Below are 126,775 nucleotides of genomic sequence, written 5' to 3' on the forward strand. Positions count from 1 at the left end.
GAGAAAAGCAACACATGCAATTTACAATGTGATAGCAATAGTCATCATGTGTTCCATATTCTGACAGGTTAGAAACCACTGTCATAGTCATTGATTCATTTGACAAGCTGCAGAGAAGGCCATTCTCCCTTCCATCTTCAGCCATCACTTAATTTAAGAAGCAACACTTGAACATTTTCATTATTTTTTTTAGATTTTTTTTATTTATTTGAGAGAGAGAGAGAGGCAGAGACACAGGCAGAGACACAGAGGCAAGAAGCAGGCTCCATGCAAGGAGCCCAAAGCAGGACTCGATCCCGAGTCTCCAGGATCATGCCCTGGGCTGAAGGCGGCGCTAAACCGCTAAACCACCGGGGCTGCCCAAACATTTTCATTATTGACAGCCAAATCCCCACTGTGCCCACATTCTCTGCAGACAAGGATTACCAGGAGGTATTGCTGGGAGAGCTGGGCCAGGCCCCAAAGGCCCAGCTATGCACAGGATAAGAAAGGAGGATTGCCTAGATGCTTGGGTCCCTGCCTTCTGGGGACTTCTAACCCCAGAGTTCTGCCTCCACCAGACCATTAACCCCCCCATAATGCAGAGATGTCTCACTAACCCTGTCCAGTATCATTGTTAGCCCAGGCTGGAAGTAATAATTCAGAATGCACAGGGCCTCGTTTTGTTATTTTGGGTTAGACAGTGACCAACCAGCAGGATGATGATAATGGAAAAGTTGTTTACCATCTCCAAACCTTGGTTGCCATTTGTAAAACAGGAAAGGTAAAACTCACTCCCACCTTTTTCCAGATACTTGGAGAGATAAATGAAGTATCACAGCAGAGTAGTTTGGTTTTTAAGGTGAATTTCTTTGAAGTCCTTGGAATGATCACATCAGTCTGAGAGATTCTAACTGGCTAAAAGCTAAGCATCCTCCATCACTTCAAAGATTTTACTAGAAATCATACGTAACATCTGAAACCAAGGATACAGAAAAGGGGGAAAAGCTTACGATTTGATGTTGGGGAGGAGGAGGAAACTCAGGGAGGACAGTAGTGATCATGGCAGAGATAGGAAATAGGAAGAGGAAGATATGGCAGTGTCAAATTAGAGAATCAAAATTTTGTTGTGGCAAGAGAAAGGGGAAATGTAAACAGCAACCCTCAAACAATGTTTTCACAACTAGACTTAAAGATTACGTAAAGAAACTTTTTAAAGCAGTGCAAATGGAAATAGCCTAGAAACAATTAAGAACACATTATAAAGGACATAAGATTTAATTGTGTGAAATAAATTGGAATGGGAAACTCCAACCCAAGTGACTGCTGTACGTAGATCTTAGAAATCTTTGAACCGTCATGAGTTTGGCAGCGATTCTGTAAGCGGATGTGATTTATATTTACGAACTGACACCTGGGTGAGTCTCATCCAGACTCAAGAAAACAAGACCCACACAGAGTATAGCAACGAAGCCAAAGAGGGAAAGTGAAAAGGGATCATCATAACCTCTTTCAGATACAGCCCTTCCCAACCCCCCACCTCCTTACATCTCTACCCCTCCCACCCTTCTTAATCAACCAGGTAATCAGCCAACCAGCCCCGCTCTGTGGATAACTTACTTACACCTGGTTCAGAGCCTACCCTTCAGAAAAGTATATATGCCAGAGCAATAGAAGCAGGGCTGGGGATCCCTGGGTGGTGCAGCGGTTTGGCGCCTGCCTTTGGCCCAGGGCACGATCCTGGAGACCCGGGATCGAATCCCACGTCGGGCTCCCAGTGCATGGAGCCTGCTTCTCCCTCTGTCTGTGTCTCTGCCTCTCTCTCTCTCTCTCTCTCTCTCTCTCTCTCTCTCTCTCTCTCTGTGTGACTATCATAAATAAAAAAAAAAAAGAAGCAGGGCTGCATTTCTGGTGGATCTGCACCCCTTGGGTTGATCTACACGGTCCCCACCCACTCCTTTCCTGGGGAAGACACTAAAGGCAGGAAGAGCAAATGATTTCCTTAATTTGCTCACGCCTGAGATTCAAAGGGAAAACAGTGACAGAAGTAAATAAGAAGTAAGGGCTGGGCCACCCTACTCACCTAGTATTGCAGGATTTATACACACACACACACACACACACTAGTATACTCTAGTGGTAAACCCTGAATCAGCTCAGGAACAGCCAATCACTTTCTACCTATCAGGTCCTTCTGAGAACCTGGTCTGCGCTTCCAGCAAGAAATCTGGAAATGACTCCACGAGCCATCCTCCTCCCAGGGGGAACGACCGCCTTTGAAGTATTGATAACTTGGGTTTGGCAGGGGAGTAAATTCCCTCTCTCAGTGATACCCGTGGACACCGGGGAAGTCTGCTCACCAGCCTTGTCAGAGCATTCACCATAAATGAATTTACACTGAATCAACCCTGGGGCATGAAGACCACTACAGATATGGGCAGCCTGCCCTGGGCCTCAGGAGATCAACTTTACAGAGAACAAGTCTCAGGCTTTCTTATCCAACACTCCCACAGCTCCAGTGAGAACCAGTCAGAACCAGAATCTGGGACTGGCGACAAAGGTGTCTGACCTGAAGGCAACTCTTATGTCCCATGGAGTGTGACTCTCAGGGACAGAAGCAGGAGGGAGTATGTGTGTTTCTTTTTTTTTTAATTTTTTTTTAGTATGTGTGTTTCATAGTGAGCAAGGAGTGAGGAGGAGGACTGTAGCTGACAGACGGGACTGCTGCCCATCCTGTCTCCTCTCCCTGGGTAAAACACGCACCTCTGCCACATGGAAGGGGTGGTTTGGTGTTCGAAGTCCAGCCTGTTACAGAAATAGAAAATAGGCATCAGGGCACCTGGGTGGCTCAGTGGTTGAGCATTTGCCTCCGGCTCAGGTCGTGATTCCAGGATCCTGAGATCGAGTCCCACATCAGGCTCCCTGCAGGGAGCCTGCTTCTCCCTCCCTCTGCCCATGTCTCTCTGCCTCTCTGTGTGTGTCTCTTGTGAATAAATAAATAAAATCTTTTAAAAAGAGAAGGAAAGAAAATAAGCATCACTCATACATTCCCTGAGAGTGGGATGGGAAGTTAATGGGCAGTCGGTACCCCGAGATTGTAGCAGAGGCTGTTACTAGCCGCCAAATATCCCAGGTATGCCTCTCCACATCCCAATCTCCCTGGCCATTAGGTTGGGGTGAGGCAATTAGCAATTGCCACGGAAATATGTGCAGAAGTGAGCTGTGTCACTCTTGGGGTGAGGCAATTAAGGCACGTGGGCTTTCAGCTATCTTCTCTGCCATGGTAGCCTTGAAGTTCATGTGTTCCAGATGGCACTGCTATGTGATTGATAGAAAAGGGCTGAGCAGTCTGCACCAAACTTTATTTACGTGAGCAATGAATAAACCGGTGTTGTTTGTTACTGCAGCAGAGGCTAGCTTATCCAGAATAATAGAGGAGCCAAAGCAGTGGCCCATCTGGAACACCAGAGACCTTAGTGCAGCAAACTAACCTGGCCACACTCTACAAGGATGATCAGATTTCTTATTTCCCAAGGCTTTCTTCAACAAAATGTTGTCTCTGAGGGAGGATGGTTTGCCTCAAAACAGTAACTTCCAGTGTAAAGGCTGCCTCTCCCAACATACACATCTCGAAAATACCATAAAACATCCAAAATTTGGGACTCCTGGGTGGCTCAGTGGTTTAGTGCTTGCCTTAGGCCCAGGGCATGATCCTGGAGTCCTAGGATCAAGTCCCACATCGGGGTCCCTGCATGGGGCCTGCTTCTCCCTCTGCCAATGTCTCTGCTTCTCTCTGTGTGTGTCTCTCTCATGAATAAATAAATCTTTAAAAATATATCCAAAATTCACTCAATAGCTCATGATCTCTCTTCCTAGGCACCCATTACCTCCTGCTACTTCCCATTTTACTACCATCACTGGACACAAAGCTGGCTCATACCCTCTATACCAGAACTTCCTCATAAATTCAGGTATCCATAAAAATCAGACAACAGCAAAGTGAAAAAGGGGACACAACCAAGTTTCTCTCTGTTGAGACCATCTCAATTCCTTGAGGGACCTGGCTCAATCCACTTTTAAAGTTTAGAATGGAGGGACACCTGGGTGGCTCAGTGGTTGAGCATCTGCCTTCGGCTCAGGTCATGATCCCAGGGTCCTGGGATGGAGTCCTGCTATCAGGCTCCCTGCAGGGAGCCTGCTTCTCCCTCTGCCTATGTCTCTGCCTTTGTCTGTGTGTCTCTTATGAATAAATAAATAAAATAAAATGAAGTTTAGAATGGAAAGAAAAGAAACTTCCCTCGTTGACTGTTTCTAAAATGTTGAGATCTCAGTGAGCCAGGAGGGCCAGCATAGGATAGGAGGCACAATGCTTTAAAGCTTGAACCAAAAAAGCCCAGGACAATTTTGGGTTGGTACTTTTCACAAAGGAGGGAAGACCTCTTGACTCTCTTTCACTGTAACCACCGGAGGGCCCTACCTTTCAGAACATCTGCTCCCTGAAATACCAGGAACCCCATATATGACTGCTTATCGCAGATGACCAAAATATGGTCTTTAAAAGCATTTCTTTCAAATGCAGGTCACATTATCAGTATAAGTTGGAGAAATTACACATGCACATTTTTTTTCTGGAACTAGGACTTAATGAAAACTTTGATGTATTCAACCCCTGTTGAATGAAAAGGCCTGTTTGCTGGTTAGGAACTATACAAAAGCCATGGCCTGGGCCTCATCTATAAGTTTGCCCCTCACTCTGCAGCTAGAATCTGATTCTATTGGGAGGAGATGGCCAGAAAAGTCCCTACTCTCTGACCCAGAAGGCCTCTTCTGAGCATTGCCCAATGTTCTGTTATACAACATGCAAAATAAATAATCAACTTTAAAAGTCAGGCAGCCAAAGCTCTGCTCAAATAATAAGCCCTTTTACAAGCTGCTTATCACCTGCCAAAATCAGCTCCAGAGGAACACCAGGAACTCTAAATTCTATTGTTCTCATTAACTACTTGGGGGAAACAGACAAGCTTCAATGGCTTTATTAGTTTTCTAAGAGACAGAGGCATAAAGGTTTTCATCCACCAGCACCCTGCCCTTGATCACAATAATTTAAATACGGCTCCCATCTGACTATCTCTGATAAGTCTCTATCACAAGTGTCAGCTACAAGGGGGTCCCGGCCCTCTCTTAGAAAACATACCACCCTTCACTTTCCCCTCTCACCTGACTATTGAGGTGAGGAAAGGAAGAACATAAATGCCAACCTTTTCAGAAAGTTCATTGGGAGGGAGATAGTGAAAGGGCAGGACAGAGGTACCTCAAAAGCAGTCTTCTGCTGCGAAAGCTCTCTGGCTTCACCAAAAAGGAGCTTTGCTCAAAGAAAACTTAAAAACCATCGTTGGCGCGCTTGGGTAGGCCCGATAATACATTGCTGTATTGACCCACAATGGCTTCTCTGGGTTTCAAAATACAGGATGGGGAATCTTAGGTGAAGGGTCTTGTCAAGGAAATCAGTAATAAAACTCATTTTTGATGGACCACAAAAGAGACTGTCACATCTGTTAAGATGTTAATATTCCAGGACCCTCAACCCACAGACCCAAAGCTCAGATGTACCTTCAGTATAAACCTCCTTGCTCCCCCATTCCCCCTCACCGATCCCTCTTATAGAATTGGTCTGTTCCTCCACTCACCTCTATATATGCTGACTTGCTCACACTCGTTCCCTTCACTAGCCTATGGGTTTTCTGAGAGCAGGGACCAAGCTTTACTCCTGTCTGCATCTCCACAGTTTAGCACAGTCCCTGAAACGTCACAGGTGTTCATTAAATCATTTACTTAACAATAAGATTAATGGTAAGTATAATCAACATTCCAGCATTCAGTAGCTCTGTTTAACTTCCCACATTTTCTTCTCATTTTCCAGTTGAGGAAGCTGAAGCACTGATAGGTTAATAAGCTAAGAATTGGCAAAGCAATGATGCCAACTAGGTGATCAGGCTCTAGAACATTCCTTCTTAGCTACATGGAGTAGAACACAGGAATAAGTGAGGTAATTTTAAAAAAAAGTAAGTGAGATGATAAAAGGGCTCTCCACCTATGAAACCACAAAACATGAACTTAAATTAATCAGATTCAAAAACCTGGTTTATTCACACAAAAACTTATTAAGCACCTAGTATTCTATGCCGAACCTGCTGCTGAGAATTAGTGGCCCAAAGATAAAGGTTGTGTCATATTCTTAAAGCAGAAGAGAGAAGTAACAAGAGCATATTGAGCGCTGACTACTTGCTGGGCACCATTCTAGGCACTTTGTGTGTATTAGCTTCTGTAATCTTTATAAAACCCATATGAGGGTTGCCCTATTCTTATTAAGTTGAGATGAAGCAAATGAGAAACTGAGGCCCAAGGAGGATAAGCATCTTGCAAGAACCACGGCTTGAACCCAAGCGGCCTAGTTCCAGAACCCATGCTCTCCTCCATGAGAGGAGAGCCCAAGCCTCTTCCCTTTACAACCACATGGGATTCCAGTTTCATGCCATATGTGCCGCCCGAAAGAGGTTGAGTGCTGTGGAGACTTCGAGAAGGAAAGGATTCCTTCTGCCTGAGAGGGGGCTCAAAGTAGGCTTCACAGAATAGAGGACACTTGCACTGGGCCTTGAAGCCATGAGAAGAGGAAAGAAAGTCAAGCATGAACGGTATGCGGAGACCAGGAAAGCTTATCTGTGTTTTCGAAGCCATCACCACCAAAACACAAAGCTAGGCAGCAAGCCCGGTTCCATGTCATCTCTGCTGCCGAGGTGACTGCTCGCCAAGGGACAAGGAAAGAAGTCATGGAACTGCAGCCTGAATGTTCCTGTCAGTTTTCCTCCTTGGTTCAAACTCTACCTGGGGTTCCGCCATCCTTACAGTAACTGTAGGAATTTCTTTTCCTCTTCCTTTCGTACAACAGATAATGTTTCTGGAAGGGGACCCCACGCTCATTTTAGGGTAACTGAAGCCAGATCCTCTAAGGTTGGCAAAGGAGGCTGGAATCACCATGTGGGCAACTTACAACAGCTAGATCTCGTGGCTCCCAATTTTTGTTCCCACACCTGCAGAGACTCTCTCCTTTGCTAACCACAGAGCTTCTAAGTCCGGTTTTATTAAAGGCTATCCAGGGGTTTCCTTAGAAGTTGTTCTACTGGGATCCCTGGGTGGCGCAGCGGTTTGGCGCCTGCCTTTGGCCCAGGGCACGATCCTGGAGACCCGGGATCGAATCCCACGTCGGGCTCCCGGTGCATGGAGCCTGCTTCTCCCTCTGCCTGTGTCTCTGCCTCTCTCTCTCTCTCTCTCTCTCTCTCTGTGTGTGTGTAACTATCATAAATAAAAATAAAATAAAATAATAAAATAAAATAAAATAAAAAGAAGTTGTTCTACTCAGAACTGCTGACAGCTTCCCTTCCCTTAACCTCTAGCTTCTCTGAGGATTACTGGTCACTATGCCAAGAAAGGCAGGTGAATAAGGACAAGTGAACTCCAACCAGTGAGTACTCCTGGGGTAAACTTTTATGTAGTCTTCCCAATCTAAATACTCTAAGTATCCCCCCACACCATTCCAGTTACTGCTCCACTTCTCCATTCTTCTTTACAGCAAGACTCTTGAAGAGATTTGTCTGTATTCCCTGTGGACAATTTTTCTCCTCCCCTTCTCTCTTGAACCCACTCCAACCAAGCTTCTCCACTGAAATGGCTTTTTATCAAGGCCCCAGTGTTGCTAACTTCTATCGAGAAGCCTTAGCCCTCCGTCCTTTTGCATGGCCAACAAAAAATATTTTTCAGGGGATCCCTGGGTGGCTTAGTGGTTTAGTGCCTGCCTTCAGCCCAGGGTGTGATCCTGGAGTCCCGGGATCGAGTCCCATGTCGGGCTCCCTGCATGAAGCCTGCTTCTCCCTCTGCCTGTGTCTCTGCTTCTCTCTGTGTCTCTCATGAATAAATAAATAAATAAAATCTTTAAAAAATATATTTTTCGTAATCGATAATTCCTTCTTCTCTGAAGCACCTTCTTCACCTGACTTGGGTTTTCCTTCTGCCTTACTGGCCACATCTTGCCAGTCTCCTTGGCTTGTTCTTCATTATCTTGCTAACCTTTATTTTTTTAAATAAATTTATTTTTTATTGGTGTTCAATTTGTCAACATACAGAATAACACCCAGTGCTCATCCCGTCAAGTGCCCCCCTCAGTGCCCACCACACAGTCACCCCCACCCCCCGCCCACCTCCCCTTCCACCACCCATAGTTCATTTCCCAGAGTTAGGAGTCTTCATGTTCTGTCTCCCTTTCTGATATTTCCCACACATTTCTTCTCCCTTCCCTTCTATTCCCTTCCACTATTATTTATATTCCCCAAATGAATGAGAACATACACTGTTTGTCCTTCTCCGATTGACTTACTTCACTCAGCATAATACCCTCCAGTTCCATCCACGTTGAAGCAAATGGTGGGTATTTGTCGTTTCTAATGGCTGAGGAATATTCCATTGTATACATAGACCACATCTTCTGTATCCATTCATCTTTCGATGGACACCGAGGCTAACCTTTAAATGTGAGAGTGCTCCGGGGCTGGGTCCTTGGTCTGCCTCTCTTCTCTAACTGTTCTCATTGTCTTCTCTAGTCTTCTCACCACCCATCCCAGGGCTTTAAATACTATCTCGATGCTTAGGACTAAAAAATATTCATCTCCAGCCCTAACTATGCCTATGAATGCCAGGCTCATATATCCTACAGCTTCCTCATTTATCTCCAACTAAATGTCTAACTGGCATCTCAAATTCCACATATCCAAAACTTAATACTGATATACCTCCAACCTTGTTCTTCCCACAGTATTTTTAAAAATAATTTATTTAAATTAAAAAAAAAAACCAGTTTGGGGCACCTGGCTGGCTCAGTTGGTTAAGTGTCTGCCTTCAGCTCAGGTCATGATCCCAGGGTCCTGGGATCAAGGAGCCCTGCGGCAGGGTTCCTCCTCAGCGAGGGGTCTGCTTCTCCCTCTGCCTCTCTCCATGCTCGTGATCTCTCATTCTGCTCTCTCTTCAAATAAATAAAATATTTTTTAAAAAATACCCAGTTCATCCATTTCTCCCATCCTCACCTCCTGCCCCCTGGCTACCACCAATCTGTTCTCTGTATTTATGAGCTTAGTTTTGGGTTTATTATTTAGAGTCCATATAGAAATGAGATCATATGGTATTTGTCTCTCTCTGTCTTGTTTCACTTCGTGCAATGCTCTAGAGGTTTATTCACGTTGTTGCAAATGGCAAGATATTATTCTTTTCTATGGCTGAATAATATTCCATTATATATATGTATATATATTCCATACATGTATATATGTGTATATAATATACTGCTATATATGTGTGTACATGTGTATATGTATATACACACACACACACACACACACACACAAATTTCTTTATTCATCCATCAATGGACACTTAGGTTATTTCCATATTTTGGCTATTGTAAATAATGCCGAAATGAACATGGGGTGTATAGATCTTTTCAAGTTAGCGTTTTCATTTTCTTTGGATAAATACCCCAAAGTGGACTTGCTGGGTTATATGGTAGTTCTATTTTAATTTTTTGAGGAACCTCCATACTGTTTTCCATAATGGCTACACAAATTTGCATTCCTGCCAACCATGTACAAGGGTTCCCTTTACTCCACATCCTCACCAATACTTGTTATTCCTTGTCTTTTTAATACTAGCTATTCTGACAGGTATGAGGTGATAGATCATTGTGGTTTTGATCTGCATTTCCCTGATGGTTAATGATGTTGAGCATCTTTTCACATACCAGTTGGTCATCTGTATATCTTCCTTGGAAAAGTGTCTATTCAGATCTAACGGCAATGTTTAATGAGATTAGTTTTTGCTATTGAGTTGTAAGAGGTCTTTTTTTTTAAAAAAATATTTATTTATTCATGAGAGACACAGAAAGAGAGAGAGGCAGAGACACAGGCAGAGGGAGAAGCAGGCTCCCTGCAGGGAGCCCGATGTGGGACTCGATCCCAGGACTCCAGATCATGCCCTGGTCCGAAGGGAGGTGCTCAACCACTGAGCCACCCAGGCGTCCCTGTAAGAGGTCTTTATGTATTTTGGAGATTAGCCCCATATCAGATATGTGATTTGTAAATATTTTGTCCCAATCAGTAGATTGTCTTTTAATTTTGCTAATGGTTTCCTTTACTCTGCAGAAGCTTTTCAGTTTGACGTGTTCCTACTTACTTATTTTGGCTTTCACTGCTTTTGGTTTGGTGCCAGATTCAAAGAATCATCACCAAGACCTATGGCAAAAAAGGTTACCACCTGTGTTTTCTTCTAGGAGTTTTACGGTCTTAGGTCTCTCTTCAAGTCTTTCACCTATTTTGAGTTAGTCCTTGTGTATGATGTAAGAAAGCAGTCCAGTTTTCCCAGCACCATTTGTTGAAGAGATATCCTTTTCCCATTGTATATTCTTGCCTCCTTTGCCAAAGATTAATTGACCATATATGTGTGGGTTTATTTCTGGGTTCTTGATCCTGTTCCATTGATCTACATGTCTGTTTTTATGCCAATACCACACTGTTTTAATTACTATAGCCTTGCAATAATAGTAATATAGAAATCAGGGAGCATAATACCTCCAGCTTTGTTCTTGCTTTTCAAGATTGCTTTGGCTATTTGGGGGACTTGAGGGGTGTTTTCTGTAGTTCCATACAAATTTTAGGATTATTTGTTCTATTTTGTTGAAAAATGCCATTGGAATTTTGGTAAGGATTGCACTGAATCCATAGATTGCTTTGAGTAGTACAGACATTTTAAAAATATTGATTTTTCTAATACATGAGCATGAAATATCTTTCCATTTATTTGTGTCTTCAATTTCTTTCAAAATCTAACTTCTGATATACTTCCAACCTTGTTCTTCCCACAGTCTTTACCAATGCAGCTCCATCCTTCCAGCTGCTCAGAACAAAAACCTTGGCAACATCCTGAACAGAAATGCTGTGTTACACAACTCCAGAGGGCACCAGCCACATTTTATTCAATGCTATTGGTGTTATGCAACATGGTGACCCTGTTTCTCTTGATTCCTCTTTCTCCAACATCCTACATCTGATCTGTTAGCAAATTCAGTTGGCTCTATCTTTCAAAATATATCCCCAAATCCAAAAACTTCTCCCCAATTCCACTGCTATCAACCTGGCTCAGGCTTGTCCCCTTATAACTTATTATCCAAAAAACAACTAGAGCAATCCTTTTTAAAATATGTCAAATCAAATTTCTCCTCTACTCAAAATTCCCCAGTGCTTTCCATTTCACTCAAAAAAAAAGAGAGCCAAAATTCTTACAATGGCCTCTAAGGTCTTGAATTGTATTTTTTTTTCTTGTTGGCATTTTTCCCTATCTATCCTATGTATTTTATGTGTTTATCTCATTTATCGTCTGTTGCACACATATGAATATAGGCTTCATGAGTCAGAAACTTGGTATGTTTGGTCCACAGCTGAAGCCTCAGTATCTACAGTAATACCTGACACAAAGCACACGCCCAATACATATTTATAGATGAAATAAATGAAGTAGGTCACTAAGGGGAAAATCTTTACACATGGGCCAGAATCATACCAAAACACAATATAACAAGTGAAATGCTATTTGAGTGGCCAGCTAGTGCTAGGACCGAGTCAAATCTCAGGAGATGGTCAGTTCCAATCTCCTACTGTTTGTTTTTCCATTTCTTTGATATTTTTTACCTGATGAAGTCTCCTTTCTTTAGCCTCTTAAAAAGAAATTAATCTATATATAGTAAGGAGCTCCCCCTGGTGGAAGCAACTCCACCAAAGCAATGGAAAAGAAAATCCTAGAGCAACAGGCTATTTAGGTTACAAAGGAGACCACGGAGGACAAAGGAAGCAACTCCAACACTTCACAGAAAAAGTCCTCAAGAGAAACAAGGGGAACTAAAGATTAGATTCAAAGTACATGTGGGAACTTATCAACTTATTCTACTGTTGATGCTTTTTTGCATCTGAAAGTGAGGGGAAAAAATAATTCACTGAAAGATGAACAACCCAAGTACCTACTCCTGAGGAATTTTTCATCTGGTAGAGGATGGAAGTCTTGCATGCAAATAAGTACAAAGCAACGAGTGTGGCTGTGAATGAGTGAATGCAGGCCAAATAAGAGGAATAAACTAAGAGCTGTGACTTACTCAGGAAAGAGAAGGATGACTTTGTGTTGAGTAAATCCGGGAAGACAACCTGGAAGGGGTAGTTCTTGAGCGAGCCTTGAAAGACAGACAAAACCTTAATAAGAGAGTGTTCCAGGAAAAGGTCTAAAAGTAGGGAAGGGCACAGCATGTGGAAGCCCAGGTGGGCCAACAGGGCTCTGCACATGTCAATTTGGGTGACAACACAACTCAAACCCCTCCTTGAAAAGAGCAGACATAGACTCTCAGAGCCACCATCCTCTGCCCCTCAGTCTAGTGTGACAGCCTCCTGACTGGTCTCCCCACTTACCGCTGGCCCTTCTATGAGCCATGCTGTACATAGGAGTCAGCTCACCCAGGGATTTCTGGGGAGGAGGTAAATAACTCGTTTTTCATTTTCAACTTTTCCTCTTGAAATATAGACTTACCCTCTCATCAGAGTTGCAGAAATAGTACAAAGAGTCCTCCTATGCACTTCACCCAGATATCCTAAATATGAGCATGTTATATAACCACAGTACAGTATTGTAAGTCAAGGAAGTAATGTCCATGCAATACTATAACCGATAGACTGTACTTTCTCCCATTTGCCCAACAATGTCCTTCCTCTGGTTGAGGATCACATACTTTCTCTTGGGTTCCTTGAACCTGGAAGAGTTCCTCAGTCTTTTTTTTGGTCTTTCACTATCATGATACTTTTGAAAAACACTAGCTGGTTTCAATTTGGGGTTTATCTGATGATTCATCATGACTCAATTTAGGTTATGTGTTTTTGCAAGAACATGACAGAGAGGATGCTGTGTCCTCTTCAGTGCATCCTGTCAAGAGGTACATGGTATCAGTTTGTTCCATTACTAGAGATGTTAACTCTGATCACTTGGTTAACATTGTGTCAGCCCAGGTTTCTCCCCATGGACATCATCATTTTGCCCTTTGTAATAAATAAGCATTTTGTGGGGAGGTACTTTAAGACTATATAAACATACTGTTTCTCATCATACTTTTGTCCATTAATTTCAATATCCATTGATGGTTTTTGCCTAAAGTAGTTATTACTGTGGCACTTGCCAAATAAGTTCTTTTTAATTTTATTTATTTATTCATGAGAGACACATAGAGAGAGGCAGAGACATAGGCAGAGGGAGAAGCAGGCTCCCTCCGGGGAGCCTGATGAGGGACTCAATCCCAGGACCCCGGGATCATGACCTGAGCCGGAAGGCAGATGCTCAACCACTGAGCCACCCAGGTGCCCTGCCAAATAAATTTCTATTCCCATGATTCTTTCTACATTTTATTAACTGGAATGCTATTGTAAACTATTGCTTTTCCTTCTCCCTCATTTATTTACTTACTCAGTTATTTCTTTATATTCGTATGGACTCATGGATTCTTATTCTACTCTATGGGTTATGGCCCATTATGATCGTTAATTATCTTGTTGTTTATCACAGATTTCACCATCGGAAACCCCTTCAGGGTGACTCCTGCATCCTTCTGGCATGTCTCCATTATTCCACAGATACTTTCTTACTTTCTGGAGAAGGAAGACATTCCCAGGTCATCTTATAGTCTACCTGCCCCAGGCCAGGAATCAGCCATTTCTCCAAGAGTTCTGGTTCCTTTTATTTGGAGAATGTTATTTTGATACCCAGATCTGAGTACTAGGTGTGCTCGCTGGTGTTGGGGTGTCGCTGCTTCTAGGCCTTCTTAGCAGACAGAGCTAGGAAACATGCATATATACAAACAACTCTATTTATGTACCTATCTCCGGGTGGGTGGATGTGCACATATAAAATGATGCCTTTGTACTGATAACTGATCACCACCAGTCTTTTGTCTTTTCTTCTGTGTAACTCCTTCCCCCGACAGAGTAAGATCTGGCTCTCATTATTCACAATATATTATTTGCTCAATACTAGAGTCTACATAAAGTAGATTCGGACTTGCCTACCCATACCTCTGTGGAAAACAAAACTACTATTTTTAGAGTACAGGATTTACATACAGTTTAGGGGAGGGGTTGGTTCACAAAGTGTGGTCCCTAAACCAGCAGAAGCAGCTTCATCTGGAAACTTGTCAGAAAGGCAAATTCTCAAGCCTCACACTAGGCTTACTGAATGAGAAATGCTGGAGCTGGAGACCATCACCCAGGGTTCTCCAAGATCCCTAGGTGACTCCGATGTACACTGAAGTTTGAGAACCACTACTGTAGGTACATAGTCAAAATACTGTTTTCTGAAGTTAGTGCATTAGTCGGCTTGGATTGACAAAACAAAGTATCTCAGATGGGTGACTGAAACAGTAGAAATCTATTTCTCACAGTTCTTGAGGCTAGAAGTCCAAAATTAAGGTGCTAGCAAGGTGGAGGGGGGCTTGGGTGGTTCAGCTGGCCTGGGTGGCCTGCTTCTCCCTCTCCCTCTTCCCCTCCCCTGTCCCCACCCCCACTCGTGTTCTCTCTCTCTCTCTCTCTCTCTCTCAAATAAATAAGTAAAATCTTAAAAATAAAATAAAAATTAAGAAAATAAGCTGCCAGCAAGGTTTGGTTTCTCCTGAGGCCTCTTTCTTAGGCTTGCAGATGGCTGCCTTCTTAGGGTATCCTACACAAATTTTTCTCTGTGCATATATATCCTTGGAATCTCTCCTTTCTCCTAGGGAGACTCATCATATTCGATTAGGGCCCCACCCTTGTGACCTCATTTAACATTAATTACCTCCTTAAAGGCCCCATTGCCAAATACAGTCACATCGGAGGTTAAGGTTCAACATATGAATTTTGAGGGGACACAATTTAGCCCACAACACTTAGGTTAGTTATTTTCTCCCCCTCCTTTATTATATTTGCTATTTTTTTGGAATACAGTTATGTTCCTTTGTTTCTGTCTATATTCCACTTGGGATCCCTGTGTCATCCATAGTGATTTAATTTTGTTTTAGTATGTGAAACATGACCATGGTTCTAGAAATCAGAACTCTCCATAAAAGGCAAACTCCGAAAAGTTCCCCTCCCTTCTACCTCGTTGCTAGTCCTTTCAACCCTGTTCTAACCCACCCAGTAAACTACTAATCTCCTTAGTTCGGGGTTTATCTTTCCACATAGGAGCATTGGTTTTCCATGGCTCCTGTAACAAATGACCACAAGTTTAGTGGCTTAAAATGCCATAAATGTATTATATTACAGTTTTGAAGGTCAGAATTCCATACTGAGATTAACAAGGCTAAAAGTCCAGGTGTCAGTGGGGCTGTGTTCTTTCTAGGGCTTTAAGGAAGAAGCTGTTCCTTGTCTTTCCAGCCTCTGCGCGCTGCCTACATTCCTTGGCTATGGCCCCTTTGCCTATCTTCAAATCTCTCTGACTGTGAGCCCTGCTTCCATGAGCACATCTCCTCCCTCTGTCTCTGCCCCTTCTGCCTTCCTCTTACAAGGACCCCTGCATCCTGTCGGACTCACCAGGGTAACCTCAGGTTTCCATCCTTAATTACATTTATGAAGTCCCTTCTGATATATAAAGCAATGTAGTCACATTCTGTGACTAGTATGTGAACATCTTTTTTTGAGGAGGGAGGACCATCATTCTCCCACACAGATATTTTTTAAGTTTTTAAAAACACAGAGTGACAAATCTTGGTATTCTCCTTCTTACAATCACTAAACAGCTTCCCTCTCTTCTTAGAATGAGCCTAGCCTCTTCACCCTGCTGGCCTCCTTTGCCTCCTTCCAGGTCTTTGACCCTGCCAAATCCTTGATGGCTTCCAGCCCTTTGCATGACTCTTTCTCTGCCTCGAATATTCTTTCTCCAGCTCCTCTCATGGTTGGCTCATTCTTGTCATCTCATCTCAAATGTCGCCTCTTTGAAGAAGCTATCCCCCCCCCCCAAAAAAAGAAGCTATCCCTGATCACCAAACAGGTAACAACCTGTCTCAATAATGGTGATTTTGCTGATTTATTTTCTTTATCATCGATCACAGCCTGTAATATATTATGTATCTACTAGTTTACTGACCCATCTTTCTCACTACAATGTAATCTCCATGAGGGTGGAGACTGTGTATTCCTGTATATCCCTAATACATAGCATAGTGTTGGACATACAGTAGGCACTAAGTGTTGACAGGACGGATGAATGCTGCTTCAGTCTGGTGGCCAATGTAGGATAAATGTGTTGCTGATCTAAATAAAGTAAATGTAACAACAACCCCCATTACTGTAGGTACTGCTGATGCAGACTTTCACAATCCCCAGTACAATCCAATTTCCTATATGTCATTCATTTGTTCATTCATTCCACTAGTATTCACTGTATAGCTAATATACACATGTTTAATCCACACAACACCACCAGAGGGGAGCTACTATTACTATTATCCCCATTTTACCAACAAGAAAACTAAGGTTCATGAGACACCTGGGTGGCTCAGTCGGTTAAGTGTCTGCCTTCGGCTCAGGTTGTGATCCCAGGTTCCTGCTCAGCAGGAAACCTGCTTCTCCCTCTCCCTGAGTCCCTGCTTGTGCTTTCTTTCTTTTTTTTTTTTTGTGCTTTCTCTCTCTCTCTCTCTCTCAAATAAATAGATAAATAAAATCTTTTTTAAAAAGAACAGAGAAGAAAACTGGGGTTCAGAGAAGTAGCATGGCTGAGGACATGCAGCTAAGAAGCTACTATACACTACTATATAGTAGGCTTTATGCTAGGCTCAGAGGCTATACCAGGGAATGAGTGAACATGGCCCTTGCCCTCTTGGTAGACAGCTTGAGAATGAATCCATGCTTACAGGGTAGCATGTTAAGTGTCATGACAGGGGTCTGCTCAGGGGACTGTGGGAACACTGGCCTGGGACAGTGAAATCAGGGTGAGGAGTGAGAGGAGGCTTCTGGGAGGAGGCAGCACTTGAACTAAATTTGAAGCCTAAGTAGATCTTAGCTAGAAGAATGGAAGACCAACTAGCCAGCAACTGATAGGACTCACCAACTATCATTTATCTTGATGAAATTTCTGTTTTTCTACAGTCTGGCCTTCACCTCCACTTTGCAGGATAAGGAACCCAATATTATGAGCAACCTAGAGTTATCTGAAATTGGGAATGCTGGCACATGCTAACCAAGCTCAGGAGGGAACAAAGTTTATAAATCAGAGTGTCAGTTTGTTCATTGAAAGTGGCCATTGTCTCCACAGGCCTCCTGAGGCAGTTTTCTAGTGAGCAAAGAAGAGGGGTCCACATGCTTTTTCCTTAAAGGGCCAGACAGTAAGCACTTTTAGTTTTGTGGGTCACATATGGTCTCTGCACTGCTACTCCACTCTGCCATTGCAGGGCAAAAGCGGGGATGGGGAACTCAGAAAGGAATAAGTATGGCTGTGTTCCAACAAGACTTAATTTACAAAAATAGGTGGCAGGTTTATGGAGCCCTGGCCTAGAATAAGAGAAGTAGTTACAAGAATCAAATGCTTCATCACATCAATGTGCAACAGAGATAAACCTGCCTTCAGTATCAGATTGGGCAAGTTCTCTCCTAAACAGTGCCCAGATGGACACTGCCAACATTTGCCTCTCTTGACTTTTTGAATCCCAGCTGCCCTACAAAATCCCACCCTTTGCTAAAGTGTTGGGTATACGAAGGCTCTACTTAGCAGTAGAACTCCAAAGGGAAATGCCAGCAGTATCAGTTCACAGCTATTTCACAGAGGAAGCCTTGTTCCTTTGTTACCTGCAGGGGAGAAGAACAGTCTACATTCTTACAGAGGTTTCCCCCATAAAAAGTGAAAATTCGTCAATGTTAACACTTACAAGAGGCTTTGGCATGTAAATTCCATGAAGGGATAGATTTTTTTTTAAATTAGAATCTTTTATTTTTATAAAAGCAGTATAGGCTCACTGTAGAAAATTAGAAAACAAAAATAAGAAAGTAGAAACATTATATTCCCACTTCCTGGAAATTACCATTATTAAGAGCTTAGTACAGGGGCCCCTGGGGGCTCAGTCAGTCAAGCGTCTGCCTTGGGCTCAGGTCATGACCTCCAGGTTCTGGGATGGAGTCCCACGTCAGGCTCGCTGCCCAGTGCGGAGTCTGCTTCTCCCTCTCCCTTCCCCCTGCTCGTGCTGTCTCTCTCTCAAATAAATAAAATATTTTTTAAAAAGGGCTTAGTACATATCCTTCCAGATCTTCTAAGTTTATGTAACACATAACTGCACTTTCTACCAAAATGAGATAACACGGGTACATAATGTTTGTAACTGCTTTTTATTAGTTGGTCACCTCCACCGTTACAAGTTAATAAATTTTCATCTCATCTAATCCCCATCCATATCAAATTTCCCTACTTTTCCTCAAATGTCCGATAAAGCTGGCTTGTTCAAATCAGGATCTAGTCTCAGACCATACTTTGCATCTTTAGTCTCTTTTCATTTAGAATAGTATCCTTTTTCAGGACAGGGATTTTGTCTCCTGCTCTATCCCCAATGCCTTTTACAATTCTTGGTACGGGGGATCCCTGGGTGGCTCAGAGATTTAGCTCCTGCCTTCCGCCAGGGGTGTGATCCCAGAGTCCCCAATCGAGTCCCGCGAGTCCCACGTAGTAGGGCTCCCTGCAGGGAGCCTGCTTCTCCCTCTGCCTGTGTCTTGGCCTCTCTTTCTCTCTGTGTCTCTCATGAATAAATAAAAATCTTAAAAAAAAAACAGTTCTTGGTATCTGGTAGTAGCTCAGTAGATGTTTACATAATTAATTAATACAAACTTAAGGCCGCCTGGGTGGCTCAGTCAGTGAAGCATCTGCCTTCAGTTCAGGTCATGATTCCTAGGTCCTGGGATGGAGCCCCATGACAGGCTTCTTGCTCCTTGGGGATCCTGCTTCTCTCTCTCCCTCTGTCTGCTGCTCCCCCTGCTTGCGTTCTCTCTCTCTCTCTCTCTCTCTCCTTCTCTATCTCTCTGTCAAATAAATAAATAAAATCTTTAAAAAAATACAAAACTTAGGGGACAGGGGACGGGGTAGTTTCACCCTAAAGCTTATGTCCTCCATCCATCACCCTTTATCTCCACTCTACAGATAATGAAAATTAGGACCAGATTAGGGAAGTGACTTCCCAAGGTCACGCAGCAAGTACGTGGCAACTGCTTTGCATTTCCCTGTTTATTCTATTAAAACAAGAGTTGGCAAACTTTTCCTGTGAAGGACAGAAAATAAACATTTTAGGCTTTATAACAAAATATAATGATAATATAATAATATAATACAATAATATAACACAATAATCAACTACAAGGTTTTGTAATACAGGTCTATTAATTTTAAAAATGGACTAGAAGACTAACATTTCATTTAGTTGGGGTTGAAAGTTAATGTTCTCTACAATCAAATGGATTGTAAAAGTTCATCTAATAAAACATTCTTAGCTCCCAGGTCATAGTTTGCCAACCTTTGTCCTATGCTATGCTGCTTGTCTGTGATTTGGCTTTTTCTTTGTTTAAGTGAAAATGACATCCTTCTTAATTAACAGTTATAATTGGGTTCTGGCTTAGTGATGTTATGTGGTAATAAAGTACCAATGAAAAAAATTCTCCAGCAGCTCCTTTAAAATGCACTCTCTGGTCTTCCTTCAGCACCTAACTGTTGGTAATGCCTGTTTTCTTTCGTTTAAATTGCAGGAAGGTAGGCTGCATTGTGACTGTGGCTTTCGTAATGAACCATAGGTTGATATTTGATGTGGCTGACCAATTTAGAAATCAGTGCAAGTGAAGATGGTAATTGCCCTATGTCAGGGCTATTTTTCTTTCTCAAATAAAAACATGCTATGCTAGTTAAAGATATAGAAATAAATAACCAAAGAGGTAAAAGACTAGAAAGTGGTTGCTTTGGGGGGAGCAGGGAAAGGGGAGGAAAGCTGGGGACTCCTTTCTTTAAAAAATATCATGGGGCACCTGGGTGGCTCAATGCTTGAGCATCTGCCTTCAGCTCTGGTCATGATCCCAGGGTCCTGGGATGGAGTTGCTTCAGGCTCTCTGCTCAGCGGGGAGCCTGCTTCTCCTTCTCCCTCTGCCCCTCACCCCTCCCCACCCCTGCTCATGTGTGCTCTCTCTCAAATAAATAAAAAATCTTTTTTTTTTAAAAAGTAGTGGGGCACATGGGTGGCTCAGTGGTTGGGTGGCTGCCTTTGGCTCAGGTCCCTGGGGTCCTGGGATTGAGTCCTACATTGGGCTCCCCACAGGGAGCCTGCTTCTCCCTCTGCCTATGTCTCTGCCTCTCTCTGTGTATCTCTCATGAATAAATAAATAAAGTCTTAAAAAAATAACTATAATTATGTTTCTGTCTCCCTCTTGGAGCCATGAGCTCCTTGCATGGATGGGCTATGTATTATTCATTTCAGCAACTAGATTTTATAATATTTAAAAAGCCAGTCACCAAAGTGAAACTAACTAACCAATCACCACGCAGTCTAAGCAAATTAACATCACAATGAGATACCAAACAAAAAGACAAAGTAAGTGTTGGTGAGCATATGGAGAAATTAGAACCTTCTTCATACATTTACCAACAGCAGTATTTTTTTTATTTTTTATTTATTTATGATAGTCACACAGAGACAGAGACAGAGAGAGAGGCAGAGACACAGGCAGAGGGAGAAGCAGGCTCCATGCACCAGGAGCCTGATGTGGGATTCGATCCCAGGTCTCTAGGATCGCGCCCTGGGCCAAAGGCAGGCGCTAAACCACTGCACCACCCAGGGATCCCCAACAGCAGTATTATATGGTGCAGCCACTTTCGAAAAGAGTCTGGAAGTTCCTTAAAAAGTTAAACCTCCAGTTGTCATCTGATGCAGAAATTTCTCTCATATAGCAGGGAACGAGTGAACAGGGTCCTTGCCTTCTGGAGTGGAGAGACAAAGAATGAATTGGAGCTTACAGGGCAGTATGTTAAGTGTTACGATAGAATTCGGCTAAGGGTGCTAGGCAAGCACCAGCCAAGGGCAGTGAAATCAAAAGAATTGAAAACACATGTCCACACAAATGTTCCCAATTATTGGATTACTCTTAATAGCCTGAAAAATGAAAACAACCCAAATGTGCCCCAACCGATAAACAGATCAACCGACATGGTATATCCATACCATGGAATATTATTCAGCTAAAGAAAGGAATGACATACTGACCATGCTGCAATATAGATGACACTGGAAAACATCACACTAAGCAAAAGAAGCCAGTCCCCAAAGACCACATATTGTATGACTGCATTCATATGAACTGTCCAGAAAAAGCAACTACACAGAGACATTAGCGGAGAAATGGTTGCTGAGGGCTAGAGGTCGGAGGTTAACTGCAAACGCTTTATGGGTTTTTGTGCAGGGTGGGGGGCTGAGTGGAGTTGAAAATACCCTCCAATCAGATTGTGGTGATGGGTGCACGACTCTGGCAATTTACTAAAAATGTACACTTAAAAACGAGTGAGTTTTATAGTATGCAAAGCATACTCCAAATTAACTTCTTTTCCCCAGCTGGACTATCCCCCGCCTTAGAAGACCTGGTAAGAAGGGCGGTGAACCAAGTTTCGAGGGGTTTCTGTCCTTTGGGGCTGAGGGTTGTGCCGACCTACACATCGAAGGCAGCTTCTGTCTGTGGGAAATCGGCAGAGGTCTTGAGGTGTGCGAGGTTTTTCCCCGTGGGGGGTCCAAGTGTGGAGCCTGGACAGCCCGTGGCCACCTGCCAGGAGCAGCGCTGAGCGCGCCTGCAGCCCCTGCTGCAAGCAAGGAGCCCAGTCCGGCCAGGCACCCGCTTCTCGCAGCTCTCAAGCCCTGTCCACGACCAAGGGAACGTTCCATTAGGGCGGATCCGTGAAAATGCTGATTTGGGACTGGGGGTAATCTGATCAGCGCTTGGTGTGCAAGGATGTCCTGCCAGGACAGCCAAGTGATCCAAACTGCCCCCCTGCCCCCGCCCCACGCTAGGCGTACCCCACGGCGCCCGGGGACCGCTCGTGCCCCACCGGCCATGCGGTGCGAAGGGCTGTGACAGCACCTCTCCGAGCTAGGGGAGAGCCAGAGTGAGGGGTCTCCTCCCAGGGGCTCCAGGGGCCGGGGGACTCCAGTGGCTGCATGTCAGGGGCGCCCGGAGGCGGACCCGCCCCCCCCCCTCCGCCCCGCCGCCCCAGCGATGGTGTCGCAGCGCCCCCCTGGAAGCCAGGAGAGCGCACAGCGGCGGCGCGGCGCGGGCGGGTTCCCGGGGCTCCCCGCCGCCCAGCTGAGACTTCCACGGGGGCTCGGAGTGCGGGGCGCTCCCCCCAGACCCCAACTGGGGTCGCCCAGGGCCTCTGCCTTCCGCCCTGTCCTCCTTCTCCCCGGGTACCCCAAAGAGCGCAGAAGGGCCCAATCATGATCTCGAACCTGGATCCCGGCTCCCTTCTGCCCAAGTGGAACAGAGTAAGGCAGTTTTGTTGGAGGCGGGTTTTTTTCCTTGATGTCCCTGGGGAAAAAAAAAAAAGTATTTTTAGGGGCCTGAATGTGAGCTAATTATGACCCTCCCCCCGAACCTCAGTTTCCTCCTTTATGAAATGGGGTTACTCTTAGGGCCTCCTCGACAAGGTGTTTGTGAGGATTAAATAAAATAATCCACCTGTTCAAAATAAAACAGCTAGCTCCAAATGGAGTCGCTTATGCTAAGCCCCGGGTCACCAAACCCAGACCTAATTTCCTTTCCACCTCTCCCAGAAATGGAATCCTAAAGCCGGCAATCAGGAATCACCAGGTCAGTACTAGTGAAGTGACCTAAAGGAAAGTGACCTCCCCACAACCAGTCCACCTTTTGCTAGTAGCTTCCTTGCCCCTGCTCCCTTCAGTATGCAAAAGTCTTCCATTTTGTATAGCTCTTCCAAGCTTCTTTCTTCTGTTAGGTGGAAAGGTGCCCAATTCATGAATCCTTAAATAAAGCCAAGAACCTCTTTAAAATTTACTCAGTAGACACACCTAACGGGTTTAGCAGACTGGTTCAAGCTAATTATATAATTTGCTTCTCGGGGCTGAGCAAACACCTAAGAGTAAGGGGTCATCTGTCCTTGGGATTCAGGGAAACGAAAGGATTTTGACACCATAAAATAAACACATACCTAAGGTGAATTATTCATAAAAAATGGTAAATATATGGGAATTAAAACAGTCTGTTGCCACACTCAGTCTGGACACTGAGAAATAAAACCACATTTTAAGCATAACTTTGCTAGTCTGCTGTCTTCATTTGGGTTGCTTTGCCAGGACTCTCCATTCCAGGCAAAAATTTCTTCATTACAGGAACTTCCCCAAAGTCCCAACTCTTCAATGGAAAGCATTATCAGTCTACGCCTTAAGATCCTTCCCTTTCCTCGAAATTCTCCCCTTGCTGCCTCCACCAACCCTAGGATGTTGGCATCATGATCCTTATCCAATCCTCATTAAGTCTCCGTGTTGAAAGACCCTCTGCCTTAGATCAAAACCTTCATTTCTCAATAAACTGCGACCTTCCCTTTCCTCCCTGAAACACTGCCAAAGTTTGTGAGGTGGGGGGTCCCCCATACTGAGGTAAGGAATACATTCAGCCTGGTCAAACCAACAGGTCTGTCAGTGATACTTGGGGAGTCAGCACTGGACAGCTTTGAAGGCCCCATGGAGATCCCCTGGAGGCTGAGACCTCATCACTGTAATTCAAGACCTCAACTTGGAATGAGTGTCCTCCTCTGAGGAATGTTAAACTTCTTGCTTGGGACTCTCCCACTGCAAAGGTGGGGTATGTAGGTTTCACATTGGTTGAAACTCTGATCCTTTTCTTTAAGCTCCCAGTTGCTAAGGGTACTAGTCCTGTGGTCCACACATCACCCCTTCTTCTCTCCATTCCTGATCCCCTGGACTGTAGGGCCCTCCTCTGTGTTCCAACTGTCCCTGGCTCACCCTTGCCATGGCTCTCACTATACTTACTTTATTCCCAACGAGCTACTGTAGGTAAGGGTAAGCCTAGTAGGGCAGAAATACCCTGCGTTGTATTGTGAGGTCAACCTGTTTTGTGCCTGGGACCCAGGTGATCTTACAGTGATCTCTTTCTCTCCACAGGCGCCATGCCCACCATCCTGTAGCTGAGCTTGAGTTCTCTTCTTCCATTCAAATCTTCTAATAGAGCACACAAAGAGTTTTATCATTTTCTTCTCTCTCAGTTTTTATATTAATGTCCCTCATTATTTTCAGATGTTTCCACCAATTCTCTTGCTACTCCTGTGAAAACAATCATACCTACTACAAGTAATGCTCAAGATTTGTGGGCCAGTAACAACTGTGTTTATTTCTTGTAGGATTTTTCGTATGTTCTTATATTTGCTTAGACTTTACCTGGCACCCCCCCTCCTCTTTTTGCAAAGGATCTTTCCTTTCTGCTCTTGAAATTATTACATTTGTCATTAGAAAAAAAGCAAAAAATTATAGCTATGTATATGTAAAACTCTATAGACTATAACCTCAATAAAGTAAATTGTATATGTATCTACACTCACATGCAGAGTTAGAAAAACATTTTAAAAGAAATGTGCCAAAAGGTTCAGTGCTTACCGGTGTTTTTTTTTTCTGTATACTTTTATAGTTATTTAAATATTAACCATACAAAATCTTTTACATAAAAAATCTTTTACATAGTTTGTGTCATTCTGAATATCCTACCTTTAAAATAACTCTAAAATTATTTATTTTATTTTATTTTTTTTTAATTTTTATTTATTCATGATAGTCATCACAGAGAGAGAGAGACAGGCAGAGACACAGGCAGAGGGAGAAGCAGGCTCCATGCACCGGGAGCCCGACGTGGGACTCGATCCCGAGTCCCCAGGATCGCGCCCTGGGCCAAAGGCAGGCGCTAAACCGCTGCGCCACCCAGGGATCCCTAAAATTATTTAATAAATAAAATAGTTGTACAAAACATTCTGGCAAGCAGCGAAGGAAAAACTTTGTATGTTGTCTCTTAAGTGTCAGCTATCAATGATACCAAAGAGATTCTATTTTCAATTATGTTTTCTTGAGCTAAAATAGATCTTAGTTCATCCAGGATATTTAAACTCAACCTTCATTGGGGCACCCGGCTGGCTCCATCAGAAGTCCTGCGACTCCTGATCTGGGGGTTGTGAGTTTGAGGCACACGTTGAGTACAGAGATTACTAAAAAAAAAAAAAAAAAAGTAAATGAACTTAAAAAAATTTTTAAGGATTTTATTTATTCCTTAGAGGTACACAGAGGCAGAGACATAGGCAGAGGGAGAAGCAGGCTCCCCATGCGGAGCCTGATGTGAGACTCAATCCCAGGACCCTGGGATCATGCCCTGAGCCAAAGGCAGATGCTCAACCACTGAGCCACCCAGGTGCCCCCCAATGTTTTAAATCGACCTTCTTCATGCTCCCTCTAGTAAAATTTCTTTTACTTACAAATTTTCAAACAGCTTTAGCCTGTGTTTAATGGACAGGAAACTGGTCAAGTATTTGTATCTGCCTATTACCCTGCCCCAATAACTGATCTTCCACTGTGATATGGTTTTTCTCAGTAATGTCAATACATTTCTTTGAAATATATGATAGGAAGTTCACAGGCTTTGGTGGCAGGCTTACCATCTGTTTACTGCTATATAACCTTATTCTGTTGCTGTCTCTTACTGAGACTCATTTATATCCTCTAAAATGAGGTTATTAATTCTTACTAAACTATTGACATGTTCAACAACTAGCAACTGAAAATAATATTCATTGTTATTGTTATTACTCTTGATTATTCTTTATTATAAGGAAAAGAGCAAACAGTACCCAAAACATTCATATTTTGCAGGGCAGCTTTTTTAAATATTTACAACTGCACATGGAGTGACTGGGAATTTGAAACACCTAAACCTAAGGTCTGGTGATGTCACAGAGATGAAGCAGCAAAGAAACCCAACTCTCCCTCTCTGCCTCTTTAGGAGTGAATGGTCCAACTAATAAGCCACACCCTGCAAGAGTGAGAAGCAAGCAATTGATCCAGGATGTCTCCCAGGTTTCTTACTTCATCAATTAGGCGGATGGCAGTTCAATGTGCGCTGTTCTCTCCTTGCCTGTCTCCTCCCCAGCAGTGCCAGCTCCAGGAGAGCAGCCAGGCGCTTCATTCATTCCAGCTACAAACATATAATGAGAGCCAGCTTATGTTTCAGGCCGTGTTCTAGGAGGTGGGGGTGCACCAGTGAGCTAAGCAGGCTAAAACATCTGCCCTCTTGAGTTTATATTCTAGTGGGGAGAAACAGGAGTAAATAATTGATATAATACATCAGTAAACTATGTAGTTTAGAAAAGAGGCATGTGGTGGAAAGAGAGCAGGGAAGGGGAGTGAGGAGGTGGTGCTGGTGGCCAGGTGTGCAGTTTTCTTTTTATAAAGATTTTATTTATTTAGTCATGAGAGACACAGATGGAGAGATAGAGGCAGAGACACAGGCAGAGGGAGAAGTAGGCGCCATGCAGGGAACCCGATGCGGGACTCGATCCTGGGACCCCAGGATCATGCCCTGAGTCAAAGGCAGACGCTCAACCACTGAACCACCCAGGCGTCCCCAGGCATGCAGTTTTCAATGGGCTGCTCAGGGTCAGGCTCATTGGGAAGGTGCCATTTGAGCAGAAATTTGAACGTGGTAGAGGATCAAGGCACAGGGACATCTGGAAGGATAGTAACAACGACCACCAACACGCGTGGTGGGAGTGCGCCCGGATTCTGTACCAGAGTGTCCAAACAGCACTGCTAGGTATGGGGGTTATGAGCCTAGAGGGGGGGCCAGATGTAAGCAATGATGACAAAATGTAAGTACCACCTAGGATATAAAGAATGACCTCGGGTGGAGCCAGGGAAAGCTGGCCCAAGGAAATGCCTGGGAAGGTGATACTAGAAGTTCCACAAGGGCTTTGCCAGGTAAGAGGAGCACCGGGCTGATGGGACAGCGCACTGGTCATCAAAGATAATACATGACTGGGGCATCCCTCTGCCGGTGTCTCTGCCTCTCTCTGTGTCTCTCATGAATACATACATACATACATAAAGTTTTTTAAAAAAAGATAACACATGACCTGGTAGACTGGTGATATTTTAAAGCCCTTTTCAAGAGGGGCCACACTTCACTTGTCTGGTTAGGCCCAGGGATGTGAAGGCACACCCAGAGTTCCGAATGCATGGCATTCCATTCCAAGCCAGGAGCCTAATTTATTCAGCCCAACCTTACTCCATGGTCTTTCAAGTTGTTTGCAGCTTCCCACTATTACCCAGGAAAGCTAGGGTAAACATCTTTGTTCATGAGAATTTTTACACTTGTTATTTTCTTAGCATGAATTTCAGGAAGTGAAACTGCTGGATTCAGGGGTTTTCATATTTTAACCTTTGATACGTTTCCCGCTTGGCCTTCCAGAAAGAATGTACCAACTCTCAGTCCTACCAGCAAGTGTGGGAGAGAGACTCTTTGCCCACATCCTTACCAACAGTTTGTTATTTTTAGTATCTTATCCCAGAAATTGTATATAAAAATAAATAGAAGGAAAGGATGGTTGCAGGCTCTGAGAAGGAAGTTTCCTAAACTGATCGGGTTTTTTCTGCCTTGTTCAATAAAAGAAATGAGGCTGAGGCCATCCTACTGCGCAGACTTTACATCGTGAGTATGACAGTTCAGAAATCCGAAGTCAGGATGCGGCCAATAGAACCATCAGCTCATTTTGTACCCATTCCCTTAGGAGGGACTCCGATAGCTTAGGAAAGACTTCTGGCTGGGGGGGGGGGCGGGGGCAGGTCGGATGTTTAGTTCCAGCTCCAACTTTTTTTTTAAAAAGGTTTTATTTATTTATTCATGAGAGACACAGAGAGAGAGAGAGGCAGAGACACAGGCAGAGGGAGAAGCAGGCTCCCTACAGGAAGCCCGACATGGGACTCGATCCCAGGACCCCAGGATCACGCCCTGGGCCGAAGGCAGCGCTAAACCACTGAGCCACCGGGGCTGCCCCTAGTTCCAGCTCCAACTCTTACTAGCTGTCTGATCTTAGGCAAGTTACTATAGACGGTATGCCTCGATGTCCTGGTCTGTAAAATGGGGGTGGTGAACACAGCACATATCTGAAGGAGTGGTTGTAAGAGACCACATAATAAGCTGTGAGTTCTGGTGTGAGGTGACAAACTGCCCCTGGAGAGCCATACATCCTGTCAGCATGAGGCATGAGCCCCAGCCGCACTCTTTCTGCTCCCATTTATGCTGCCCCAAGGTCCCTGGAAGTGACAGAATTTCAAGGTTACCTGGATCAGAAAGGACTCCTCAGACCTCAGTCTTGTCCCCTTCCCGCCACACACACACACACACACACACACACACACACACACACGCGGGAGCTTCTGTGTCCCTCAGAGATGAGCTCCCCTCACCCCGATCTGTTGCTCAGGGGATAAGCTGGGGTAGAGGAAGACTTGGCTGGCATTGGGTTCTCCAAAAAGATGGCATGCCTCTGGGGGCCCCTGGGTGGCTCAGCAGGTGAGCGTCTGCCTTTGGCTCAGGTCGTGATCCCAGAGTCCTGGGATCGAGTCTCGCAGAAGCCTGCTTCTCCCTCTGCCTACATCTCTGCCTCTCTCCGTATATCTCTCATGAATCAATAAATACAATCTTAAAAAAAAAAAAAACGATGGCATGCGTCTGATGTGTGGGGGAAGAAGACATTTCCGTTGACACATTAAACATTTAGTTAATGAATAAGTGTTCCCTTATCACCCTATATATCATTATCATCATATCTTCATCACTAAACTCTCAGGCATTTCTGATTCTACTCCGCGACTGTCCCTGCTGCAGCCCGACTATCACACTGTTAGATTCATACTAGATAAGGCCGGTCTGTGTGGCGTGGACAGCCTCTCATTTGTCCCTCTCTTCCCTTCTGTGGCAGAAGCATGCATTCTAGCAGAATAATAGCAACTGGCACTTCTCGAGAGCCTACAATGGACCAGCCAGGCCTGTGCCACTCAGACACAGGGCACAACTGGGAAAGGCAGGTCACCTTATCCCAAAGGACCAACCTCAGTTTACTCAGAGACCACACGCAGATATGATCACGGCTGTGCGGTGTGGTGGCCACGGGCCAGCTGGGAAGCCACACTCCTCACGGCTCCCCACCCGCCCCGCCCTCCCCCCCCCCAGCCTGACCTGTGGCTCCACCGCTAACTGGCTGCCTGACCCCAGAGGCAAGTCTCCGAACTTCCCAGCGTGTTTCCTCAGCTGAAATGGGTGCAAGTGGTAATGCCTAGTCTAGGGGGGTTGGTAAAAGGATTAAAAACGCTAACGCATTTAAAAGACTTGGGCACAGGCTGCCAGGCCCACCGTGAGCTCTTCAGAAATCACAGCTGTAAGGATTTGTCTTTTCATTAGGAGCATGGAGGGATCAAGAAGAGGCAGGAGACTCAGCAAAGGAGATTGAGAAGTGGCACCAACAAGCTCAGGGAGGGGAGCGGGGGACCCTGAGAGAGGGGTGTCATGGAAACCAAAGGGAAAGAATGCCAGGAAGGAGGGAGAGCTAATGCAGAAGGGCACTCAGAGGCCGGTTTCTTCTGACAAGACAAAAGAGTAATTTTCATCTCTTAGCGACCGATCAGAATAAAGGCAGAGAGGAAGAAAATTAGCCTCTATATAGCTTTATATTTTTTAAGTTTTTATTTCAATTCCAGTGAGCTGACATTCAGTGCAGTATTAGGTTCAGGTGATTCCACACTCCCATGCATCACCTGGTGCTCATCACGACAGGTGCCCTCCTTCATTCGCATCTCCTGTTGCACCCCCTTCCTCTCCCCTCCTGAGGACCATCAGCATGTTCTCTAGAGTTCAGTCTGTGTCTTGGTGTGTCTCTCTCGCTCTCTTCACCCCCCACTTTGCTCATTTGTTTTGGTTCCTAAATTCCACAAATGAGTGAGATCATACGGGATTTGTCTTTCTCTGACTGATGTATTACTCGCTCCGCATTGTACTCTCTGGCTCCCTCCACCTCATGGCGAATTAGCCTATAGCTTTCGGTGAAGCCTTCCTTAGACTAACTCCATTAATCTACTCGGTGTCAGTTCCATGTCTTCTAATTAGGGAAAACACGTATTTCTTTTCTTTTCTTTAAAATGAAACAAAACAAGACAAAACAAAAAAGAAATGTCAGGCTACATCAGATTGGTGAAATAAAAATTGAGACAATCTCAAATTTACATAGCAGAGGGGAAGGGAAGGGGGGGAAAGGATGGATCACAGGACAGGTTTTCAAAGCAATGGTCTGTACCAAACCCCCAGACTGACTCCAGTGAAGAGGGTAGCAAATGGACAGAATGTGCTGACGTTCATTCCATCTTTCTGTTCTACCTGGTGCCACAAAGAGATTATGGCAGCATAAACTGGGTCTTAGGACAAATATTCAACAAGTATTTCTGGAGTAAAATTGAGAAAAAATAATCAGGAAGTGGATTGGTATTCTAATCTAGACCAGATGAGGGAGGGAGATACCTCCCAAGGGGAGATTTAGGGAGACATAGAAAGGAATTAAGTGCTGTCAAGTGTTGGGGGCTCCTGTGGCTTTGAGGGCCTGAGTGGAGCTTGCCTGGGGTGGGGGAGGGGGTTCCCTTTGGCTTGGGAGAGATGAGGGTGGCTTCCAGGGTCCCAGGGGTGCCCCAAAGAGATGCAAAGAGTGGCCCTGTCCTGGTCCGTTATCAGCTAAAGGATTTGAGGCAGAGAGGCCCACCCAGTCTCCCTCTGGCCATAAGAGTTAAGAAGGCTGAGGCTTAAGGGGGATTTGGGGTGCTGTGGGTGGGGGAGGGGTGATGGCCGAGCACAGGAGGCTGAGCCTCCAGCCCTCACCACCATCAACACCCAGAGGTGAGTGTGGGTGGCTGGATTGCAGGTGTTAGGGTCATATGGTCAGATTGCCAACCATTGATAGAGCAGGAGCAAGAAGCCAGGGAGGAGCTGAGAGGCTGTTTCTGGAAAAAGAAGCACTTCGAGGCAGGTTCTGGGTATGGCAGCCCAGGGAAGGCTGCCCTGGCTCCTCCTGCTCCCTTGGAGCCTCATCCTGCACCCCTTTGACTCTACTGAGCTTGTCATCCCTACTGAGTTGTCATCAGCTGCTAGCCTAATTAAAACCCCAGTGTCTCTCTCTGAGCCCCTCAACCACCACCATTCATAGGACAGCACAGCCCAGAGTTCTTATGATCCCCTGGACTCTGCAATTGCTCCCAGGCTTCCTGTGGCCATGGATCTCTGTGTGTCTCCAGTCGCCATGGATCTCTGTGTGTCTCCAGTCATTGCGCCCTCACCCAAGTTCCCCTCACCCAAACAGCTCCGTGCTACTCCCCCAATGCCCCAGCTGCTGAGGCTCACCTCTCAGTTCGGTGGAGTCCCTATTTCCTATGTCACTAACTCTCCTGGGGCCTCAAGTCTGCGCGATCAGCTCCCTCCCCGCATCCCTCCAGCCCACAGGAATAGGGACATCCACACCTATGCCAGACACAGGGACCCTTGGGGGCTGACATCCCACGTGTCCTCTTTTGTTACCCTCCAATCTGAGATCAGGAGATGGGACAGGGCAGATTGGGGGGGGGTCCACCTCTTCTTTCTTTCCCCCCACAAGTACCGCACTGCTCACTGAAATGACTAAAAATTCGGTGTGGAGCTTCTCAATTGCTTATCACCAGGTGCCTGGCAACTACATGGCTTTTCATCCCTCCCCAGCTAGTCTCAATTCTTGGGGTGGCAAGGGGTTAGCTTGGGCACCTGCGTCCTCCAGCAGATCACTTCAGGGCTTATGGGGGGAGGCTCTGGTGCTATCTCTCAGGAGCTGAGCCTTGTGCTGGGCTCCCAGGAGGAGCTGCTCTCTCCTTTCTTTCACAGGGGAGTGCAGAGAGGGTGGTATCAGGCCACAGGAGAGATTCCAGGCTGTGACCGGGATGTCCACAAGCAGCAGCAGCAGCAGCAATCCAAGGAATTCACCCAGAGGAGGAAGAGTGCTCCTCCCCAAAATGATCCAGGAACAGTGCCGCTGGAAGCCCCCATTTGGGGGCTGTTAGCTCAGCACCAGACCCCTCCTCCATCAGACTCCTTTGGACATGGTAGAGAAGCAAGCATTGGGGCAGTCAACCAGTGGGCACACTTAACCTGGCTGTGTGACCTAAGGGACAGGCCAGTTGTGGCAAGGGGCCCTGTCCATCTACCTTTGGGGACTATTTCAGCCCATTTCTTCTTCCCTTTTCCTCATCTGCAAATCAAGGTTGATAAAAACCCCACCTCAAGCTACAACCCCACTCCTTTATAGCTTTTTATTGTATTTCTCATTCCTTTTTCCTTTACCTTTTCCTAAAATAATAACACAGAGGCATTGAAATAGATGCTGATATATAGATATATATATATATTGACATAGAAAGAAGTCCACAACATATATCGTTTGGTGGAAAAATACAGACTATAGAACAGCACTTATATTTGATCACTTTTATCTATATGTATATCTATCTGGGTACACAGGAATAGGGAAAGTTCTAGAACACTCATCAAAGGGTTGACAATGGTTAGATCAGGGTGGAGAGTTTGGGGTAATTTGCACTTCGCTTTTTTGTACTTTGAAGATGTAACGATGAATTATGCCACTTTCACAGAGAATAAAGCCATCAAGGAAATGGGCACACAGAGAAAACAGACCCTTAGGCGGCAGAGAGGGGAGTGGGGAAGCAAGGACAGAGGTCAGGCTGTGTCTCCCTCCATAGAACTGGTATCCAAGACCCTTTCTACTCCGCTCTGAAAAAGAAAGCTGCTTTGTGAATTCATGCAACGAGAAGCTCCCCTCCCCAGTTGTCACACTGTTGGACACTGAGTATGGGTCAGGGTTCACTTAAGGCTAGGGGCTACCACCTCACTGCAGTTCAGAAGGGTCATTTTGTTCACCAGGCGCCTCTCTCGGCCCCTCCTCCTCTGTATGTGTCAGCTCCTGCAGGGTGATGATCAGATTCTCAAACACCTGGGCCCTGTTGCTCTCATTGTCACAGGTTTCCTTGGAGTGGCCCTCCTCGCCGCAATATGAGCAGCGGATTGTGTGTTTTCGCTTCCTGGCTCTACGCAGATTCCCAGAGCCATCATTCTTGTGCCCAGAACCCCCACTGGTGGAAGGAGATTGAGCCCGGGAACTGTCCGGGGAATCAATGACCAGCACTTGATCCTGAGATCTGGCCCTGCGTCTGGGGAGAGGGGAAGCTGAGAAGGACAGTGGAGGGTCCTGAGACTCTACCAGGATCACGTCCTCATCTGAGTCATCCAGGGCATCGTCTATCTCTATCACGTTGCAGTCAGCACCGTCCACCACTATCGGAGGGGAGCTCTGACATGCCACGGGGCTGGTGGCCCTCTCCACCATCGACTCAGATCTTTTGGGCCGTTTCTGTTTAATAAAAGTGTCATCCCAATCCTCCTCCTCCCTTATCATCTTGATTAACTCTAGGAAATTGGGGAGCCGCTCCTGCTCGTTTGCATACATCCTGAGAAGATGCTTCAGCCTAAAGCGCAGGTCCCCGTTCAGCTCGGCCCCTAAAAGGAGCTGGTGCAGGCGAGTCTGGTTTGCATCTTTCTGAGCTATGATCCCTGCCTGAATAGCATTCTGGAGCTGCACCTCTAAACGGATCACATAAAGGGAGGCTTTCTCCCCTTGTGCCTGCAGGGTGTTAAAAAATTTACCGTGAGCGGACACACTGCTTTCAGATTCCCCAAACACCAATTTCATCGCGCGCAAGAAATCTGCCACACTTAGGTTGGGGTTGGCCGCCTGGAGCAAAAGCATGACCTCCCTGGCGGGGCCTCGGAGGGTTTTCAGCAAGCGCTTGAGCTTTTCCTCCTCGGACATACTCCAATCGGGTAGGGCCCCATTGACTTGGATCAGCCAGTTTTCAAAGGTTTCTTCCCCCTGGGCTGGCACCACCCTCCCGGAGAACACCTTCATGTTTCTCTCTGCCATGCTGGCCATTAAAGGACCGAGACTCCTCCCCAGGGACCGCAGCATAGAATGGGCCCAGGGCGGCAAGGGGGCGTTTTGCCGCCGGCTATGAGCCATGCGCGCGATGATGCTAGCCATGACCGACTGCTCACGGCGATCGACGCTCCGGTATCCGAACACAACAAGCTGCTCAGGCTTTGTGGGGAAGCCTAACCTGCGGGCGCGCTGGGGCACTCTGCCTTCTTCCTATCTCGGTAGGGGCTGTGAAAAAGAAAAACAACGGGGAGGAGTTAAGAAGGGAACTGGCTGCAATTGGGTTTCTCCCTTCCCGAATGTCCTGCAGTACATTTTATATCTGCCCACTGCCCTAAAAATATCTTCTAGGAGACTGGCAATTACAACCTCACGGAGCCAGCCGGTGTCTCCGTGCTAGCAGGGTGCTTTTTACAGCCACATCCATCCCCTCCCGCCAGTCGTCCAGGAGGGCAACTGTTGCTTCTAATTCTAAGTATGAGAGTGTATGGAAGCTGACATTGGGCTCTCAAAATAGAGCACAGTGGTCACAGATTTGTAGGAATAAATAAGGTCTGGTCTCCTTAACCTCCTGGCCTCAGGTCCCAGCCACACCCCCTTCTCAAAGTTCTCCCCTCCCCCGTTATTTCTCAGAATCTTACAGGAGCGCAGGACCCGGCGCGCGCGCCTTTATTTCACTCCCAGCTTCTGCAACCGGTGGCCTTGGTGCGAAAGCTCGTCGTCCGGCTACGCTAGTTCTCTGTCCACCGGGGGTCGCCGATCCGGGACCTCGGGGCGTCCAGACTGCGCCGCCGCGGAGGGCAGGGGAGGGCAGGGTCAGGAGCGGCCTCATCCCTCATCCCCCTCCCTCCCTCCCCGCACCACCCCAGCTCCCCCCCCCACCCCGCCGCCGCCTCCGCGGGCGGCGGGCGGAAAATTCCTCTCCCACCTTCTGAGGACGAGCCAAAGCGACCCCCGCCCCAGGACATCTCCCCCGGGAAATGGTCGGCCTACCAGCTCCGCAATCAGCCACACAGAATCCAAGTTCGCATCCGGCTTTAATGGCCTGCCACGGAGACAGGGAATAGGAGTTGGACACGCACACCCACATACTCCTCTCCAGAGGAGGAGATGCCAAGGGGGTTCAAGGCAAGACAGTTTGCGTCCGTCCCCCCACCCCGACCCCGTGCCCCCTCTCCCCGAAAACGCCCCCTTCTCAATCCAGGCAAATCCTACCCATTGGGCAGCATCCAGCAGAACCCCACCTCCTCCCTCAGGCAGCCGGGCCACCGGAGTGCTCCTTCCCCCGCCACGCAGTCCTCGATTCCCCAAACGGGGAGCCGCCCAGGACCGGTGGAGCTTCCCCTCCTCTCTCCGCGCCGGGGCGATCGCGCACCCCCCTTTTTTTTTCACCTGTGCTGGGCCGGTGGGCAGCGGACGCTCAGGCCTTGCGGGCGATGGATGCCGCCTTCCGCTCTCCGCGGCCCCGCAGGGAAAAGGCACGGGCACGGCCTCGGCCGCCAGGCGACCGGGAGCTGCCCGGGGAGCTGCTCCGCACGGCCTCCCGGCGAGGGGTAGCCGAGTCCCGACAGCGCGGTTCCCACGGCAGCCGCCGAGGCTTTTATCCTCTGCGCACGGAGACAAAAGAGCGTGACGAAGGGGCCGGCGCGGCCAATGAGCGGGGCGCGGGGGCGGGCTCCCGCGCAGTCTCCAGCCGGATGCTCGAGCGCGCCCGCGGAGGCGGCCGCCGGAGGGGGTGCGAGGCCGGCTGGAGGGCCGCGCGGCGTCAAGTGCAGCCTCACTGCCGGGCTGCAAGAGTTTGCGCCCCTCCACCCCCGCTTCCCCTCTTTCTCCCCTGGCTCAACTCCGCGCCTTGGGGCCGGGCGGGCGCATGAAACACAGAATGGCATCGAAATCAAAGGAACAAGAACCTTAGTTCACCTTGGGGGGCGGGGCGGGGCGGGGGAGGAGCAGTAGCGCGCTCTGGGGCAAACAGGCTCGCCCAATTCTTCTGTGAGAAGAGGCCTCCCCAGGCCTCCAGGCTCTTGACCAGTACTCACTAAAGGATGGGTGCAAGGCTGGCTGCATGAGAATTCTTTTGGGGCGCTTGTTAGAAATGCAGATTCCTGGGCCCGGTATCTGGGGGATTCTCCTTTCCTAGGACTAGAGCTGGGTGTGGTTTGCGCTGTGTTATTTTTAACCAGCGCTGTTGTTCATTCTGAAAGGATGCAGGGACCATGGTGAATAAGTAAATGGACCTGCCTCCAGAGTATCTGTGGTGAAATGCAGCTCCAGAGCAGATGCCCCTACTTGGGGTCCATGGTCTTCCGGAAATTGTATGCAAAGATTCTGGAGTCCTTAGGAAACTGAATCATGGCCACCCAAATATACCAAGTCCTCATCCCTGGAACCGATAAATGTTACCTTGTAAAATAAGAGTCTTGTGCATTTGTGGGTAGGTTAGGGATGTTGAGGTGGGGAGAGTATCCTGGAGTATCTGAGTGGGCCCTAAATGCAATGACATGTCCTCGTGAGAGAGAAGAGGGAGAGCTGATGAATGCAGAAGCGGAGCAGATGGCATCAAGACAGGTGCAGGGGGTTGAGTGGTGTGGCCACAAGCAGAGGAGTGCTGGCAGTCACCAGAAACTGGAAGAGGCAAAGAACAGAGCACAGCCCTGCCCACATCTTGGGTTCCACCTTGAGAAACTGATGTTGAACTTCTGGGCTCCAGAACTCTGAGAGTATAAATTTCTCTTGGCTTAAACCACTGAGCTTGTGGTGATTTGTTATGGCAGCCACAGGAAGCCAATATAGACTCCGTCTTTTCCTGAGTCCACAGCTTTGTAGATTTTTCAATGGGCCTGTGGTCCAGCAGTGGTTAAAAACCACTCCCTTCCAGTCTTTCTTCATTAATATCTTTCTCTTTCATTTTGTACTTGAGGAAGAAGTGTGAGGAATAGCACACAAGTGGACTGCACCCCCGAACCACAGCCCTCTGCAGGTGATATGCTTCTTCCATTTCCCAATTTGAGGACAAGGGTCTAGGTTGCCCTTCTGTGAGCTCTTGCACGGACCTCTCCTTTGCTTGATTTGGCATCACCAGCTTCAAAGAAGGAGTGACTCCATGAAAACAGCATGCAGGGCTGTCTGGAGTGAATGGGTCAGAAGCCAGTGGCTCCTCATATTAGTCTGCTAGGGCTGCCGTAACAAAGTACCACAGTAGCTAGAACAACAGGCATCTATTTTCTCACAGTTCTGGGGGCCAGAAATCCAAATTAAGGTGCCCACAGAATTGGTTTCTCCCGAGGTCTCTCTCCTTGGCTTGCACATAGTTGCTCTCTTGCAGCCTCTTCACAGGGTTGACACTGTGTGCCTGCTCTGATGTTCAGATTTCCTCTTCTTTTTTTATTTTTTAAGAATTTATGTATTTATCTATCTATCCGAGAGAGGGAGAGAGACTCTCAAGCAGACTCCACGCTGAGTACAGAGCCTGACGCAGGGCTCGATTTCACCACTGTGAGCTCATGATCTGAGCCGAAACCAAGAGGCTGATGCTCAACCGACTGAGCCACTAGGTGCCCTTCAAATTTCATCTTCTTATAATGACCCCAGTTGGATTAGACTGGGACCCACTCTAACAGCTTCATTTTGACTTAATCGCTTCTTTTCAGAGCCCATCTCCAAATATAGCTACATTTTGAGGTACTGGAGGCCAGGGCTTCCACACATGTACTGTGGAGGGACACAGTTCAGCCCATAGCACCCTCTTTTCCCTTCCTCCTGGTTCTAGGGAAGCATGTCTCCTTTCCTTAATGTACTATGTAGCTAGGAGATCCCTGTGGGACTTTGGGGGTTCAGAGTGGTGGTGGCATGCACTGCACAAGTGCAGAATTGTTGCTGTTGCTTGCTTGACTGGTGATGACACCTGGAAGTACATGAGCAACTGGATGCCCTTCCACTCCTGCTGGGTTCTTCTTTAGCCTGGCAAGATACTTCACCTGCTCTTTTCTGCTTTCATATTTCTAACCCTAGTACTTAGAATTCCTTGGCATACACCATCCAAATTTGGAGGTGAACCACCTTCCAAGCTCACGTTTGTGGCCTGTCTCTTGTGGATGGAACTGTGCAGGGTAAGGGGTGGTAGAGGCAGGGAGAAGACAGGCTGGTCCCCTTGCAGAGTCGAGGTAATGCCGGCAGTAGATTATGGGTTAACATCAGACTGTTCCTTCATTTCCCCAGCACTACAATTTCTGACCCTGGCCTCTAAGCAGTTTCTTTTTCTCAATTTGAATGGTTTCACCACCAAGTCAAGTGATCTGCCGCTGGACCTGGTGGCATCCAGAAAAACAAAGACTAGACCCCGGAGCTCTCCAACAAAAATGTTGAAAGGAAATGAATGGAGTATCAGGTGTCTGGGTTGGGTCATTAGAACAAAGAGAGGGTCTTTCCATGCAGGGCTGGGAGGAGCATCTGCTAAGCTGGCTCCAGCCGATTAATGAGCCTCCCTTATCTCTGGCTTCATGCTTTTGGGGGTGTCAGCGGACACTTCCAATTGCAACGATCCAAGGCTCTCTGGTAGCTCTAAGGAGGCCACATTTTATTTTCCAATTGCAAAACCTAAACTTTAAAAAACTGACAGGAGCTAAAACTTTCAGCTGAACCAGTAATAGCTACGTACCTTTGGTTGCCTTGCTTCTCTTTTTCAGGAAGTTTCCATCCATTATGTCACTTAAGCATCTCCAGCAGTCCTGTTGAGACAGACATTTTGCTTCCGAAGTAGCCAAGGGTCTGCAGACACTTCGCACCAGAGCTCTGGCTCATTGGAATTTAAAGCCCGAATGGGGATGTTTATGAAAGGCCCTTCCCAGACTAAGCTGGGACCCCGAGGGCGGTATCATTAATGAAAATATTCAACGAGACGGTGATAAAAAAAGATATTTTTAGACAAACAAAAACTAAGAGAGTTTGTCACCGGCAGATTGCACTAATGGAAATTCTAAAGGAGGCACTTCAGGAAGAAAATGATCTTAGAAGAACAAAATGCGGGACGGAATGAAGAGCAAGGAAAGTAATGGTACGTGGGCAATACAAGTGAACATTGATGGAGGAAGGAATCATAAAACGTCCGTTCTGTTTTTTAAAAAAATAAAGTACTTTACAATATGAAAATACGTCAGAAGCAGGGTAAATGGAGCTCAAGTTTCCTGAGAACCTCATTTCATATTGGAAACAAGTTAGGTATTTACTAAACCTAGACTTTCATCAAAGGTAATTATGTATGTAGGAAGTAGTGGGATGTAGTTATTTAAACAACAGCAACAGAATGTAAATCTTCAAACTAGGAGAGGGAAAATAATTGAAAAAGAAAAAAATTCTCAATTCTTTTAAATCAAGAAAGAAGAGGCAAGAGAGACACAGGTGGAACCAATACAAGTGCAAAATAACATGGTAGCTTGAAAAAAAATGGTAGCTTAAAACCCCAATATATCAATAATTTATTAAATGCTTATGAGCTAAATGCTCAAGTATTGTCAGCTAGGATTATTAAATACATCCATATGCTGTTTAAGAGAGACAAATCCAGTGCACCTGGGTGGCTCAGTCGGTTAAGCCTCCAGCTCTTGGTTTCAGCTCAGATCATGATCTCAGGGTCGTGAGATGGAGCTGGCATCCTGCTCTGTGCTCTGCACAGAGTCTGCTTCAGTTTTTCTCTCCCTCTGTCCCTCCGCTCCCCTATGGTCTCTCAAATAAAAATAAATAAGTCTTTTCAAAAGAGAGAGAGAGAAAGAGAAATCCAAACTATAAGGATACAGGTAGGTTGACAAAAAGATGGAGAGAGATAAATCATACAAATAATTATGTAAGTGATAGAAAACTCGTATAGCGATATTCATATCAGACAAAATATACTTAAAAAGCAAAAAACAGGGATCCCTGGGTGGCTCAGCCATTTAGCGCCTGCCTTTGGCCCGGGGCGTGATCCTGGAGTCCCAGGATCGATTCCCGCATCAGGCTCCCTGCCTTGAGACTGCTTCTTCTCCCTCTGCCTGTGCCTCTGCCTCTCTTTGTGTGTGTCTCTCATGAATGAATAAATAAAATCTTTAAAAAAAGCAAAAAACATTATTAGAGATATAAAAGGTCATTTCATAACAATAAGAGATTCAATTTACCAAGAATGATCATGCATTTATAACCAAACCTCAAAAATATATAAAGGAAAAGTTAACTTAGTTGTAGGAGAAATAGACAAATATACAATCAGAGGGGGAGGTCTTTCCCTATCTCTCTCAATAGTTCATCAAAGAGACAAAAAAACATGTCTCTAAGGATATATAATTTTTGAAAAACATAATTAGTAACTTGAGCTTATAACCAATGTATAGAACACTGCAACCAGGGGCACTTAGGTGGCCCAGTGGTTGAGCATCTGCCTTTGGCTCAGGTCATGATCCCGGGGTCCTGGGATTGAGTCCCACATCGTGTTCCCTGCAGGGAGTCTGCTTCTCCTTCTGCCTGTGTGCCTCTCTCTCTGTGTCTCTCATGAATAAATAAATAAAATATTTAAAAAAGAAAAGAACACGGCAACCAACAACTACAGAATATATATACAGAACATCCATAAAATTTGACTTGCCAGAAAGCAAGCCTCAACACATTTCAAAAATTTGGAATCTGATCATAACACAGATGAGTTACAAATTGATAACTATAAAAGACAACTGGAAGATCTCTGTATGTCTGGAAATTAAAATAATACACATTCTGAAATAGCTGGTGGGTCAAAGAAGAATGATAGTGGAGCTACAAAACATCTGTAGTTGGACAATAATACAAGTACATCAAAACTTGTGGGATGCAGCTAAAGCAATGCTTAAAAGGAAAGAGTATCTGTTAGCAATGATGGAAGGCCAAAAGCTGATGAGTTAAGTATCCGTTGCAAGGTTTAGAAAAGCAAACAAGATAATCCCAACAAGATTAAGAAAACATGAAATTATAAAGAACAGAACTTAATGAAATAGCAAAAAGCTCCCCAAAACCTACAATTCAATATCTTCTCTTATCACTTCTATTCAACAATGTACTGGGGTACGACATAATGATTTATGAGAAATATATATTTTGTCATTCAAGTGACCAAAATATATTTCTCAAATATATTGAGTCTTCATTCACCATTCCTGCAAATGCTTCAGAGCCATAAAGGGGACGTGAGTGTCTTGTCATAATGCAGGTTACTTTTGGACCCCACACAAGGGCAGTAGCTGGTTGCTGGGAGGGCCAACCAAGTGATTAAAGTGTTGGAACTTTTAGTGCCACCCTTTCTGGAGAAGGGAGAGGGGCTGAAGGTTGAATCAGCCAATGGCCAATGGCTTAGTCAATCAAGACTATGTAATAAAGCTTCCATAAAAACCCCAAAGGACAGCTTTTTGGAGAGCTTCCATGCTTGGGAAACCAGAATGCTTTGGCATGCCAACAAGGCAGGCCCCGAGCTCCATGAGGACAGAAACTCCTTTGTTTGGGACCTCACCCTCTGTATCTCTTCATCTGGCTATTTTTTTAAAGATTTTATTTTTATTTATTTATTCATGAGAGACACACACACAGAGAGAGAGGTATAGAGACACAGGCAGAGAGAAAAGCAAACTCCATGCAGGGAGCCTGACGTGGGACTGGATCCCAGGTCTCCAGGATCACGCCCTGGGCCAAAGGCGGCGCTAAACCGCTGAGCCACCTGGGCTGCCCATCATCTGGCTATTAATTCATATCTTTTATCATATCCTTTAATAAACTGGTGGACATAAGCATTTCATAAGCTCTTATGAGCCACTCTAGCAAACTAATCAAACCTAAGGAGGTCGTTGGAACCTCCAACCCATAGCCAGACAGAAACATAAAGAACAGCCTGAACTTGAGACTGGAATCTGAGGTGGGGGTAGGGGGCCCTCTGCTAGGACTGAGCCGTTAACCCGTGGAATCTGATGCTACCTCTGTGTAGACAGTGTCAGAATCAAGTTGAATTCTGACACCCTGGTGGTGTTTGAGAATTGCTTGGTGTTGGCTGGGGAATCACCTCCCCATGTTGGAATAGGGTCTAGAAACCCAGAAGATGAGGGTTCTAGCCAGGGAAATTAGGCCAGAAAAAGAAATACACAACATCCAGATTGAAAAGAAGCAAAATGATCTCTATTTGTAGATGGTATGACTTTGTACATAGAAAAGCCTAAGGAAACCACTGAAAAACCACTAGAACAAATAGATTGGTTCAGCATGATTGTAAGATACAAGATTGATACCCAAAACTCGATTGTATTTCTAATACCAGCAATGAACAAACCAAAAATGAAATTAAGAAAGTAATTCAATTTACAGATACATCAAAAATAAAATATTTATGAATAAATTTTAAAAGTGTGAGACTCCGACCCTAAGAACTACAAATCATTGCTGAAAATAAAGATCTAGGGGCACCTGGCTAGCTCAGATAGTAGACCACATGACTCTTGATCTCAGAGTTGCGAGTTCGAGCCCTACATTGGGCATGGAGCCTACTTAAAATTTAAAAAAATAAAGATCAGAATAAATGGAAAGATGTGCCATCTTCATGATTTAGAAGACTTAATATTGCTAAGATGGTGATCTACAGATTGATCTACAAATTCACTGTGATCCCTATCATAATTCCAGTTGGCTTCTTGGTAGAAATTGACAAGCTGATGGTAAAATTCATGTGGAAATGCAGGGGATCCACAATAGCCAAAACAATCTTGAAAAGGAAGAGCAAAGCTTAAAGATTCACACTCCACAGTTTCAAAACTTATAAAAAGCTACAGAATCAAGATTCTATGGTACCTACATGAGAATAGATATATAGATCAGAACAGACTAGAACTGAGCATCCAAAATTAAATCCATACATTTATGGTCAATTGATTTTCGACAAGAGTGCCAGATCATTCAGTGGGGGAAAAATAGTCTGTGCAACAAATGACACAGTGACAGGTATATATATCCACATACAAAATAATGAGGTTGAACCCCCACCTCACACCATGTACACAACTTAAAATAAAATAGATATAAGATATCTTATATCTTATATAGATATAAGAGCTAAAATTATAAAACTCTTAGAAGAAATCACAGTAGAGGTATATGTTTGTGAGCTTGAATTAGGCAGAACCTTCTATGACATCAAAGCACAGGCAGCAAAAGAAAATGTGGATATATAGACTTCATCAAAGTGTAAAATTTTGTGCATCAAAAGACACTATCAGGAAAGGGAAAAGACAATCTACAGAATGATAGAAAATATGTGAAAATCATATATCTGATAAGGGACTTGTATCTAGACTATATAAAACTACTTTTACAACTCAATAATAAAAAGACAAATAATCCAGGTGCCTGGGTGGCTCGGTCGATTAAGCGTCTGCCTTGGCTCAGGTCATGATCTCAGGGTCCTAGGGTTGAGCCCTGCATCGGGCTCCCTGCTCGGTGGGGAGTCTGTTTCTCCCTCTCCCTCTGTCCCTCTCCCCCTCATGTTTTCTCTCTCTCAAATAAATAAATAAATCTTTTTTAAAAAATACAAATAATCTAATTAAAAATGGGCAAAGGATCTGAATAAACGCTTCTCCAGGGAAGATACAGAAATGGCCAAAAAGCACATGAAAAGATACTAAACATCATTAGTTATCAGCGAAATGCAAATGAAAACCTTAATGAGAGACCACTTTATACCTACCAAGGTGTCTATAATTAAGAAGACAGACAGTAACAAGTGCTGGCAAGGATATGGAGAAATTGGAATCCTCAGAGTTTGCTGGCAGGAATGTAGAATGATTCAGCCACTTCGGAAAAACAGTCTGGAATTTCTCCAAAAGGTTAAATACAGAATTACCATACCATGCAACAATTCCACACCTAGGTGAATACCCAAGGGAAGTGAAAACATATATCCATAACAAAACTTATACACAAATATTCATAGCAGCATTATAAATAATAGCCAAAAGATGGAAACAACTCGAATGTCCATCAACTGATGGATGCATAAAAGAAATGAAGTACTGATCCATGCTACCACACCAATGAACCTTGGAGACAAGATGCTAAGTGAATGAAGTCAGTCGCCAAAGGCCATAGATTGTATAGTTCCATTTATATGAAATGTTCAAAACAGCCAAATCCAAAGAGACAGAAAGTAGACTAATGGTTGCCAGGGGGTGTGGGAAGGAGAGAAAAGGGGGAGACTGCTAATGGGTACAGGGTTTCATTTCAAGGTGGTGGAAATGTAAAAATCGCTTGTCGTCATGACTGTACAGCTCTGAATATATTTTAAAAACCATTGAATTGTATATCTTCAAAGGATGAATTGGATGAGTGTACACTGTATGATGATAAAGCTGGCTTTTTCATTTTTTCATCTTTATTTATTTCCTTTTTTTTCAACTAGGCTCTACACCCAGTGTGGGGGCTCGAACCCATGACCTTGAGATCAGGAGCCGACTGCACTAGCGATTGAGCCAGCCGGGCGCCCCTACATTTTTATTTCTTCTTTTCAGATTGCTTTAACATTTGTGTTTTCAAAATGTTTAAGCGGCTTACATTTTCTTTTATTATTGAGGTATAGTTGGCATGCAGTGTTATATTGGTTTCAGGTGTACAACACAGTGAGTTGACAGTTCCACGCATTACTCAGTGCTCACCGCGAGAGCGGCCTCCATCTGTCACCATACGGAGGTTATTACAATATTGTCAACTAAATTCCCTGTGCTGCACTTTTCATCTCCATGACTTCTTTATTTTACAACTGGACGCTTGTATGACTTAATTCCCTTCATCAATTTCCCTCCCTCCACCTCCCCTCTGGCAGCCACCAGTTTGTTTCCCGTGTTTTAGAGTCTGTTTGGGTTTTTGTTTCTTTGGTTCTGTTTAGATTCCACACAGAAGTGACATCCTATGGTGTGTGTCTTTCCCACGGAGCAGATCTAGAGCAAGAGAGGAAGGAGGGTGGCGTGCAGAGGCGGAAGGCAGGCCGGAAAGGCCTGGGTGCCCCCCCTGGCAGAGGGGGGCTGGCAGGTGAGCAACAGATCAGGCTGGTGGCCATTCCAAGAGTGTGTGATGAAAAAAGTGCTGAACTATGGCCTGGGGGCCTGGCTTCAAACACCATTGGGCCCACCCTTGGAACAATTCATCGGTCTCTGTGTGTGTCCCTTTCCTCTTCTTTAAGATGGACACAATAATGAAAGTATCTCTTTTATTAGATTGCCACGAGGATCGAATAAAATCATGCTATAGAAGTACTGTGGTATACAGAAAGATGAGGTGATGTGCTCGCTTGATTTCTTTACCTGTGCATCCCTGGCACCTGGGACAGAGTCTGGCACGCAGCAAGTTCTCAAACATCTGTTGAATGAATGAAGCAAACATGTACTAGATCATGAGTACTGACTATTGAGAAGACGAGGTGCTCGTGAGAAGCAAAACTAAGAGACGGGCAGAAGTTTCTGCTCCCTTCCCCTTGGAGCCCTGTCCTCTGTCCCTTTGACAGGAAGATGCCCTGGAGTTATAAATATCCAGTGTCCTCATGCTACCAGCCTTCCCTCACCCAGCCCACTTAGTACCCATCATGAAAAGAGCAATAGCTGCCATTCATCAAGAGCTTATTATGTTCTCGGCACTAGGCTTTGCATGCACATCCTCAGCTTCATCTTCCAATCTAGCCCCACGTTTAATGACTTTTTTTCCCTTGAGGGGAAAAATACATATTAATGGCTCTAAAGCTTGAGTTTTCTCATCTAAGCTGTTAAGACAAATCCTACTACAGAAACCGGCTGGGTTCCCGTCGGAGTTTCTGTTCTCAGGGCTCTTCCAGGCACAACCCAACCCCAAGCTCGATTGTATGTGACAAGGGGCCCAGCTGCCATAGCTGCGCCATCAGCTGTGATTGCCGGGGGCAGGGGCTAGGGCAGGGGGCGAGCCGCTGGATTCCTGGTTCCTGGTGGTCCCCGTGTTGTAATGAGCCGGCTAAAGACCCCCTACTGTTGATTGGTTGCAACCTGAGCTAAGGCACCAAGGCTATTCTATTTCTTTCACAGTTACATCGCTGGGACACAGCAGCTGTCACTCAAATCCAGGTCATCTCTTTTCAATGCTCTGTGACATTTAAGGGAGCAGATGGGACAACTTGTCAAATGCTTGTCCAAAGCTGCTCACCTGGACCCAGAAATCCTTCCCCTCAGCCAACAGATTTTTCATAAAGGAGCGCTAATCTCTCTGGCTTCCTGCCCTCTGCATCTCTACAACCCTAGATGCTGGGGCCATTTGCTAGGTTCAGAACCTTCTTGTAGGCACCCTCATACCACCACCTCCATTCTTCCTTTGTAATTCTTTCACAAGTAGAAAGAATAGAACTGCTTGTTGATTACCTTGGGGCTTCCTTGTGTCCCTACGCTCCATGACAGTAGATGGAATGGACTATCTTCTCTGCTCTACCTACAGTGCCCAGCACTGGGCCTGGCCCAAAGCAGATGCTTCGTCAGTGTTTGTCCAAGAATGAATGAACAAACCAACCAACAAGTGAGTGAGAGAGCAAAGTAGAATCAAATAAATGTGGTAATTGTTCTCAAACCTTTGAAGAGCTATCATATGGAAGAGGGAGGATATTTTATTAACTTTATCTTTTGAAATAATTTCAAAGTGACAGAACAGTTGCAAGAATACTACAAAGAGGGGCGCCTCGGTGGCTCAGTCGGTTAAGCATCCAGCTCTTAATTTCCGCTCAGGTCATGATGTCAGGGCCTTGGGGTGGAGCCCCGAGGTGGCCTCTGTGCTCAAGGCAGAGTCTGCTAGAGATTATCTCTCTCTCCCTCTGTCCCTCCCCCTGCTCACCCTCTCTCTAATCTCTAAATGAATGAATGAATGAATAGATAAATAAATAAATAAATAAATAAATAAATAAATACATAAATAAATACAATCTTTAAAAAAAAAAGACTACTACAAGGATCTTCCTAGACCATCTATCCTGGTCCCACCAATTTTGAATGTTTTGGGACTCTCACTACTTACATATTAATGTTCTTCTCTCTGCACCATTTGCAGAACCATTGTATATATCACTCCACTTTTCTCCTTCATATTTCAGTGGGCAATTTCCAAGGACAAGGACAGTGTCATAGATAACCACAGCACAGTTATCAAATTCAGGACTTTCAACAATGATACACAAGAGCAATCTGCAGTCCTTTTTCCAATTTTGCCAGTTGTGCAGGAAACTTTTTTGTCCTATTTGGTTCCCCAGGGTAGAAAGACGAACAGGTAGATAGATATACGAGGAAGATGAGTTTTGATTATAGAATGTGAAGAATGGTCTCTCTCCAACAGCAGAGAACTCCCTGTTGCTGGAGGTATTTAGGTGGAGACTAGATCACCTGTCAGAAATGAGGGAAGAGAGGAGCCCTTATGACCATGAGCTACAAAGGAAGCTCTCTGTGTGCATCTCTGCAAACGAGGTGATTTACATGCAACATTCTCAGCTTCTTTTTTTCCACTGAGCGTTTCTAGTGTCAGGGTTGGCCCTTTGTGCAGCTAGAGTAGCCAGTGTTTTCCATGGCGTGGTGTCAAAGCAACCTCGATGTTCTATCAGCCTGATAGTCTTTCCTCTGACATGTTCTACAAACAGGTCAGTGCCGAAAAAATAATACTAACACGTAGTATGTGTTTACGATTGGCCAGGCACTGGTTTAAAGTGCTTCATCAAGTGTTAAATCATTATGTCTCTAAAGAACCCCAGGATGCAGCTCCTATTATTATCCCTAATTTACTGATGAGGAATCTGAAGTTCAAGTGGATTTTTGATATCTTGCATTGGTTCAGATCCAATGCGCTAGAATATTTAAGGCAATATGTTCCAGTTCAAATGAGTATATGTAAAGATTTTTTAAATTAGATAAATTCTTAGAAAAGAAAAAAAAGTGAAAGAAAATGAAACATAATACTTCAAGACTTTGAGAATATTAGTATTCCTTTATCTACTTGATATGTATTCTTTTCTAAAATAGGGCAAGCTAATTCAGAGTTTGGGGGGTTAATTTTGTTGTTGTTCTATATTTCTTTCTTTTTTTAATTTTTATTTATTTATGATAGTCACAGAGAGAGAGAGGAGAGAGAGAGAGAGAGAGAGGCAGAGACACAGGCAGAGGGAGAAGCAAGCTCCATGCACCAGGAGCCCGATGTGGGATTCGATCCCGGGTCTCCAGGATCGCGCCCTGGGCCAACGGCAGGCGCCAAACCGCTGCGCCACCCAGGGATCCCCTATATTTCTTTCTTTAAAGATTTTATTTATTTATTTGAAAGAGAGAGATCGTGCACCGGAGAGGGCCAGAGGGAGAGGGAGAAAGAGTCTTAAGCAGACTGCACAGAGAAGAGAGCCCAATGAGGGGCTCAATCTCACAACCCTGAGATCACAACCTAAGCCAAAACCAAGAGTCAGACGCTTAACTAACCACACCACCCAGGCACCCTTGGTTCTATATTACTGTTTCCTGATTTTCTGATTGTTATTGTTGTAATTATTATTTTTATTTTAGACACAAACTTTTCACTGTAATTGACATGCTGATTCCAGATTCCAGATTCTCCTAGAGACCGTCTGTATAAAGCTGTTGAAGCTCCCGATTGCACTACCATCCCAGAAGGCAAAGGAACCAGGACAATGGCTCCTTTCCCAAGCCTGGTGGATTTCATATTTTTCAGCATAGTTACCTCCTGGCTAATTCCTATTAACTCTTCAAATTTCAACTTAATTCCCACATCCTCAGAAAAGTTTTTGCTACCCTTCAAGATATGGTCGGATTCCCGTTAACTGCTCTCACTGCATCATTACAATCTTTCACTCAGAGGAACAGTCACATTCCATATGATTGTTTCCGGTCTTTACAGTTAGACTGTCATACAACGTTTTGAGGGGCTGCATCTCTTTTTTTCCCCAGTGTAGCTTCAGCTTAGCACAGTAGCCACTCAATAAATGTCGAATGAATGAACAAAAAAGATGAAGACCCAGTTCCACTCCTGAAACGGAGGCTGGCAAAAGAAAACATCAGTGAGTAAGTGGTGCCCCTGGAGGCACAAAGGAGGATGTTCTAGTATCAAAAGTCAAAGCCAACCAGTGACTCGATCAAAACAAGGGATTCGGTGGGTCCAGCAGAGAGCTGTGGTCCCAGTCAGAACTTCGGTCAGTAGGTACATGCAGCAGCAGCAGCAGGAAAGATCTCAATTCGGCGCTAGTATGCCACAGCTGACCGGAAGTAGTCTGCTCTCAAGGGTTAAACCCTTCTGGAAAGAAAGGATACTACAGAACACGTGCCCCATAGTGTTCTTCACTGGGGACAGAGAAATTGAGCCAGCCTAAAAAGACTTCAGGGAAGAACTCTAAAAAGCGTTTGAGAGGAGGGGTCTCGGTGGCTCCAAAATCATGTCCCCTGTCACCAAGGGGCAATCACAGAGCTGCCATTACCATTTCTCCACACAGCCCCCAGATGGCAGCAGCGTGTTACTCTTGAGCGGTGAGTTGCTGGCAAGTGCTCTGCCTTGCCTTCTTGCTGCCATCGCGTGACTGCCCTGTGGCAGGCTCAGATTTGGAGTCTCTTCACCTGTGCCAAGAGGCTTGCAATGTGTCTTCTGGGAGTGACCCCATTGGTCTTTCCTTGGGTGCAGGCTCCTGCAGCCCTGACCCTTGAAGTTGCTTTCCTCTCATTGCCACCCGAGTGCCCTCCGACCTGGTGGAAATCATGACCCAATGGTTTTCTCCAACAAGCCATAGTCCACATGTCCAACACAGGATTCACATTTCCCATCCACCGCGTCCCTTGCCCCTGCTCAAGCCTTTGCTATAGGCTATAGCCTATAGCATGTTGGATCTCTCCCGTCCATTTGTCAAGTCCTGGTGAGTCCACCGCTAAAATATTTCACATCTGAGCTGTCTTCTCGAATTTTCCTTGGCACAGGAGAGCCTCACCACCTTTCAACTAAGCTCCTAGCTCATCTGTTTATTTCTGTCATCTTCCTCCCATAATCCATCCTTGCCACCACCATCAGTGACTTTGCTCACACTGCTCCCAGGACAAGAATGCCCCCTTTTGCTAATCTGTTCAGATTGTACTCACCCCCCAAGGTGCATATCATTCTTTCCCCTGCTTATCTACAGCATTTCTTTTGGGCGTCCGTTTACAGCTCTGATTTTTCACACTCTGCCTTGAAGATTATGCATTATATGATAGATGATAGACAGATAGATAGATAGATAGATAGATAGATAGATAGATGATAGATCGATCTCCCTCCATTCCTTAGCCCAGGATGCAACCATGTGGCACAAATTCTTCAAGTCATTCCCCCATCAGTACTCTAATGAGAGGCATCACTAGTAGATTTCAGCGGTCTTTCTACTGAGCCCAAACTCAATCTCAAAATCGTCCTTAAAACAGTGTCTCCAGGCAGAACTGGTTCGCCAGATGAAATAAATATCCATCCCTACCGTAAACTCTAAGAAACAATGAGACAGAAAGCACAGGCACATGGTGGGTGCTCAATACGTAGCTGCTGAGTTCGGTATCGTTACATACTAATCTGACTCTACCAAGAGATTACAGCTGGTGTCAGACCTGACTGGTTGGTGCCCATGTCATATAGTTTTAATATCACTCTCAGTCAAAGGAAAACGATCACATCAACAGAGAAGGCAATGGGCACCTGGGTGGCTCAATCGATTAGGCATCTGCCTTTGGCTCAGGTCGTGATCCCAAGGTCCTGGGATGGAGCCCCACTTCGGGCTCCCTGCTCAGCGGGGAGTCTGCTTCTCCCTTTTCCTCTGCCCTTCCCCCCAACTTCTGTGCTCTCTCTCTCTCTCTATCTCTCTGAAATAAATAAATAAAATATTTTTTTAAAAAATAAATAAGCAAGCTTAGACTGTTCCTGGCTTATGGTGCCTTCTTCCTCTATAATTCTAGTTCAGGTCTCCAAGGGCCCCTATGTATAGGCAAGGCAGCTCTTGGGTGTGAAGCTCACAGCAAACCCAGGCCTCCCCTTGGGGCTGAGGCTTGTCAATTGTCTGCTAGCTTCCTCAGTGGCCCTAGGTTCTGACCAGCCTTATTTTGGGCTGTGTGTCAGGGTACACATTAATCCTCAAATATTAGAGGTTTACCCTGAACTCTCATCTTGAGAAAATAGTGTGGGCTCCAAACAACCTATTGTACTGCCAGGAACAGCTATCTAGCATTTTTCCCCCAGTTTTCATCTACTCCAGGGGATGGAAGGAGGGACGGAAAGGGAGGGATGGAGGGAGACAAGGAGAGAGAGAGAGGAAGAAAGAAAGAAGGAAAGACAGAAAAATTACTTATGACCTGGGGCACATGGATGGCTCAGTCGGTTAGGCAACCAATGCTTGGTTTTGGCTCAGGTCATAATCTTGGGGTTGTGAGATCGAGTCCCATGTCGGGCTCAGTGTTCAGTGGGGAGTCTGCTTGAGGATTCTCTCCCTGTGCCTCTCCCCTCCCCCTCCCTTTCTCTCTCTCTCTCTCAGATAAATCTTTTAAAAACTACTTTTGGGGATCCCTGAGTGGCACAGCGGTTTGGCGCCTGCTTTTGGCCCAGGGCGCGATCCTGGAGACCCGGGATCGAATCCCACATCGGGCTCCTGGTGCATGGAGCCTGCTTCTCCCTCTGCCTGTCTCTGCCTCTCTCTCTCTCTCTGTGTGTGTGACTATCATAAAAAATAAAATTCAGATTATTTTTTAAAAAACTAATAATAATAAAAACTGCTTTTGACTTTAAGTGTTTTTAGAAGCATAAAAAAGTTAAGATTCTAATATCCTGAGATTCAAACGTCAAAGTCTTTTTCTAACAACAGTGCAATTAGAAAATGACATGTCACTATCAGTTCAGTACAATGAAGGTAAATAGCATAACACAGTATTGTAGAAGCAAGATACATCACTGGCACCAGGATTATTATTTTCATATAAGGGTACAGGAGGGGCGCCTGGCTGGCTCAGTTGGTAGAGCCTGCAAGTAAGTTTGAGCCTCACATTGGATATAGGGATTACTTAAAATATATTTTTTAAGATTTTATTTATTTATTCATGAGAAACACAGAGAGAGAGAGAGGCAGAGACATAGGCAGAGGAAGAAGCAGGCTCCATGCAGGGAGCCTGATGCAGGACTCAATCCCAGGACCCTAGGACCATGCCCCGAGCCAAAGGCAGAGTCTCAACCCCCTGAGCCACCCAGGAGTCCTGAGATTACTTAAAATCTTTTTTTAAAAATGGAGAAGGAATTAGTGCCAAAATAATGGTATGTGTTTCATAAGCTACTGTTTATTAAAGTTCCCTTTCTATGGTTTATTTCAAAACCTCACAGTAAAGTTTGAAATAGGTTCTCTTAACAGCCTATTGCAGATTAAAAAACAAAAAACAAAAAACAAAAAAGCGAGGCTCTTTCCCAAAAGTTGAACTCAAAGATAATTAATTGGAATAGGAGAGACAGATCTGGAAATTAAAGAATTCATCCAGGACACCCAATATCCAAATAATAGTTGTAGAAATAAAAAAATAGAATCATGATCATGTGAGAAATAATCCAAGGTGAAGTCTCAAACATGAAGGACGAGTTTTTAGATTGAAAGGGCTCATAAGGGCCCAGCCCCAGTAAATGGAAGGAGCTACTCAAGAAGGCATGCCATTGTTAAATTTTAAAAAACTAGAGACCCAAAGAAAACTTTTAAGGCTTACAGGTAAAGAAGAGTTAAACCTAGAAAACTGGAAATTAATAAAGGAATCAGACTTTTCAAAAGCAACACTAGAAGCAAGAATATAGTGGAATACAGTCTTCAAAATTCTGAAGGGAAATTGTTTCTAATTAGGAGTTCTTCACCGAGGGCTAGTTTTAATTATATGTGAAGCTATATTCAGACACAGAAGAGTCTTATTCAAAATTACATCCCTCACAATCATTCTAAGGAAGTTATCACAGGGTGTAATCCAGCAACGCCAGGGTGTCAAGCAAGAAAGAGGACCACCTGAAATGTGGGGAGCAGAGTCCATCAAAGAAGAGAAGCAAAGGGAGCTCCCTGGATGACAGGTGGGGGTGGGCCTTGAAGGCAAACATACAGAATGGATCAGGAAGCAAGCAAACTGCACGAGGGCTGTCTCCAAGAAAAAGAAATGGAACTCGTCAATTATGCATATGATATGTGACCATGCTGAATGGGGTTTTGTGGTTTTGTTAGTGAGTTTGGGGCTGAACTCATGACAGGTACATAGAAAAACAAACTGAATAAAAAAAAAGAGACAAAAAAAGAGACAATAAAGGGAAGACAAGATAAAGGAAATACAACTTAATGATACTCTACATGGATCAACTGTGTGCAACGATTATACAGTATAATGCAAATATTGAATATTTTGTTTCGTTTTTAAAGATTTTATTTATTTATTCATCAGAGAGACACACAGAGAGAGAGAGAGAGAGGCAGAGACACAGGCAGCAGGCAGAGGGAGAAGCGGGCTCCATGCAGGGAGCCTGATGTGGGACTTGATCCCAGGGCCCTGGGATAATGATCTGAGCCAAAGGCAGATACTCAACCGCTGAGCCACCCAGGTGCCCCAATATTGAATATTTTAACCCCAATTTTTTGTATTTGCAGAAGTGTGAGTGCATGTGGGGTAGGTGTGTGTGCGCGCACGTGTGTGTATGTGTGTGTTGGGGACACATAAGAAAGCTAGATCCTCATCTTTCATAGCAGAAATTCAGAAATAGGTAGTTTCTAAACCTAAATAAAAATAGGAAATATAAAAAAAAGGGAAATATCATTGTTAGGGTATTAGTCAGAAGAGTTATATACCAAAAGAACCAGCGAAAAATGTTAAAGCAGTTTAAAACAACACACATTTATTAGCTCACACTTCTGTAGGTCAGAAGTCCAACAAAGTATGATTGAATTTTCTGCTTGGAGGTCTCATAAGGCTGAAGTCATGTAGTTGGTCAGCCTGGGCTCCTATCCGGAGACGCTAGGGGAGAGAATCTACTGCCAGGCTCATTTATGTTGTTGTCAGGATCCAGTTCCTTGTAACAGTTTCTAATGACCTGTTCCATCCTCAAGTTGGCAACAGAACTTTGAGTCCTTTCGGTACTTCAAATCTGTCCTCCTCTTCCATTTTCAGCCAGAGAAATTTCTCTGCTTTTAAGGACTCAAGTGATTAGATTGGGCGACCTGGATAATCCAGGATAATCTCCCCATTTTAAGATCTATAATCTTAATCACATCTGCAAAGTCCCTTTTGCCACGTAACAACGTTTTTACAGGTCCCAGGGATAGGGTGAGGGCATCTTTTCTGGGAGCAGGAATCAGGGGTCAGGAGTGGTGGGGCAGGGGACTGCTGTTTTGTATAAGCCCTGTGGTGTTTTTCAACTTTATACATTATGTACATGTTTTATTTTTGAGCAAATTAAAACAAAAGGTTAAATTCAATGACCAAATGTGCAAGTATTGAATTCGAAAGGACTCTATTTTAGGTAATATATCAAATATCATTATACAAGCAACCTATATTATACAAAATCCATTTTTGTGTGTGTTTCTAGGCAAAATGACCTAAGATCTGCAAGGCAGGGTAAGGAATAGTTGTTAGGCATAATCATGGCTGGGCCCTTGTGAAAAATCTGATTTGGATGGACCACAGGGCTCATCCAATGTATCAATTCCTCTGTTCTTACCATTCTATTAAAGGAACCACTCTGCTTATTTTTGGCAGTTACTGCTCATAGCTAGCTACTTCCTGTAGCAACAGTAGGTGACTGTAAATGCATTTTCTTGATATGCAAAACAAGTCATTATCTTAGTTTTTGTTGGAAGTCAGAATAGAGCTAATCTAGTCCAATCTCCCCATTTTACAGATGACAACACTGATGCCCATAGAAAGGAAGGTACCTGCCCATGGTATTTCTAGTGTTTGTAGCAAAGATCCTCACTTCTGAATGAGTTCTACAACTTATGGCCAGTGTTATGAACTTTGCACGGAATGAAAAATTGCTAAGTCTAACATTTTCATCTTATAGATAGGGAAGCAGATGCAAACAGGAAGAAATGCCTGCCCAAGGTCATTTGGAACTCCTGAATTCTAATCTAGGTTACTTTGCCCTGTGTAAAGCACACTGATGAATGAATGCACAAATAAATCTGAAAAGCTGTAAAAAGCTCACCTAAATGGTTGAAATTCTCAAATAGCTTCTGTTTGATAAGCAATTTGACAACAATTTGAAATAAAATGTTTTTTCTTTAGGTAGCTTTCTTCCTATGACAAGTAAACATATCACTGGCCTTCTAATATAGGCTCTAATGTCAGGCTGACTTGGTTTCCAATTCTGTCTCCTTTACTAGCTGTGTGATCTTGCATATACAACCCATTTTATTTTTTTAAGATGTTATTTATTTGGGAAAGAGAGAGTGAGAGGGAGAGAGCATGAGCAGGGGGAGGGGCAGAGGGAGAGGGAGAAACAGACTCCTCGCTGAGCAGGGAGCCCAACATGGTGCTCCTTTTCAGGACCCTGAGACTATGACCCAAGCCAAAGGCAGACACTTAACCAGCTGAGCCACCCGGACACCCCCAACTCAATCATTTTATATCTCAGTTTCTTCATATGTAAAATGAATATAATAATGCCACCTATCTTCATGGGACTCACATGGGAATTTAGTGAAATAATCCATAGAACTTGGCACCTGGTAGCCACTTAATCACTATTTTCTCTGTTTATGTAATGTTTATACCTAATAAATGTTGAAAGCTAGCAATGAAATATTTTCCTGTTGCTAATAGTAAACTAATAGTGTGACCGTTAGGAAAGACAGTTAAAGGCCAATGAACCTTAAGGAAGAAATAATCTTGGAGACTGATATAAAAAATATCTAGCACATCCAAGTGACAATAAAACTCCTCCCTTGCTTAAAGCAAAAGCATGCCAAGATTTAGCCAGAGTATTCACACACACACAAAATACTTGTTTTTGATCTAATCATCATGGTTTAAAAGAAGAGTCTCTGAAATAAATGTTTCCTTTCTTTCTTCTAAAACTACTAATAACTCTAACAGCATAATGTGTTACTCAGTGAGCACAAAGTCGTGCTTATAAAAGAGCAGGACTTCATGGAAATGACAAAGTGGTAAATTATTCTGGAAGTCAAATATACTTCATTCTGGCTCCTCTCTCCGAGACAAGGTGAACATGTTTATGACTACAAAAATTTAGGGATCCCTGGGTGGCGCAGCGGTTTGGCGCCTACCTTTGGCCCAGGGCGCGATCTTGGAGCCCCGGGATCGAATCCCACATCGAGCTCCCGGTGCATGGAGCCTGCTTCTCCCTGTGTCTCTCTCCGCCTCTCTCTCTCTCTCTCTCTATCATAAATAAATAAAAATTTAAAAAAAATTTGTTTTCCACAGATCTCCTATAGATATACAACCTTGAGTGTCTGTACTGTTTTCTGTCATAATACTCAGTGTATTGATGTAAAGCAGCAAAGCTTTCTTATTAAAAACACAACTATACTTACCTGGAAACAGATTTCTGGAATCTTCTTGGATCATTCTAGATAGTTCCAGAAATAATCTCTGAGATCAGCAGCCCCTACCCACTCCCTAGGGTTTGGCTCTTGTAAAGATTCAGGGTAATTCGTAAATGTGATCTGGCTAAAGACCCACTCGGAGAGCTTAACACTGTTAAATAATAAAAATTCAACCAAGTAAATTTTAAAGATCTAACTGGCTTTATTATTTGACTCATGAATAGAGCAATATCTCATCTATCAAGTAGAGAGGAGTTCCAAAGAGCCACAGAAAAGAAAAGGCTTTTAAAGGTAGAGAGAGCGTGGAGCCTAAGTGGCTCAGTTGGTTAAGCGTTTAACTCTTGATTTCAGCTCAGGTCATGATCTCAGGGTTATGAGACGGAGCCCCACATAGACTTCAGATTCCCTCTCCCTCTCATTCTTCCCCTCTCCCACCTTCCCTCTAAAAAGAAACAAACAAACCAAGAGAGGGAGTGGAAAAAGGAAATTATCAGCAAGGAATCCATTGTTTTAAACAAGGTCACTCTCCTAAGAGGAACGGAAAGGGTCTATCAGTAAAATTTCCAGCACTGACCAGGAAATTCCATGTTGACGAGTTAAAGGTTACACTCTGGGAGGTTGAAACTACAGTTAGTTTAGGTATTAAGTCTTGATTTACTAGTTTATTAAGTTTGGGTAAGTGACACCATTTTGGGCCTGTGGTTTTCTTTTTAACATGAATGGGGAAAAGAAAACCCCTCCATGACATTCAACCCATTTTGCTGTAGTTATAGAAAATATGAAACCACATGACCATCTCTTAAGAGGACAGCTGTTGAAAACTGATGATCAGTCTCACACCCAACCTTCTCAGCTGATTAACTCCTAACCGGGGGTCCCCCTGCCATGTATATACCATGACAGCCTCCTGAACAGTGTGTGTGTGCACACACACTTGTATTTCTTTTTCTTTTCCCATACGTTTCCTGCCACTGGTTGGGGGTCACAATCAGGTTGATGACAGACATTCTCTTCCTGGGGCAGGATGACATCGTTGGCAACGTGCCAGAGCCACTCTTGGTGAAGGTCACGCCCTGGACTCTGGCGACGTGCTGCTCTGCAGGGACGCATCCATGTCTGGGTGACACTCCTTCACTGGGAACACCCAAACCAGCAGGTATGTGGGGACGAAGACTTGCATCAGCCGGCAGAACTGGCCCCCCCTTCTTGTCCTTGGTAATGACGTGCTTTTCTGGCCCTTGGTTGAAGGAGGACAGGCGGAGCCCCTCACAGCCGCCAGCCCAGTGGTGCGGCCTCAGCTGCGCCTGGGGACCCGGGAGGCAGGTGTGTGCAGTGTGGGGAGCCCCCACCTGCCCCCCACCTCCCACCCTGGTGCAGCGCCCCCCACCCCGCCTCCCACCCTGGTGCAGTACCAGCCCCGTAGTGCATTTCCCTTAATTATCAGAACCATGATTCATCAAATACCTACGTCCCTTTTAGGTCCTGCTTGCACTGACAGTGTTGATACTAAACCCAGTACATGCTCTTATCAGAAAACACAGGTGGACCGAGAACAGCAGAGAAGCTTATGAGAAATGACTGTAAGATAAAATGGCCATCCTGGATGGTTGGGGTTTTTTTTCCCACAACATTTATTCTTTTAGCTACAATTTTTCCACCACCCACCCCTCATTAGCACTCTGCCCCCCAAAGTAAGACCAAAGGAAAACATGTGGATGACATACAAAAAGACAATATTTATTTCACTCAAGCTTTCCTATAAGAAGTTAAACAAAATGAGCCCTAGTTGAAGGCATTACCAAAAATATTGTTAACATTGTTTTGCGTATCCCTTCAGTGCCCAGATAAAGGAAAAACTTATCTGAATGAAAGAATAAGAATGACCATCCTTACAGTGGGTTTACTTAGGTATGTGGAGAAAAAAAATCCATACAGTTTAGGCATAACATAGCAAATGATCCTACGAGTTTCCCACAGGGGAAGGAAATTCCACTGATGTATTCAGATTCCCAAGAGCTCCCAAAGCCTGGGAATCACTTCTCAGCAATTATAGAACAGCCATAGCATAGGTATTCACATAACTCACTGCCCTTTTCCCTCAACTATCTTGCAGCTTAAAGCAAGAGAATGGAAACAAAATGCAATCTCCCCACTCCCGGGCTGTGACTGTCACCATCTGCAGTCCCCTGGCTAATCGTAATACCAAAGCATTCCCCCCTCCCCATTGCCATCCAAATAGGATGCCAGGAAAATTGGCTTTGGGTGTGGCGTTTAGGTGTTTTGCTTTCCAGAATTAAAAAAGACTTGACTAGGAAATAATCTTATCCCTACACAGGAAAACCAAACGTTCTTTTTAGAGAATCAGAGAACAAACTGGGACATCTACTCTGCCTGTCTCCCTTTTTTAGGTCTCAATCTGACCTAAAAAAAAAAAAAAAAGCACGGGAGGAAACACGATCTCTTCCCTTGCCATGAAATTTCCTCAGAAAAGCCAGGGCACACTCCTCCTCCACTGCGGTGCAAGCAGGTGGCCACTTCCGCCCAAACCTCTGGAGAGCAGGCATCTCTGACGGCCTCCCTTCCCCTAAGAGCAGGAGTTGCAAGTGGCAGCATCTGATTGCCAACCAATGGGTGAGTGTCTGGAGAACTTGCGGTATCAAGTTTTTAAGTTCCTACCAGGAATCTGAGTTGGTGCACATGAGGAGAGAGAGTGGGGGGGCAGGGGAGATTAGCCTCTCACTTCCACACTTCCTTAAATTTGGAGGAAGGTGGAGGAGCGGAGGGAACACCTCTGTGGGTATGGTGTAGGGCTGGGTGAGAATGGAACCCTAACTTAGTATGCAAAAAAAAAATGAATACAAATATTGGAGCCGCAGATGCTATCCATATAAAGAAGCAGAACCTACTCATAACCAGTTGTGACTGTAAGGGAAAGGGGGAAGATATAACTATTCTTTTCTGAAGCAAACAGCGAAGTTTTAAGTGATGATAATACCTCCTGTTTAGAAAATGCATAATTAGTAAATGCTGAAAACCTTCAAAGAAATGCAGACTCACGCAGAAGTTACAAATATGTAAAAATCAGTCATTGTTTGTCTCCTCACACTTTACCTGAGATGCAAATTACTCCCTGCCCCTCTAGGTGTTCTGAGCAGCTTTAAATTCTAATTTCTGATGAACTGGGGGAAAGACACGCTGACAGGAATGTGGGCGAATGCGACAGGGGCGAGACTGGGTGTGGGAACCAGGGTCTGGCAAATGACCGGTGGAGATCAAATGGTAAGAACAGAGGAGTCTCCACGGGACTGTCAAACCCTTCGAGTGTTGCCTCACAGCCAGGGGCTGAGCACAGGCACACCTGGTGAATATCTGATCGGCAGAGATTAAGAAGACATGACCCATTGTGGGAGATGGTGTGGGGTTCAAACTCTCATACCCAACAAGTCTTTCTACCTCCACTGCCCCAAAAAGCCTGCCGCAGCTTTGAAAGGTAAAGGAGCTGCCTCTGCTGTTTCCCTAAATGTCATCTCTCATGGCCAACACTGATGCCTGGGCCTTTCAAAGTGGAGAAAATTGCTGCTCAAGGGGTGGATGATTCCAGACTGCTAAAAGTTTTAAGAGCCGCAAACATTCCTCAATGAGATCCTAAACAACAGATAATAGATTTTTACCAATTTCATTTGCTAGATGTTCTCTGTGACTCAAGTTTGGCATTAGCAACTGCACCCAAAATGAGTTTCACACAACAAATAAAATGTGTTGGTATTGTTTGACACAAAGAATACAAAGCAGGCACAGATCCCTCAGAAGTTGTCCCAACTCTTGATAAGATTAACTCTACCATCATCATTGCTGGCTGCTTTGTCCCCTCCTTTGAAGCCTTCGCAAGGGATGTCTGCTTTTATAATTCAACAAGGATTCCCCTCTCTTCACCAAAGAGCCCCTTGTGTTTAGTTTCTCAGTGCACGACTCAACATAACAACTGTGGCTCTTCTGAGCTGCCTGTTTTTAAATGGCCCAGTAGTTTTAGTTTCCATTGAACGAGTTCCCCGATCACAAACGCAGAATGGGATGAATCTTTACAAGGTCATGCTGAAGGCTAAAATAAGTTATCCCCATTACTGAGAGGCTTTCTTCAGGTTTTCAATCAGCACTACTGAGTCCGTTTCTTCTTTTGTTTGCTTCTCATAGATGTCGTACTTCCTCCAGTGCTGGAAGGGAGGAAAAAACACACACACATGAGATGTCTCTTCTAAACAATGTTCTCTCCCTGAGGAATCACAGCCAGTGCTTATTTTTAGGTTTGCGTGCATGGAACCATAAGTGTATGTTTTCCTGTTACAGTTTGGGCTTTGCTTCTTCTTTTTTTTTTTTTTGACTTAAGAACCATCTATTTGAGCAATTCATGAAACAAAACAGTCAGGAATTAACATTCAGAGCAGGGCAGGGGAGGGGGGTGGCGGGAAGCATGGGATTGTTACATGATGTTTGACAGCCATCTCAGAGAGAAGTTTGGACATCTCCAAAACTGGAAACAAAGTCTTTTGAGGACAAATAAAAGGGTGGTGGTGCTTTTCTTACTTAAACGTTACTACCTTTATTTTTATTGCTACTCAAATTTGCCCATTACTCCAGAGATATAATAGCCTCAAAAAAAGTCAACCAGCAGGGAGGTCAATGGCAATATATAAAATGTCCCCAAAAGTCTTAGTTGCAGTTAAAACTTTTGAAAGATCGTATATTGATAGTTTCATGTGACATCATTTGCTAGGACCCGGAATCATGTGTTTAAAAGGTAAGCTCATCTTGAACTCAATGTAAGCATGTCTCTTAACGGTGAAAGCCAATATTCTGGTCTTTGCCTTCTTTACTTATAAATCAAGAGAAAGGGTGGAACCTGAGCTCAGTCCCTTCATCTGTAAAATAAAGTTGCTAGACTAAACCAGGGATCAGCAAACTGCCGTGTCAGGGCTGGATCCAGCAGGCGGCCTGTTTTGGTAAATAAAGTTTTATTGTACCATGGCCACGCATCCGTTTCTGTGCTGTCTGTGGCTGCTTTCATGCTACAACAGCAGAGGTGAGTTGCCATTGACTATGACCAAATGGCTTGGGAAGTCAAGAATGTGGCTCTTTACAGGAAAAGTTTGCCACCCCTCCACTAGATTATTTCTAAGCTCCGTCTCTGCTCTGATGTTTTTTGGTTTCTCTAAGCCTCCAAAAGGAAACAGAAAGCAGAAAAACAGAAACAAGAGCAATGGTGACTCTTCAGCTGCCTTGGGCTGTACGATTAGAGCCTGACTGAGCAGGTCAGGAGCATCCAGTCTTAGAAAGCATGTGCAGGGATGAGTCGAGGAACACTGCTTAAAACAGCTAAATTATTCTAAACAATTTAACCTCATACTCCTAGTGGATTGGCTAAAATAAAAAATACTGACAATTTCAAGTGCTGACAAAGATGCAGAGTAACTGGGTCTCTCATATAATGTTGGTGGAAATGCAAAATCCTACAGCCACTATGGAAAACAGTTGGATGGTTCCTTATAAAATGAAATATACACTTATTCATGACCCAGTAATCCCACTCCCAGGTATTTACCCAAGAGAAATGGAAACATGTCCACAGAAAGACCCCTCCGTGAATGTTTATGGTAGCTTTCTTCATAAAAGCCCCAAACTAGAAACAAGCCCACTGTCCTTGAACAAGTGAATGGTTAAATAAACTGTGGCATGGTTGTATCAGGGAATGTTGCTCAGCAATGAAAAAAATGTACTGATAATATGCAACAACACAGATGTCTCTTAAATGTACCATGCCAAGTGAAATAAGCCAGACTCAAAAGTCTATGTATTTGTGTGACATTCTGGAAAAAGCAAAAATCTAGGTCTAGAATACAGATCAGTGGCTGCAAGGGTATAAGGTCAGAGGTGAAGAGGATGACTACTATAAAGGGGCATGAGGGAACTTTCTGGAGGAAGATGAAAATGTTCCAGATCTTGACTAGAGTGAGTGGTAGCTACACAACTGCACACATTTGCTACAGCTGCAACTATACACTTAAAAAGACTCAATTGTATTTTACATAAATCAAATCAACAAACCTGACTTTTAAAAATGTGAAATGCACATGATCTAATAAAAAGCAGTCTGAAAAAATTACATAACCTTGAAATAATGGCTTATTCAATAAATGGCACTAAGACAACTGGCTAAGCATTTGGAAAATAAAGTTAAACCCTACTCAATGGCCCACATGCATAAATTCTCGATAGACTCAAGACCTAAATGTAAAAACCAAAATCAAATACGTACTAGAAAAATATATTGCACAAAAGTACATAAATCTGAGTCAGGAAAAGTCTTTCTACACACAAAAAATACAGGAAGATTTGAATGCATAAACAGCAAAAACCATCACTAATCACTCTAAATACCATACCAAGGCAAGTGGACAAGCCAAAGAATTAATAACCAATAGATAAAAAGAGCTTTACAAACTACCAAGTTTCCAAAACATGCATATAGCAGGGAAAAAGAAATGGACAATGAACAAGAAATTCACAAAAAAATTTAATTCGAGCCCATGAACATACAAAACAATACAAAAGTTGATATATAAAATGAAAACAAGATGCCCTTTTCTCATCCGTCAATTGGCAAAAAATAAAAAAAAATTAGATACCCTCACACTGACAAAAGCATGGTAAAACCACCATTCAGACATCCTATGGCTGGGTGTATAAGTTGGTACAACCTACTTATCATCTCTGCTTCTTGTGAAAAATTTAAAAGTGTGTATCCTATTGCCCTCTTTCCTTAAAATGAAGGACTCATACTCTACATCTGTAACCAGGGTGTTTAGTTTAACAGCATATATTATGTATTTTTATGTGTCAGTAAAATTGAGCTACCTCATTTTCTTTACCCTCTGCATAATATTTCTTTGCATGAATGCACTGTAATTTATTGGCTCAGTGTCCTTAATAGATATTTAGCCTGTATATCCTTTCTGGATGACAATTCGTCAATATTAATCAAAGAGTTTAAAAAGTATAATCTCCTTTGATCCAGCAATCTTACCTGTAACAATATATCCCTCCCAAATAATAAAATATATATGCCAATATAGCTGTGAAATGATGCCTGTAATAATGAAATTTAGAATTCCTCTAAATGCCCAATAATATGGACTTGGTTCAGTACATTATGATATATTCACACAATGGAATACTTACTAGGTAGCCAGTAAAAAGTATACTATAGGACCAGGGTTGGCAAACTTTTTCTGTCAATGGCCAGTTAATAAATATTTTCAGCTGAGTCTCCGTCTCCAAAACTCATTCTGCTGTTACAGCATGAAAACAGCCATAGATAACATGTAAATGAACAGGCATGGCTTGTGTTCCAACAAAACTTGATACTGAAATTTGAATTTCAAATAATTTTCACATGTCATGACGTTATAGTCTTCTTTAGATCTTTTCAACTACTTAAACGCATAAAAACCATTCTTAGCTTGCAGGCTGTAGACAAGCAAGCAGTAGACAAGATGTGGCCCACGGTCTGTAGTTTACAGAGGAATCCTGGGCAGAAGGTAGTGGCTGGCAGCAGTTTTTAAATGTCCCAAAATGCCACCATAAAAAACACAAGTAGGAAGGGTAACTAGGGTAGGTAGGAAAGCAAAACCCAAATCCACAGACACAATCTACAACAAAACTGGATCACAATGATTCCCCAACAAACTCTGAAATATGAACGGGTGGGACAAATCAGAGACAGCTACAAGACCACAATGAAATTAGTTATGGAGGAGTCTGGTGAGGGAACCAGCAGGGCATAGGAGAGATCTGAGAACTCTATAATAGCTCAAACCTCAGCAAGCTAATTTATGAAGAACAACAGAGACTGGCAGGGGTTTGCCTTTCCGTATAGTGACCAGGGGCGAGGAGCCCGCAGAATAGCCTGGGAGCTGCCTGCACCCCACAAACTCTCAAAATCATCCAAAGCTCCCTTCCAGGGCAAAGGCCCACTCTGAGGAGCAACTGGGGCACAAAGACTCCACACTGACCCAGACAGAGACAAGAGAGGTCAGAGAGAAAGCCAGATGAAAAGAGAGGAGGCAGGGATCCCTGGGTGGCGCAGCGGTTTGGCGCCTGCCTTTGGCCCAGGGCGCGATCCTGGAGACCCGGGATCGAATCCCACGTCGGGCTCCCGGTGCATGGAGCCTGCTTCTCCCTCTGCCTATGTCTCTGCCTCTCTTTCTCTCTCTCTGTGACTATCATAAATAAATAAAAAATAAAAAAAAAGAAAAGAAAAGAGAGGAGGCAGACAGGCAGTGCCAGGAGATTTCAGTAAGAAATTCATGACACTTTGAATAGTGGTCAAAAACGATAGAAGATGGAATTCCAGAGCCATGAAATTGGGAGGGGAGAGGAGGGGAACTATCTTAAATTGATTTTCCTTCTAAAAACCCAGGGAAACTAGTTTCATGTAAAAATAAGCAAGAGAATAAAATCCTTGCAGAATTAAAACATACAAGACCCCTCGAAATACAGAAAATTATAGTCCAATAGTTCAAAACTAGCTAAACTATATTAAGAAAAAGTTACGTGATTTTTTAAAAATGTACATCCTATGAAAGAATATAAAAATTTAGAATAATGACACCTCAGGAATGGCAGGATAAATCTCAGGAAAGAATGAGAAGTAAAAGAAAATCATTGTAGAAATGACGATTAAGCTAAAAGGAACACAGAACACAGGGGTAAATAAACATAACAGATAATACCTTGAGAAACAGATGATGAAAATAATTTTTTTATAAAAAAATGGGGGGTACCTGGCTGGTTCAGTTGGTAGAGCATGCAACTCTTGATCTCGGGGTTGTAAACTTGAGCCCCATGGTGGGTGAAGAGATTACTTTTAAAAACTCTTTAAAAAAAAAGAGGCACCCGGGTGGCTCAGTCAGTTGAGTAGCCAACTCTTGATTTCGGCTCAGGTCATGATCTCAGGGTCCTGGGATCGAGTCTCCTGTTGGATTCCACACACAGCAGAGAGTCTGCTGGAGATTCTCTAGTTCTCTCTCCCTCAGCCCCACCCCCTCTCATGCACATGCACAAAGGTACACACACACACTCTCTGTAAAATAAATACATTTTTTAAAACAATCTTTAAAAATGAAAGTGGATAAAAAATTATTCAAGAGGATGTGACAAATACACACAAGAGAACAGAATAATTAAAATCTAGAAGTCAAGACATTTGTACTGAAATTAAAAAGAGAAAAACACCGGAGACTACATACTAAAAGGGTACAGCACATTCCTCAGAAAATCAAGCCATGATCAACAAAATCAAGGATGATCAACACCACCAAGACATATTCTGGTAAAATTATTGGACTTGGAAGAAAAAAAGCTTTTGACAATCAGACAGAAAAGATCAAGTGTTTGTTTTTTACATAAGCTCTACACCCAACATAGGACCCAAACTCACGACCCCGAGATCAAGAGTCACACACTCCACTGACTGAGCCAGCCAGGTGCCCAAGACCAAGTGTTTTAATACAGAGAGAAAATCATATTGTCAGCAGACTTTGACAACATTTTGTTCCAGAAGAAAGTGGATGCCATATTTAAGGTACCCAAGGCAAGAACATGTGAGCCATGGATTTTATATCTAGCTAAAATGACTTTCAATTATTAATGCAGCAAACTCCATCAATGTGTAAATAATTCAGGAAATGTTGGTCCCATGAATCCTCCCTGAGAAAACCTTTAAAGCTTCAAACAACTCAAGTGACTGGAGAGACATGACCATGAAGACTGCTGGTGAGCATCAAATATATACACTCGCACAGAATTAAGACCAAACGGGGGCTTTCAGGGAGACACTATGGTAGGGAATAGTTACCTGCACTGACAATGCAGATACTGGACAACTTTAAAAATGGGGAGAGGACAGGGAGAACATATGGAAAAATTGCCCTTTTCAATAATCATTAAAACTCATTTCATAATTTATCAAAAGCTCAGAGATTCCTTTAGTTCTACCTGCTTCTTTCTTACCCGTTGAATTCAAATAAAATTAAATATGACCATCTTATTAAAACATATCATATGATATGTCAGCTCAGAGTCTAGGCTGGAGACTCAGGATGCCTGGGTTCGGGGCTCACCTCTGACTCTTGTCCGTTAATTGGATCTTAGCTCTGTTTTGTCCTCGCAATATAATCTGGAGCAAGCTACACATACTCTCCGCTCTGGTACCTCACCTTCTGTATCTGTGTACTGGAGATAACACCAGCTGCAAGATGGGGAAAACTTAACCAAGGAAGTGCTGAAAAAAGCGTCTGATACTTAGCAAAATTTCCGTAAGTGCAAAGTAGTATTACTGTTGTCACTGTTATTCCTTTTGCCCTTAAAAGCTCCGTTTCTCTATGTTGTTCACATAACATCAAAGAAGGTTATGTCTGGGTGTTAGGATGAAGATTTATTTTATTTTTCTCTTTTGGTGATCTGTATTTCTCACTTCTCTGTAATAAATACACTTTGCTTTAAAAAGAAAACTATTTTAATTTTTAAAAATGCATGCTGAAGATTATACCTTTGTTGGTTTCTAGTTATTAGACCCAATGGTTAGCTGTGGTGGACAGGAAAAAAAACAATCTATTTTAATGAGGTGAACACTGCAGCAGAAGTGGCTTCCAAAAGGACATTAATTTTTTTCAATTGCCTTTTTTCATTTCTAAAACTTGGATTACTCTCATTTTCACTCATCATCAGCATTGTGGCCTTTTCCTGAGGACTGCTTCTATGAATATCTCTGTGTAAGAAAGAGGAACAAATGCTCTGACCTATTATTCAATTTTGTTAATTATATGCCGGTCTATTTTTAAAATTACTTACAGAAAAAAAAATAAATCCACAAAATTACTAGTCCATAATCCAATTCTCACACTGCCAACTTTTTAAAACAAGGTAATCAACAATAGAATAATGGCCAAAGATGAAAAACACCACAGATTACAGAAAAAAAAAATTAGTGTTCGAGAGGCTCACATGACTGGCTTTTAGTTGTTAGTCATCCAATCCTAGAAAAGCAGTATGTTATACCTTTTATATTTTAAAGAAATAAACAAATTTTGTGGTTTCATGGAACACCAAATCTCAACTTAAGAATACTTTCAAGATTTGGTTATTTCCCACAGTGAATTTTCCATAGAAGCTGAGTGGGTTTCATGCCCCTAAGCACTGTGTGAAATGGTGGCCTCTTGGAGGAATACAAGTCAATGGATTCCATGCCCCTGTCTTCTTCGGATCAACATCCACAACAGAAAGTTAAACAATATGAATTGGGGCTCGCCATGCCTTAAAATCATTGTGGCTTGAAAAGGAGCCAGTTGAGAGGCACCTGGCTCACTCAGCCAGTAGCACATGCAACTCTTGATCTCGGGGTTGTGAGTTCGAGCCCCACGTTGGGTATAGTGCTTACTTGTTAAAAAAAAAAAAAAAAAGAAGAAGAAGAAGAAGGACCAGCTGAACGTGGTGTGAAGGGGACAAATTTGGTACCATTTAAGGTGGCTATGGATCCAACCCTTCACTTTAAAAATTGAGAATTAAAGGGAAAGAATCAAACACGAATCTACCTTCCTAGCAGAAAGAGAATTTCAGAACCACCAAAGAGCCGAGTTAATGAGTCAGAGCAGTGCTTTAGAGAAAAGGGCCAGCTTATAAATGTAGATTGGATGACAGATGAGAAAAAAATCATCATTTCAGAATGCCTGCTGAAATTATTGATTCAGTCAAGGAGACCAACTGGCACCAGAAGCATTAGCTAACAGAGCTGAGCTAAAGGGCTGACAGGGCACTAACCTAGCGCCACAGACTCTCTTCAGGTGGCAAGGGGGGAAATAAATAGAAAGTGGCAGGAGGGGACACTCTGTTATCACCTTAAGTACAGTGCTCAATCTTCGACTCACTAATGGTGGCACAACTGAACTGTCTCCTGACTCCTGGGACAGGGGGAGAAATTGTAATATGGGCTGAGTATTATAGGATATTAAGGAATGAGTCATTTTTAAAGTACAGCCATGCTATTTTGCTTCTGTAGAAAAGGGACCCTAGTTTTTCTTTTCTTTTTTTCTGTGTTTCCTAGTCTCTTTTTTTTTTCCTAGTTTTTCAATATACATACTGAAGTGGAAAAAAAAGAAAAGATAAGAAACAACTCAGCAGTATCTGGAAGTCGACTCCCAGTTAGAAAGCCACTTTCCAATCAGGAATGTAAAACTGGCATGGTACTGAAAACATAACTGGTTTCCAAGAAGCGGGGGAAGAATAGATAATTTTTTATGGATGAAACAGAAATGCAGATACAGAGAAGCCTTCCCCACTACACAGCCCCCCGCTCCCCAGACATGGCCCATAGCCCAATTAGTCACAAAGAAAAGGCAAGCAGCAAAGCCACAGGAAGAAATGCTGTTGGCCACAATGTTACTATAGTGACCAACAAAACACTGTCAAAACACTAGAAACCTTAAGGAAAACTATACAGAGGATTTTGTTTCTTTGTGGCCACACCTAAGTAAGTATTTTTAAAGAGCTGCCATGGATGGTGTAGTGGGGAAAGAAGGGTGTTCAGACAAGGCATGGTTATTTCTCAGGATGAGGAGACAGAAACTTTGGGCTACCGTGGCTTCTTGTTCAGGTCCTGTGATGACCTCGCTCCATGACAGTCCCTGAGAAATGTCTCTGGGGCCCCCACTGTCCCTACCTCGAAAATGGGTGGGGGTAGGGCTAGCATCCTCGAATCTTAAGAGTTCATGGTTAGAGGGCAGTAATTCGACATGTGAGACATCCACCTCAATGGATGACCTCTAGAGCCATGTTCCTTCCCTAATTTGATAATTCTCGAAGTCAAAGGCTCGTCTCTCTGCTGCATTTGCAGCTCAACTGAGTGAGGACTGCTGCCGTGCAGAGAAGAGAAGATTATTCATTTGCTTAAAAAGAAAACATGAACATTTGTTCTATTACCCTTTCCCCTGTCTGGTGTTTTTATTATACTTTCAGTTTTAAACTCTGATTTTATTTAATGGTCTGCAACCACCACAAACAAAAACATCTTATGCTTTTAGTGGTCCATCTTGTCAGTGTATCCGCCTCGCTAAATTATAGAATTCTCTGACTCATCGGGACAATGTATTATCCTCTAGACAGCAAATTGAAAAAAAAAGCCATTTTCCCATCTCTGAGAAAGATAATTGATCTGATTTTGCTGTCAATGTTACTGCCGTTCACTCTATCACTCAGGCTTAAAACCTTGAGATTATTTTTACTCTCTGTACCTTTCATCGCCCACAGAGTCCCCAAGTTGTAATGAGTTGCTTTTAATGATGTCTGTTGCGTCAATCTCCTCTGCTACCACCTAAGTTCAAGTCCCTATTATCTCTCAAACCCGGATGACCAAAATATTCTCTTTTCCCTTAATGATTCGTACAGGGTTCCTTTTTATTATGAAAGTAATACATGCTTATTATAGTCAATTTGGAAAATTTCAGAAAGGTAGAGAATAGCATCAATTATCTGCACAGCCCTTCTGCCCAGAGATGATCATTTTGATTCCTTTCCTTCCACTCATTGTTCTATGTGTATATTCACCCGTTTTTACAAAAATTAGGATTGCAATGTACTCTGTAGTTATGATGTTTCTTGGTCTTGTATCTCATTTGGCTGTGACATTAAATGCTCTGAAAACCTACCTTGCCTTTTAACTAATTCTACACTGTGGATGATTCACTGGCTACTAAGTTTTTCATGTTGGAGACAAATGCTGCCTTGCCCATCATTGTGCCATTGCTGGAGGATTAATTCCTCCAAATAGATTCTTAGAAGTATAATTATAATAAGAACAAAGATTCTTGTGACATTTTTTCCAAGCTGCCCTCCAGTCGATGCTTTGGCTGTCTATCCTGTATATATGAGTGAGTCCAAACATGTTTTCACGGATACTGGGCAGTTGTGTCATGGCACTGAGAGGGCGAGCAAACGCACACACCTTTCAGGGGTCTGGCGTGAGGTCAACGTGTGAAACCAGGTGGAAACTGGGCATGGTAGGGCCTCGGATGAACTGGTAGCGTGTATGCCACGCTTAAGATTCCAAACTGAAAAATTTTACATACGCTACACTGGCCAAACAAAAGCCTGTACTCAGCAAATTTGGGACTAGGTTCCCAGGCTGCTACCGTGCCTCCCCCTCCAATCCCTTCCCTTCAGACTGTTGGCATAATGATATTCCCTATACTTTCCCACAGAAGGCCAGCCATAATGTGACTCTAAACCTTTTTCTCAGAACTCTTCTATTCCAACCCTCTCCTTCTATCAAACAGAACTCTCAGAAGGTAGTGAGCTTCTCGAGGACACTCTATCTTGTCTTACAAGAGGTAATGTAGCCTAGTAGAAAGAGAGAGAGAACTCTAGAATCAGACAGTGCTGGATCAAATACTACCTTACTACCTACTAGCTGTGTGATGGCAATAAAGTCACCTAACCTCACTGAGGCTTCATTTCTTCATCTGTGAAAAAAAGAAAAAAAAAAGTGGTGCTAACAGCACTTACACCAAGGGGTGGTTATGAGGATGTGATAAGGAGTAGAAGCCAAGCACCTAATAATGCTGTATACAGGCAGTAGACTTTCAAGGACTGGCCAGAGGTGTGCGAGCACCTGCACTGTCTCTAACACCTGGCAGCTAATGCATTAGCTAGTGAGATGAAGAAAGAGATGGGGTGATCCTAAGAAAAACAGCCACAACAGTGATTTTCAGAGTGGGTTCTGCAAACGGATCTTGCCACAGTAGGAATTATCTGTGGCCTCCTGTTAAATATGCAGATTCCTGGGGCCCATCCCAGACTTACGTGGTCAGACTTTCTGGAGGTGAGGCCTGGGATTCTCTATTCTTGCAAGCATTCTGATTGGTGGAGACTCAACTAAAGTCGAAGACCCACGGGTTGTCATATTCCCCTCAGTTACAGTGCATCATCTCCTCATCAGGCACTGGACTTCAGGACCTACCTGCCTGGTGGTGCCTTATCCCCCAGCGGCTGGCATTGTGCCTTATCCCCCAGCAGCTGGCATGACTCAGTAAAAAAGTGACCTGGAGGGCAACCCGGGTAGCTCAGCAGTTTAGCGCCTGCCTTTGGCCCAGAGCATGATCCTGGAGACCCGGGATCGAGTCCCACATCGGGCTCCCTGCATGGAGCCTGCTCCTCCCTCTGCCTGTGTCTCTGCCTCTCTCTCTCTGTCTCTCAAGAATAAATAAAATCTTAAAAAAAAGTGACCTGGATGCATCCTTCCTTGAAAGCATATCAGCATCCCTGCCTTCCTTCCCCAGCTATACATCAGTGTTGCTATCATGAATTGCTTGCATCTGGCTGGCTCAGTTGGCAGAGCATGTGACTCTTAACCTCAGGGTCATGACTTCAAGCCCCATGTTGGGCATAGAGATTATTAAAAAAAAAAAAAGAGGGATCCCTGGGTGGCGCAGCGGTTTGGCGCCTGCCTTTGGCCCAGGGCGCGATCCTGGAGACCCAGGATCGAATCCCACGTCGGGCTCCCGGTGCATGGAGCCTGCTTCTCCCTCTGCCTATGTCTCTGCCTCTCTCTCTCTCTCTCTCTCTCTCTGTGTGTGTGTGACTATCATAAATAAATAAAAATTAAAAAAAAAAAAAAAGAACTGTTTGGGGATTAACGATAAACAGAAAGTATCAATAGTAATACTAATCACCAATGCTTACTGAGCACTTATAAATGCCTCCGTGCTAAGTAGTTTTTATGTATTAAATTAATTGAATCCATATCACAATGCCCCAAGGCAGGTGCTATCATTACCTCCATTTCACCAACAAGAACACTGAAGCACAGAAAGGGTAAGAAGTTACCTAAGGTCACATGGAAAATGAAATTTGAATCCAGACAATGTGACTCCAGAGCCCAGGCTATTATGAGCTATGCTGTACTACTTCACTAAATTAACTGCCCTATGCCTGATATTACTAATTTGAGATATATGTAATAATATTAATATTTATTCTATTTAGCGTCTGTATTATTATGTTTGGGTGAATGTACTGATCAGAGAAACCTAAGACTCTTTGGTTCCCCTGAGGCCTCAGGTTTTCCAGCCACAAATTCTAGCATGAGAGTCCTAGTTTGTCTGTCCTGCAGCAAACAAACTAACAGTTCAGGTGGGTCTCCCTTGTCTTCGGAGGTCAGCTTCCCAGGCAATCACATGAACAAAATCTATTTTGACTGTTTACCCTATCTTTTTATTTCCCCAAATCTCCAAGAGTCAGAAGTCCTGCCTACTGGACTGGTTTCATCAGGGAGGCTCCTCTCCTTGAATTGTTTGGATTAAACAGAGTCCCTGCTCCAGAGACAGAATGAAGCATAGGGACAGAAGATAGGTATTCTGAGGACTTCTCAAACGGTATGCTTTGTCTGAGATGCCATATTTTTTAACTTATTTTTTTATTTTAAGTAGGCTCCATGCCCAATGAGGGGCTCAAATTCACGATCCTGAGATCAAGAATTGCAGGCTGTACTGACTGAGCCAGCCAGGTGCCCCTGGATACTGCATGTTAAATCGTCTCTCCTCTTTTAGATAAAATGGAGTTTAAAACAACCAATTTCGAAATAACGTTCTGACACATGCTACAACGTGGATAAACCTTGAAAATATTATGCTAAGTGAAAGAAGGCAGACACAAAAAAGGACAAATGCTGTAGGATTCCACTTACACAAGGTACCCAGAATAGGCAGATTCATAAACAGAAAATAGAAAAGGGGTTATCAGGGGCTGGGGTAGGGGGGAATGGAGAGTTTTTGTTTAATGGGCACGATTTCTATCTGGGATGATGACAAAGTTCTGGAAATAGTGATGATGGTTGCATGACACTATGAATGTACCTAATGTCACTGAGCCGTATGCTTAAAAATGGTCAAAATGGCAAATTTCATGTTGTGTATATTTTACCAACCTCTTTACAAATCCCATAGCCTTCCAACAAAAACCAATTTTGAACTTCATGAAATCAGGGCTTACCAGCGTATCATCATTCTGGTCTCCAAACATTTCTTTAAAAATCTTGCCAGGATCAGGAATTGGAGGGAATATAATGATCTTGAGCCTTTAAGAAAAAAGAGACTTTTTTTTTGGATCCAATCTTCCAGCCCATAGGAATGCCCCACTTTAAAAAAAAGCCACATTAAAAGAAGACTTGGACAAAAGACATGGTACACAAGTCATCTTTAATGATGAAGCAGCTGTGAAGAAATTTCCAAAAGAAGCTGAGAAACCCATGTCCTGAGAGCACTGAGTAGAGGTAGACCAGAGGGGCCAACAGGATAAGCAGACTGCTCAAACCCTATCATTTTTAAAACATTTTTCCAGCTTTACTGAGATATACTCGACAAATATTATATTTGAGATGAACATGATGCTTTAATATATGTATACATTATGAAATGACGACTTCAATCAAGTGAATTAACACATCCACCACCTCACATGGTTATGACTCTGTGTGTGTGCACACGTGTACACACATGTGCGCTGTTCCCTATTACCCTTTGTTGGCCCTGCCTCATCTCCTAAGCCCTAAATGTCAGTGTGGCCCAGGACTCCATCTTTTGGCCTCTGTCCCACTTGCTGAATGAGAGCACTCTTCCAGTCTTAGGGCTTTGGGTCTGTTGATATGCCAAGGGCTCCCACAATTCTATCCCCCTGCCAAGACCTCTCCCTTATACTCTCAGTTTATCACACAACTACCCATTTAACATCTCTACTTGGTTATCTAATAGGCATCTCAAACTTCTGTTTAAGCCTAAAGTCCTCACCTTTGTCCTAGAGCCAGGGCTCCTCACAATCTTCTCTATCTTGGCCAACAGCCCTGGTGTTCACTCAAGTTGCTGAAGCCCAAAGCCTAAACTGTCCTTGAGTCCTCAGTAGCCCTGGGACCTCCACAGACGAGCAGCCATCAGCAGGTGCTCTCAGGTCTACCTTCCAAATCCATCCCACCTCTGACCATATCTTACTACCTCTGTCGCTAACCCCCCAGGTAGGGCCCCCTGCATCTTTCCCCCCAAATGCTTCAATGTCGCCTCACTAGCCTACTTGCTTCCATCCTTGCCCAAGCCAATTCTTTGCTCAGCAGCCAGGGTGGTGACCTTTTGTGACAGTAAAATCAGGCCACATCCCTCCCCTACTTAAAACCCTCCAGTGCCTGCCCCTTGTGCTCAGGAAAAAAAAAAAGGAAATCTCAGTTCCTTGCTGTGGCCTACACAATCTGGCCCCACCCGCCTCTCTCCTGGCACACAGAGTACCTTCTATCAGAGACAACTTGGTGAAGGTCTCTTGCCCATAGCTTCAAGTAGCAACCTGCTCTGCATGAATACTAGCCGAGTCATTTAACTCGTAAAGTTCTCCATTTCTAGAGTTTCGTTCCATAGAGCTACCAACTATCCATGGCTATGTTAGGCATGTGAAAGAGTAGAGTGAACACATGGCCTATCAAGAATCCTACGCACACACAAAGGGAACAGCACCTGAGCGGGGCCATGGGAAACGGACCCAGGACTTTCTTCACCAGAAAATGGGCATTCTACCAAAGCCATTTATAGCCAAAGTGCTCCTGCTACCTGGGGAAAACACCAAACACGGTCACAAAGAGGAATGACTGGAGCACACAGGCTAGCAGAAACTGCCAAGCCGACTGGGGCAGTGCCTCACCTTTTGAGATAAAGCAGAAGGACTATGATGGCACCTGCAACGATGACCGGAGTGGCGAGCAACATGGTTATATAGAACGTGGGGTCGGTATTCTCACCTGGCAAAGGGAAAGCAAACACAGAACATTAGAAACCAACCTCTTTTAGAAAAGACACCAAGGGATCCCTGGGTGGCGCAGCGGTTAAGCGCCTGCCTTTGGCCCAGGGCGCAATCCTGGAGACCCGGGATCGAATCCCACATCGCGCTCCCGGTGCATGGAGCCTGTTTCTCCCTCTGCCTATGTCTCTGCCTCTCTCTCTCTCTCTCTCTCTCTCTCTCTCTCTCTGTGACTATCATAAATAAATAAAAATTTAAAAAAAGAAAAAAAAAAAAGAAAAGACACCAAGCAACGGTTGGAACAAACTAGTGAGATCACAGATACCTCTGTATTCCACCTCTCCATTCTCTTAATGGCAAACAGCAAAGTCCTACTCTGGTGTCTAAAATGTCATGGATAAATAAAGACCTTGAGGGTCTTCCAAAACCAGGCTATCTTAACTAGTTTCAGACACTACTCACAATGTTATACCTGATAAAAAGGCCATATCATTAACAGTGACAATCTTTTCTTATTGGTTACTTACCACTATTAGTAGACCTAAAATAATCCTAGCTACTACTACTTCTTAACTAAGCAGCTACCATACATGCGATACCATCTGAAGGACTTGTACATGTTTACATCTGTGCTACAGAGACAGGTAACAGCATCTCCTATTTTTACAGATGAGAAAGATAAGGCTCAGGGAGGTTTGATGGCTCATCCAGGAGGGTTTAGGAAGTGATGTGGGTGAGCCTCAAACCTGGTACTGTCTGGTTCCAGAGCTGTTCACTGACCGCCTTGCCATGCCTCTCATACACAGAATGTCGTGTCTATTTAGAGCTTCACCTTTCCCACTAGGGCATGGCCATCTAGAAAGCAATGTCAAGGCCTAGCATCATCATGTTAGCCCCTAAGATGACCCCCAAATGATCTCTGCCTCCTGATGGTCACACTTTATGTAATCTCCTCCCCTGGAGGGTGGGCTGACTTGTTTGTAAAGAACCAGACAGCTGTGGTGATGTCATTTCCAACATTAGGTTGTAAAAGTCTGTGGTTTCCACATGAGTGTCCTCTCATACACTCTTGCTCAGGTCACTTCCTTGAGCGAGCTAGCTGCTATTTCATGAGGCAGCCCCGTGGGGAGGCCCAAGTGGCAAGAAACTGAGGGAGGCCTCTGTGTTAGCTCACCAGAGCTGCCGTGGCAAATCACCACACACCAGTGGGCTTAAAACAGAAATGGATTCTCTCACAGTTCTGGAGGCTAGAAGTCCAAAATCAAGGTATCTACAGGGATATGCTTCCTCTGATGGCTCTAGGGAAGAATACCTCCTTGCTGCTTCTTAGCTTTCGGGGGCTCCCTGGAATCATCAGTGGTGCCCCTTGACTGGAGCTGCAGCACTCCATTCTCTGCCTCCATCTTCACAGGGCCTTGTTCCCTGTGTGTCTGTGTGTCTCTCGGGTTTCTGTGCACCATCTCTTCTCATAAGGATTCCAAGCATCAGACTTCGGGCCTGCTTGAAGACAGTGTGACCTCACCCTAACTTGATTACATCTGCAAAACTATTTCCAAATGAAGTCACATTCACAGGTATAGGAGTTGGGACCTGAACGTAAGTTTCTTTTTTTTTTATTTTATTTTATTTTATTTTATTTTATTTATTTATTCATGACAGATAGAGAGAGGGGCAGAGACACAGGCAGAGGAAGAAGCAGGCTCCGTGCAGGGAGCCCGATGTGGGTCTCGATCCCGGGTCTCCAGGATCACACCCTGGGCCGAAGACAGGCGCTTAAACTGCTGAGCCACCCAGGGTGCCCTGAATGTAAGTTTCTGAGGGATATGATTCAACCTGCTACAGCCTCCATTTGCCAGCCAGCAAGGAATGCAGGCTTTCTAATGACCACATAAGTGAGCCTGGACAAAGGTTCTCCAGCCCCAGGCAAGCCTTCAGATGAGACAGCAGGCTTGACTGTAACTCCATGAGAGAAATTGGGCCAGAGGTACTGAGCTAAGCTGGGTCCAGATTCTTGATCCACAGAAACTGTGAGATGGTAAATATGTGTCTTTTAAGCTACCCACTGTTGAGGTACGTTGTTATGCAACAATACATAACTAATACAACTATGCCTGGCACACAGCTTGTTCAGTCCCTCAACTAATAGAGAACTGACTACCTCAACAATTGGTCTCTCTGACCATTAGGCAGCTATTAGAAAGTTCTTCAATTGGTCCTATTTTACCCCATGGAGCCACACAAGAAAAGAACCTATTCCCTCTTCTACCTAACAATAGCCCAAATGTTAGAATTCAGCAATCAGGACTCCTCACCCCTAAACTTGCTTCATCAACCACTCCTGCCGGAGTTTTGAGATTCTTGCACAACCTGATGATCTTTTTGAGGATAGACTCCAGTCTGCCACTGAACCTCCTACAACATGGTACCCAGAATAGAATACCACACACTTCTGATGTGGCCAGGACGTGGTGCCCCACCCTGTAGCATTCCCTTGTTCTGGGTGCAGTACTGTCACTGCGGCCTATGGCTGCTTATGCCTTTGGGGGATATTTATGTCAATGCTGAGTCACTTTAAGCTTACAGTTCAATAAAACCCTCTACCCTCCCCCCATAACACATGCACACGTGTGCGTGCGTGCACACACACACACACACACACACACACAGATGCACGCACACAAAGCAAAGGTCTTTCCAATCTTATACTTGGGCCTGACACACAGTTTGCTCAGCTACTCCATTAATAAATGAAACTGTTGTTTTCAAAGCCAGATACAGTTTGATCTTTATTAAAGGCCATCAAGGTCACTGTTCTGCTCCTGATTCTGTCACCAGCACACAGAAGAGCCCTCTACCACTGCACAATCTGCAGATTTAATCATGCCTGCCTTCTGATATTTTTGTTCAGGTTGTTAAGAAGATGGAGACAGGACAGAAGAGAAAATAACACCTTTTGGATTGTGGATTTTCAGAGATCTGTATATTGTGAATTAAACCTGGGTGATTTGATAGTAATTAAACAGAAAATACAGTCCAGTTGTAGATCTTCTCTGAGTGACATCAAGAATGCAGAACAATCCTTTACCCCAATCTATTTTCTGCTTCAGCTTAGTTTCCATGCATCAATGGTTTAAATTTTAATGAAATCCTGTTTTCTTACCTATACTCATCGCTTGACTCCAATTACTCCAGAGTTTGTCATCCTCATAGCATAACTTATTTGTTCTGACTCTTATTCTGACTGTGTTCAAAGTATCAGGAAGAACGCCGGGGACCATGAAACAAATTGTACCCTTAGATATAAAATAAAAAACTCATGAGGAATATTACCAGTTTATTCTCTTTCTCTGCTTCTGAATCCTAAATATAATTATCTGCCAAATTCTGTATATGATTAAGACTTGGATTGCAGTCCAAATTCTCCATCTGACTTCAACTCCTCAAATAAAAGTTAGCAATATCCCACAGAACACTTTGAGTTTGTTTTTCTCAAAGCAGTTCAAATTTAGGCTGTAGCCGCTCTGCTCCACCCCCAATTATTCTATGACTTTAAGCCCAAAGAGCTAAAGTTGAATTTACTGACCTCCAGGTTTCCCTCAAATTCTGAATTCTGACATTTGGCCTCTTCAACCTTGAAGATATAAGAAAACAAATATTATTTTAAAAATTTAAAAGGCTACATTCTATCATTTAACCATTTCTAATGAGGTTTCTTTTTATCCCATCAAAAGAGGACCAGGTGCAGTGAAAGAAGGTTGGGTCAATCACAAATCCATATGAAGGAAAAAAAAGAATCTTGACCCCTACCTCACACTATTTATGAAGTCAATTCCAGATGGATTGCAGATCTAAATGTGAGAGTTAAACTGAGCGAATAAATACATAAATACTGCAAGATTTTAGAAGAAAATGTAGAACATCTTCATGACCTTGAAGCAGGAGACAATTTCTTAAATAAAAACAAAAAAATATCAACCCTAAAGGAAGAATTGTTATAAAGTCATCTATATTAAAACTGCAAACTTCTTCTGTTCATCAAAGATATCCTATTAAGGAAATTTTTAAAAGTCACATATAGAGTGAGAGAAGATATTTGCAATTCCTGACAAAGGACTTGCATATACACATATCATATAATATATACTTATATTTATACACAATACATATACATTCATATATGTATATCCCACCAATTAGTAATGAAAAGACAGACATCCCAATAGAAAACCTGGCAAAAGATTTGAATAGGCATTTTACAAGAGGGTATTCAAATTGCCAAGGAACATGTGCAAAAGTGCTCAACTTCCTTAGTCATCAGGGAAATGCAAGTTAAATCCACAAAATAACAACAATACACACTACCAGACAATACCAAGTGTTGGTGAGGATATGAAGCATTGAGCACTCTCGATCTCTGCTCTTAGTAGTGTAAATTGGCACAGCCATTTGAGGAAAGTCTTATCTATTAGAGACAATTATACATAAGCCTCTGACCCATGCATGCCCAATAGAAATGTATGCAGATGCACACCAAGAGACAAGTATGTAATGTTCATAAAGACACTGTTCATAAAACTCCAAGCTGGAAACTATCCAAATGTCCACCAAAGGGAGAATGGATAAGTCAAATGTGATAGACCAACATGATGGAACAAATGCAATGAGAACAAAACACTGACAACTACAGGCAACAATATCTGTGACTCTCATAAACATAACATTGGGTGAAAGGCGACAGATGCACACAAAAAGTAAGTTCTGAAAAAAAAAAAAGTAAGTTCTGGGGGTGCCTGGATGGCTCAGTCGGTTAAGCATCTGCCTTCGACTCACAGGTCATGATCTCAGGTTCCTGGAATCCAGTGCCACATCGGGCTCCCTGCTCAGTGGGGAGCCTGCTTCTTCCTTTCCCTCTGCTGTTCCCCCTGCTTGTCCTCTCTCTGTCAAATATATCAAATCTTTTTTTTAAAGTAAATTCTGTATAATTCATTTACATAAAGTTTAAAAAGAGGCAACAAAACTAATTTATGGGATTATAAGTCAGGGTAGTAATTGTTCTTTGGGAGGGTAGAGACCAAAGGGGGTTACAATGGGACTTCTGGGATGCTGGTTACTTAAGTGAAAAATCATTTGCAAAAATCACTTGTGAAAAATCACTGAGCTGTACATAACGACTCGTGCAATTTTTCTATTGGATATTATACATCAATTGAAAGTTTTAAAAAGTCTCCCTTGTTGAGAGTATAATATACCAAAAATGACTGGGTTAGAGAAAAGAAAGTATAATGCAAAATTCTCTTCCACACAATTTAAATCATTTGCTGTCTGATGTAAAGAGAAAGATTAGTTCCTAAAATGTAAATATTTCAAAATTAGAGCAGAAAATCAACACATGAAAATCTGTTGCTTAGTATAAATAGTCCGTCTCCTTCTGGTCAATAGGTTATATGAAAAGATGTTCAACATCACTAATCATCAGGGAAATGCAAATGAAAACCACAATGAGGTATCACCCCATACCTATTAGAATGGCCATCATCAAAAAAGATAAGAAATACTAAATATTGGCAAGGGTGTGGGGAAAAGAAAACCCTTGTGCCCTGTTGGTGGGAATGTAAATTGGTGAAGCCACTATGGAAAACAGTATGGAGCTTCCTCAAAAAGTTAAAAATAGAAATACCAGTATAGGGAATATAATAGTCAATATTGTGATAACGATGTATGGTAACAGATGGTGACACTTATGGTGAGCACTGAGAAATGTATAGAATTGTTGAGAAAAAAAACGTTGTATACCTGAAATTAACACTGTATGTCAATTATACTTCAATTTTTAAAAATACCATATGATTCAGTAATTCTACTACTGGCTCTCTAACTGAAGAAAATGGGGGTGCCTGGGCGGCTCAGTTGGTTAAGCATCCAACTCTTGGTTTCAGCTCAGGTCATAATCTCAAGGGTTTTGAGGTCAATCCCCATATGGGGTTTGAGTCGGCTTAAGATTCTCTCCCTCTGATCCTCCCCTCACACACGTGCTTTCTCTCTCTAAAATAAATAAATAATTCTTCGGGGAAAAAAAAAGAAAATGAAAATACTAATTCAAAAAGATACACGCAGCCCTGGGGCACCTGTGTGGCTCATATATGGAAGTAACCCAAGTATGCACCAACAGATGAATAAAGAAGATGGGGTATAGGGGTGTGTGTGTGTGTGTGTGTGTGTGTGTGTGTGTGTGTGTATATACACAATGGAATATCATCCAGCCATGGGAAAGAAGGAGATCCTGCCATTTGTGACAACATGGAAGAAACTCAAGGGCACTGTGCTAAGGGAAGTAAGTCAGAGAAAGGCAAAAACTGTGTGACCTCACTTAAATGTGGAATCTAAAAAAGTTGAGCTCATAGAGGCAGAGAGTAGAATGGTGGTTGCCAGGGGCTGGATGATCAGGGGAAATACGGAGATGTTGGGCAAAGGGTATAAACTGTAGTTATAAGTTCTAGGGATCTAATGTACAGCATGGTGATTATAGTTAATAATATCATATTGTATACCTGAAATATGCTAAGAGAGTAGATCTTAAGTGTCCTCATCATTTAAAAAAAAGTACCTGTGTGATGGATGTGTTAATTAATGGGACTGTGGTAATCATTTCATAAGATTTATGTATCATAAATCATCACATTGTGCACCTTGAAAATAATCACACTGTACACCCCAAATATATATGGTTTTTACATGTCAATCATACTTCAATAAAGCTGGAACAGTCAACTTCTATCAAAGAGACGTTTAAACATGGGGCAAAAACCAGAACACACAGCTATGATTTTTGTCCTTGAATGCTATGTACTAAACAGTTGCTAGTAGTGTTTGTGAAGAACTGAAAGGCCAACTGAATGATGAAGAGCATCCTATCAATACTTTGTATAGGGCAGAGGAAAAACTACTTTGGAATCAGAGACCTGTTGGGAAATCCCAAATACCAACTACCACTTGAAGAATCAGATTGTAGGTTCATGTCTCCTGCTCCTGGACCATCTCCCGGATATATGTACATTCCAAAATTGGCAAATCACTGTGCAAATTGGAGGTTCTGGGCTCTTGTTCAAATGTAAATTCCCTTGCATAGTTTATCAACTGCTCAGATAACTCCACGAGAAAAGGAAAACAAGGGCGCAGAGGACCAAGTAGATATTTTGTGGAGAAGGGGGTTGGTTAAAGACAAGTCATTCCTTGCTCTGTGATTCTGCATGAGCTACCTCTGACCACAGCCCCCATGTGATGGCACCAGTTTGTGTCCCGACCTACTTCCCCCTCTTAACTACAATACCAGGCAAAATAATTCCTCAAAAAGTCTTGCAAAAAGGGGGGGAAAAGGGCCTAACCAGCAGAGCTCAAAATCAGTGAGCACACAAAAAACTGATGACATTTTAGGAGAGGAAGCAGCTGGTGAACATCTGCTAGGAGAAAGAACATTATTAAACTCAAATGTATAAACAGTGCTAATTCCAAATAGACTACAGTTCTGATTTAGGAGACCAAATTCCATAGTATGTACATTCTCTTCAGTGCAGAAGTTTGTAAAAAAGATAACTCAATTCAACAAGAATTTAAGTGATAACTATGCACACGGTGTTATACCAAATGCTCTCCATCAAAGTTTAATACATGAAGACCAACCTTTGAATACATAAAGGTCATCTTATTAGCTGTGTGGCCTGTAGCAAGTTACTTTACCTCTCTGAGCCTTAGATTCTAAATAAAATATAGGTTAAAGTAGAACCATCTCATGGATTGTTATACACTACTCTATAAGAAGTACATAGAAGAGTAGCTTTGTAGCACGTCACAAACACTTAATAAATGATGGCTGTTACTGTTCAGAGGAAGCTTTGAGGTGGTCCCCAGGGTTAAGAACACTGGCTTTAGACTCAGCCTTGCTGAAATCTTGAGTCTACCACTACTAACTTAGGAGTTACCTCTGAGATTACAGTTTCCCATCTGTGAAATGAGGACAAAATAACAGGATCTAGATCCTTAGGGTTATTGTGAGGACTGAGCAAGACCATTGAGATCCTGTGCTTATTAAAATGCCTACCACATAGTAATCGCTCGATACATGTTAGCCACTATTAGCAGGAGCAGCATGAAGTAAACACCACTCAACTCCTCCCTGCAGGAGCTTTTATTTTTAGTCAGGAGAAAAGGCCTACACACGTGATCAGGGTAACCAGCAGGACATAATTCAGTGCCAAATGAGTAATATAAGCAGCATGTGTCTCAGGATTTCAGACAGAGGGGAGCAGTAAAAGCCAGAGTCGTCAAGTAGACTTTCACATTCTGACAGCTGACTTTGCTGTAAATCCAAGCCTCACCTTCTCCCTACTTAGAAGCCCTTTGCTTTTTCCCTTTGCAGTGCTGTATGGGGACACTGGTTTCTGGTATGGATAATGATTATTCAATTTCAGCAAACAGATTCACCTGCAAATGCCCAGAAGAGCGCTGGTCAGCTGTGGACCTGGGCACTCCCTCTGGGGTTACAGCCTGTCAACACTGGCTTATTTTTAGTTAGTGTTTTGAAACTCCCACGATGAGCTCAAGCAACTGGACCAAGGAATTTGCCCACATGCGAGATGCAGGACTCTTTTAAAAGCCATTATAAAACACTTGGTTTCTAACCTCGAAAAACTTAAATGCACACAGGGCCCAGGCAAGTGGCACAATCCCTGTGGTCCTGAGGCGCCACCTTATGGAAACCACACTCCTTGGGTACTGTGGTATTTAAATCTGGGCAAAATCTTCAAATTTAATAAAAACAATTCCCCTCGGTTTGTAGTTCAAACAAACATGTTTAAGGCCTGAGTTTGTGACCTCTACTATAAAGCGGAACAATAGGACTGATGCCCTGAGGTTACACCACATCCTGTTATGCCCAGTAGCCCACAGGGACCTCTAATTAGTGTGTTTTGTACTTCCCAACAGTGTAAATGTACATAATCCAACCAATACTGACTACTCAAATTCTACTACTTTAGTTGCCACAAACTCCAAGAAAAGGGAATGGCTACACCAGAGCCTCAAAGTATCTACCCAATCTGACCCCAGTCTCCTGCTTACACATCTTTCCCTATCAATTTCAGCCACACTGGTCTCCTTTTTGTTTCTCACACATGCCAAACTCATTCTTGCCTCAGAGTCTTTGTACTTGTTCCCTCCACTCCCCAGATTTTCACATGGCTGGCCCCTGCTTGTCATTCTGGTCTTATCTCAAATTGGATGACTATCCAACCTCATATTCTCTAAGGCCCTCCCATCATGCTACTGCATGACCCATTTGATTTTCTTCCTAGCATTCATGCTCTGAAATTAGCTTGCTCATTTACCTACTTATTTCCCAGCAGGTAGGCTTCACGGGAAAAACAGACCTTGTCATCAGGGAGATGTATACATAAAATAGTGCCCGGCACGTGGTAGATATGTAATAAAAATTTGTTCAGCAAAAGAATTGATGAACAACATGAATCTTACAGCCAATGCTCCTACCATCAACCCTCAAACCATCCGCCATGCCCTGTTTCAGACGAAAAATTTTACCACCATCATCACCATCAGGTGACAAATTGAAGAGTCACATTTCACTTATGTTTCAATTTAGTAAGAAATTCAAGTGAAAGAAAAATATCCAAATAAAATCAACTAGCTAATAAAAACTTACGTAGAATATATCATTCGTCTCAGTCTGGCTGTTATTGACTTCTACTTGGTAAGATAAGCATCTGCTATAAAAATTCTGTGGATTCTTCCATTGCACATACAAGTTACCATTTTGGAAGAAGAGACGCTTAATATGGGGGGGATCAGGTTTCACTGAAAGACAGAAATAGAAGAACCCAAATTAGCTTCCAGAATTTTGTTTGATGAGGTTCATATATGGGTAGAGATAATGAAGGTCACGATTAACGTAGAAAGCTTATTTTAAACTGCTTTGTAAAATGGATCCAAAAAACATTTTTGGGGCATCTAACAGATATTGTGAACTCTGGCCTGCATCCAGTTAGAACATGGCCAGGGTATAATCAGGACATTTGGCTGTGAATAAAGAGAATAAAGAAGAAGAATAAAGAAAAGCACTGGGTCAAGATGTGCATCCCCCTAATGGATGATGAGGGGCACCAGGGGTTCCCCCAGCGGCCACTCACGCCAATCAAAGGCCACAATTAAAACATTAGCCTAGTTTGTCATATACCGCAACATGGATGAACCTCAAGGACATTATACTAAGTGAAATAAGCCCAACACAAAAGGACAAATGCTATAGGATTCCACCCATACGAAATATCTAAAGTAGAAACAGAAAATAGAAAGCTGGTTACCAAGGGCTGGGGGAGGGCAAATTAGTGTTTAGGGGGGGCATGGAGTTCCAGTTTTAAAAGATGAGAAAGTTCTAGAGGTCTGTTGCACAACAATGGGAATATACTTAACATTATTGAATTGTACACTTAGAAATGGTTATGATGGGAAATTTAATGTTATGTAATTATAACTGCAATCAAAGTAAAAAAAATTAGCCTGGTCCATTTAGTTTTTCAGGAGTCAGCAATGCTTAAGACTAAGCAACAGAAGAGAGCGGAAGATTAGTGGAATGCAACTTGAAGATGTCATCTTCCAGCTGAGAAGGATTTCCCTTTATGTCGCCACTAATCTCTAGGAAGAAGAGTAGCAAAATGAGCTTTAGAAGGTCCATCGAGGACAATCTGCCAAGCAAGGGGAAGGGCAGAAAAGGGCTCTGCTTCAGATTATCCTACTTGGCAAGTTACCATGACCTTAATCCTCTGGCCTTTGGTCCACAATTAGAATTCACTTGTGTAACGGTAAGTGAAGGGGTGGCAAATAACAGATACTGCTCTGCCCCCAGACTTGGGAACCTTTGTCAATTCGTGGTTATTTGTCTATAAATTTTCTGTATACCATTTAACCATAATCTGAGCTCCCTATTGGGATCTTACAGCAAATAAATAAACATGATGCTTACAGTAGTCTGCTTTTGAGATCTACAAAATACCTCACATCATTTGGAACTCTGGACAGTCCTTTGAGGTCAAGAGGGACTATGGACCCTGTTTTACAGATGACAAAACACTTAGGAGTTTATACGCTTTGTCCAAAGTGAAAACCTAGGATCTCAAGCAGACTTCTGTTTTCTTTCTAAGAAACCAACACTTGGCTGCATTGGTTGTTCTGAGTGTTGGTATTTATGCCACCCAGCATAGTAGCTAGTTTGAATATCATCTCTGATCACTCCTCCTTCAGTCGCAGCCTTTTTCCAACTAAGAGAAAGATTCTTCAGGAACCATATCTTATTTTCTTCTGCAGCATCACCCTCTCCAGGGTCATAAGCAAAAGAGAACAGATCATAAGAGTCAGACAGCCTGTTTCCAGTCTCGGTTCTACAGCTAACTGAGTGTTCAAAGTCCTATCACACTCAAGCAGATAAGAGCAGAGCATGTGGCACATGTGCTCAATAAATATCAGAATTTCCAAGCCTGCTTCTTTAAAACAAAAAAATCAAATAATGGCATACATAAATCAGTCTTTTTCTCTGGGAAAAATCTTAAAACCAAAATCATTGCTTTTTTTAATTATCTGTACTGATTGTTCAAAAGACACACTGTCATACAGGACTTCTAAAACTTACCATGAGAAGTTAAAGGCACTATATTGAAGGACGGTCTAATTTTTCCTGCATTATCCTTGACCACTATTTGGACACTGTGTTGTTCAAAACTGGAATCCTTCAAATTAGTCAGAGCAAAGGAACAACCAATGTGTTGACCTTCTCTATAGATGTCTTCGCATTGAAGAATTTTTCCCAGGCTGCTGTGCCTGCAAAATATGAGACAACCTTCTGGATTACTTTTAACGAGGTGCTCAGGAAACAAAGGCAGACATTTGTTTTCTTTTAAATGACTGAAGAGGACCATGAAAGACAACATTTGCAATATGGAAAAATAGCTTTTCTTAAAACCCTATTTTATGATTGATTGATTGATTGATTGATTGGAGAGAGAGTACAAGTAGGGGGAGTGGCAGAGAAAGAGAGGGAGAAGTAGGCAACCTACTGAGCAGGGAGCCCGATGCAGGGGTTGATCCCAGGACCCCAAGATCACGACCCAAGCTGAAGGCTGAGCCACCCAGGAGCCCCAAAACCCTATTTTATAGTGTGGCTCCATTTCATACTCTTGGAAGAAATAAATGTTCCTTTTTGATGAACACTACTACTTTCTTTTCTTTTTTTTCAATTTTATTATTTTTTAAAATAAATTTATTTTTTATTGGTGTTCAATTTACCAACATACAGAATAACACCCAGTGCTCATCCCATCAAGTGCCCCCCTCAGTGCCCCTCACCCATTCACCCCCACCCCCTGCCCTACCCCCCTTCCACCACCCCTAGTTCGTTTCCCAGAGTTAGGAGTCTTTATGTTCTGTCTCCCTTTCTGATATTTCCCACACATTTCTTCTCCATCGAAAGATGAATGGATAAAGAAGATGTGGTTTATGTATACAATGGAATATTACTCAGCCATTAGAAATGACAAATACCCACCATTTGCTTCAACGTGGATGGAACTGGAGGGTATCATGCTGAGTGAAGTAAGTCAATCAGAGAAGGACAAACATTATACTTTCTTTTTTTTAAGTAAGCTCTATACCCAACGTGGGGCTTGAACTCACGACCCTGAGATTCAGAGTCACATGGTCTACCAACCGTGCCAGCCAGATGCCCCAAATACTGGTACATTAAATAGCTATGAAAACTATAGGAGCCCTGACTCCTTTTCCTCTTCTGTTTAAGGGATGTTACAAGGCCAGCAGGAGTTTTATGCTTCTTGAAAATGCCTCATCTGCTGAATTCCATGGTTTTCCTCTGGTTCTTCTGCCTGCCTGCTTTGTTTTCTTGGCTTCTCCTCTCTCTTCTCTTCTCTTTTCTTCTCTTTGGGTTCACATTTTATCCTCAGCCCTCTTGCACATGCCTCTTTACTGCTTACTCCCCTCATCCATTCTCCCCCAGTTGATCATTTCTATCCCTCGACTAGAATTTCTACACTGGGGATTCCTTGGAGCTAGTCCCAGATTTCTAACTGCTGCAGTGGAGTGTTCCACTCTGGCCTCAAAGTCAATGGCCTTATGCCCTCTCTCCCCTGCCAAATAGCCTGTCTTCTGACCTTCCCCATTCCCATCAGAGCACGCTTTCTCTGGACTCCTTGATTACGGCCTCTGATATCACCCTTTCCCCTCTCCTTTCCCTATATTCCTGTCACCATATTCCATTACTTCTTCCTTCACAGAGCTCCTTGGATTCTCTCCTGCAACATTCCCAGAACCCTCACCCTGTTTAATGTCCTCATCACTTCAGGCTTTGTGTCCTCTCCAGCATGACCTCTCTGACCTTCATTATTAGTCCCCTCCAATCACTGCCAGATCAATGTTCCAGGACACAATGGTTTTCTATGTGTTTCACTCCACATTGTGGCTATAGATACCTTCCATGATCAGTCCTGCTGGCATCTTATTTCCAATTTCACACCTTTATGTACAACTTTCCCCAGTGACCATTAGCACCTAGTGCAGTGCAGGCAGACAGAAGGTGCTCACTAGGCATTTTTTGTCTAGGCTATCAAAGGATTCTGTTTTGTGGTAGCTGGCAGGACAGAGTGAAGCCCTGCATCAGTCATAACCGGAGTCAGGCAAAGGTTCTACAGAAAAGGAAGGCAATTTTTAAAATGAACTAAGAGTGACAATTCCCAAACCCTTGACCTGGTACCTCTGAATCATCTGTAGTTGTATACAATTCAGATTCCTCAAGCCCTCTCCCGGGAATCCTACTCAGCAGGGTTTTGCCCGGGGCCTACGAATCAGCATTTTGATGGCAATTCTCCAGGGGATTCTTTTGAAAATCAGGTTTTACAAAACTCAGATCTACTCTCCTAAATTCAGTCAGCTAATCTTTGACAAGGGAGCAAAGACAGTCTCTTCAACAAATGGTGCTGGAACAATTAGATGTCCATATGCAAAAAGAAATGAATCTAGGCACAGCCCTTACGCCATTCACAAAACTAAACTTGGAATGGATCGCAAGCCTAAATGTAATGTGCGAAACTATAAAACTCTTAGGAGATGACACTGGGAAAAACCTAGATGAGCTGGGGCGTGGTGATGACTTTTTAGATACAATACTAAAGACGATCTAGGAAAGAAATAATCAGTCCACTGGACTTTATTAAAATTAAAAACTTCAGTTCTGCAAAAATCAATAGTAAGAGAATAAGAAAACAAGCCACAGACTCAGAGAAAATATTTGCAAAGACACATCTGATAAAGGACTGCTATTCAAAATATGCAGAGAATTCTTAAAATAATAAGAAAACAAACCACCCAATTAAAAAATAGGCTAAAGACTTTCAGACACTCCACCAGAGAAGATATACAGCTGGCAAAGAAGCATCTGAAAAGATGTTCCACATAATAGTCATCAGGGAAATGCAAATTAAAACAAGTTGCTACCATACACCTATGAGAATGGCCAAATCCAGAGCACCAACAGCACCAAATGCTGGGGCTGATGCAGAGGGAAAGAAATGCTACTTCATTGCTCTTCGGAATGCAAAATGCTACAGCCACTTTGGGACAGAGTCTGGTGGTTTCTTACAAAACTAAATATACTCTTACCATATGGTCAGCAATTACACTCCTTGGCATTTACCTAAAGGAGTTGAAAACTTACCTCCATGCAAAACACTGCACACAACTGTTTATAGCAGCTTTATTCATAATTGCCAAGACTCAGAAGCAACTAAGATGCCCTTCAGGGGGTGAACACTTAAACTGTGGTGCATCCAGACAATGGAATATTATTCAACATGAAAAAAAAAAGAGGCATCAAGACATGAAAAGACACGGAGGAAACTTAAATGCGTATTACTAAGTGAAAGAAGCCACTCTGAAATGGCTGCATGCTGTATGATTCCAACTGCAGGAACCTCTGGAAAAGACAAAACTGTGAAGACAATGAAAGATCAGTAGCTGTAGGGGTTGCGGAGGGAAAGATGAATAGGCAGAGGACAGAGGAGTTCCAGGGCAATGAAAATACTCTGTAAGATGTTATGTTGACAGACATGTGTTATGATACATTTGTTCAAACCCGTAGTATAGATGACACCAAGAGGGAGCCTGAAGGTAAGGTATGGACTTTGAGTGATTAAGATGTATCAGTGTAGATTGTGACAAATGTACCACCCTGGTAGGGGATACAGATAATGAGGGAGGCCATGAATTGTGGGGACACAGGGGTACATGGGAAATCTCTGTACCTTCCCCTCAATTTTGTTGTAAACCTAAAATTTCCCTACAAAAATAGTCTTTAAAAAATAAACCTCAAAATTCAGATCTAATCTATTTACTCCTTCAAGGGTTGTGCAAAGAAATATTTAAATATAGAAAATGGGGGGCACCTGGTTGGCTCAGCTGGTTGGGCATCTACCTTTAGCTCAGGTCATGATCCCAGCGTCCTGGGATCAAGCCCAGCGTCAGGCTCCCTGCTCAGCTGGGAGCCTGCTTCTCCCTCTCCCTCTCCCTGCTCATTCTCTCTCAGACAAATAAAATCTTTTTTAAAAAATACAGAAAATGCTCTTGTCCCTTATTGGATGGTACATAAAGTTTTTTTCCTAGTTGCAGGCCCCTTGTGGTTCATGAATGAATACAATCTTAGAAACTGGGATCCCTGGGTGGCGCAGCGGTTTGGCGCCTGCCTTTGGCCCAGGGCGCGATCCTGGAGACCCGGGATCGAATCCCACATCGGGCTCCTGGTGCATGGAGCTTGCTTCTCCCTCTGCCTGTGTCTCTGCCTCTCTCTCTCTCTCTCTCTGTGACTATCATAAAATAAAAAATAAATAAAAATTAAAAATTAAAATTAAAAAAAAAAACAATCTTAGAAACTAAGTACTGTGGCCAGTTTTTAGATCAGACAGCCCTGGAATGTTTTCTACCCACACCCAGAAAGTGAAGAAATTTATGACACTTTTGTTACATAACTAAAAAAAAAACATGCAGAAAATTGAATTTTTTCAACTAAAGAGAGGAACTTCTCTAATGGGCAATTTTTCCTATTCCTTTTTCACTTCTGTACCTTCAGTGTTTCACATACTCTCATGGACCCCAGATAGGAAATTTAAAAAAAAATTTTTTTTGTCGTTGTAATTTGGACAAAATAACAAAAGGGGAAATATCGGTTTTTGAACAGACAACTTTGGAGGACTTCTTGCAAAATATTAGATAAGAACCTGAGCCAGAAGACATTCAGGTGCTTCCTGTTAAGATTCAGACACTGAAATCCTCTGCAGAAGAATCACACTACAGACATAAGGAGGAAATTGACAAATTTAAAGACCATTTCCCTAAGCCTAAAGATGATTAATGTGGTAAGAAATTCCCTAAAATTCATTGGCAGAGCTAGTCTGCAGCTATTAAGGTCAGGCTCTTTCAATGCCAGCCAGACTCACCCTGCAGGACCACAAGTCACTGCCCTGGGGCTTCAAAGTAACTCTCCAGTTTCTAACTGGGGAGTGGGGAAACATTCTCTGGCAGTTCATTTGACATGATTTAAACTGTACCTAAACCAATTCCAAGTGCTTGATAATTAACAGGCCAAGCATCTGCTTTTCTTTTGTGGTTGTGATTAGAAAGGATTTCTCTAGGGGAGAGCAGGAGTGGAGGAGATCAGGACTAGCTGCTAATTCTTCCAAGTGGGGAAAGAAGCCCCCAATGTGTACTGGTGACATCTGCAAGGGAGTGGGGATGAATAATAATAATAATAATAATAACAACAACAATAATAATAAACCAATATAGCTCACCTGCGTCGATCACTTCCTCTATATATGTTAGGAGTTGGGCACGGTTTCCAAACATGTTTCACCCAATAGCAACCCTGACAACAACCTTAAGAAGTAGCATCAATATGACTCTGCCCATTTAACAGAATATATCTGTTAAAAGAATAAGCTGCAGGGTGCTGAGGGCAGAAGAATACAGAATCTGTGCTGGCACCACCCAAGGACATTTTCTGGGTTTACAGAACTATCTACTGCCTGTGCTATCCAACGCCGGAGCCACTAGCCATGTGTGAAATTGACTAGCAAGACTGAGCAATTGGTTTTCACGTGACTTAATTTTAATTAATTTAAATTAATATGTAAACAGTCATGGGTGAGTTGTGGCTTCGTACCAGATAGTGCAGGTTGTTTACACTACAGAAAGAGTCCATATTGATGACTAATGCTGGAACCACGTATAACAAGAAGTGGTAACCCTGACACCCATCCCCCTCAGGCACCAGTGAACCACCACTCTCCTGGGGTGGCTTCATGAGCCACCTCCAATGGTTGTAGATTATCCTCTTCACAGAGGCATCAACTGAGGACTGACAGCCAGCCTAAGCACCATTTGCTCTCAACTTTGGCTGTGTCAGCCCAAATGAAGAGGAATATTTCAACCCAGAGAAAGAATGCTTTTTCAAATTGGTGGGTCCAATTTTTTTATCATTTGTTCATCCGGAGGGGGCTTAGGTTTTGCACTCTGCGCTAAGACTTGTTTTGTGCTAGTACACGCCTCAAGGTATTTCCCTATCTTTGGGTTGCAAGAACTCCAGGGACCAGGCCACTGTTCACCTCCAGCACCACCCTGACTCCTATATCCGGGTTACTTTCCCACACAGTTGGCCATGGAATGAGGTAGTTTTAAGACTTTTCCTTCCTTCCCTTGCACCTTCTATAGACACAGACTCTAAAGGTTTTCCCTGTGATTTTACCAATAGCAACTCCAGGGAGAACAGGAGGAGTTAACAGCATAATGAACACAGAGATGCTATCAACTAACAATGTACTAACAGCTCTCCCAATGTACTAACAGCTCTCCCCAGACTACACTGCAACATCATCAGAGCAAAGCTCCTCTTTGTAAGGCTTAGTTCCCTGGCTCCTTCACTGGCAATTCTCTGGGGAGTGCGACCTACTCAGTCCTCTTCTCTTTTTACTCCTGAACCATAAAGCTCCTGAGTGGCTTACCCCTCCTAAATCCTCATGCTAATCCCAAATGTTCTGTAAGCTTTGGACCCTACCACACCTTTAAAACTTATTTCTGGAGCACCTACCATGCGGCAGGCACTGAGGATAACAAGATACAGCCCCTGCTGTCAAGGGAGAAGGCAGCCTGGGGAGGGCTACTGCTAAGTAAACAGGAAGTGACAACACAATGTGCTGAGTATTATGACACAGGAAAGTGCAAGGTACCATGGGACACGATGACCGGGCACACACCTAGATCTGAGAGGTCAAGGAAGGCTTTCTGGAAAGGAAGTGATGTCTGAGCTGAGATCAGGACAAAGCAGGGGCATCCAGGTGAAAGGACCAGGTCTGGGACGTACAGGGACGCAGCGTGCTTCCACTGTTCTGTTAGTGTTTGAACGGTCTGTTTGAGGAACTGAAAGGAGCTCAGCGAGGGCTGGATGGTAGGATGCAAGAGGGTGGAGGTGTGCAGAAGGAGGAAGAGGAGGAGGAAGAAAAGGAGGAGGCTGGGCCAGAGGGGCGGAAGGAGCCAGGTCAGAAGGGGCTTTTGTCCGGAGTGCTGAGGGGTTGGTTTGGACTTTATCCCAAAACCACTGGGGAGCCACTGTGTGGCTCTAATTAATAAAAGGAGAAACAAGTATCACAAGTGGGCAAGTGAAACTCCAAAACCTCAAATGAGAATTGTTTATCTCAGGAGAAAAAACAACCCTCAAGACTGAACCACACCACTTCACAGACAGCACTTCTCGACTCTGTCAGGAGCGCCCCTGCAATGGCGGGGTCAGAGTGGGCGGGGGGCGTGAAGGCCAAACCTGGGAGCCAGACTGGAAAGCCATAGTCTGCTGATTTCTGCCTTCTAGTCCAGGACAGACAGAGGGCTCTGAGACACCAAAAATATGTCTCATCCAGCCATCTAGCAAAATGGACATTGTAGGAGCAAAGGCCACGTTTTTCCTATTGGTTTTGGGAGTCCTGGACATGGCACTCCACACCCCATCCTCTCAGAAGCAGTCTGAAAGAAAGACAGAGGGAGGGGCAAGGCCCTGTGGAGGGTACAGCGCTGACCCAAGGTCTTCTGCTTCCCCAGCCTGGCACCACACTGACAGCACACGCCCGTTCCTCAATGCTCTTCCCCAGGGCCCCATCTCGGACAACCCCCCATCTGTGCAGCCCCCACCCTTCATCCAAGCCCCCAGCCTTGCCCTACCACCCCAAGCTCCACCCTAGCTTCTATAAAGTCAGTGCCTCTGCTAGCCTTCATAATGCACTGTTATTTTTATACAGGTAATTGTGTCGGGTGCTGTCTCCCCCTCCACATTTTAAACTCTATGAGCAAAGAGCCATGTTTCTTATCTCTGCAGCCTCGTCAGTGCTTCACCCACACTGTGTGCCAAATAAAGTCTTACTGAATTGAAGTGATTAACCTGGTCCTTTCTTCCTTGTTCTGCTGCTAATAATCCTAGGCTCTAAAAGAAAGGAAATGCTTAAAGATTAATTTAGAAATTCAACAGATTTTGTGGATGTGCTCACAAATCTCAGATATAAGTTATTTTGTGGGAAGCAAACCTACTTTTTTTTAATAATTGCTTTCTCATCAGTTCCTTATTTTTTTTTTAATTGATGCAGGGCTGACATACAATGTGACATTAGTTTCAGGTGCTCAGTCAACTTACTTTTTATCCCTGGGCATGGTTATAATTTTCCTTTTTAAAGGTAGAAATAATCACTCATACATTGCTGGTGGGAATATAAAATGATATAGCCACTCTAGAAAATAGTTTGGCAGTTTTTTATAACACAAAATATGCAATTACCATATGACCCAGCAACTTGGGCATTTATTCCATAAACAGGAAAAGTTATGCTCACATAAAAACCTGAATAGGAGTATTTACAGCAGCTTTATTCGTAATTGCAAAAAATTAGAAACAAGATATCCTTCAATGAATAAATGTTTAAACTGGCACATCCATACCATGTAGTAAAAAAAAAGAATGAATTACTGATACACATGAGTTGCAGGGACTTCAAGGGTATTATGCAGAATTTTTTTTTAAGAAGTCAGCCCCAATTACGTGCTATGTCTATTCTAGTAACATTCTTGAAATGACAAAAATATAGAGATGGAGAACAGATGAATAATTGCCAGAGGTTAGAGACTCAGGAAGAGGAAGGCAAGGAGCAGGGTGCAGAAGGGAGGAGGGTATGGGTATAAAATAGTAACTCAGGGGATCCTTGTGGTAATGGAACTATTCTAGTTTTTACACATGTGATAAAATTATATAGAACCACACTCACACACACACACACACACACACGAGTGCATGTGACACTGATGAAATTTGAATAAGGTGGGTGGATATAACCACAGCAACTTTCTGGTTTTGATACTGTATTTTAGTTATAGATCCTATTACCTTTGGGAGAAACTGCATGACAGGTACACTGAGATCTCCCTGTACATTTTTCCAACATCCTGTGGATCTACCACTACTTTTTAAAGATGCTTTTAGAAACTAGGCTTCTAAAAAAGTAGATGCATCTTCCACTGAAGCAAAGTGCCCATCTTCTTGGGTTTGTAAAAAGAATAGGGATAAAGAAGCTGTGGTATATATACACATGGGAATACTACTCAGCCATAAAAAAAAATGAGCTCTTGCCATTTGGGACAACATGGATGGGCCTAGAGGGTATTATGCTAAGTGAAGTAAGTCAGACAAAGACAAATACCATATGATTTCACTTCAATGTGGGATCTACAAAACAAAACAAACAGACTCTTAAGTACAGAGAACAAACTGGTGGTTGCCAGAGGTGAGGTTGGTTGAGTGAAATAGATGAAGGGGATTCAAAGGCACAAACTTCCAGTTATAAAATAAATTAAGGCAGGGGGATGAAAAGTACAGCATAGGGAATATAGTCAGTAATACTGTAATAATGCTGTATGATGACAGATGGTGGCTACATTTATTGTGGCGAGTACTGAGTAATGTACAGAATTGTTGAATCACTATGCTATAGACCTGAAACTAATATAACACATGTCAATTTATACTTTAATTTAAAAATCATGATAGGCAGCCTGGGTGGCTCAGCGGTTTAGCGCCGCCTTCAGCCCAGGGCGTAATCCTGGGGACCTGGGATCGAGTCCCGCATCCGGCTCCCAGCATGGAGCCTGTTTCTCCCTCTGCCTGTGTCTCTGCCTCTGCCTCTCTCTCTCTCTCTGTCTCTCATGAATAAATAAATAAAATCTTAAAAAAATAATAAAAATCATGATAAATAGGGGGCACCTAGGTGGCTCAGTTGGTTAAGTGTCAGACTCTTGGTTTCTGCTCAGGTCATGATCTCAGGGTCAAGAGATCGAGCACTGCATTGGGCTCTGTGCTAAGCAGGGAGTCTGTTTGAGATTCTCTCTCTCCCTCTGCCCCTCCCCCCACTGTACACACTCTCTCAAAATAAATAAAATATTAAAAAATAATAATGATAAATAAAGCCCCAAAAACCAGGTTGTTCTTTTCTCAATTTTGGTTTTTAATGAGGTTGGAGACCAACACTCCCCAAATAATCACAATCAGTCCTTCTCCCCAAGTCTCCCATACACACTCACCAATAGTAGAGAGTATAGTTGGTGTCAGGGCTTGTATTCCTTCCAGGAAGCCAAGTACACTTCATGTAGCTCAGGTTGTGCCAAACACATTGTAGCTCAGTCACAGCCGACTCAGGATCACCTAGAATATCCAGCCAAGGGTTTAGGATGCTTCTCTCCCTGTCATACAAACCTGCCAATCCCTCTGGGGCATGGGGAATAGTGAGAATGTTTTACCAGACAGCCAGTCCCTAATCTCTCATCCTATTTTACCCAGAAGGCACCCAGGATGGAGAAAACCCAAATCTAACTTGTTACAACTTTCTCTCTCACCTCCAGATACCAAGAAAATATTTTTATGATCACTGAGGGGCCCTAACTCTGTACGCCTAACTGCAGAGAGTTTAAAGGTCAAATAATATTTCAATGGTAGGCAATGAATATGGAATTCCTAAATGAACATGAAAACACAAACAACCCATATATCTACCCGTCTTTAAAGGAAAACAAGTCTATTGAGTTAAAATTTACCTTCCTGTCTTCTGATACTAACACATCTCGTTTTAAAGACTAAACAAATATTCCTCCTGAAGCAATTTGGGGGAAAAGTGAACATAGCTCTTGGTAGTTGTTTACTGTGTGTTGAGGAGCTCTGCAATCTTTATCATCTGAAAACTACCTTTATAAAGCCTTTTGTTTAAGGCATCATGTCAGCAAGTTAAATGCCTATGTTTAAAATGCAAACTTGCTATCCCTCAGGATTCTCGAAGGGGTACTGTCCGGAGGCATCATCAACCATTTTATTGTCCTAATACAATTTATGCTTTTTCAGATTATTTATTAAACTTCTAAAGAAATGAGAGTAGGGGAGGTAAGATGTTTTAAACCATGCTCCCAGCCTCCTGGCAATAGCGAATTTTATTTTACAAATAGGACTTCATCTACTTTTGACCTGTGCAAGGCAGGTAGACAGAAAGGCCAACAGGCCATGTAGTGCTAAAGTTCAGAAGTGGGAGATAGGACCCTCCAAATAAGGGGCAGCATGATATTTATAGATGATGCATATCCAGCATTTACTCTTTGCCGGGCCCTATGCTAAGCACCTCATGTACACTGACTTCCATAATCCTGTCAAGGTCCTGGGAGGCAGGGACTTGTCATCAGCCCCATTTGACAGATGAGGAGAGTAAAGTGGGTAGGGGCTAAGTGATCTGCTGAAGGTCACACAGCTGTTACTTGGCAGAGCTGAGACTTAAACTTGGACATCTGGGCCCCAGTAGCCCTGCTCTTAATCAGGATAAGCTCCTCCCTGCATGCAACCCAAGTGCCAGAAGAAACTGGGTAATGGGCAGGAAGGGAACTAAGGGCCAATGACCAACCTGACTACGGGACAGCTTTTCCTAGGCCAGCGGGCTCATTTTCCTTTTCTAATGCCTTTCCCCAAATATGTTTCACATATCAAGCTAATCTTTCTATCGAATGAGGAGGGCAGTATTTGGGGTATTTTTAAGACCCTGGGCCCGTCATCTGAAGACCAATAGCAACTCACTCAGTTCCCTTCTTCCTCATAAAGTGGATCAGAGTAATAATATATGCCTTGCTCACTTGACAAAATAAGTTTATGAGGCTCAATTTAAGAGAGGGTATATATGTGTGTATATCACATTCCAAATTATTCAATGCTATAGAACTATTAGGCACAGTTATTCAAGTAGTGAGCACCTCGAAGGCAGGGACATACTCGTAATTACCATTGTGCTGTCAGCACCTAATACAAGTGCCTGGAACTTATCAGATTCAGCACATATTTGAAAACTGAATGAATTAATGAACACTGAACATAAACATATGGATAATGTGCATTTATTCCCTAACTTCCAACAAACAGTGCTTTCAGTTACCTTCAGGTGGTGGGGTGCACTTTTCCACCAAAATGCTAGGATTGTCACTTTCATTGGTGCTGCACTGGGACCCCACTTGCAGACAAATCCTCTCATTCAGGGGTACTTCTTTTGAACGATGAGTTTCAGGAGCAATTTTCTAAAATCAGGAAATTGTACAAAGGCATTGCTCTAGCAAACATACAGCAATATGCTTAGGTAATAAAACATCAGCATGGTCAAATATGTAAAAAAAAAATTGAAGGTTATCAGATGGCATACACTGGTGACTCTCAACCTGCAGTGATTTTGCTCTGCCCACCCCCACCATCCCAGGAGGCCATTTGACGATGTCTAAGAACATGTGTGTTTGTCACGACTTAGGAGGGGGCTGCCACTGGCACCTAGTAGACAGAGGCCAAGGATGCTGCGAAACACACTACAATACACAGGACAGTTTTCCGTCCCCTTACAGCAAAGAATTATCCTGCACCAAATGTCACTAAGTACCACTAGTGAGAAACCCTGGTAGAGATAAAAGATAATTTCCCACATTTTAAATGTATAAACATCATGACATTTACCTATAAACCTACCATGCTAACACATCAACTGTCTAAAACCAATTTTAGGGATCCCTGGGTGGCGCAGCGGTTTAGCGCCTGCCTTTGGCCCAGGGCGCAATCCTGGAGACCCGGGATTGAATCTCACGTTGGGCTCCCGGTGCATGGAGCCTGCTTCTCCCTCTGCCTGTGTCTCTGCCTCTCTCTCTCTCTCTGTGTGACTATCATAAATATTTTAAAAAAATAAAAATAAATAAAACCAATTCTAAAGGAAACACAGGAAGATTATCAAAATTCAATTCCTAGGGGTGCCTGGGTGGTGCAGTTGGTTAAACATCTGACTTTTGGTTTTGGCTCAGGTCCTGATCTCAGGGTCCTGGGATGGAGCCCCGAGTTGGGCTCCATGCTCAGCACGGAGTCTGCTTGGGTTTCTCTCTCCCTCTCTCACTGCCTCTTCTCCTCCTTGCGCATTCTCTCTCTCCCAATAAATAAATAAATAAATAAATCTTTAAAAAAAATCCACTTCCTAACTAGATTCAGTATACTATCAAGATCAAGGTAAAAACTGCCTTAAGAATCCAGTAATCCGGGATCCCTGGGTGGCGCAGCGGTTTAGCACCTGCCTTTGGCCCAGGGCGCGATCCTGGAGACCCGGGATCGAATCCCACATCCCGGTGCATGGAGCCTGCTTCTCCCTCTGCCTGTGTCTCTGCCTCTCTCTCTCTCTCTCTATCATAAATAAATAAAAAAAAATTTAAAAGAATCCAGTAATCCTGGTCACCTCTGAGGACAGGAAGCAAAGGGGGGGGCCTTGGACCAAAGACAGACTCTTCATTAAACTTCGTTCTGTACTGTTTGACCATTCTGACTACTTCACACAAACACAGAAATCTTAAGCATAGCTTTATGCCCTGAGTATACCGCCCTCTTATTCTAAAAAAGTAGATGGGCTCTGTGGAACTACAGAAAGCCAGCTTATATACTGCATACAGATGGAAATCACAAATCTGGTCATTATGATTTAGGATCATGAGATTAGAGGGCTCTTTAGGAAATTAACATTTCCCAAGCTGACAGAGTTAGAATAATTAAGAATGAAGCTGCTTTTAATCAGAGCTCCAAGGAGTTTCCTGTTTTGCAATAGTTTCTGACTCAAGTTGGAGATAGCATTTCCTTCTATATACGTGCTGATGGCCCTGAAGTGGAAAATTTGTCATAGTTCCCTCTGTCTGCCACCCTAAGGAGCTACTCTGCCATTTCCCATGCCTACTGCCAGCAGGAGCATGAGGGCCACCATCAGACACTCCCCAAATCAAGACTTAAGGATGCTCTCCGAGAGGTAGCTAGCAAACCAACAATTAATGAATCATAGCAAAGATATGAAAAAAATCACATTAGTGAGACTAAATAGCTCTCAGGCTCAAACAAGACAGCACTCTGAAAGGCACTAGCACTTAAGAAAGGACAAAGAAAGGCATGTGCACAAACCTCTGGCAGGGAGGAAAGGGGGGGGCAGTTTGGCCCCATGGGCACAGAGCACTTCTGTCCCACCTGTAAAGCTATGCCCACCTTCAGTGAGACCTCCAGCTACTCTCAGCCAAGTACATTTTCACAACTAATTTCTAATTCTTTCATAAGAAACCTACTTATCAGGGCACCTGGATGGCTCAGTGGTTGGGCATCTGCCTTTGGCTCCGGTCATGATCCTGGGATCCTGGGATCAAGTCCCACAGGGACTTGCAGGGAGCCTGCTTCTTCCTCTGCCTATGTCTCCACCTCTCTCTCTGTGTCTCTCATCAATAAATAAATAAAACCTTAAAAAAAAACAAAAGAAACCTACTTATCATTTGCCTTTCTATATAGTTGGTGCCTACCAGAATGGAACACATCAGTTAAGCCAACAGAAAGGATGTTTTCTGGATGTTTCTAGGATGTTTTTTCACAGTGATAGTTCTCATGGCAAAGTAAGAAACTGGCCCTTGAGAAATGAATGTGTGCTGAGGGGATGAGGGTTCTTAGCCTGTGAAAGTGAAGACCAGCTCCGCGATCATAGTAATGGTGGCACAAAAAGTCCCAAGTGCAAATTTCACCAACGTCCCAGTTTTCCTAAGCTCTAATCCTATATACTCCTAAAGGAGCCACATGGACATAAGGATCCTTGATAATTCTTATTTGGAAGCTGCCTCTGCACCCTGAAGATACCAGGGGTGGGGTGGGGGGACATGTATGGTTAAATGCCATAAATTAGCATCATCATGGGAAAAATCCCAGTTCTCTTATTATATTAGACATTGTTCCAGTGAGAGGGCTGAGGAATTTTATTACACAGAGATTTTCATTATAATCAAATTTTTTATAATCAAATTTTTTAAATTAAATACTTCAGTACTTAATCTGAATCTTATACTGGGGGCATATAAATAATAAATCAGAAAAGAGATAGTAGGGGGAAAATAAAATAATTTTTAAAATCTCTTTCTGGGGTGCCTGGGTGGTTCAGTCAGTTAAGCATCTGCCTTTGGCTCAGGTCATGATCCCAGGGTCCTGGGACTGAACCCCATGCCGGGCTCCTTGTTCAGTGGGGAGCCTGCTTCTTCCTCTCCCTCTGGCACTCCCCCTGCTTGTGCTGGCTTTCTCTCAAATAAAAAAAATCTCTTTCAAAGCTTAAGGCAAATGATATTAAATTGGCTTGAAAAAAGTAGAAACCCCAATTGTCAACAATCACCCAGCCTAGCACATCTCTATCAAACAAGGAACTAAATCCCGGCAGATCTTGATGAGGTATGTCTGATGGCTCCCACATGACTTTTGGCTGTGGTGACTCATTTTGCTGGTAGCTGCTGTATGACATTGTGCTCCACCCCTTGGGGAATCTGGGCTTCTTTGAAAATTTATTGAAAACCAAGGCCAGAGTCCTGAACTGGTCCCTCCCCTCAGGACCAATGTTCATTTGGCTGGATCACACCTTTCCCAATTCCAGATTCCTTTCTCAGTAGAAAAAGAGAGTCAGCCTCAGTTTTTGCCTTCCTGGATGCCTGTATGGAACAACAGCTTTTTAATTTATTAACCTAGTGAAACTTGCTATCTCTTGGTGATGAGAGAGATTTAATCCGATGCCAAAGCAAATAAATCAACATTCTTTTAACAACAAGCCAAAAAACAAAAATAAAAACAAAACTTGATGCCAGATCCTTCTTCTACCTGCCAGATTGGGAAACCAGTAGATATTGCTAAAACAATGGTGGAGGGCAGCCACTTAAAACTAATCTTGTATTTGTAAAAAATTATCTATGAATCCCGGTCTCTCGTGTTAATGATCCTCCAATTTGAAGATTGAAAATGACCCCAAGGGTTTATCTCATTTAGCAAATTAGGACCATTAGACAGTCCCATAAGCCCCCTTAACATATACAAAGTATCCTAAGGCCACTACTTCCATATGCTTCAAAGCATATATATGGCCCAGTTTTTGTATGATGATGTTAATGCTTTGTCCAAAGGATGAAAAGGGAAATCACTTCTGCCATTCACTGTCAGCCTCAGGATTGTAAACCTCAAAAGGTTAGACAGGAAATCTCCCATCATGGATTAGAAGGGATAATCCATGTTTATCACAAATGTAGCATGGACAGCCATCGACACTGTCAAATGGCTGGAATATAAATGAGCAGGCCTTAAGCAGAGGTCACCTTTATGATCTCCAGATGGTTCCTTCAGGGGCAAAATGGAGGGCAATATTAGGTTGAACCATATGTCCTAAAGAAGCAACAATTGCATGTGATTCAACCTAATAACAACGATGATGATGATAATAAAAGCTGATGATTATTGAATGTTAATGTGGTGCCAGGTGCATTACCAACATCATCTCCTTTCATATACCCACCATTCACACGAAGTAGGTCCTCCCCCAGCATTTTACAAACAAGGAAATGGAAGCTCAGAGAGGTTAAGTGACTTGCTTGGGTCACACACCTTGAAAGGGGAAGAGACAAATGCTCAAACCTAATTCTAATTCCATTGCCTCCTAAAGTTTCTTTCAAGTCTAAATGTCTGTATCTGTACTGTGGGATTAGTCCCATTTCTAGGCTAGACTATCACCATGTCTACCTGATTGATCTTTGGGTGTGCTTGGCTGGCTAGTGAATGTGGACCAGTTAGGAGAAAAGGTTACCTCTCCTCGGTTTCAATGAGATACTTAGGCAAAGCTCTTAAAGGTCTTTCCCATAACTTCTCAAGGCTGAACTAGGAAAGTTGCCACCAAGAATCCAAATGCCTATGGCCCCTCCTTAGGAAACAAGAGGAAGCCAACAGTGTAAAAAGGGGAACTTGACTCCTGAAAGTATTACAGGCTTCTGAACGAAGAGCAGCTCTTTTTTGTTTGCTTGCTTGTTTTTTTAAAATTGAAGTAGAGTTGTAAACATACAACATATTAGTTTCCAGCGCACAACCTAGTGATTTGACGTTTTTATACCTTACTTGGTGATCCCCATGATAAGCCTAGTTACCATCTGCCACCACACAGAGTTACTATAATATTATTGGCTATATTTCCTTTGCTGTACTTTTCATGTCCATGACAAACTGCAAATCTGTACAACTTAATTCCCTTCACCTGCTTCACCCATTCCCCCATCCCTTGCAACCATCAGTTTGTTTGCTGTATCTATGAATCTGTTTCTGTTTTGTTCCTTTTGTTTTTTAGATTCCGTAAGAGTGAAATCATATGGTATTTGTCTTTGGCCTATCTATGTTGTCACAAATGGCCACATTTCATCCTTTTTTATGGCTGAGTAATATTACATTTGCATGTGTGTATATGTGTGTATGTGTGTGTGTGTGTGTGTGTATCAATGGAAACTTAAGTTGTTGACTCTATACCTTGGCTATTGTAGATAATGCTGCAATAAACACAGAGGTGCATGTATCTTTTCGAATTAGTGTTTTTATTTTCTTCAGGTAAATATCCAGAAGTAGAATTGCTAGATCATAGGGCAGTCCTATTTTTAATTTTTTTGAGGAATCTCCATATTGCTTTCTGTAGTGGCTGTACCAATTTGCATTCCCACGAACAGTGCAAGAGGGTTCTCTTGTCTCCACATCCTCATCAACACTTGATATTTCTTGTCCTTTTTTAAAAAAATGATTGTTTTTAAGTAATCTCTACAGCCAGTGTGGGGCTCAAACTTACAACCCCAACCAAGATCAAGAGTTGCACATTCCACTGACTGAACTAGCCATGTCCCCCAGTATTTCTTGCCTTTTTAATACTAGCCATCCTGACAGATATGAGGTGATAGATCTAACTGTGGTTTTGATTTGCATTTCCCTGATGATGAGTGATGTCGAGCATCTTTACATGTGTCTGCTGGCCATCTGTACACCTTAGTTGGAAAAATGTCTATTCGGGTTTAGAGGACTTTTTTTAAAACGCAAATACTTCTGGGGCGCCTGGGTGGCTCAGTCGGTTAAATGGCTGACTCAACTTCAGTTCTGGTCATGATCTCGAGGTCCTGGGATTGAGTCCCATGTCAGGCTCCGTGCTCAGTGGGGAGTCTGCTTGAGGCTCTCTCTCCCTATTGTCTCCCCCTGCCCCTCCCCACTGTTCTCTCTCAATCTCTCTCTCTCTCTCTCTCTCTCATAAATGAATAAATCTTTACAAAAATTTTAAAAACAAAAAATAAATAAAATGCAAAAACTTCTAAGTTGCTTCAATTACTTATCAGTGAACACCTAAGCCATGATTAATACCTCAGCAGAAAATGGGCAAGATCGGCAGATTAGCAAGTTTACCTCAAGAGGAAGAACCTTTTCCATCCTCACTTTATTGTGTTTTCACATATATTATGTGTCATGTCCCAGAGAGCCAGGGAAGTGCGCAGAGCCATACCTGACATAGCAGAAAAGTGAGGCTCAGGAGATTAAAGTAACTCACACAAGCCACGGAGACGACTGAGTGGTACGCCAAACTAGAACCAAGTTCTCCTGACTCTCCCTGCCACCAAGCTGTGTGAACACAATGATCTTGCGATTCACTGATCCACAGCACTGTCACTGGTAGCGACTTCTTATTCAGTCTCCTCACCATCCCAGGCAAATTCAACCCCGAATGGCCCTGCCTTCTCCCCTCACTGAAAGAAGGTATAAAGACAGAAAACGTTTGTGGACAGGTGATCTGATGCTCTGAAGAATCTGTCAACTAGAAGGAGCTACAAAACCAACAAGGCCTGAGAGAAAACTCCGCTGAATAAGACTATCATAAAGAATCTGAAATTATCCAACCTTGTTAACAAAAAGGCACTGATGCCAGTTGTCTACACCTGACTGGAAAGGCTGAGAGTTCCGCTGTCTTCTCCCTGGCCATTAGGAAACCTGGTCCACCCTATCTGCCCCAACATCTTATTTTTCCTCCTGCCACATGGCCATTTACTCTTGCATGGCCTGGGTCTGGCTGATCTGTAGGCCTGTCACCAGCAAGATGGGAAATGCAAAAGCTCCCTGAGAAACTGGCAGTATGGCATCCACACGACGCTACAGGCGGGAACACAGGAACACATTTTAACACAATTATTTGTTGAGTGCCTAGTAGATAAAGATATCTAGCGTTTCCTAACAGAGTAATCACACTGCATTTGATTATCAGATAATGAGCAAATATTTTCAAATGTTCAAATGCTCAGTTTCTTTCAACAGTCTTGTCAGTCATTTTCCAGGTGTAATTGGGAAATGGCCCCAAACAAAATTCCCACTTTGAAGTAAGATTAGAATTCCATTTATTCTCGGCTCCGACTCAGAGTGTTCACTTTACCTCATCAATGCAGTACGTTCTGTAACACTTACCTTATCCTGTTTGTTGTCAAAATGACTAAAATACCGTAAGGTGCAATTCGGGCTGGCTCCCTCGGGAGGATCCCATGTCCATATGACCGTGCAGAGGTTTTCAACAGAAACACTCAAATTCGTCACAGGTGGCTGAGTTTCTGCTCAAATCAAGCACAAGAAATACATTTATCGACATCAGGTTTTTAGTGGGCCATTGACTCCATTCCTTCCGGTCCTAGAGGCCAAGAATAATAAAACTGAGTTCACAATAGTTAACATTTACTGAGCCAGGCACTGTTCTAAGCGCTCTCCATGTTAATCCATTGGTTCCACTCAACCATCTTGCAAGATAGAGACTATTAGCCTCATCTCAAAGATGAAGCGATTGAAGTCAAGGACACTGAGTCATTTCCCCATGTCCCATAACTCATGAAAGGCAGACCTGGGATACAAACCCAGAAAGTGTGGCTCCAAGCCTCATTTTTTTCCCCCAAGCCTCATTTTTAACTACTTGCTATGGTGTGGACGCTGGACCCAGGAAGAGTATGGTCTTAAATTTACGTTTTCCTCCCGCAGGAATTTGGGGTTCCCTATGCTTGGGATTCTACACGTCACTCGATGCAGACACTTCCATCTCAGCAGTTCTGTGGGTGAGTTTAAGCAGCACACCTTTAATCGTGCTTGCTAACGGGACCTGGTAACTGTTTTTTATAACTTTTCCAAAGAAGTATTGAGAAAGATTTAATAGTCCTTATTGTTCCCCTGAGGTCTGACACTAAACAGCTGGGACTGTAGCTTTGACTAATCTGAAGAGGGAAGGAAAGAGGAGAAACTGAACCAGTATCTTAAAAATATGTCTCATTTGGAGAAAACTCACCACTCTCTCTACCAAATATTTAGTGACTCTCTTATTTTGGACCCAGCTCTATCATCAGGGAAGGGAGTTTTAATGCCTCTGGCAAAAACAGGGAAATACAGAGAGTGGGGTGGTGGGGGGAGGAAACATCATCCCAAACTTTGCTGACAGCTCCTGAGATCAGGACTACCAAAATCATCTGCCAGAAACTGGATGAGGCGTGTACAGAAACTGTTCAATCTTTGAAGTTTTTCTGTAAATTGAAGATGATTCCAAAATAAAGCTGATTAAACTACTTAAACTATTTAAAAAGAACAATCCCGCCAAATTGTCCGAAGTTGCAAACTTAATTGTTATTAATTGCTTACAGGCCACAGTTGTCTAAATTTATCAATCCAGAGAGTTGTATTTTAGACTCTATGCCAACCCTCTGGAGTACACTGGGCCTCTAACATAATCTGTAAATACTTATGCCATTACCTTCCCCTTTAACAGAACAAAAAATTCCTTTTGTCCCCAAACAGGAGCCCCATAGGCACTACATAGTTGGCATTTCCCCAGAGGTCAGTTTCATTCATAGTAGTCTGCAAAGGCCCGGGACCATCAATATTCATTCCCTCTCTCCCAACTCTTCTACCATTAGTGTTGCCACAAGGCTGACCAAAGGCCCAGCTGGGGGGAGAGCAGCCCACAGCAGGGTCGGTGCAAGCAGAAGACGCCTACTACACTGCATCAAGACCCAGCTAGGCGTCTGGAAGCACCAATGGCTGGGGCGATGGTGCCAAAGTGAGGATTCAAAGTGATTACTGGCAAGTACAGCTACTCCATTTGGGCCTTTCTAACATCACATCAATGAAACTTTTGAGGGATCCCTGGGTGGCGCAGTGGTTTAGCGCCTGCCTTTGGCCCAGGGCACAATCCTGGAGACCCGGGATTGAATCCCAAGTCGGGCTCCTGGTGCATGGAGCCTGCTTCTCCCTCTGCCTGTGACTCTGCCTCTCTCTCTCTCTCTCTCTGTGACTATCATAAATAAATAAAAAAAAATTTTAAAAAAAATGAAACTTTTGAAGACTAATCATTTGTCAGCTATACAGCCTCTAGTAAAACCTTTGTTCCGGGGCACCTGAGTGGCTCCATCGGTTGAGTGTCAGACTCGGTTTCTGCTCAGGTTGTGATCTCGAGGTCATGAAATTGAGCCCTGTGTTGGGCTCGGCTCAGCTCAGAATTTGCTTGAGACTCTCTCTCCCTCTCTCTCTGTCCCTCCCCACGCCCCCTCTTTCTAAAATAAATAAATAAATCTTTAAAAAAAGAAAAAATAAAGGGGCATCTGGGTGGCTCAGCCAGTTAAGCTTCTGTCTTTGGCTTAGGCCATGATCTCAGGGGTCCCAGGATGGAGAAATGCATCCCCAGGCTCCCTGCTCAGAAGAGAATCTGCCTATCCCTTTCCCTCTGCCCCTTCCCCCCTCCCCCGCCCCGCGCTCATGCACACGCTGGTTCGTTCTCTCGGCTGTCTCTCAAATAAAATCTTAAAATAAATAAATAATAAAAAATAAAAACTTTGTTCTTCCTAAAGACTATAATCTACTTTGGCCTTTTATTGGCCTTATTCTGTACTTTTCCACAAACACATTCCAGCAAACTTGTTGACACTCTACCTTCCGACTCCCACACAAAAATTAAAGCCCTGATAATAATAATAAAAAAAAATTACCTATTTACGGCTCACATAAATCACACTTCAATTTTCAAGGCAATTCACAAAATCTATTTTTTAACCTCAGTATTTTGATAGAATAACTGCATGATTTCCAATCTCTTGAATGGGTTTATTTTTCCTTCATCTGTTCTTAAGTGTCCTTTAGTCAAAACTTCCAATTGGTTTGGATTTTAGGCTATTTGTGCCTATCTGCCACCTTTTTCCCCCCTAATGGTTCCTTCCATTTCCCTTGAGATTTTTCTACGTCCTATACTTTAAAATACACACATGCATACGCATACTTGTCCTGAAACTTTAAATACAATGTCCACACATGTAAATATATATGAATATGTGTGTATATGTAACACATTGGGATATGTATATAAATAAGTGGTGACTGTACTTTTCCTAAAGATCTCTAACAGTTCCTCATATGTAAGACGTAATATAATTTCAATATAGTGTAGGATTAAGAGCCAGACTCTTAACGCTGGAGCCAGACTGCCTCAGTTCCTGTCCCGGATCTGCTACTTACTAGCTGGCAAGCTACTTAACTTCTCTATGCTCTAGTTTTCTTACATATAACACAAGGATAATAATAATAACCCATCAAAAAAGGGTTATTTGGAGGATGAAATGAGTTAACAGATGAAATGCTCAGAACAATGCCTGGCACAGAGCAAGTGCTATATAAATGTTAGTCATCTACTTTCTCCTCGAAGAAACAAAACAGCTCTAACAGTTGCTTTGGTCATCTATGAACCGGATACATGTCCATAGCCTATGGACAGAACGAGTTAGACATCTAATTTCAACCATCTCTTAGAAGTTGATCACTGCCTTCCGAAAGGGAAATGGGAAGGAGAGGGAGACTCAAGCTGCTCCCCGCAACTCGACTTCAAGCCTCAAGTGAGTCTGTATGGTTATCTGGCACAACATACCGTTCTACTTAGGAACTGACATGGTCAATGCTCTTTCTAATAAGGCATGTTGCTTAGGTAACAGTTTTGCTCTCTCCTTTCCAATCCCAGGAGCTGGCAGAAGCATGCATATTCTGGGAAGAGTTAAGGAAATCACAAAAGTCATATATGAGTCACCACCTTCTTCCCTTATATCTACTCAGTAGTCATCAATGTCTGTCTGTTTTTTTCTTGCAACATCCCTTTTAATCATCCCAATCACACGAATGTGCTCTGCTGGGTCCCGTGAGGCAGGCCAACACCAGTAAATCAGGGCCCTGGACAGGAGGCATTCACAACACATCTGTCTAGGGGACATCTTCAATCCTGGAGTCCTGCGGAGCTTTACACTCCAGCAATGCCTGTCACCCGCTCAAGTCTCCCCGCTTGCTTCTCCTCCCATGTCATTCCCCTCATGCTGCACCCCACGCAGGGCCTTTGTGGGCAAACGGAACCCTTCTGCCAGGGCTGACTCTGCCAACGCACCCTCCTGCCAAGCCCAGCTGCTCGCTACCCACAAAGGAGCACCCTCTCCCCCTCACTCCTGGCTCTCTGCTCCTACTACTCTCCACCAACTAGAAAGAACTTCTCTGCCCACTCAAATTCCACCCATCCTGAAGGTCTAGCTCAAGTTTTTACCACTTCCACGCAACTACCAGCCCTCACAGCTTTCCCTCTTTTGGATGCCTCCAGCTCTTGTTGTTTGGACCACGTGCTGTGGCAATTATAAAGCAAGTCTCCAACACACAGTCAACCACTTCTTAAGAGATGACCTATACCTCCATTCAGGGGTCCCAACCAATCCTGCCCTGCCACTCTGGGAGGTGCCCAGCTCCTCTCCCAGCCAAGGACTCCCCTCGTTCTACAGAGGGCTCAAGGGCAAGACCTCTGGAGGCAGGCCGCCAGGACTGGAAGCCTTGCTCCCCTCTACCACCCACAGGGCTTGGAGCAAGGCTCTTAACCTCACTGTGCCTCAGCTACCTCATATACAAAGTGGGACTCACAGCAGCACCTTCAAGATAGGTTTTGTGTAAAGATTCAATGAAACAACGTAAGTGAAAAACTCAGAATGCTGCCTGGCACAAGAGTATATTAAACACTAAACATATGCTGGTTGTGGTTATCAAGACATGCCACCATGTGGACTAGCAGCCTAAAGAGACTAAACTAAGCTGGTAACCTAATCATTTTTATGAACACGGAGAAGATTAGAGCTTAGGAAGCGCCCTTAGAACTTACTGATCAGAAAACTGCCAGGTGAGGATGGGGAAATGACTAGACCAGAGCCCCACAGCTGGGAAATGTCAGAGCTCTAAAACTTAAGTTCCCTGTTTCTTTTCTTTCCCCTTGGCCATATCTCCTTGCAATTCTATCAGTATTTCTAATAGTAAAGAATTTTTTTGTGTTCTAAGTAACCAAGTTACCAATGAACCGCTGAGACAAAACTGATTAAGTTGGGGGTTGCCGGGTATAGTCTAGAAGACCAGCTGTTGTTTCAGGTGTGTGTGGGAGTCTGTAGGAGGCTGGGTGTTGGGGCAGGACGGTGAAAGTCAGGAGCCTAATGAACTGGGCGACCCTCAACACGTCCCCTCTTTTCTCTGGACCGAGCTTCCTCATATGATTATGAGAATCGGATCCCACCCCCCCCACCCCCCCCACCCCCCCACCCCGTGAACTGGAGGCGCACGGTGGGGGGCAGTGCAGCAAGGATTATGCTGTACACCCTGAGGTTCCTACGTCAACCTCCACAGCCTGGCTCAGTGCTACACAAGGCAGACGCTTGAATAATTATTAACTGAAACCTCCAAACCTGCCCCAGGCCTCCACTTTAAATGCCACCTTTTCAGTAAGGGCTTCCCACTTCACCCTACTTATAATGGCAACCCCCTTCTCGCCTTGGTTTTTCTTCATCATACTTGGCGCCATCTGACATACCTGGTATTTTACTCCCCGCCCCCGGACTCTTCCAATAGCACAGAGGCTGCACAGGGCAGGGGCTTGCTTGGCCCGGTTCACTCGCCCCCGCATCCTCAGCCCCTAAAACACCGCCTGGCACGGAGCAGACGGCATTCGTTTTGTTGACTGAATCGACAGAGGGCATCAAGATTTCCTAATCACCGCTTCAGGCTGGGTCTCAAAGCACCACACACTGGTGAAAATGCAATAAGCAAACTGTGGGCGTTTGTGTCAATATGGTAATAAACGCTCTCAAATTCGGAGCTACTATGGTCACCCAACGTTGCCAGAAGGCCACTCGAGCCAGAAGCAGCCCATAAGAAAATCATTATGGATTTCACGCTAGAACTCTGCCAGGTTGATTACTGAAAAGCTGCCGCACGGGGCCAGGGGTACGTATCCACACGCCAACTCCCCGTAGGTGGTAGCTTGGCAACTTTCCCATAAACCGAACAGTATTTCCAAATATAAGGGCTATTAAAGCAAACAAAAAGGCATCCACCCGGATGCTGCTCCGGGTTTCCCAACGGATTGCTCGAGCGCCAGAGGAGGCCGGGCCCTCTCGTCGTTTTCCTTACGAGGCCCGGGGTCTCCAGGAGTGCCCTTCCACTCCACCTCGGCACTCAACCGCGGGGTACCCGGTAGGGAACCCCGGCCGCCGGCCCGCCGGTTCCCCGTCCCTCATCCCCTCCCCGGGGCCCGTCCCGGGTCCGGACCCGCCGCCTCCGACGCCGCGGGCACGTTTCTGCCCCGCGCCGGGCGCCCGGATCCTCGGCTCTTCCCGACGACGGGAGGGAAGTGCGGCGCCAGTCGTCGTCCCGTTCCGCCGCCGCCCGCGACCCGGGAACGCCCGGTGGCTCCCGGGCCCCCCAGCTCGAACCGAGCGCCGGAGGCTGCGGTCCCCCAGCGCCCGCCCTCGCCGCCGCCCGGGCCCGCGACAGCACTCACCGGTGGGTGCGGCGACCCCGCCGCCGCGGCCGCCGGCGGCGCAGAGCAGCAGCGCCCACAGCCCGCAGAGCCGCGCCGGCCGCTCCATGCAGCCCCTCTCCTCGGAGCCCGGCCGGGCCGCGGGCTCGGCAGTCTCCGCCTCCTTCGCTCCCTCTCCCACTTCCCGGCTCCGCCGCCCTGGAGCCTGGGGGCCGGCGCAGACCGGAATGGCCGCCCCGCCCACCCGCCGCAGGTAACCCGAGCCGCGGGCGCGGGCGCAGGGGGCGGGGCGCCGGCCTCCCCACGCCGCGCCGCCCGCGCCCCGCGCCGCTGCACCTGGCCCCGCGCCGCCCCCGCCCCTCCGCAGCCGCGGCCCCCGCTACGCTGAACTTCCTCGGGCACGTCGCGGCCCAGCCCGGGCGCCCGCCGGTCCCGCCCTCCGCGCCCGAGCCAGCCCCGGCCGGCGGGCCGACGCGCCGGGGCTGGACCCCGCTGCGCCCCCGGGCAGGGCCGGGACGGGAAGGAGCCTCGGCCCGGGAGTCGGGAGACGCGGCTCCCCGGCGTCGGCCCTGAGCCCCGTTCCCCAGGCCCTGCCTCCAGCCTTGCTCTTCGCAGCGCACGTCCCCGGGGGGCGCGGGCGCGGCGCGGTGCGGAGAAGGCCCGCAGGTGCGTTGGGAAGCCGGCGATGACCAGGGAGTCGGCTGCGCTGGGCAGAATTCTAAAGGTGAACGACGCCGCCTTACTCCGCACGGACCTTGCGTTTTGAAAAGCCCGCAACCAACTTTCTACGTATTTCTTTTTCAGGGGTTTAAAATCAGAAGGACGGGCTTTGAATACAGAAAGTGGGTGACTATGAAGGTCAACGACGAGGCTGGGGGTGGGGGAGAACAGGAACCCCTGTTACCTTCCTATTGCTGCTGGAACAAATTACCATAAATATAGTGACTTAATACAGTTTTGTTTTTGTTTTTGTTTTTGTTTTTGGAGTTCGGTCAGAAGTCTCACTGGGCCAAAAATCAACGGGTGCGCCTTTTGGGGGTTTTTCTGAGAGCGAATCTGTTTTCAGCTTCTCCAGACCACCGAGGTTCTTTGGCTTGTTGCTGCACCACTCAGGCCACTACTTTCCTGGTCACTTGTCTGATTCTGGCCCTCCTGCTTCCTTTTTTCATTAATAAAAACTCGTCATTAGATTGGACCTACTGGATAAAATCCTCACCTCAAAATCCTTTATCTAATCACATCTACAAAGTCACTTTTGCCGTATAAAGTAACATGCTCACAGTTATCTGGGACTTGGGCATGGGCATCTTTGGGGAGGGGCATCATTCTCTCACCACCCCCCAAAAAGGGTCACATTTGGATAGAAATCCACCGACCTAGGCATATTTTGGTTGAATTAAGCTAATGCATACACCTGAAATATGTTGCAAAAAAAATAGGCCAGTAAGAATGCTGATAACACCCCTGGCCTAAAGGCATGGGGATGTTTGACCTATCTGAAACAAAGGCCTCACTCTTAGAATTATGGCCCTCGAGTTCAATATAAATATTTACTGTCCTTCCAGAAACTGTGGTAGCCACCAATTAAAAGCACGCCCCGCCAACAAAGAGCTGCAGTCAGGACAGGGGGGGCTTTCTTAAGGGCAAAAACAAGGAACTGTGGGCACACGAACCAGGGGTGCCTTCCGGGAGAGAAGGGGCAAAGGAGGCTTCCAGGGAGTAGGCCTGCCTGCGCAAAATCTTGAGATAAGTCTTGCGTCCCAGGTTCAGAATCTTTGCCTGCAACTATTATTGAACAACACAATGTTTATGAAAACGCTTTGTAAACTATGGAAGCTGGTAAAACTGAGAGATACCACCATTATTTCTACACGCCCCTGCAAAAAGACTGGCCGCTCTCTAACCTAAGACCCCCCCATCACCACACACATACACTTTGTTGACATTTGCTATAAACATTATACAATACGTTTATAATAACATTTCCAAAATGATTATGTCATCCGCCTTCTATGAAGTCTCCACTTGGAATGGGAGCCCCTGGGGACTGGCTTAGTGCCACCGTGGGCACTGTCTGGCATAGATTGAATGAGTGCTTAATGAAATGAACGGTAATGGCAGCAAATGATGAGAAAACTACAGGTCACGACTTGGCATCAGCCTCCAGAAAAGGCCCCGGAAAATCTGAGCATTGTGAGGCAAAAGACAAAGGGCAGTGGCATGACCATAATAGTACTGGCCTGCTGGCAGTGACTTTGGGTGTTCTAGCTAGTTCCACTTCCTCTCTACCCTAAACTTCAAGCCGCTTTTTTTTTTTTTTTTTTTTTTTTTTTTATGTTTTGGAGGGAGTGGTGAGGTTTAGGAATGCTGTTTCTTCAACATCAATCTTTTATTTGTAATTTCCGTGTACTTTTACTCAAAGCGCATCTTAGATTGAATTAGGCCACTGCTCTGGTCTGCGGGTAGATGAAGACAAATGGATAGCTTTCCAGGAACTGCAATAAACAGCTCTTATTTGGGCTTGTGTAATCCGAGTCCTGACGAGTCCACATCAAGTTTAGCTTTAATTGGTAATTCATTGAGCCCTGATGATTTGGGTGTGAGGCTACCAACCATCTTCTTTTCACTCTGGCCCTGAGGTGGCTGTAATTCTGGACTGCCCCATGTACCTCAGCCACTCCAGTTGGCTTTTGGGATCTTTACCCTTTCCACTAAGGCTTCCTCCTTTTTTTGTGAGTAGAATAGGACACAAATAGGAAATATCTAGGGGGGGGATGAACAGTGTTCCTCTTTCCAAAGCCAGGTCTCCTTCCGGCCAGTTAGAAACACCCTCCTGGGGAGGCCTGGGTGGCTCAGTGGTTGTGTCTGCTTTCAGCTCAGGTTGTGATCCTGGGTCCTGGGATCGAGTCCCGCATCAGGCTCCCTACAGGGAGCCTGCTCCTCCCTCTGTCTATTCCTCTGCCTCTCTCTGTGTGTCTCTCATGAGTAAATAAATAAAATCTTAAAAAAAAAAAGAAACACCCTCCTGAATTCAGAAAGGACATGGACACCAGCGTATATACCGAGGGCTCAGCTAACAATTCTGGACCCTTAGGTAAAAATCTCTTAAAGGGTCTTCTGCCTTTTATCAGGCAAATCAGAACAGATGCTCACTGCCACTTCAGGGCAAAGGAAAAAGGGAAACAACAAACAGGGACTTTCCCTTCTTCTGACACTAGAGCAATGGCTCCCAGCAAGGGTTGATTTGTCTTCCCCAGCGGACACTTGGCAATGTCTGGAGATATTTTTGGTGATTACCTCTTGGGGTAGGGGGTGTGCTACTGGGATCTAGTGAGTAGAGGTAGGAATGCTGTTAAACATACTACTACGCACAGGACAGCCCCACTCCCACTCACCGCAAAGAATTATCCAGCTCAAAATGACAATAGTGCCAAAGTCGAGAAATCCTTTTTTTTTTTTAAGTCGAGAAATCCTAAGCCAGTGTGCACTCTTTGTTGTCTTTTGTACTTGCCCCTATCCACCCATTGTCCTCATGCCCACGAAAAATTAGTTGAGAGATTGATGCTAAAAGTACTTAACCTTGAAATGTGCCCTTCCTGTATCTGGTGTGCATATGGTTTCCCCGCCCAGCCATTCAGCCCCGCACAAAAACACCTCTCAGGGCAATTCTCCCCTCTGTTCACCTCCACTGTTCTCTTCAGGTCCTTATCAAGCCTTTCCCTTATGCCCTTGCAAGGGTCTGTGCATCTCCCCTCCAGGGGCCCAAACTTCTCAAGGTACCAATCTGATCATTTCATTCCCAGCTCAAGCATCTGAAGTGACACCTCCTCCCCATCAAATGCCACAAAAGAAAGTCTCCACGCCTTTTTGCCTGCGGGCTTGCTTCTGCAGGACAGACTCCCCGAATTCATCACAGTTTCTTCTCCAGCCAGGCTCCCCAAGTCCCTTGGCAGTCCAGCACTCTTAGCCAACCAGCCAGCTTTAGGCTCGAAGTCCCTTGCAGGCAATCTTGTTTGGGCCACATCATGTTTTAATTTATTTGGATTTAGATACTAAAAATGAAAAAAAAAATCAGGAGATGTTGCATGACACCACAGATTTTCAGCTTCTCTCAAGTAATCAGAAGTTCTAGTAGAGTCGAACCTGTGGTCCAGTGCACTGAAAAGTCAGCAAGTGCTAACCAGGGACTGCCTCCTTATCAAAGGGGCATGTGTTCCCTGTCTGCACAGGCCCTGCGCTCCCTGGCCTGGCCTGGCCTGGCCTGCTTCCCTCACTTACTACTCGCCTGGCCACTGTTTGTCACCTCTGATGTTTTCTCCCTACAAACCTTCCCTCTTGCTATTCTCTTTACCCAGAGAGCTTTTCTGTTCCTCAAATGTCGTATTTTTAAAGGTTTTTTTTTAACCCCCAAATGCACAATTCCTTACTCTCTCCCTCTTTTTTAAAGATTTTATTTGTTTATTTGAGAGAGAGAGAGCACGAGTTTGGGGGGGGGTCGGGGAGGGCAGAGGGAGAAACAGACTCCCCGATGAGCAGGGAGCCCGATGCAGGGCTCGATCCCAGAACCCTAAGATCATGACCTGAGCCAAAGGCAGAAACTTAACTGACTGAGCCACCCAGGTGTCTCAAGATTCTAAATTTATTTGGGGTGACCCTGTCTGGCCCCACAGAGAACACAAAGCTGAATGTAACAAGGTCAATGTTGGTGACATACCATGCTCTCAGTGTCTGGGTTTTGTTGACTTAAAGGCTCTTGCTCTGGGGTGCCTGGGTGGCTCAGTGGTTGAGCGTCTGCCTTTGACATCAGGTCGTGATGCTGTGGTCCTGGGATCAAGTCCCACATCGGGCTTCCCGCAAGGAGCCTGCTTCTCCCTCTGCCTATGTCTCTGCCTCTCTGTGTGTCTCTCATGAATAAATAAATAAAATCTAAAAAAAGATTAAAAAAAATAAAGGCTCTTGCTCTTCAGTAATTGGTTCTCCTCTACAGGTTTAGTGAAGCTCACTTGAGAGAGCACCATTTGCACAAGGGGCTTGCGACAAGACCCTCTGGGTTTAGCCTGAGGCAGAGAAGCGTGGTATCTGTCTGGGTCAATGTCCTGAGGCCAATTGACCACTAGGTCTCCAAACTTTACAGTAGTTATTAAATTGACTCTTGGATTTCCACAAGGCCCCCATTTGCTCCGAACTCTCCACCAGCCCTCAAGGCCTTACCTTATCCCACCTTCTAACCTCCTCTCTCACTGCTCTGCCCAATGCATGCTCCTCCAGCCACACTGACCTGGCTGTCCCTCACAGGAGCCAAGGGCACTCAGCCCCGAGGCCTTTGCCCAGCTTATTTTCCTCTGCTGGTTGCTCCAGCCTCCTGGGAGAGCCACACATCTTACTCCATCACGTCATGTAGATGGCTCATGGAGGTATCTGCATGAGGTGTGCTCTGGCCATGAGCACACATGGAGGTGTGCTCTGGCTACCAAGTGGAAAATCACAAGCCCCGCCGGCACTCCCTCACTAGCCCCCTTCCTGGGTCATTCTGCCCCATTACACTGGAATGTAACCTTCATGAGGGCAGGGGATGTTTTCTGCTTTGTTCCCAGCTCTACCCCCAGCATTCAGGACTGTACCTGACACACGGCTCATAATAAATATAGGAGTGAATAAATTACACTAGGTGCTAGGTGTTGTGAGGGATACTAACCAACCAATGAAAGGCAAGGCTTCGTGTTGTTGCCCTTGGGAAATTTCCAGTTGAAGTTGTGGAAAGGCAGTGAAAACAATTAGGGAAGATGCAACAAACAAATATAAATGCGCAGAGAAAGACAAGATAGATCAGTGTGGTTGGAATTGCTTTTTTAAATAATTTAATTTAATTAAATTTTTAAAAATTTTTTATTGCAGTTCAATTTGCCAACATTTAGCATAACACCCAGTGCTCATTCCGCCAATTGCTTTTGAGGACTTCTGGAATAGATGGGAATTGAACTAGACCTTGAAGGGTAACCAGAACTTGAGAGAGGCAGATAACCAGGAGACAGAAAGAGAAAGAGAAACAAGTGAACAGAGGTCACTTTATGACTGGCTCTCATAAGCAATGAAGAACCATGGAAAACTTTTACAAGCAAGGTGGTGACATAATAAAAGTGACATTTGGGAGATCTGGTTTTCTAAGATAAATGATCAGAACTTCCTTAATTCTTGCCTGCAGGCAGGAAGGCTGGGGAAAGACTCTCTGAGGTATTGGTGATCAGGGACAGGGTCAGCCTCTCCACCATCAGTCCCCAGGGGACTGTGAAGCTGATTCTTCCCTGGACCCAACCATTTGGGGTGCTGCTCTATGAAAGAGCGTGCCCTTGGGGCCTGGCACCCCTATTCTTTCTTGCGCCCCTGGAAAGCAGTCAATATCCCCTCCAGTTACTCCATAGCCTCTCTTGCTTTAGGCTGCAAACTCTTCCTCTCTGGAATTGGCTCTGTTCTGCTTTCCAATGCTTTGGTCTCTGAAAGAGGAAGGGCCTCCACGCGTCAGCATCCAGGGCTCCTCCTTTGGTTTTTGGTTTGGGGTGCTTTTGTTGCTGCCACCATCTCAGCATCTCAGCCGGGATCTCCTGCAACCTTTTCGCTGTACCCTCTCCCCCCGGGTCTGACCCTATTTCGGCGCTGTCCCCTACCCTGGCCCAGCCAGGACGGGTCTAGTCTTTGCACACTGTCAAGGAAGGACAGCGTTTACTAGATGGCATTGTTAGTGCCTCTCACTAGTGTCCATCTGTCTGTCTCTCATCTTGCCAAGCCTCCAGACTCCTCTGTTTAAAGATTCAAATGCCTCATTTGCATGTCAGTGCCCTGCACCTTCTTGCTCTGGAAAGTCTCCAGTGTTTGTTTGCCTTAAGCAGGTAGGATAACTCACACCCAGGTTCACAAAAGCCTTGCTCTGAGAGGAGGCCATTTGCACAGCCTGGACTCCAACAGGAACCCACACTCTCATTTGCACATCCCTCTGAGGTCTTTTTGCTTCCCTGCCCCTTGGCCAGTTCCCTAAACAAGCCAGGAATGGAGGGCCTCAGTCTTCACTTGGCAAACACTGGGCTGGGGAGGGGGAAGGACCTGTACTAGAACAGCAAAACCCATCTCAACCTAGTCCCCGGAATTGCCCTAAGTATCCCACACCCCCCCTCACCTGGATTGCCTTTTCTGACTGTACTTACTATTTAGAACCAGGCCACTGCAAGACTGCAGCACAGCCTAGTTGCCGGCGTGCCCAGGGCTCAGCGGTGGCTGTGTGTGCTCTGTGCTCAGAATCGCTGCTTCTCAGCTACAGAGGCCAAGGCCAGTCATTTCACTTCTCTGCAGGCTCAGTTTCCAGGATGGTACCTATCCTTGCAAATTGAATGAGGCTTGCTTTGCCACACAATGTATAGTTTAATTTTGGAAACAATGTCTGAGAAAAACAATGTGGGCGTTAGGGACACCATCTCTGTGCCCAGCTGAAAATGTGCAAATAACCTTCGACACCCCCCACCGAACTTAGCCTACTCCCCCAGAATAGCATACTACTGATGTGAGGCTTTACTGGTAACATCAACAATCAGTTAACACATGTTTTTGTATGTTCTATGTATTATATACTGTCTTCTTACAATAAAGTAACCTAGAGAAAAGAAAATCTTATTGTGGTGAGGGGGAGCCTGGGTGGCTCAGTTGGTTAGGCTTCTGACCCTTGATCTCAGCTCAGGTCTGGATCTCTGGGTAGTAAGTTCAAGCCCTGTGTTGGGCTCCATGCTCGGTTTGGACATTACTTTTTTAAAAAAGAAAGAAAAGAAAATCTTATTAGGAAAATCATAAAGAAGAGAAAATGCATTCACAGTACTCTGCTGTGTTAGTTGAAAAAAAAAAATCCGTGTACAAATAGACCTGCAATAGTTCAAACCTGAATTGTTCAAAGGACAATTGTATTCTCAGATTATGGGTCCAGTGTTCTTATGTGTGGATCAAGTTTGTGGATCATGTTGTCAAATAAATATTCTTGCTAATTTTTTTGTCTGTTGGACCTATTGGTTACCGAGAGACCAGTTCAAATCTCTCATCATGATGCTACAATGGTGGATTTGTCCAATTCCTTTTTTTAAAAGATTTTATTTATTTATGAGAGAGAGTGAGAGAGAGAGAAAGAGAGAACAAGTAGGGAGGAGGGGCAGAGGGAGAGGGAGAGAGAGAATCTCAAGCAGACTCCACACTGAGCATGGAGCCCAACATGGGGCTCCATCTCACCACTCTGAGACCATGACCCTAGCAGAAATCAAGTCAGATGCTTAACTGCCTGAGCCACCCAGGTGCCCAGGATTTGTCAAATTCTTTGTAGACTTTAGTTTTAATACATTTATGCTGATTTTACCATCTGCTTTTGTGTCACTTATCCCATTTTTTTCTGTTTCTTTTTCTCCTTTCCTCTCTTCACATCTTTTCAAGGCTGGGCTCTTGGGAGTCTTTTTTTTTCCTTACAAGAGCACATTTTTATCTTTTGTAAGATAGGCATCAGAATAGTGCCTACCACAGGGGTTGTTGTAAGGGTTAAATGAGATAAAGACACTCACAGCGAATGTTAATCCAGTGCCTAACATATAGTAAGGACTAATAAATGGGAACTATTATTAGAAGTTCTAGTACTCTCATCTTCAGGGTTCCCTTGTCTCTTACGGTTCCGCTTCTGTTGTTCTCCTTTCTGCTAACATTGTCCCATTCGTTCTCCGTCCTTTTTCTTTCATTTCTCCTTTAGTGCCATTCAGTTTCCTGTTTCCTCTTACTCTTTTGTCCCCAGGCAGGCTCCGCGTGCAAGGTGCTATGGCGAAGCCCCTTAGGGAAGAGAGTCAGCATGGAGGGGTACAGCGAGGGCTGGAGGTGTCACCGGTCCACAAGGTGACAAAGGGACCACCCAACATGAAAGTAGCCCTACGCACCACTCTGGTTGGCCGTGGCGAAATTGGATCAGCCGGGATCATTGGTTTCTGTGAAATGGGTACAAAGCTGTAGAACTCACCATCTGGGATATAGTTTCATTCCTTCGGTGCCTTCGCCCGGCCAGAGTACAGCTGAGTCCTCACTGTCCATCCTCAGGAAGGAGTCTTGCTGTGGGAGAGTGAGTGTCACCTCACTAGGAATTTGTATATGTACAAACCAGAACCTGGAAAGAGGAACCATTTGTGCTCAAACACATTGTGGTCGGAGGAAAATTTTGTCATCATTGTTGTGACAGAGCTGCAACTAAATTTAGTAAGCTGTGTATTTTTTTTGGTGTGTGTGTGTGTGTGTGTGTGTGTGTGTGTGTGTGTGTGTGTGATGCTTGGAGAAAGCAACACATGATGTTTCCGAAAAGCAAAAACTCCCCAGACCAAAAAAGAAGCCCTCTTCTGATTTGGTACTTGATTGCCATGGCGATCCCTTTAGTCCAGTTGCTTCAGATCTTTGCTTTTTTTCTGCATCCGTTAGAGCATGACATTCTTTCAAGAGACATCATGTCACTGGAGGAACATTGGCACTTGGTGGAGTTTTGGGTGTTTTTCTGTTCTTTGGTGGTTTCCACACTTGGATTGAAATAAACAGAGGTATCGAACTTCCATATGTCAAATGGGCCTCACTTGAATATCAGAGTCTAATCTTCTGTTGGCAATTAAGCGTATGCCTGTCTTCCTCACAATACATTTTAAGTAGACGCTGGTTGATATTTTTACAACTTCTTTTTTTTTAAAGATTTTATTTTTGGGGGAGAGAAAGAGAGAGCGAATGAGCATGAGCAAGGGGAGGGGCAGAGGGAGAGGGAGAAGCAGACTCCCTGCTGAATGCAGAGACCAGACACAGGGCTTGATCCCAGGACCCCAAGATCATGACCTGAGCCAAAGTTTGACACTTAACCTACTGAGCCACCCAGGCAGCCCTGAAACTTCTTCAATACAAAAGTGTAACTGCAACCTATGATGTAGATGAAATACAATATATTCCTGGCCATTTGCATATATAATCACAAAATACGTCTCTATGATTCAGAAGTTCTAAAAAAAACAAACGACATATAATGTGTTGGATCTGTCTTCATGGAAACAGGAAACAGGAACAATTTAGTTTCTTGTAAGCCACAGAAAGGATATGGAGTAGCAGATGAGATAAACATGTTGGGGATAGGGCCACAAAGTGGGAAAAGGAATGGAGATGAGTGGGAGAGAGAGTCTTCCAATTTTAGTAATCAGATAAATATTTGATTGAAGTGACTCGGAGTGGATTTTACTTCCCCTAGCATGCTCCAGACCAGAGGAGCTCCAAAGTTTTAATCTCAGGATCCCTTTAAACTCTTAAAAATGATCGAAGACCCCATGCTCTGTCTCAGAGTTTACTTCCTGAGGAACTGAACCCTGTGACAATCGTCTAGGACAGCACCTACCACATTTCTGCTTAAAGTATCAAAGCAACTAGTTTCCTCAGTTACAGGTACAGTTGACCTTAAACCAAGTACATTTAATAGCTTCTAGACACACATGGGGATTATTTATTTTGTTAACAAGTTCTTTAGATCTCTTAAGGCGTTCTGAGATCACAGCATTTATTAAACAGAAGGTGTAATCGATAGGGAAAGGCAAATCAAAACCATAATGAGATGCCACTTCACAACCAGTCGGGTGGTTATTATTTCAAAAACAACAGGAAATAAGGTTTGGTAAGGATGTGGAGAAGTTGGAACGTTTGTGCACTGCTAGCAGGAATGTATAATGGGGTGGCCACTATGGAAAACAGCTTGGTGGGTCCTCAAAAACTTAAACCCAGAATTATCGTATTGATGTAGTTTTGGAATGTTGTTGGGGCCTGGAGCCCACGGCCAAGGAAGAATTCTTGAGACATCTTTGGTGCAAAAAGGTAATTTTTTTTTTTAAAGTACAAGGACAGGACCTGTGGGCAGAAAGGGCTGCTGCACTGGGGTTATGAGGGGTGGCTGATTATATACCTGGGAATTGGGGGAAGGTAAGGCAAAAAGGGGGTGTCCAAAAGGACTTTCATCTGCTAAAGAAGACTTTCAGGATACTGGAGGCTGGCTGCTGTCAAGCCAAGGTTGCTTTGTCTTCCAATAAGGCACTAACATTAAGACAGTTGGGAGCTTCCTGCAGGAATGTTACACTCTGCCTGTCTTGGATCCTTGTCAATGGGCTGCAGGTCATACAGAGATTTAATTTTGTTTTGCCTCGGTTTTCCACATCACTCATGGAAGGGAGGGGGATGTCAGGGCTCCAAGAAATTGAGTTATCGGTCTCTGGAAGTTAGGCTATTTTAAAAAAGATGACTTTATTTATTTATGTATTTATTTATTTATTTGAGATCACAAGCAGAGGAGAAGGGCAGAGGGAGAAGCAGACTCCCTGCTGAGCGGGGAGCCAGACATGGGAACTCAATCCCAAGACCCCCCCAGGATGTCAGGATCATGACTTGAGCCCAAGGCAGAGGCCACCCAGGTGCCCTGGGAAGTTAGGTTATTGATAAGAATGTTTTTTCCTTATAAATCACTAAGACATTGGTAAACTAAGGGAGACTCAGATCTTGCAGGGCTGTGATCTCTATCAGTGTTTGTTTTCCCCTTCTCTTAGCTTTAGAGCAGCCAGGAGCACCTGAGGAATGTCACACAGATCCCACCTGGCAGGGCGGGGAATGGGGAGGAGTTGGTGAGGTGTCAGCTTGTGCTTTGTTCTCAGCTTACTTTCTGCTCCCTCAGCAGTATAATCCAGCAAGTCTACTTCTAGGTATATATCCAAAAAGAATTCAAATCAGTGACTTGAACAAATATTTGTACACCCAGGCTCAGAGCAGCATTATTCACAATAGCTAAAACACGGAAGCGACCCCAGGGTTCCATTGACGAATGAATAAATAAGCAAAATGTGGTCTATACATGCAATGGAATGGAATGTTAATCAGTCTTAAAGAGGAAAGCAACTCTGACACATGCCAGGACGGTGATGAACATGGAAGATATTGTGTTAACAGAAATAAGCCAGTAACAAAAGGACAACTACAGTATTACTCCTCCAGATTCAAAGAGACCGAAAACAGAATGGTGGCTGCCAACAGTTCTAAAAACAGCATTGCTTAATGCGTACAGTTTCAGTTTGGGATGATGAGAAAGTTCTGTAGTTGGACGGTGGTGATGGCTGCACAACACTGTAAATCTACTTAAGGCCACTGAATTGTACACTTACAATGGTTAAAATGAAAAAAGAAAAGGAAATAAAGTGGTTAAAATGGAAAATGTTATGTATATCTTACCACAATAAAAAAATGTCAACAAGTTTTAAAGTATAAATGTTTGAAACCTTGCAATACATTGGTAAAAGAGTTGCATTAAATAGTTAATGACTCATTTTTTTTATTGCTAAATGATGGTTTATTGTTTGGATATGCCACCTTGACAATATGAGGCTAAGTGGAAGAAGCCAGTCACAAAGGATTATATATTGTCCAATTCCACTTACATGAGATGTCCAGAAGAGGTAAGTCTGTAGAGACAAGAACTAGTTTAATGGTTGTCTAGGGCTAGGAGAGGATGTGGGAGGGAAAGAGGCATGACTGCTAATGGTACTAATGGACCCAAGGCTTTGGGGGGCAGGTGATGAAAATGCTTTAAATTGATTGTGATGGTGGTCCTACAACTCAATGGATTTACTGAAAATCACTGAATTTAATTTAAATGAGCGAATTAAATCTCAATAAGCTGTTGTTTAACAAAAAGGCTAATAAAAACCAAGAGAATAGAAATACTCTCTTGATGAGTATCTTTCCTAATTGACCTAGGAAATTAAACTTTGTTGCCCCGGTATGGAAAAGTTGATGGGTTTTCTTCTTATTTCCCTTTGATCATTTAGTAAGTATTTATTGAAAACTGTCTGTGGGCAAATACTACTACTGAAGGTACAGGGTGATCTACAAAAAAAGTATTATTTTAAAATATGCTATCTCCATAAATCAACGGAACAGAAGAGAGCCCAGAAATAAATCCACACTTATATGGTCAATTAATCTTTGACAGAGACAAGAATATCCAATGGGGAAAAGACAGTCTTTTCAATAAATAGTGCTGGGAAAACTGGACAGCTACTTACAAAAGAATGAAACTGGACCACTTTCATACACCATACACAAAAAATAAACTTGAAATGGATTAAAGACTTAAATATAAGACCTGAAACCATAAAACTCCTAAAATACAACCTAGGCAGTAATCTTTTGGACATGGGCCTTAGCAATATTTTTCTGGATTTGTCTCCTGAGGCAAGGAAAACAAAAGCAAAAATAAATGATTGGGACTACATCAAACTAAAAAGCTTCTGCACAACAAAAGAAACCATCAACAGGGATCCCTGGGTGGCGCAGCGGTTTGGCGCCTGCCTTTGGCCCAGGGCGCGATCCTGGAGACCCGGGATCGAATCCCACGTCGGGCTCCTGGTGCATGGAGCCTGCTTCTCCCTCTGCCTGTGTCTCTGCCTCTCTCTCTCTCTGTGACTATCATAAATAAATAAAAATAAAAAAAAGAAACCATCAACACAATGAAAAGGCAATCTATTGAGTGGGAGAAGATATTTGAAAGTTATATAGATGTATATCTGACAGGGGATTAGTATCTAATATATTATAAAGAACTCATGTAACTCAACACACAAAAAACAATCTGATTAAAAATGGACAGAAGACCTGAATAGGC

General features: G+C 44.0%; 2 protein-coding genes and 1 long non-coding RNA gene across 4 annotated transcripts; 1 reads left to right on the forward strand and 2 right to left on the reverse strand.

Annotated features, from left to right (window-relative positions):
- Window positions 1-32,583: 32,583 nt before the first annotated feature.
- ZCCHC12 (zinc finger CCHC-type containing 12) lies at window positions 32,584-35,846 on the reverse strand. Its single transcript, XM_072815405.1, has 4 exons — window positions 35,608-35,846; window positions 35,209-35,260; window positions 34,857-34,998; window positions 32,584-34,443 (listed from the first exon to the last, which is right to left on the reverse strand). Exon 4 carries the CDS (start codon window positions 34,318-34,320, stop codon window positions 33,112-33,114), a length of 1,209 nt encoding a protein of 402 aa, XP_072671506.1. The 5' UTR covers window positions 34,321-34,443; window positions 34,857-34,998; window positions 35,209-35,260; window positions 35,608-35,846; the 3' UTR covers window positions 32,584-33,111.
- A 22,682-nt stretch (window positions 35,847-58,528) lies between these two features.
- IL13RA1 (interleukin 13 receptor subunit alpha 1) lies at window positions 58,529-113,236 on the reverse strand. Of its 2 annotated transcripts, none has more exons than XM_072817291.1 (11): window positions 113,077-113,236; window positions 106,677-106,816; window positions 99,295-99,433; window positions 97,415-97,535; window positions 87,381-87,568; window positions 85,401-85,552; window positions 79,272-79,319; window positions 78,849-78,981; window positions 75,593-75,689; window positions 73,907-73,991; window positions 58,529-61,023 (listed from the first exon to the last, which is right to left on the reverse strand). In XM_072817291.1, the coding sequence occupies exons 1-11, from the start codon at window positions 113,162-113,164 to the stop codon at window positions 60,931-60,933; spliced, it is 1,284 nt and encodes a 427-aa protein (XP_072673392.1). In that variant the 5' UTR covers window positions 113,165-113,236; the 3' UTR covers window positions 58,529-60,930. The 2 variants fall into 2 exon arrangements, with proteins under 2 accessions (XP_072673392.1, XP_072673391.1); XM_072817290.1 differs by lacking the exon at window positions 113,077-113,236 and adding an exon at window positions 112,108-112,288.
- A 274-nt stretch (window positions 113,237-113,510) lies between these two features.
- LOC140627726 (uncharacterized) lies at window positions 113,511-114,009 on the forward strand. The gene is made up of 2 exons (XR_012026342.1): window positions 113,511-113,779; window positions 113,860-114,009. It is a non-coding gene; the product is annotated as an uncharacterized lncRNA (long non-coding RNA).
- The last annotated feature ends 12,766 nt before the right edge of the window (window positions 114,010-126,775 follow it).

This window comes from Canis lupus, chromosome X (assembly GCF_048164855.1).
Source record: "Canis lupus baileyi chromosome X, mCanLup2.hap1, whole genome shotgun sequence".
NCBI classification, from domain to species: domain Eukaryota; kingdom Metazoa; phylum Chordata; class Mammalia; order Carnivora; family Canidae; genus Canis; species Canis lupus.

Coding starts and splice junctions, on each gene's coding strand:
- ZCCHC12 (XM_072815405.1), bottom strand. CDS start 34,320: ATGGCTAGCATCATCGCGCGCATGGCTCATAGCCGGCGGCAAAACGCC.
- IL13RA1 (XM_072817290.1), bottom strand. CDS start 112,273: ATGCCCTCTGTCGATTCAGTCAACAAAACGAATGCCGTCTGCTCCGTG. Junction 75,690..78,848: donor GAGTCAAGCGATGAGTATAG/GTAAGAAAACAG, acceptor TCCCTTTGCCAG/GTGAGAATACCGACCCCACG. Junction 61,024..73,906: donor ACCAGAATGATGATACGCTG/GTAAGCCCTGAT, acceptor CCTCCCTTCCAG/CACTGGAGGAAGTACGACAT.